We start from the raw sequence: 142,631 nt of genomic DNA, 5'->3' as shown, positions 1-142,631 counted from the left end.
CTCTATATGTCTGTCAAATTAAATAGCAGTTTTTAGTTGCATTCTGTATTAATTTATAAACTTCTAACTTAGGATAATAGTTACTAATTAATATTCTTATAGGGCTGGATACATAGTGAAGAGATCAATATATAGTATATCGATAGCTGTGGGACCGGCGACGGGATCGCGGTGAGTGTATTCGGGTATCGTGTGTGGGCCTTGGATTACTGCCCGGAGTGGGGCTGGACAATTGTATTAATTGATTAATAAATTAAATGCCCAAGGGCAATATTGAAACTCACTATTAGGGCGGTTACCCAAAATAGGTTATATATTTTAGACCCCGCGTGGGGGGATTCCCGCGGCGGCCCTCTCCCCCCTCTGCGGGTTTTCTCTTGCGCTCGTTTCTTCCTTCCCGGCTTTGGGTTGTGTTTCCCCCCGGTGGGCCGGGCCTTGGTGGGGCGGGTCGCGTCTCGTGGCGGGGTTTTCCCCATCTTTTGTTGATCTGATGTCCATGTATTATCATTTGCATCATGCTGAATAATATTAGATAATGTTGAATTAGAGCATTAAGACTACAATAAATTTTCTAAGAATGAAAAATCATAACAAAAAGAGCCTAAATGATCTATATTATAATATTCATGAATACACTCATGTTTTTCTATCCTGGAGTAATAAAACACAGTAATTTTTTTTTTTTGGAGCATGGATCAACCAAATACCAAACAAAAACGAAAGACGAAATCTTGTAATGACAAATGTATATAAAATCTTCCTCTTGTATCTTTAACGACATCCTGATAATGATGGTGTCTGCAACTAGTAATAGAACTAGTAATCGAACCATATGCTTAACAACTGGTCCATGAAGATGCGGTGTATAACTAGTGATAGAACTACTAATAGAACCATATTCATAACAGCTGCTAATAAAACGAGTTTGACCGTTAACGATGGTGAAACCTTCCATCTTTAATCATTTTTGGCAAGCATCCAAGTATCTAGAGACTTGAAACAATTGGAGACGGAGGACTTGATGGTGAAGGGTTTTGAGCCAAGACATGAACCCCCGTGACGAACACCACTTCTTCCCTTGGTGTTGTCTTCCTTTGCTTCCATTTGCAATTTCTGGTCTTTCATTGGTTGGTTATCGTCCATTGTTGGTTTCATCTCCTCCTGCTGTTGTACTTCCTTTATTTCCATCTCCATGGAATTGAGAAGACGATCTGAGAGAAGAGAGAGGATCATAGAGAAGATATGAGCAGAGAGACGCTTCCAAGTTTATATCGAGAGACCCTGTAGAGTTGAGGTGGTTCACGACGCCTCATGATTTGTGCTAGTAATTCAAGGTTGTTTACTAACCTAAATTATGTTTTGAACGGCTAAGATTTTATTAGAATTCAGGCAAGTGCATCCAATATGGGTAGCAAAACCCAAATTTATGAAGACTCTAATGCTTAACCCTTTTTTTCTGTTATCATCTGACTGTAGGTCTTGCTTTTTCACGTATTGTGATCACATCTGAACTCTTCAGAAAGAGGGAGAACAAAAATAAACTCTAAAAGTGTTTAAGTGTTATGATTTTAAAATTTGTAGTCCAAGTTAACTGCAATGAAAAAGGAAAAAATAAAAATAAAAATTAGTAAGATCCCAATTAATAATCATGAAAAAATGAAAATTGAAACAAGATCTCTTGTTCTAATTTCCAAAGAGAAAGAGCATAAATATGAGCAAACAAAAACTATGATGCATGATTTAAGCAATACCTCATTTGTTAGTTTTGGTTATTTTGTATTGTTTTTTTTTGGATAAATCGTAAATTTTTGTTGGTTTCTTCCCATGTCTTAAGGTTATTTTGCATAATTTGATATCCATAGATTTTTGGAACATATGCCTTTTTATTTTTTGGTGAGATTTCTGCAACATAATAATGTTGAGGCATTTATTGGCAAATCTCATGTTAAAATGAAGATGTCAAGGACATGTTCCAAGAATACTTGTTTCGTGATGAAATAAATCATCATTTTTATATGCCCTCTTGCTAAGTGTGTCCAACGAGAAGTATTGTTTGGCTAGGTGTAAATGGATCTCCATAAATCGGAATTCAGTAATATTCTTTTTCATTTAGGGGCATATATCTCTATAAAGAATTGCTAACAGAAATAGAAATTTAACCCATCCATCCATACATAGTTGTTCAAAAAAGAAAAAAAAAAAAAAAAAAAAAATCATTTTCGTCCTATTTTATTGTAAAATATTGGGGTCTTTAAGGCTGCTATTGAGATTTGATTCTTCTCACCTTTAGCATGCTTGCTTCCCCCATAATGTGTAGATCTAGTCCGTGATTTGAAATCTCGGATCTTCTTCTCAGTCATTAAGTGCCCAAGTAGAGTTCGGATCACCTTTCTGTTGGGTTCTCCGCAGTCTTTTCACTACAAAATTGGGTGGAACCCACCAAATAATTTCTTCTCTATTTTTTTTTATTGAAATGTAGGCCCACCTTATTTTGTGGTGAAGATGATGCATTGGGGAGCACATCCTGCTCCCCCAACGGGGAGGTGATCTGCACTCGCCCAGGGAAAGCCCATAGGTTCTTGCCCAGGCTACTCTCCTAATGTTTAATTACTCGGAAATCTCTTATGTGAGTTATGAATTTTATCTTATATGGTAGTTTCTTAGTTGCAAAACTGTTCAGAGAACAATCACCCAAAAAAATAGAAGGAAACTATTTAGAAAACAAATGAGACCTAGGGTCTGTATATCGTATATTCATATGCTGATATTGTTTCATGTCTCTGATTGGATCAGCTTGATGCATTTGAACTTATGTTAGCCAAATACTTATTAACTTAACATGGTTTTGGAGCACAATTTTAGATCAGACATTTCAATATACATAGATAAGCTATAGCAGGAAAATTAGCTCCTCGATTTCCTACAAAATATGGGGATCTGGACAGTTTTTATCCCAAGTCAAACTCGTGGAAGATGTGAGGAGGGCAGTCGTCATGGGGTTTGTAGAGTTCAGAAATTTTCTCCATTATACAATAAGATGTCAATGATATGTTCCAGGAATACATACGCCGTGATGAAATCAGTCATCATTTTTATATACACTTCAACCTCTTGTTTAGTATTATGTCTGAGAAGAAGGATTTGTTGGTTGGATGTAAATAAATGCTCATAAATCTGGACTCAGTTAACCATTTAGGGGTATATTTATCCATGTAGAATCGTTTGAGAAAAAAAATTAACATATCCAAATATCAGACTAATAAAAAATATATATATAGATATTTATCTAATGTATTTTTCAAATGAAATAACGAAAACAAGACTAATATAACTGGATTCATAATAAATCTTATTTGCTAGGGAGAGGGAGTTTTCGGTTATACAAAGGATGTAAGTTGATAACTGAGAATCAGAATTTGACTCATATTTGTGTCAATCTAGCTAACTATGACCATGAAATACCCACTTTTGGATCACATACCATCCATACTAGATCCATATGAAATTCTCTTATAAGGGTGATGAGCTTTAACTTAACAGTTCTTGGTTGCAAAACTGTTATAATTAAGAACATTCACCCAGAAAAAGAAAAAAAAAACTGTTCAGAAATAAAATGAGCCCAGGGTTTGGTATAGCGTGTATTTTGATGGTGATGCAGGTTCTTTGCTTGGAGTGGATCAGCCTAATGCCTTTAGAGGTTGGGGGTTTGCTGCAGAGATTCTGTTGAAAAGCAAGATCGAGCTTCATTCAAAAACACAAGCAGTGAGTGCCAGCCAACCACTGGATTGAATAACTGCCTCCGATGTTCCAAATCATATTCAATAATAATACCACCGTGATGTTGGGGCTTCAAAGGTCCGAGTTGAACAGTTGGAACAAACAAGAAGAGTTGAGAGTTACCTTGAAATAAAGTAGTTGAAGGTAGATTAATATGACCTGATGTAGGATGATCGTAGGATCTTCAAACCTCACCCTGATCTTCCCTTTGTATCATCTTAGGTTTGCATAAAAACTCATGACCCTAATGTGGGGAGAGATGAATAACCTGATATGTTTAGAAATGATATTATTTTAAGTTTTTGTTGTTGGTGAAATTTTACGCAAAACACACATTATTTTAGAGACACCCCAAGATATAGGTCAGTAATCAAAGCAAGTACAATAGAGAGAAATACCTGGGCAGAGGCACCATCGTGTCCGAATTGCTGGGTCCTGGTGCTGAAGTAAAGGCTGACGAAGTCAATGAATGTTCATTATTCTGAAACAGCCAAGACAGCGTTCTGGTGTACTGTGGTGGGGTTATCAATCTGGGTAAAAAGGAAGCGAACATAATCGGATTTTTATTTGCGGCAGCGCTGCTGATGGTGACATGCAAGGCAATTGAATTGTGTGAGATCAAAAGGCGGGAATTTAATTTTAAATATAACTTTTTTATTTTTACATTCAAAGGTTTTAAAAGTTTACAAATTTATGAAATGAATCAGACCCTCACTCTACCTGACTAGAAGATTGTTGAAATCATCCGACATCGGAGCCAAAAAATAAAGAGCTCAGGTCGTGGTTCGAAATGGAAGAGGATGAGGTTGCTGGATAAGAATTTCTTGATACAAGCATTGTCCCTGATTTAATTCAATTCCCACTAATCCACACCACAACAAAAAAAAAATGAAAAAAATAACTAGTATGAGATTATAGTCTTATTACAAGTTAACCCTATGTGTCCATCTATCAAATTAAGTATCTAGTTTTTAGTTGTATCTTGTTTTAAATTATAAACTTTTAACTTGGATGTAATTGCTACTAAATAATATTCTTGTAGTGAAAAGTGCTGAGATTTTTAGCTGTTGTCGTTCCATTGATTGCCATCCTTGAAGTGCTATGATTTCAAAATTTGTATTCCAAGTTAACTGCAATAAAATAAAAAAAGAAAAGAAAATTCCAATTAATAATCATAACAAAAAAATGAAAATTGAAACAAGGATCTTTTGTTCTAATATCCAAAGAAAAGTGCAGAAACATGAGCAAACAAAAACTATGATGCATGATTTATGTATACCTTATTTCTTGGTTTGTATCGTATTGTATTGTTTTTATTTGGTAAATGATAATTTTTTATTGATTTCTTCCAATGTCTTAAATGTTATTTTGCATAGTTGGGTATCCATAGGTTTCTGTAATATATGCCTTTTTATTTTTTTGGTGAGATTTCTGCAACATAATAATATTGAAGCATTTATTGGCAAATCTCATATTAAACGAAGATGTAAGGATATGTTCCAAGAATACTTTTTGTATGAAATAAATCATCATTTTCAAATGCACCTCAACAACCTCTTGCTAAGTGTGTCCAGCGAAGGATTTGTTTGGCTGGGTGTAAATGGATTTTCATAAATTTGAATTCAGTATTATTATTTTTTTCATCTAGGGGCATCTTTATCTAAAAATAATTGTTAACAGAAATAAAAATTTAACCCATCCATACAGAATTGTTAAAAAAAGAAAGAAAAAATTTATGAGATTTTTAAATGAGACCCTCCATTTCAATTGAAAATTCGGTGCACCTTTTCAAAATTGAAACCTTACAATGCCCCCTCCACATTTAAATGATTTAATACCGTCAAGTTTCCTATTGCTCAAAATGCATTTCCCTCCACACCAAATTTATTTTGCCCTCGGCCCCCCAAAACCCCCCCCCCCCCCCCATCCTCTTTTTGGATTGGACTGGGCTTGGTATAATTTTTTTAAGTTATGGGAATCAAATCTTCTGGTGGTCGGGCTTATTGGGACCCCTACTTTTTTTTTCCTTACTCCTTGTTGTGGGTTTTTTGTTTCTGGTGGGATATTTTCGTTTTTTTTGCTTTTGGTGCGCCCCCTGTGCGTTGTGTGCCTCGTTTTTTTTGTTTGGCTTTCGTGTGTGGTTGGTTGTGTGGTGGGGTGGGGGAGTTCGTTTTTTGTGTTTGTGTTGCTTGCTCTGGTTTTGTGTGCTTTTGTCTTTTTGTTTTTTTTTCTGTTTTGTTGGCGTTCTCTTTTCCCTTTTTTTTTTTTTTAATTCCTTTTGTTTTCGCGGTGTTGTTGTTTTTCTTTTTTTGGTTGGTTTTGTTTGCTCCGTTGGTTTCCTGTTTCCGTGTTTTCCTCTGTTCCCTGGTTTCTGTTTTGTTCCGGCCTCTCGTGTTTTTCTCGGTTTTTGTGGTTGTTTCCTGTTTTTTGTGCCTGTTGCTCCCTGGGTTTTGGTCGTGTCGGTTGTTTCATGTCTTTTATTGGATCAGCTTGATGCCTTTGAACTTAGATTAGTCAAATACTTATTAACCTAACATGGTCTTGGAGCACAATTTTGGGTCAGACATTTCACATGTGAATGCGTATTTGTACAAATTAGCTCTTCGATTTCCTACAAGATACGGAATTGGACAGTTTTTATCTCAAGTCGAGCGTCGTGGAAGATGTGAGGAGGTCAGTCATCATGGGGTTTGCAGAGTTCAGAATTTTTCTCCATTACGCTAAAGTTGAGGCAAAAGAGTATGGATTTTGAAATCCAACCCAAGCGAATGGGTTAGTTTATGGTCCTATAAAGTTCACTTAATTGGTTCATATGGGTTTGTTTGGCCAAACCGGGTTAAAGTCAATTTAAGTGACTTTATCTGCACATGACAATATTGCATGGTCGAAAGGTGGGGGCGGTCTGGGGGCGCCCCGCGGCGCCCCACCCGTGCCGGGGGGAGAGGCCGCAGCCGCCCTCCGCCTCCCCGCCGCCGCCCCTCCTTCCCCTCGCTCCCCGCCCCTCTCCCGCCTCCCCGCTCCATCGCCCCCCCCCGCTCCCGCCCCACCCCCCCCGCCCGTTCCACCACCTCTCCGCACCCGCTTCTCTCCTCGCCTCCGGTCCACCCCACCTCCGCCCCCGCTCCCTCTCCCGCTCATCCCCGCTCCCGCCTTGTTTTTCTTCTATCTTCTCCGCTCCTCTTCCCGTCTTTGTTACCCTCTTCCCCAACCCCGCTTCAAAACCGATCTAGGGTTTCCCCTGACGTTGGTGCGTTTGTGTTTTTTGTTTTTTTGTTTTTTTTTTTGCACGTCTCCCGGTCACATCGCAACAACTCCAACTCGGGTACAAGTTCTTCCGTCGAGCTTGATAGGAACGCCTATGGCACAGTCGCACTTTCGTGCTCCCATCGCTACACCCGTAGGAGTTTGTGTCCGCCGCGTGGGGGGGGATGTCCCCTATGTGGGTGTTATATATCGTCCCCCTATGTGGGTGTGGTGTGTTTGTTCTAAGGGTTTTGTGGACCTGATCCATTTTGGGCTTGACCCAACCCTTACCCTGGCTGACCCTGTCTATTGCATGTATGACAGTTTGGTCTTTTTCCGCTCCTTGGTTCGTTTTGAACCTTGTGTACTCATGCAGTTGTGTCATTTTTTAGTTTCCGAATGAGTCTTTACCAAAAAGAATATTGCATGGTCAGGATTTGAATTTGTCTTACTAGACTTCCATCCGGCCATTAGCTCCACAAAGCAACATTGCTTCCAAGCAAAATCCATTGTATTAGTCACAATGGGAAGTCGTTTCTTCTAACAATGTCATATTGAAAAAATTGTACAATGTTTTTAATATATAAAATCAACTCTACCACACTATGTGGGCCAGGTCAAATTCATCCAATACAATCTGCGCGTTAATTTCAAACTATGAACAAACAAAAACTATGACGCATGTTTGTGTTTAACTGATATCTTGATTTTGGTAATTCTTTATTGGTTTCCTCCCATGTCTTAATATCATTTTGCATAATTGGATCATAGAATTTTATAACATATATGTAATTATACATTAATACTGAGGCATTTTAGACAATGATGAAATAATTCATCATTTTTATATACACTTCAACCTCTTGCTCAGTATATGTCTAGGAAGAAGGATTTGTTGGTTGGATGTAGATAAATCTGGACTCAGTTAACCATTTAGAGGTATATTTATCCATGTAGAATCGTTTGAGAAAAAAATTAACCCATCCAAATATCAGATTAATAAAAAAAAAAAATTAAGATATTTATCTAATGTATTTTTCAAATGAAAGAACGAAAACAAGACTCTAATATATGGGTTTATAATAAATCTTATTTGCTAGGGAGAGCTGAGTTTTCGATTATACGAAGGATGTAAGTTGATAACTGAAAATCTGAATTTGACTCATTGTGTCAATCTAACTATGACCATGAAATACCCACTTCTGGATCACATACCATCCATACTAGATCCATATGAAATTCTCAAAAACACAACCAGTGAGTGTCGGCCAACCACTGGATTTAATAACTGCCTCCGATGTTCCAAGTCATATTCAATAATAATAACACCACAATATTGGGGCTTCAAAGGTCCAAGTTGAACAATTTGAACGAACGAGAAGAGTTGAGAGTTGCCTTGAAATGAAGTAGTTGAAGGTAGGTTAATATGACCTGATGTAGGATGACCGTAGGATCTTCCAAATTCACCCTTATCAACCTCATCCTGATCTTCTCTTTGTATCATCTCAGGTTTGCACAAAAAATCATGACCCTAATGTGGGGAGAGATAAATAACCTGATATGTTTAGAAATGATATTATTTTAAGTTTTTGTTGTTGGTGAAATTTTATGCAAAAAATAAATTATTTTAGAGACACCCCAAGATATATGAAAAAAAGTATAGTTATTCCAAAAGTAAACCAATTTGGCATTGACAAAACTCATATTAGTTGCATATGAAAAATATCTCTCCTTTTTTATTTATTTATTTTTACTTTTCTTAAAATTCACATTTAATTCCCCTGAATTATTGAGATGTATCTTTTCTCTGTTGATATTTCAAAATTATCAACTTACCCTTTGTTTTCATCAGGTAATTAATTATGTTCATATTTTTATCTATTTTTTAGTTTCATTCTTAGAAACCAGGTGGATAAATCTGCCTTTTTTTATATAATTTTTTTACCTTCTTATTCTATAGATTTTTTTTACATCAAACTAAATAAATTTCACCAAATTGGTAACAGTCTCTCAACACCATGAATAGGAAATAGAAACCTTTCAACCTTGGACCGTAATGTTCCTTGGACCATTAAAATATTAGGATTTGTAACAGTTGTCTCTCAACAATTTTTATCTTTCCTTGTGCCATCAAATTGCTATGATTTAAAAATTTATACTCACAATTTCACTGCAAATGAAGTAAGGAAAAAAAAAAAAAAAACAATTTCAATCATGGATCTTTTCCTCTAATTTCCAAAGAAAAAAACTTAAATATAAGTAAACAAAAACTATGATGCATGATTTATGTTTACCTTTAATTTATTATTGGTTTCTTCCCATGTCTTAATGTCATTTTGCATAATTCGATATACATAGATTTTTGAGCCAAAGTATATGCAATACTATTAACACATTTATAGGCAATCTCATATTAAATGAAGAAGATCAAGGATACAATCTCATATTAAATGAAGAGATCAAGGATATCTTTCAAGAATACTTATTTTGTGATGAAATAAATCATCACTTGTATATGCACCTCAACCTCTTGCTTGGTGCATGTCTTGCTGTGAAGTGTGAATGTACCTTGTAAGGTTTTGATTTTGGAGGGGGTGTGTCATGTTTCCAATGAGAATGGAGAGAGTTTATGTAAAAAAATTCTTACAAATATTATTTAGGATTTCAAATAAATTTATAAAATAAGAATAAATTTGTAAAAATAAATTTGAAATAAAAGGAAACTTGACAGTGTTAAATGTGGAGGGGGACTTTGTAAGGTTTCAATTTTGAAGGGGTGCATTGAGTTTTCAATAAAAATGGAGGGGAGGGGCTCATGTAAAAAAAATATTATTTTTTATTTAGATATATGTTTTAATCATGTCTTATATTTTATGATTCTTATAACGAAAATTTTAGTCCCACATCATGCAAAAAAGAGCTAATTATCTCGTTTATATATAGTAATGACTTATGTAATGTATATTTGGAGTTAAGGATGGCATTAATATTTTAACTAATTTTAGTTCATTGAAACCGTTACAAGGCACCTGATCTGTAGAAATGGGAGACCACAACATCCTCACATCAGACAATCAATGCCCAGGTTGACCAGAATCACCTTGTTTTTGGTACGTCAGTGTCTTCTACTTCAAGTTCCTTCTGATGCTGGGGCATCCTCATACTCTATATTGCATCTATTTCTGCCTACGGCTTGTAATTCTTTTTTTCTTTTGTATTTACTGATCTGGCAAGAAATTTTTTGCATGGTTTTCAATTCTTGTTGGTTTGTATTGGTTGTGCACCCGAGAGTATGTGCTTCTGCACGAGAACTCAGCACAGTAATTGGGATTGGTCTAACCCGTGGGTTCCTTGATCAGCTTCATTGTGATTTAGCTCTTTGCTGTGTGAAGGATGCGAGCATATTTCTCTCGCACTTTCCGCTGGGCATAATTTTTTTGGAGTTGGACTCGGAAGGGGTGATGGAATTATTATCTAATACTGGATTTTGGCACATTTCCGAAGGAATATTTTGTAAGATTTTGGTGTAATTAAAATGCTGATAGTATCTGGTTCTGTGTTAATTTTAAAGCAACTTATGGGTAATGGATCATGCAAGTTTTTGCTTGAAGTCTTTGAATTGTCAAAATGTTTTGTACACAGGTTGTGTATGTTTCCGATCACCCAAAAAATAAAGAAGAAAGGAAGAGAGAAAAATCATTTTCCCAATCATTGGATTTTATTGAGAAACCATATACAGGACATGCATGGTATGTTCTCCAATCCGATGGTTGAAAGTACAATCCTGTACAAAACCTGCCCCGTTGTTAATTTGATCTTTTGTTACCCCTTGGAATTCTCTTTGAATTTTGTTACCATTTAGCTGCAAATTCTGTTAGACTATGATATTACCAAATCCGCTATGGTTTTATGGAACTGATTCTTCAAGCCATGTAAATGGTGTTCTACTGCAAATTACATCTTATCGTTTTAGGTTTGTACACAAAATCGCTTAATATGCTGAAAGCTAGGTTATCATTTTAGAGATCTCACTGTATGCCGAGAAAACATATTCTAGAGGTGCCCCAAGAGATTCGTTGAAAATGCATAGGCATTTCAAAAGTATGTTGGATTTTTGTCATCATTTTTTTCCTATATTTGTTGTCAAAGGAAACGTAGCATATTCATGTTTCTCATATTTGTTGTGAAGCAAAAGTATTTCTCCCATTCCCTTATGCTTTGTTTACGGTAAGAAAATATTTCGTCTACCTTCTTCTTTGTTTTACTTCTACCCTCCTTTTAAAATTCTAAGTGTAATTTCCTAATCTCAAGTGGGTGTGTTTTTTTTTTTTTTTTTCTTCTTTCTGATGATAAGGAGAATTTTTATAGAAATTATAAGTGGTAACTATATCCAGTATGAGAGAGAGTCTCATTACAAGTTAACTCAAATTAAGTAGCCAATATTTTAGTTGCATCCTGCTTTTAAATTATAAACTTCTAACTGGGATGTAATCACTACTAATTAATATTCTTGCAGTGAAAAGTGCTAGGATTAGTAATAGATTAATAAAAAAATAAAATCAGAAGTTATAATCTCTTGTCTTATGGGTCTACCCAAAAAAAAAAATGTCTTATCATTTCCATCATGCTGAATAACATTAGATTACGTTAAAAGAAAAGCATTAGGATTAAAATAAATTTTCTAAGAATGAAAAATCATAACAAAAAGAGCATAAACGATCTATATTATAATATTCATGAATACATTCATGCTTTTCTATCCAAAAAGAAATAAAACACAAAACCCTTTTTTTTACCTTGGCTCAACTAAATCCTAGACAAAAATGAAAGACATCCCGTAATGAAAAAGGCATACTAAACCTTCCTCTTCTATCTTGACCGACGTCCTGGTAATGATGATGTCTGCAACTAGTAATAGAACTAGTAATTGAACCATATGTTTAATAGCTGGACCATTAAGATGCTGTACTGTATAACTAGAGATAGAACTAGTAACAGAACCATATTCATAAAAGTTGCAAATAAAACGAGTTTGACTGTTAACGACGGTGAAATCTTCCAGCTTTTGATCATTTCTAGCAAGCATCCAAGCATCTAGACACCTGAAACAATTGGAGACAGAGGACTTGTTGCTACGGGTGAAGAAGTACAAGTAGAAAACGATGAGTGCGAACAAAGTGAAAGTCCAACCGCCTTTGACATGAAAGATTGACAATAGCTTCTGATTCCAAACAAGCCACAGATTACAAAGATATCCTGTACATTATATTTGCGTACTTGTGGCTTGGTGCTGTCTTCCTTTGTTTGCATTTGCACTTTCTGGTTTTCCATTGGTTGGTTATCGTACATTGTTCGTTTCATCTCCTCCTCCTTACTCCACTTCCTTTGCTTCCATCTCCATGTAGAGTTGAGGTGGTTCACCTCATGATTTGTGCTAACAATTCAAGGTTGCTTAGTAACCTAAATCATGTTTTGAACTGTTGGGATTTAATAGAATTTAGGTAAGTGAATCCAATCGTGGGTAGCAAAATACAAATTTATAAAGATTCTTATGCTTAACCGTTTTTTGAGTTATTGTCTAACTGTAGGTCTCGCACACGTATTGTGATCACATCTGAACTCTTCAGAAAGAGGGAGAACAAAAATAAACTCTAAAAAAAAGATCGAGAATTGGGTTTCCACCCGATGCCTAACTCTTTGCAGCTTAATTGTAAATTTCTTTGATTTATTGGATTGATAAGGTTAGTTAGAGAAAGTTTAACATTAATAATAGAATCTGATTTCGAAAGATTTTACTTGATTTATATTCGTTGTCGTTTTGTTGATTGCCATTGAAGTGCTATGATTTTAAAATTTGGACTCGAAGTTAATTGAAATGAAAAAAAAAAAAAAATTTTTTTATAAGGAAGACCTGAATTAATAATCACGAAAAAAATGAAAATTGAAACAAGGATCTCTTGTTTTACCCTCCAAAGAAAAGAACATAAAATATGAGCAAACAAAAATATGATGCATGATTTAACATACCTCATTTTTATTGGTTTCTTCCCATGTCTTAATGTTATTTTGCATAATTTGATATCCATAGATTTATGGAACATATGCCTTTTTATTTTTTGGTGAGATTTCTGCAACATAATAATATTAAAACATTTATTAGCAAATCTCATGTTAAAATGAAGATGTCAAGGATATGTTCCAAGAATACTTGTTTCGTGATGAAATAAATCATCATTTTTATATGCACCTTGACAACCTCTTGCTAAGTGTGTCCACTGAGAAGCATTGTTTGGCTAGGTGTATAGATGTTCATAAATCTGAATTCAGTAATAGTCTTTTTAATTTAGGGGCATCTTTATCTATAAAGATTTTTTTTTGTTTTTTTTTTTTTTTTTTTTGGTAATCTCTATAAAGAATTGTTAACAGAAACAGAAATTTAGCGGTTTAGCCCATCCATACAGAATTATTCAAAAAGAAAAAAAAAAATGTATTCATTTTCGTCCTATTTTATTGTAAAATATTGGGGTCTTTAACGGTGCCTTGAGATTTGATTCTTCTCACGTTTAGCATGCTTGCTTCCCCAGAATGTGTAGATCTAGCCTCTGATTTGAAACCTTGGATTTTCTGTTTAGCATGCTTCCAGTCCTCAAGTTGTGTTCGTAGATCCAGCCCCTGATTTGAAACCTTGGATCTTCTGTTCAGCCATTAACGTGTGTCAAGAGTTCAGATGCACCTTTCCAGCGGCACCATTTTCAGCGAAAATCGGCGATGGGTTCTCTCCATGGTACCGTGTGTCAGCATAAAATCCGTGTGGGGCGACCTTCTCACCCATGGACACGAATTGTTCCAAAATCGGTGATATATCGCCGATAATAGGCCGGCGATATATCGTCGATAATCGGCTACTCTCTCTCTCTCTCTCTCTCTCTCTCGCAGGGGTTATCGACTTATCGCTCCGCCAGTGACAGCGACTGTTGGAAGTGGAATGGCAGAGAATAGTGGTGGTGATGGTTCTTCTGCGACGCCGTCACCGTCGAAAGGTAGTCTAAACCCTAGCCTTCTCATTATAGATTTATATCTTTGATTCTCAAGGTAGTGTTGATTTTCTCTGTTTTGCTTTACCTTCTCCTCCGCTACCTTAGCCGATCTTCCTCCACCACCTCTAGAGCGTCTGGCGATGGAAACCAGGATTATGTGGATCACTCGCATCATGCTCACCGCATCTCCAGCCGCTGCGTGTCTTTTGAGTATCAATCTCTGATTGATTCACTTCCTCTCTTCTCCTTCAACTCTGTTACTGGTTTGAAAAGCTCACCCACCGTGATTGTGCGGTTTGTTTATCTAAACTTGAACCTCATGAGAAGCTTCGATTGTTGGCAAAAAATCGGGCGACATGTCATGTCGGATCATGGTTCTCTCCGCTCCTTTCACTACAAAATTGGGAGGTGATCTGCACTCGCCCAGGCCGGTAAAGCTCATAGGTTCTTGCCCAGGCTACACTTCTATGTCATTAATATTTTCTAATACGTTTTAGTTCTTTCTGCTGCTAGTAAATAATTACGGTTAAAGAGTGCTGGGGTGGTGGCTGAAGAAAGAAGAGAAAAAGAAAAAGAATTCGTTTTAGTTTAAGTGGTAATTAGTAAATTGTATTCTAGAAGCACTAAAATTGCGATAAACATCAGGGTATGATGCACCTGATCTGTAGAAGCCTGATGCACCTGATCTGTAGAAGTGGGAGACCACAACATTCCTCAACTCAGATAATCAATGCCCAGGTTGACCAGAATCGCCTTGTTCACGTACTTCAATATTTCCTACTTCACTTCACTTCCCTTCTGATGCTGGGGCATGCACATACTGTATTCCAAATCTATTTCAGCCTAATTGCTTGCACTTTTTTAAAATTCCCTTTTGCATTTACTGATCCAGCAAGAAATTTAAGTATGATTGTCATATTCCATTCTTTTTAGCTCAAAGTTGTTAAAAGGTTTTGTACACGACCATAAACCAGACACGGTTATGTCCACCAATGCCATGGTTGAGATGAGGTATTACCCAGCACTTACCCAAAAGAGAGAGAGAGAGTATTGCACAGTACAAAAACTCCTTGTGTTTATTCACTCTCTTGTTACTCCCGTGAAATTCTCTTATGAATTTTGTTACCCATATAAAGGCTCTCTAAAGTTTATTTACTTCCTTGTTACTACTGCAAAATTCTTTATGTGGGTGATGAATTTTAACTTATATGGTAGTTACTTAGCTGCAAAACTGTTCAGAGATCACTCACCCAAAAAATAGAAGGAAACTATTTAGAGAACAATGAGCGCTAGGGTATATCGTATGGTCATGCTGATATTGTTTCATGTCTCTGATTGGATCCGCTTGATGCCTTTGAACTTAGATTAGCCAAATACTTATTAACCAACATGGTCTTAGAACACAATTTTGGATCAGACATTTCACATGTGAAGGCGATATTTGTAGCAGCATATACATAGATGATATATAGCAGACAAGTTAGTTCTTCCTTGATTTCCTACAAGGGGGATCTGGACAGTTTTTATCCCAAGTCGAGCTTGTCTAAGATGTGAGGATGTCAGTCGTCATAGGGTTTGCAAAGTTGAGAATTTTTTTCCTTTCTCCTAAAGTTGAAGCATGAAAGAGTACGGATTTTGAAATCTAACCCAACGAATGGGTTAGTTTATGGTCCAATATGGTTCACTTAATTGGTTCATTTGAATTTGCTTGGCCAAACCAAGTTAAAGTCAATTTAAGTGACTTTATTTGCACATGACAATATTGTGCGGTCAGGATTTGAATTTGTCTTACTAGACTTCCATCCGACCGTCAACTCCACAAAGCCGCACTTTTTCCAAGCAAAATCCCTTATACTAATCACAATGGAAACTCCAGTCTTCTAACAGTGTCATAGTGAAACAATTTTACAATGTTTTTAACATATAAAACCAACCCTACCACTATGGGCAAGATGAAATTCATCCAATACAATCTAGTGAAATTCATCCAATTCAACTGCAAGTTAGCTTCAAACTATGAGCAAACAAAAACTATGATGCATGATTAGTGTTTAACTGATATCTTGATTTTGGTAATTCTTTATTGGTTTCCTCTCATGTCTTAATGTCATTTTGCATAATTCAATCATAGAATTTTATAATATATATGTAATAATATTGAAACAATTTAGGCAATCTTTTATATATATATATTCCCCAAAGGCAATCATTCAATGGGCAATAAGATGTCAATGATATGTTCCAAGAATACTTATGCCGTGAAGAAACAAGTCATCCTTTCTATATGCATTTCAACATCTTGCTTAGTGAATGTCTAGCAAGAAGGATTTGTTGGTTGGATGTAGATAAATGTTCATAAATATGGACCCAGTTAACCATTTAGGGATATATTTATGGGATAATTATTATTGCCCCCTTGTACTTTGGTTTTATTACTAATCAAACATCTTTCTTTATGAAATTACTGTTGTCCCCCTCACTTTTAACGGTGTTAAGTGGTTGTTAACATCAAATATGTAATGTGTATTTTGCCCTTCATTAAAATTAATAAATTAAAAATATGACATTACCCTCATTTTTATAAACTATATTGAATATCAATTATATCCTTAAAATCTTGTATTTTACAATAAATTTTGTCTTTGGTGGGACCACACACTTTGTACAATAGTTAGCATATATTAAGAGATTTTCAATTTTCAATTTTCAACTTTGAATTACATTTGATATTTTCTAATATTTTAGTTTTATTTAATCACATATTTCCTTTATTCGGCGAATTCTTTTTAGAGAAGAAAAATCAAGTCTTTTCTTTATTTGGTAATTTCTTTTTAAAAAAGAAAAATTAATTTAAAGTTAATTTTTCTCCATAGTTAATTAAAGATAGTATTATAATTTGCAAAAGAGTAAATAAGTAAAGAGATAATTGTAGGGTTTTTAAAAAATATATAGATGCCACATCATCAATAAACTAACTGAAATTTAACGGAAGGGGGCATTAGTAATTTTAGACAAAGTTAAAGGTTGGATTAACAATTTTAAAAAGTAAAGAGGATAAAGTAGCAATAAAATCAAAATACAAGGGGGCAACAGTAATTATCCCTATATTTATTCATCTATAATTATTTGAGAAAAAAAATTAATCTATCCAAATATTAGACTAAAAATAAAAAAAATATTTTTAAGATATGAATTTAATGTATTTTTCAAATGAAAGAACGAAAAAAAACAAGACTCTAATAAAAATGTATTTAAAATAAATCTTATTTGCTAGGGAGAGGGAATTTTCAATTATACGAAGATGTAAGTTGATAACTGAGATCTGAATTTGCCTCCTATTTGTGTCAATCTAACTATGACCTTGAAATACATTATACATCACAAACCATCCATATGAAATTCTCTTTTGAGGGTGATGAGTTTTAACTTAACAGTTCTTGGCTGCAAAAACTGTTCTGAGAACATTCAACACCCCCCCCCCTTGGCCATGAAATACCCAGAAACATACTATCCATATGAAATTCTCTTTTGAGGGTTGATGAGTTTTAACTTAACAGTTCTTGACTGCAAAAACTGTTCTGAGAACATTCAACACCCCCCTTGGCCATGAAATACCCAGATTCAATCACATACCATCCATATGAAATTCTCTTTTGAGGGTGATGAGTTTTAACTTAGTAGTTCTTGGCTGCAAAACTGTTATGAGAACATTCAACACCACCCGGCAGGAAGAAAAAAAGAAAATATTTAGGTTAGCCCAGGGTTTGGTATATCGTATACTTTGATGGTAATATAGCTTCTTTCCTTAGATTGGATCAGCCGGATTCCTCTATACTTAGGTTAGCTAAATACTTAAAGTTGGCATGGTTTTAGAGCATAATTTTGGATCAGTCATGAGTCACATGTAATGTATATATTCGAATCAGCAAAATATAGATAAACAGTAGCAAACAAGTTAGTTCATGGTTCATTAGCCCCCAACCCCAGAAGAAGAAAGAAGAAGAAAAAAAAAACAAATTACTCATCTTTTTTCCAACAAAATACAAGGATGTTGACCCTTTTTATCTCATCTATATCACTGGTCATGTGGTAGTGACTCTTCAAACCATGTAACTTTGAGGTTTGGGGTTGGGGTCTACTGCAAAGGTTGCAAGTTGATGAAACGAGCCAAACGCAAGTGGTGAGTGCGGACCAACCACTGGATTGAAAGACTGTCTCCAATGTTCCAAGTCATATTCAATTATAACACTACTTCTGCCAATGATGAGTTAATAAAGTAGTTAAAGGCCCAACCTCCCACGGGAACGTCTTGGGTTTACACCCATTCGGCGGCATTAATTATATAAAAGCTCCCTTGAGGATTTAATCATGGTGCGCGCAAGCTAGCCAGATGAACCTCATATAAAATAATAATAATAATAATAATAACACCACCTCGAAGTTGAGCTTCAAAGGTCCGAGTTGAACAGTTGTAACGAAGAAGAGTTTGTATACCAATTTGGCATAGACACTGGAGTTTTGTAAGTTTTCCCATATTTGTAGCGTATAAAAAATATCTCAACCTTTTTCTTTATTTACTTTGACTTTCCTTTTAGAATTCACATCTAATTCTCCCAAATTATTGAAATGTTATTTCTTTTTTTCTTTTGATATTTCAAAATGATCAACTTATCCTTGGTTCTCATCTTTTAATTAATTATGTTGATATTTTGATCTATTTTTCAGTTTTCATCCTTCTAGTTTATGTGTTTTATATAGAAACTCTTTTATCTTCTTATTCTATAAATTATTTTACATCTAATTACATAAATTCCACCAAATTAGGAACAGCCTCTCAACACCGTAATGTTCCTTGGAAAAATAAAATATTAGGATTTGTACCAGTTGTTCTCCTATCAATTACCATCATTGTTCGGGCCATCAAACTGCTATGATTTAAAAATTTATCCTCAAAATTTCACTGCATTTAAAGTAAGGAAAAAAAAATGAGCATAACTCTAATCAATAACAATTAAAAAAAATAATACTTTGAATCAAGATCTTTTTCTCTAATTTCAAAAATAAAAAAAATAAAAATTTAAACAAACAAAAATTATGATGCATGATTTATGTTTACCTTTAATTTCTTATTGGTTTCTTCCCATGTCTTAATGTCATTTTGCATAATTTGATATTCATAGATTTCTATAACTAAAATATATGCAATAATATTAATACATTTATATGCTCATATTAAATGAAGAAACCAAGCATATCTTCAAAGAATACTTATTTTGTGATGAAATAAATCATCATTTGTATATGCACCTCAACCTCTTGCTTGGTGTGTCGCTAGAAGGATTTGTTTGGCTGAAAGTAGATGGACATTTACACATCTGAATACAGTTAAAATAGTTTTTCATTTAAAGGGCATCTTTATCCATATAGAATTATTTGAGTAAATCTAATTTGCTAAGGAGGGAAAGGACTTGTTTGATGACTAGTGACCCCCTTATTATGCTTCAATTAAACATGACATTTACTATCAAAATTACAAATTACTCACAGTTAAGATTTTGATGGATTAAATGACCCAAATGCCCATATTTTCATTTAATTTATTCCAAATGCACATTTTTTTATTTAAATTTAAAATTTAAAATATTTTAAATTTCTCAAATACCCTTTTCCATTTTTTTCATACACCCTTGCCGAAACCGCCCACCCCACACTTCCCTTTACCGAAGATAAATCTGATTTAACAATTGGAGCTTGGGGAAAAAAGATTTAAAGGGAGAATGAATCGACAAACATGAACAGGTTCTCTGTTGTGGCAAGCATCAATCTCTTAACAGTGGGTAGCAATACTTTGAAGCGTTTTGATCGATAAACCCTAAACAAGATCTCGAGGAATAATGAAGAAAAGGAAAAGCAACCTACTCCCAATAAATTACCGCAAAAAACTCTTACTAATCTTTTCCTCACGCGATCTTCTCTCAGCTGAGGATAAGCCGACATTGCAGAAAACCTGAAAATTGGAACAAAAACATAAGAAGACGAAAACACCAAACCCTATTTTCTTTTTGGTTGGAAAATTTTCAATTTTCTTACAGAAAAGAAATCAAAGACAAGGTTATAAGCATACTTGGGTCTGTATTAATGATTATGGCAGTCCCTCTAAAACTGCAAGTTCATCCATTTAACTTGTTCTTCTGCCAGTAGCTATTGAAAGCATAAGATGCATGGGCAACAACAGTATCTGTGGAATAACAACTTCCATTAGGCTTGATATCCTCACAGTTAGCACCATCTTCCCCGCAAGCATAATTCATGGCCTCCTGCAACGTATCTGCAGGAACTTTAGGCTTCGCCACACACAAAAGCCCCCTTTTCTCCTTCCCTGTTTCTGGCGTCAGTGCTCCCATGTCCACCGCCCGCCCCCACACGGTGGTAACGTTAGAGCATCAGGTGGGGTTGAAGGAATAACCACTGGAGATCCCATTGATGGCAGATTGGCTTTTTGTGCGAAAACGATGATGAAGGTGCAATATCTGGCACCGGCGCCGCCTTTAGGTGGGGAATGGACGGTGGAGGTGCTAACCTTCATCAGGAATAATTAAAGATAACTTGGGTTTTACACCGGCGCCGCCTTTAGGTGGTTTTTAATAATTATTTTAATTGAGGGTAATTTAGTAGTGCTGTTAGTGTGATTAAGTAATTTAGGTTTTAAATAAAAAAATATTTTTAGACAAGGGTATTTTGGGTTTTAGAAAAATATTTAACAGTAAAAGTTAAATTTAACCGAAAAAATTAACAGAGATGAACTGTTTGATATATTTGCAAGTAAGAGGGAAGGTAAGTGATATTATCCAACTAAGAATGGTGTAAGTGATATTTGTCCAGCTAAGAGGGGAGGTAAGTGATATTTACCCAAAAAAATATGACAAAGTACATTACCATGATTTTGTGAAAACGTAAAAAATGGATGAAGAAGAAATCTCCTCACCCACAACTCAAAACCATATATGGGTTTTGGGTCTTTCATAGGAAATGTTGTGAAAATATCTACACTCTTTTTGGTATCAATTATCATTCTCTATTTTGAGATTTTTTCATTCTTTCAAATTGTTTGGTATCTATTATCATTTTTATTTTTATTTTTATTTAAAATAATAGAAAAACTTTCAAAATCCACAATGGATTTTTTGTCCATTATGGATTATGGGAGAGAATTCATTCTCCTCATTAATGCGAGGGTATGCTTGAAACTTTAAAATTAAGATGAGGGTATAATAAGAAATACACACTATTTTATAAAAACCCCTTTCATACTCTCTCAAAGCCTATCGCAAGTCTTCGTTCCTGCAAAAATTTCAGCTTCTCAAAACTCCCTGTCTCAAGGCTTCTGACTCTGTTCGCTACTGCTACTTCTCTCCTTATTCTACGACAACAACGAGAAAGGAAGAGACATTCTTAAGCCAAAGGATTTACACCAGTGAGTTTGCACAACAATCTTCTGAAGTTGATCGACCTGGCTGTGAAAGAGCTCTTTCTGAGTTGCTAATAATGTCTGTTCTTTCTCCTTCATTCATCCGACACTTCTGACAAAGATTCCCGAGCTTCGAGGTCGAACTCATCTGGTTTAAGGATTGCAAGAGCTCTTAGCTCTGGCAGCAAATCTTTTAAGGTCGGTTTCTTGTTTACCAATTTTTTCTTTTTTCATTCCATTTCAACTAGTGTTTGTAGTCGATTTCCTATCATAAATTCTAGATTTGAAGATGTAATGTGTTCGTTTTTCACACTCGTCTTCTTTCTTGTTAAACTTTTCAACCAAAAAGAGCCTAAGTTAGTTGATTATGGAATGAAATTTAGTTTGGTAATTGAATTTAATAGTTACCAACAAACTTTTCATTTTTAATAAAATGGTTTTCCATCATGTGTATTTGTGAATAAGAATAAGTGAGAAACAACCCTAAAAAGAACTATACGAGATTCAAAAGCAATAGTTAATTTTATTTAACTTCTTATTAGTTTCCTTCCATGTTTTAGTGCAATCTAACATAATTTTGTAGCCATAAACTCTAGTAAACTATGATATGAAGTATTTATAGACAATAAATTAAGGAAGTAAATAATTGTAAGTTCTAGAAATGCTTATTTTGTGATGACAAAAAATACCATCATTTTGAGATGCACCTCAATCCCATGCTTACTTAGTGCCTAATTACAAAAGTTATCTGTCTCTCTTTACAACCCCCCTTCCCCTCTTAAAGCCTTGAACCAGAAATACTAGGAAAGTTATCAATCTTTCTTTATCTTCCCCCCACCCCCACCCCTCAAAAAAAAAAAAAAAAAAAAAACTACAAAAAAAACTCAAAGCCCAAAGCCAAAATTGGATCATGTTGGTCATGAAGACTTGAGTCATGACCTCTTCACTAATAAGTATTGATCGTCAATGTCAATTCAACCAGTCTTTTGATGGTAATCTTTGTAATTGTTGTGGAACAAGGAAGGGCACAAGAGATTACGGTCATTGGATTTTAAAATCACCATGGATTGTGGTCCAGGAATCAAATAGAAGATACATGTATGACAACAAATAAAAATATAATATTATACCATATATACATAATAATCCACACAGTTATCCATATATGAGAGAAATATAACCTTCCAAGTTCTTAGAAAGGAAATCTTGGAGGGGTACCTGTTTGCGCGGCCTCTAATGCCACCAATTATGACATTCACTCTTCTACCTGGGGAGATGTTAGGCAAGCACCCCTTCCAAATGCAATGGAAGTCACCAACTAGGCAATGGCGCTTCTTATCAATCATTGATCCCTTTTATTCTCAATGAAAATAAATACCATTCAAAAGAAGGAAAAATTAAAAACAATCGATTTTGGTTTTAATTGTTTTAAAGAGTACACCAAAGCTGACGCCCCCACCCGCAGCAAAGAAACATGCCAATGTATGTTGTATGTTGCTTTCACGGAAATTGCTTGGGTGCAGCATAATTAATGAGCAACACCACAGTCGCAATATAGTGTTGCGCATTAATTATGCAACACTGAAGTTGAGCCCTGCTTTCACGGAGAAAGTACCATTCTTGCTACCTATCCATGCCAAATTATCTTCACCGGGAGAGATATGTTGATGGACTTAATTGGTTCCCGTGTGAATTATAAACATCATTTTCCTAATATTTTAATTTTGCGGGTTTTTACCTCTCCAGCTTCTCCTTGAGTATTTCTTAGTCTATTTTTAGTTCGTGAAAAGCTTCATGGCTGCTACGAATTTGTCTTTGTTTTCCTTCGATAGAGGAGACTTGTCTTTTGTCGATGCCCATCTCAAAACCTTGGTTCATTCTCTACTAAAACACTTCCAAACCCCACATTTTCCTCTAACCCATGCAACTTTCAATCCATCACATTCACAGTTTAAGCTCTCTTTCAAGAATCCCATCTCAGAATTAATCTGTTTTGAACAAAACTCAAATGAGCCTTTATATTTGCATTTTTGTTAGCACCTGTGAGGATAACATCTGTGCAGTAATCTAACGGTTCATTGAGTGAAAGTTTATGAGAATTACAATTACTCTCTTTATTGAAACTAAATTTACAAAATTAGCCAAAATTGAGTACTACCAATTCGCAGGACTAAAACCTAGCCTCTGAACTTATTTTCCTAGGGCGGCAAATGGAGGACCAACTGACCGGATAGATGAAGTGCGATGCTTCTTGCCCCTTCCAAAGGAAAGCTTGGAATAAGGACTCCATAGCATGGATGGTAGATTTGGGAATAGAGAAAATTCCGCACCAAAAGAGGTAGGGTGGACTGAAGCATAGAGCGGATGAGGACCACTCTCCCAACAAAGGTATAGAAGCTTAACCTTCTAGAGTTGCAATTTCTTACGGATATTATCAAGCATGGGGAGGTAATGATGACGAGTGGTCTACACGGAATGAGAGGGAGACCAAGATAGGTCATAAGAAAGGATCTGGGCTTTAAGCCCGAGAGGAGGAGGAGAGAGGCTCAAAGATGGTCAGGGTCGCCAGAGAGGAATAAGGTGTACTTGTCGAGATTGACCCGAAGGCCAGAGAGGGACTTAAACTGTGAGAGGGCTAAGAGGATGAAGGATATGGAGAGATGATCCACTTTAGAGAAGATCATAAGATCGTCTGCAAAAGCAAGATGGGGGAGATTAAGGAACCTGCACTGGGGGATGGGGGAGATGAGGAGATGATAAATTTTGGATTGAAGGATACGGGAAAGGACTTCTAAGTCTAAGGAGAAGAGGTAGGGAGAGAGCGGGCAGCCTTGGCGGATGCCAACGCGGGAAGGGAAAAAACCCGTCGGGGAACCATTAGCAATAATGGAGAATTGGGGAGATGAGATACAAGTTTTGATTCAATGGATGAAAGAAGGGGGAAACCCATGGAAGAGAGGACATCACTAATGAAATCTCAACCAATAGAATCAAATGCTTTATAAAAATCAACCTTAAAGAGCGCAGCCGGGGAGTGAGCAGATCTATCAAAACCACGAAGGAGAGTGTGATTTGCAGATAATATTGCATGCATAGTTCGATTGAAGAAATAATATATAAAAGGAGATAGAAGAAACATATTTTACCAAAATTCTTCTTCACTCATGATCTTCAACAAAATGATGAAATCAATGTTCATTGAATTCATTCAAGTGATATTTTGACAGATTTATTTACTGGGGCATTGCTTACTTCAAATTTTGAGAAGCTGGTATATGAGATTGGGATGTGTGTAATCAAAGATACTCAATGAGATGTTATCATCAGGGGGAATAAAATACGTGTTACACTATTTTTTTCTTCACCAAGGTTTTGTTCCACTGGACTTTCCTAGTAAGGTTTTTAATAAGGCAGCTACTAATACGTATTATTTAGCTATGTCCACTCTTTTTCCTTCATTAAGATTTTTTTCCCATAGGATTTTTTCATAGTAAGGTTTTAACTAGGTATATTATTTATTGATGGACATCCAATGGAAAATGTTATAAATAATATTGATTATGGATATCCATCACCCCCAAAGAAATCATACCAAAATATCTAATTTCCAAATGAAGATCTCAACCAACTCAGTGTGCAATCTTGGCAATCTATATTCATATATTAACCAAATATCTTAACAATCAATCATTCCATATCAAAATCATCTCATTATGTACAAGAATCATATATTGTATTTCTTTATAGACTCTGTTATTTTCATATCAGAGAAGATATTATTTCCACTATAAATATAAGATAGTTGAATTCATCTTATCCTAATTTTCTTTTTTGCATTTAATATATCTTCTCTAGCATTTTTCTACCCAAAAACAAATAGAGAGTTTTTAATGTACCCTAAAAATAAAAAAAGGTAGAGATATTATTCTTAAGGTATATGTAAAGACCCTAAATCTGCCAAATTGTGTTTTTTGGCATTTGATTCCTTTCAACAACTTGGGCAAGAAGGCGCTTTGTCACAACTTGGGCAAAAACACGCTTGAGCATGCCCTTCAACAGCTTCAGCAAAAAGTGTTGGAGTTGTCTTTGACGATGATGTACTCCAATCTTTTACTCTTGTTGGCCTTGTCTTTGAGATCTTCGACTAGTCCAGGCTGCAATAGCTACCTGGTGATTCTGGCCAATATAAAAAAACAAAAACAAATAAATAAATAGAATATGCATTAATTTGAACAAAAAAAATGTTTGCTTTCTATATTGTAAAGTTAGGCTCAACTTGACTTACAAGTTTTTAGTTTAGTTTGGAATCGCTTTGAGTTTGAATACGAAAATTAGTTGCCACAATGACGATTACATCTTAAAATTCTTGCGTTTTTCATGTAGTTGATTTTAGGTACAAGTTGACAGAGGAAAATGGAAATTATCATACGTGTAATTAGCTGACATTACATTTTTGTTTTATGTAAGCACCAATGATTTTCTTTTGGTAAAAAGTACCAATGAAGTTAATCATAATGATAAATATAATACGATCACTACAATTCAATTCTCTTTATTTTTAATTTTCATTGTCATCTTTTAGCATAATAACATTTCTCGAGTTGTTTGGTCTGATTTTTTGACCCAATTCCATTTGTTCTTTATTAAAAACTCCTTATGGATTATGACTAGAAATTTATTTTGAACGTTTACAAAAGTGAATCCAATTATTACATGCCTTTCTTTTTTCTTGGTAATTTTATTTAGTACATGATGATCAGCAGCTCATAAGCCTCAAAATTGAGATGAAAGTAGATGGAGCAAGATCAGCGTCCAATCTCATCCGCTGCACATCTCCGTCCTCCAATGGAGATGACTTGAAAGGTGTAGTTTCTAACTCTAAAGATGTAATTTACCAAAACAAGTTAGAGTTTCATTCTAATGAAATTGGTGCTACTTTGGTAGATGGGAGTGAGGTCTGTGACTAGGACTAGGAGTTTGTTATATGTACAGCCTGGTCGGGGTATCCTTTTATTTGGCTGCTAATTTACTTGTTCTTTCCATTTGTCTACAATCAAGTTATCGATTATGCTGTGCTAGTAGTTGATGGTAATATCTAATGTATGTACAAAACATCCTATTGATCTCCAACTAAAAGTCATCCTAGGGATGAATGTTTTTAGCATATATGAATGTTCTTCAATGGTTCCACATTGTCAATTTATCCAAAAAATGTAAAATCTGTAATAAAAGAAGTTACCTTTTCTTTTTTATGGTAAAGGTAGAGAGGTTATACTTCAAGTATATTTAAAACCCTAAATCTGCCAAATTGTGCTTTCTTGCATTTCATGTCTTTCAACAGTTTAGGCAAGAAGGTGCTTGATCATAGTTCACAGCTTGGGCAAAAACACACTTGAGCATGCCGGTTCAACAACTTCGACAAGAAAGTGTTGGAGTTGTTTTTGACAATGCTGTACTCCAAATTTTACTATTGTTGGCCTTGTCTCTGAAATCTTCGACAAATAAATAAATAGCATATGCATTAATTTGAAGAAAAAAAATGTTTGCTCTCCATATATTAAAGTTAGGCTGGATTACAAGTTTTTGGTTTAGTTTGGGACCACCCTGAATTTGAAGACTAATATTAGTTGGCACAATGACGATTGCACTTAAAATTCTGGTGTTTTTCATGTAGTTGATTTTAGGCTACAAGTTGATAGAGGAAAAAGGAAATTATCATACGTTTAATTAGCTGACATTACATTTTTGTTTTATGAAGTACGATTGATTTTCTTTTGATAAAAAGTACCAATGAAATTAATCATATTGATAAATGTAATAAGATCACTATAATTCAATTTAATCAATGAACCTAGTATACATAGGCTCTCTTTAGTTTTAATTTTCATTGTCAATCTTTTAACCTAAAAACATTTCTCGAGTTGTTTGGTCTGATTTTTGGACCCAATTCCATTTGTTATTTATTAAAAAATCCTTATGGATTATGACTAGAAATTTATTTTGAACATGGACAAAACTCCTTATTTTTTTCTTGGTAATTTTAATTAGTACATCCTCATAAGCCTCAAAATTGAGATAAAAGTAGATGAAGCAAGATTGGCGTCTAATCTCATCCGCTGCATGTCTCCATCCTCCAATGGACTCCAGTGGAGATTATTTGAAAGGTATAGTTTCCAACTCTAAGTATGCAATTTACAAAGATAAGAGTTCTATTCTAATGAAATTGGTGCTACTTTGGAAGATGGGAGTGAGGCCCGTGACTGGGAGTTTGTTACATGTACGGCCTGGTTGGGGCATCCTTTTATTTGACTGCTAATTTACTTGTTCTTTCCATTTGTCAACAATCAGGTTATAGATTATGCTGGACTAGTAGTTGATGATAAAATCTAATTATGTACAAAACACCCTATTGATCTCCAACTGAAAGTCAACATAGGGATGAATCTATTTAGCATATATGGATGTTCTTCAATGGTTCTACATTGTCAATTTATCCAATAAAAAGTGAAAAATCTGTAACAAAATAAGTCACAATGATTTTGTGAGGGAGCCGTGAAAAAATGGATGAAAAATAAATCTCTTCACTCACAACTCAAACCATAAATGAGTTTTGGGCCTTTTATAGAAAATGTTATGAAGATAAATTACACATTCAATTAGCAAACTTAATTTTCATTTCATAATTAATTAGATTGATAGTTACCAAACAAACTTTTCATTTTCAATAAAAATGGTTTAAAATCATCTATATTTTAGAATAAAAATAAATGAAATGAAAAATGATACCAAAAGAAGCTATGCAAGATTCATAATTATCATTACTCAATTATATTTACCTTTCCTATTGGTTTCCCCCTATGTCTTAGTGTAATTGAGTACAATTCCACAGCCATACATACACTATAGAGAAAATTATAATATGATGGATTTATAATAGGCAATAAAGGAAATGAATAATTATGAGTTCTAGGAATACTTATTTTGTGATAACAAAAGAGTCATCATTTTAAGATGATACCCTTCAATCCCATGCTTAGTGGGGTTTTGCTTCAGTGTTGCCCATTTAATGCGCAGCACTGAGCTGCCAACGATCCAGATGAAGCCATGTCATCTAATATTACAATAACCGTTGATTTTGAGCATGTGAGCTTTTAATTGTTTTAAGTGAATTAACCGGTAGACCGGTTCGGCTCAACTACGTTTTCAACTAAACCGGTTCAAGGATCGACCGAGGCTTTTGAATTCTAATCGGAAGCCCGCCTCTTCTTCTTCTCTGAACTGGGTCGTTTGGGAGGGCTTGGCGGGGGGGGGTCGTGGTTTCGACGGGTTGGACTCGGCTGGGTTGTTAACTCACTTTGACTCATTCTCGCTCTGTTTCCTGCTCGTGTGGCGGCAATGGTGTGACCTGGGGGGTACTTGTTCGCTCTTCTCGGGACTCTGCTATGGGTGTCGGTTTTTTGTCGTTGCTCGTCGTTCGTTGCTTCGGCTACGATCGGTGTTGGTTTCGTCCGACATCGGGGTTGGCCCACTTTGGGTCTGGGCGGGCGTTTTCGTGCGTCCTTCTGCTTCTCGGGTGCAGTGGGTGCCCTTGTCTTGTTGCGCCCCCTTCTGCGTCGGTTGTGGCTTGTGGCTTCGTGTCTTTTTTTTTTTTTCTTCTCGTTGCAGCATCTTGGTTGATTATCTGTTCCGGGCCCTTGCTGCATTTGATTTAGTTGCTGGTTTCAGTTTTGTCATTTATGGTTGCTTTTGGTGGTTTGCAGTCTGATCGTTTGGGGATGCCCGCCTTTGGTTTTCTTTTTTGTTTGTTCTGAGCGCGTTCACGGCTGTGGGCTGTCTCTCCGCACTTGTGTTTCGTTGTCACCCTTGATATCCTATTTTCCCCTTTTTCTTTTCCTGCTGATCTCCTTGGTGGTGCGTTGGAGCTGCACCCATCCGTTTCGTTGGTGACTCTCTGTTTCCTGTCTCATTTCTGTTGCGGTTTCAGTTTGTTTGTGCCTCTAGTGGTTTGTTTGCCGTTTTTTTACGGTGTTTCTTGTGACTCTGGTTGTGCTGTCTTTTTGTGCATCGTTCGCCGGCGTTTTGCTCTGGTGCTTCGGTTGAGCCGCTTCTTTGGGTCGGCTCCGACGCGGGTCTGACTGGTGCGTGGCTGCCCGTGCGGTGTTGGTGTGGTGGCTGTTTTGCTCCGGTGCTGTCTGCTGTCCGCCCTCTCTGCCCTTGGCTGTGGGGTTTGTTCTTTGTTAGACTCTCCCTCTCTTTGGACTTTTTTCCCACTCCTTCCCATTTTTGATCCATTCTTGGGCTCATTTGTTATCGTCTTCTTACCTGGTCGCTGGCAGCCTGGGTGGGTTGTGGCGGCACCTGTCGTTTCTGTCGATTTAGTGGTGGAGCTATTTTTTGAAGGTTTTCTTTTCTTCATTTTTTTCTTCCTCCCTTCCGGGTTGGTGACTCTATGTGTGGTATTACTCTTTGTATTTGTTTCTAGTGTGGTGGCTTTCTGATCATTTCAATTTACTACTCTGATCTCATGATTTTTTTTTCTCTTCCTTGGTTCTGTATCTATTGTCTTGCTTTACTTGGCAGTGTTTCACAACTCTTGGGTTTACTTCTGATCTTACCTTGAGTTGAGTCCTCGGGGATTCCGCTTCCATGTCCCCGATGTTCTACTCAGCTGCTCCATACTGTCTTGCATCCCCACCATATTTGGCATGCCTATTGTTCACCACTCCTGTGACTTGGTGCCTCGCTCGGCCTTGACTTCTTCTGATGCTTAGCTTTGCCGTTTCTGCCGCTGTTCATCCTTGGACTCTCATCTGTGGCTTCCTGTTCTATTTCAGTGGCTGCCTATGTGCCATGTGTAGTTCTCACTGGTCCATTTGCCTCTCCATCCTTTGCTTATCGTTACAAAATCTGTTCGTTTGTATGACATTTTTTTTCCTCATCTATTACTTTCCTTCCGGTTCACGCCTACTTTGGATCTTCCCGACCGTTTTGTGTGCCTATTGTGTGCTGTTTTTGCAGCCTGGGTTGTACCAGCCTTATTGTTCGGCACGCTGCGGGGGTCTTCTGTCTTTTGCTGCCCGGTCTTGCAGCCTTGGGCATGTTTTGGCTTCACTGTCTTTTGGGACATTTGCTAGTTGCTCACTTCCGCTTGGGCTGCATATGGGTTTGGTGCTTCGCTTGCCTTGTGCTCCTTGGTCCGGTTTTCTGGGCCCATCCCTTGATTGTTTCATTGAAATCAACTAAGTCAAGTGATTTGGTAGAATACATTGGGAGTTCATGGTGTGACCTTCGCGCCTCCTATTGTGTGGCTCCCCTGTGTGGTCACTCCCGATCTTTTAGCTTGCCCCTCTCTCCTATTGCCTGTAGCCATGAACCATATTGTGTGCATAGTCATATTAGAATATGACCTGAAAATTCTTCATTATCTCATACTACTGAGGAATGTAAAATGGCCATTTTTGCCTTCTGCTTAGAAGAATTCAACTTTTTATTAGGTGGCTTAGCTTGTGAGATGGATTTTCGCGGAGGTCACTCACATCTGGAGATGCTAATAGCCTTCACTTCTTATGTAAGGCATATCCCCTGTTGTTCCGTTTGAGAATACTTGTCTACCTAACCATTGCTCACTTGCAAGCATATACCATTGGTCTCGGGTTGGATACACTACCTCGAGTAATTGCCTAATTTCGTTGCCCTGTAGAAGAATACTGCAATTCCCCGAGGTTGTCTTTGGAGTGATGAGGAGAATCATAATTCTCCCCCCGGTAGGGGCCGGCTTTTCTTTTGCTCTTCGATGTCACTAGTTGCATACCTCTCGTCTCCCTTGGTGCGGTTAACTCCATAGCTTGTAGACTCCCCGTTAGAGGTTGTCTTCCCTTGCTACTAATTCATTCCTATCCTGTCCCCATTCTCTATGTCCCTGTTGCCTCCCATGATAATATCTCTCGCTCCTAATCTTGAACATGAGCTTCGTTGGCTCTTCTGCTCCACCTATCCTTGTTTCGCTTGTGTTTCGTTTGTTCTCATCATCATGGCCCTCCTTGGCTCTACCCTTCTACTATTTCCCCACTTCGTGCTCCAACTATCCTATGCCTATGACTTTTCTCTGTATATAAATCCATTCTGATGCCTCCCAACTAATCTTATGCACTATTGAGTTTCTTCTGCTTCCTTTGCTGGTCCTTGGATGGCGTTGTCTTCTGCCATTTGCCTCCTTTTTCCCGTTTGATGGGCTTGGAGATTTATGTTCATTCATGTCACCATCGCATCTCTCTATGCCAGCACATCACCACTGTGTCCTTTCCCTTTTGGTGAATCTTCCTGTTTTACGCATCTCCCCCTTGTTCAGAACTGACTGACTTATCTCTGCCCTCTCCTCTGCTGTACTCAGGATTTGGACTGACTTAACTTAGCAGGATGAACAGCCCGCGGATAATCTCTCTTAGAGAATTTGCTAGCTCTCCACTCTTTGGGAGACATGGTTTACTTGCGCGAAACTTAGTCCAATCTTTCAATCTTCAGAATCCGCTGTTGCCCATCCGGACTGTTGAGTCAACATTTGTGATACTGTCCTTACTTCGGCAGGGAGATCTTATAACTTGCTCTTAAATCCCTGCCCTTTGTAAATCTCTTCCAGTACTTGCACCCATACTACTCTAATCTCTCTACTACAGAACAACTAGATTACCAGGCTGTGCTTCCCCAAACGATCAGATCTGCAAATCCTTATCCAGCACCATTTGGTGCAACTGACCCCTATCATGCAGCTTAGGGTTTTCTCTGCGGAATCAGATATATCCCAGATGCTTGTCATTACGAGAATGAAAAAAGCTTCTGTTAAGCTCATCAAGCCATCCCGCGCTGTCGGGTGGTGCGTTTGCTTATATCTAGACAGGCCCCCTGCACCTCTGTAGTAGCGGTGACGGCACGAAACGCTCCGCCTGCAGTTCCCATGTGGGCCTTAACCTCCTTCGTGTCTGGATCTGCTCCCCGTCGTGCCTTTGAATGCATCTGAACTCGTTCGGCTCTTTGACAAATCCGCTTCCCTGCGTCTCCGTTATGATGTCTTGAACAGTCTCCTCTCCTCTCCTTCTTCTGGTCTCTCCTTTTGCTCTGTTTTTCTATCTTACTTGGGCGGAAACGGCGAGATGGTCGTTGGTTCACCTCTAGCTTCTTTGGGTCCTACCTTCGTCGGAACCTTATCGGAGCTCTCTCCTTTCTTTCGTTTCGCGGTCTCTCTCCTTCAACGCCCGTTCAGTATGAGAAGGGCGGGCTTTTTCCTCGTTTAGTTTCATGCCTTCGGTTCGATCCTTTGCCGGTTTGTTGCGTAGTTGGCCGTCGGTCTCCGTAATTCCTTAAACTTGCTCCTGCTCAAAATCACGGTTTTGTAATATTAGATGCTGGCTTCTCTGGTCGTTGGCGCTCGTGCTGCGCATTTGGGCAACACTGGCACCCTGCTTAGTGAATGCCTAATTAGAAATGTTATTCATTTTTTTCCCCTTTAAAACCCTGACCTCTTCACTAATAAGTATTGGTCATCGTTGCCAATTGAGCCGAAAGGCCAACCAAGATCGGATATAGCTGGTTTTCCGCGAAATCTATTTCAGTAGAGCGTATAATGTCGATGGCCCGAGGTAGAGCACTCAATGGGCTAGGGTGGCCCCCATTTCGCTTTACCAACCCCAGGGAAACTCCGAATACAGGCCATCATCTTTTGTACAGACAGACTTTTTGGGTGCTAAGATCCAAAGTCGAGAGGGAAATTATTGTAATCTTTTGATGGTAATCTTTGTAACTTTTATAGCACAATGAATGGCTGGAGAAATTATTGGTCACTGAATTTGGAAAAGCCCATGCGTCGTGGTCCAGAAATTGGACAGAAGATACCTGGTTAGCTACAAACAAGAATACAAGAAAATACAATATATACATAATAGTTTACACAGTTGTCCATATACGAGAGAAACATAACCTTCCTTATTCCTATAGAGAAAACCTCGTGAAGAGTAACCAAGATTTGGTTTCTTACTGGAGATTAGAGCATGGGTTACGTTCATGGGCACCAAATCAAAGCTGTCAAGAAGCCAGGATAATCTTACAATTAGAAGGCACACAGATTTTCAGTTTCAGCAGAAATAGAATATAATGTGTTATTACTGAAAACCCTAATCTGAATTCACTCTTAGCTCCATGCAAAGAGAATAACTGGACAACATGTCCAAAAACCTTTCTTGTAATTGCTCATAAATAACCACCTGCAACTCTTTGTTGGTTGCATCAACAATCCTTTTCCATCCTGATATTTCTCTCCCTGCAACTTTTCTTCTGCCATGCCTTGGAATGTTGATCTGTTTGATTTTCTCTCAGACTCCTTTATAGTCCTGACTCTGCTCTTTGAGAGATCATCAGAAAAGGGTCTCCATTGATCTCTGAGGTTCAGAGGATTTAGATGTCTGTGGTGAAGAGATTCCTCTTTTATCTATGGTGAAAGCAAACTTAATTGATTCTCTTATATCTTTCTTAAGCTAGAATTCTACATGAAAATTATTATTTATGTATCTAGTGGATCAAAAGCTTCATTACACGCCCTTAAAGAAAACAGAAAAAGAGAAGGGGGGAAAGAACGAAGAAAAGAGCCCACATTACCAAGAATCCATTAAAGTTTTTTATGAATGAACAGCGAGCAAATTCCCAGAAACCCCACATTCTCTTAAATCCCATAATTAAAACACCAAATTTCCCCCTATTTCTTTGTTCATCCAAAGAAGAAGAAGGTAATACAAAGAAGATATAGGTTGATATTATGAAGATTGAGATCCTATACATTTTCCGAAAACAGAAGATAAACCACACCTTTGTGTTCTTGGATGATGAGATTTGGTGTCGGCAGAAGAAGAGAGTCCAGAGATGGACGAATTTATCTTGGCTTCCTCAGGCGATGGTGACGCGTTATGCACTTGATTTCTCTGCTTGTCCATGATCACCGTGTTTCCATTGCCGCAACCAGTCTTGGGTTCAGGAACGAGAAGCCGATCATCCCAAATCAGACCAGACGAACCTTGCCTCCGGAATGAAACCGATGATCTCGGTAATGTGTTCATCATCTAAGGCTCTCAGTTGATCTTTCTCTTCCCTCTTTGTTCTATCTTATTCTTTGTTTGTAGCTGTTGGGAAGTTTTCTGGTTTTCTCCGTAACAATCAAAACAAGAAATCTCTCGTCTCTAACGAGGAAAAAAAAAAAATACAATAACAGACAAAAGTAAACACCAAAACCGCTACGTATTTTCTAAAATTAGGGCAAATTTCTCCAGCTACCCTACCATGATATATGATAGAAATCGCATTCTATATTAAATCAAATAATAGCAATATTTGGGGTTGGAATGAGATCGAAGAAGATGAAGATTTGAAGCTTCTTTCATAAATCCGCACCAACTACTAGGTAATGTAACAATAAATTGTGATGCATTAATTTAGAGGGTTTGGCTTAGTTATTAATAAGGATAAAATAACAGCAAACCGCGTTCAATCACAGATCGGGTCAAGGAGTCAAGTAAAGACTAGTTCAAGAGTTGAACCAATAAGTAGCGTAAGTGTGAAGTAACCTGACGCCTCACGGTTATGGAAAGAGATGCACTCCCGTCAAATTTGGGATACACGATTGTGTTATACATGAAAATTACAACTGATTCGAAAGAAGGGAAAAAATCCCTATGATCGAATGACCACCAAAAGGGTTTGATCCATTATGGTAACTAACTGAGTTCTATAATGATCCATTATGACCGTGGAATCGGCCCACTTTTAATCTTGTTTTGCAGGCACTCATTGAGGAGCTATATGTATAAAACCTAACTATTTCATTAAATTGATGGTAAGGATTTATAAAGTAATTTATTAACCATATTTGTGGTATCTGAGGTTCATCCGGGCTCGCTTGCCCGACCTTGATTACATCCTCAAGGGAATGCGACATCCTCAGGGGGATGCTTGTCGTCCACAAGGGTCAAACCCATGACCTCTCCACTGAGAAGTATGGATCTTACCACTCTACCAACCTTGCATTGACATTATTAATCATATTTGTATTGTTCTTCAACAACTCGAGGTTGCAAATACCAACAAAAATACGATCAAAGTTCGTGACAAATTTAAATTAATAGAAAAGCGATGAAGGTTGTCTAATATTGAACTAAGGACTTCTTTACATAGTCAAGATGGAAGTCTAAAATTTCCCTTCTAATGTTATATATTATAAGTTAGGGACATGAAACCCCTAACAAGTCGTATAGCCCCACCACCGACCCTAACCAGTGAGAATACATGGAGGTATTGCTGTATTAGTTTGGATGGAATTTTCAATTTTACTCTATGTAAGGATTAGAGCGATCAATCACACACAATCAAGAGTGAATCTACAGTGGGGCCGGGGTCATGCCCCCCATTTTTTAAATTTTTTATTAATTCATTCATTTTTCCCGTTTTTATATTAAAAAATTTTTTTTTTTTTTTCAGTTTTTACTATTCCCACATGTGAAATATCACTATTTGGCCCCAATATTGAGAACAATTTATATATAATAAAAAAAAAGGATATAAATGTCATTCTTAATTAAAATTTAACTCTTCAATCCCTATGAAAATTTTTGAAAAAAAAATCTTATTAGATATTCAAAATGTCATTCCTAAAACTAACTCTTCAATCCCTATTTATTCCCTCTTCTCTCCTCTTTTCTTCCTATTTATTCTCTTCCCTTTCTACAAATGTGGGTTAAGAAAAATTGGAAAAAAATCTTCTCAATTTATTTATGGCTAAAGTGTAACTGAACGGACATGTGAATAGGTTAGCTGAACGACTTTGAATATTCACAATCAGATTTGTTAAATTAAATCTGAATCATTCAATAACATTCTTATTTTTCCTCCCATTATTTATAGGTTAGTTAGTTAAGAATGTTATCTTAATTAACCCATAAATAGTAGGAGAAAAAATAGGAATTTACAGATCTAACTGTAGAAATTTAGAGCCGTTCAACTAACATATTCACACACATCCGTTCAGTTACCCCATACCTTTATTTATTGTTTATCTTTTTTCTCATTTTTTTATTTGATTTTGTATTATCTGTTTCTTTATTTCTTCTGTATTTTTTATTTGATTTTATATTGTAAATAAAATGTCTATTAAAGTAAAACTACCATTGGTTTGAATCTCTTAACTTAAATAAAATTAAAAATTGGTTTGCATCTCCACAAAGAAATTTTTGATTTGCATATTTTCTAGAGTTAAATTCATGTGTATTTTTTTATATTTTATTGTTGCTTTATTTTATCTAGATTTTGTCCAAAAGGATTATTATTATCAATAATACCTACTTTTTTCAAACATAGGCCCCACAAAATATATGTAGGCCTATTCTTTAATATAATAAAATAATTTAGAGGTGGGACCCCAATGGCTTTTATAAGGGCCCAGTCAATATATATAGTGGAAAAGCATTAGTGCTTCCCTAACAGAAACCCCCCCCCCCCCCCCAATGTTGAATCTTGGGTCTGCCCCTGCATACAATCGAATAGAAAATAACGAAGAAAGAGACAAATTTTTCCCTGATTCACCTCAATATGAGGCTACGTCCATCATTAGATTTTTCACTATATTCAATGTTCAAATGTTCTCTTACAAGAGAATATATATAAAAGCTTAGAAATGCTAAACCACAGCTATTCATGGGCCTAAGCCCAATCTGCAAAGAAATTCTGAAGCCCATAGAAAATTGAACCCTCTATAGGCTATGGGGGCACTGCCCCCACACCCCCGCCTGCTCACCAAGGAGCGGGACCCGTCTTCGTCGGCAACACAATGAGAAGCATGAACCCTACTCAACACTAAAAGAATTCAATAGTTTTTTTACTCACTCTTAAGGCCAAAACTGTATTTGGCTTGAAATAAAAAATAATAAGGAACTTAAAAACTCCCAATAAAATTGATATTTAAAATTTGAGCTTTTAACAGGTGGCCCATTTAAGTGGGGTGAAAATCTATTTACTTCCTATTAGGTGAAGAAAATTACTAGTTACCCAAATGCCAATATTACTAGTTAGCCACGGTTAGATAGTAGTACCCTTCATTTTATTAACTAAGAATTGAACTTGTGAAATATTAATCTCCGGCTAGGGCAAATCGAAATAGGAGATTAAGGTAAGGTAGAGTGAGGGATTTCATTTTGTAAATTTATAAATTTTTAAACCTTTGAATGTAAAAATAAAAAGTCACATTTACAACCAACCCCAGCTTTTTAATACCACACCGTCCGATTGCTATTTATACACATGGCAATATCTCAACCGTTGGTTGTAGGCTGTACCCGCTGCAGCAAATAAAAATCCGCTACATGGCTAGTGCGGCTGTGTCCAATGAAGAGGGTGGAAAGGCGTCACGGGGTGCTTGGTGGCCCGCATTGTGCGGACAGGGCTGCAGGGTTGTGAGCAAAAGAGGCATGATCAGGCTGGCCACAGTGCCTGCATGCCTAACCCTTAACTTTTTCTTACAAAGGCTGATAGGGAACTGCAATGAACCATATCAATAGCTGTTGGCTTTGATTGGATTATATTGACCAACCCATTATGGTTCCGGTTTCGATCCAAACTAATTCATGCTGGTACTCTCTCACTAAAAAACTTACATTCGATTTCAGGCTATACTCCTGATACCCATCTGGAATCCTTGATTTACTACTTCACTCATAAAATATGTGTTAAAGCAAACAGCAAGAACACAAAAACAGAGCAAAAATGAAAGAAACTGAATGTGCTACACCCACTACATGATAGACAATACAGCAGGGATCTCTTGATAACACTCAAGACTTATAGCACGATTTGGAAATCCTCATATTTCACCCATTACACTTGCTTACACAACTAGACAATAAAACTAGGAAAGACTTCTCCAAGTCAGATCACTACGAAAAATGTGAGTAGGTGATTCTGGGGAAAACATCAAAACAGGTAAAACATGTACCATAACAATTAATATGAATAGTCTGAGACGATTTGTCAATATAATGCATCACTAGACCAACGAAAACGGAAGCCTGTGATGGTTGACAGAGTTTTGGAGACACCATGATGTTATCTTGCTTATCTTCAGATGGTTGGTACAGAAAACAACATGAAAATTTCTGGAGAATGCAACGATCTCACAAGTCACCATTGTAAACCAACCAAAACTTCTGCTCATGATCCCCCCTTTTTTGTTGTTTAGGGGTTGGAGAGTCGTCTCATGTATTACAAAGAAATTGCATAACTATTCTTATATGATATTGCAAACCTTCATAATGTTGAGACAACTTCAAAAATCATATAGATTGAGACTGATCCTCTGATTGATCTTCCAGTTTTTATTGAAACAGAGCACCAATAAATGCCATAGACTCCTTGTCAAATCTTTCCCACGAGATAATATGTGCAACTATTGATGTTGTAACTTAAAGAACTCCAGAAAGGTAAAGATTTAACCGTTTCATGGCTGGAGGAAGCATAGTTTGTTTCTGAGGGAATTGCTCTTTGACCTATTTGTGCCTCTGATACATTCTAGCATCCACAACACCAACTCTGATTTCTAATGAAATCTGGAAGTACCTATTGGGGTTTCTAAATGCATTGTGGTCATTTTTAATTGGTCCATATTTAGATCTATCTACCTTAGCTTGATCCCACCATCCATCTGAAGGCTTTTTGGAGCTGCTCTTTTAGTTTGTAATCAACAAAGAACTTACTGATTAGTCAGACCCAATACTTTTTCTAAGGAGTAAGTTTATTCTAGATATTCACTTACTCTGCTCCACTTGGATTTGTCTTCAATTAAAAACTAATTCTAGAGAATTTATGCCAAATCTATAGATTACAGGCATAAGAGGACGCTCAGATCTTTCAATGTTACCTTCTGATGCCTTAATATAGATTCCTTATCCATAAACAACCACAAACACTCCTAATTTTAGTTGGAACACACAGATAAATATGTATTTAATGAACTTATGTAAACTAACACCTCCTCCAAAATTGATTTTTCACTGCAACATCACCATTGGAAGTCTGGATTACCATTGACAGTAATATGGTAATGAACCACTGACAAATCATCTGATCCTCAACGATAAGTAAGTCATTCATGAGAACATTTATTCATCAGTTTCTTAACCAGGATGTCCTTAAAAGTCATAAAGCCTTGATAGATGAAGCTTTCCATTATACATACATGCATAATACCTGATGTTAGAAGTTATCTATGCTAGATCAATATGATTTTTCAAGTCCAACTCAGTAACTCATATCATCTATTCCTCTATAATAAATCATTCATGAGAAAATCTATCTATCTGCCTCCTAACCAGGCATGTCCTGAAAGGTCATAAAGTTCTTACAAATTGAAGCTTTCCATCCAACAGAGAAGTCAGAAGTACGACACCTGATATCAGGAAGAGGTTGGGTTAATCCAAGTAACAAACCCCAAATTGGAGCTAAGAACAATTCCAAAGAAGCTCAATTTATTACACATTCTGTCTTGCTCCTCGATATGATGCTGAAAAGTTTTACACACCTTACAAAGTAATAACAGAATCACATACACGCATATGGAACAGACTGAAGACTAAGCAATGTCAGAACATGGTGAACCTTAGCACTCCTAAGACATGAAAAACAAATATCCACTTTTTGGCAGTATGAGTCGTGATCAATCCAATTCAGGTATCACTTCCGGGGCTCCCAGAAGTAAAAACTCAACCAGGGAAAAATGGAGACCGGTCCTAGACTAAATTGTGGTTAGACATGGAGGATTCTGATCTTTTTATTCAATTCACCAAGTCAATTATTGATTTACCTGCAAATTTAGTTTCAATCAACGAGACTGATCTTCTTATTATATGCCATTTATTTCCAAACCATTTCACATTGTTGACTTTCATTTCAAATGAGTGTTTTGGAGGGTAGAGGTTTGTAATTGTTCTTGTATTGATGGATTGAGATTTCCCTCTGGATAGATTGCAATTGATATGATCTACTTTTTTTTAATTAATTCTCCGTATCTCTAAGTAAGAGTATAACTGCATATCTCTGAGTAAGAGTATAATTGCACAGTGAGTGCAGGGAAAGAACAAAGCAAGTGATTGCACCATCCAACTGTTTGATAAAAGTTGTGAAAAGGATCAGATTTCAAGGGAATAGATACATTAGATTCAAAGATCTCTCTCACTCTCACTTGCTCTAAAAATCGGGGGAAGAGGTGAATGATGGAATACATTTTCCTCTTCAAAACTGATAGAAGATCAAATACCAAAAATTCAGAATAAAAATGCAGATGGGTTCGTGGGTTGCGTATGAACCTTCAAGCTCTCTTTTTCCTAGCCATTGCGGCTCTTGTGGCATTCATTGAAGTAGCTATTCTACTCCTGGCACCTATTGGCACCAGCCCACGCAGAACCGCAAGCACAGCAAAGCCCAGGAATGGAGAATACATCATGAGAAGCTTGTCCGTTGCCCTACGCGAACCAACCATTTCTCCTAAAATTGCAACCTGAGAATACTCATCACAGAAAGGAAAATTCAGAGTCTTGATAATATGTGCGACTGTAAACTAGCATATCTCAACAAGCTATTTGCTTTTAACATAGAAACATACCATGGAAGTGGCAGAAGAGACACCGTAAATCAAGCAAGTGGTTCTGAACCAGGATTTTCCGGTCAGAATGGCGTATAGGTTAGCAATGGAGAGTGGCCATTGGAAGAAGAGCTCAAGCCAAACGAGCCCGACATAGAAAGCTGGCTTCTCAACGATGAGGTAATCTCCATACTCACGACCGTACCAGGATTTGAGGTCAATGAGGAAATCTGGAAACATGTGCACTGGCAGACAAGTTTGGGAATCCACAAGCGGAGCTGCCAACGCTATAACCAGAAAGAAAAAGAAAAGAATCGCGTCCACCAGCTTGCACAAACCCATAATTTCTGTCAAATCTTCTTCGTCTTCCTATGCTGCTTCTTGTTTTTTCTTCGAGACAATGAATCGGTGAAATGGGGATCTTGGGTTGAATCCCTGAAGTCTTTGAATCCAAAATCAAAAGTCGAACCAGAGATTGAATAATAGCCAAATAAAATATTTTTCCTTTTTTTGCCCTTTCATAATAGAAAATTCTAACAGGCTCTCATAAAGTACAACTTTTTAAGGTGGACCGTACCTGAATATCTCTGATGGACGGTAAAGATGAAATCTACATACAGATGAAGGTCTATGGGAAGAATAACAGATGGTGGAAAACCAAGAAGTAGAACCCTAAAACTCTTCCTCTCTATGTTCAGTGCTGACTAAAATTTGGTGGTGGTGAACAGAAGAGAAAGCGAAGATGAGTGCAACACCAGTGCCGAGGAGAGAAAGCCCATGGGGATTGCCAGAGGGAGACAATCGCCAACCTGTGCCACATAGGTGCAATGATCGAGCTGAGGATGTAATTCAGGTATGTGATAATACGAGAGACTCACAATTACCCATTGCTCTTCTTCTATAATGAAATCTTTTTTCCTGCGACGCGAACTTCTGTCAAGGAATTTAGCTCAGCTTTTCTTTGATTTTGGGGTTTTATTGCCATTACATGAGAAAAAAAAGAGTCTTGGATTGTGCGGATATTGTTCTCTTGACGGTTATTAAACATCCATACATTCTAGTTTATATATGACTGAGGAACTTCCGAAATTTTTCATTGGCTTTTTGAAATTGGTGCTCTCACTCAAGTGGCTTGCTGGCATATATGGCTTTGGAGGCTTGAGAGTAGAAATTGAGTTCGGTGGCAATGGAAATTTATATCAATACATTTAGAGTGAAAAGGGTGGTGTGGTTTTCTTGTTTGGATGTATTTTGGTTTTGTTTTGGTTATTGGTTTTCAGAATTACTGGAGATGATAATGGTGAAAACATCACGTTAGGTCATCCATACTTCAAACTTTGCCTTTATCAGATTATGGTGGTTGAATCGATTTGGACTTCCTAATTGTGCAACTCGAGGTTTAGTGCATGTGTATCTGTAAAGTTTTCTTTTCATTCTCTACTGAAAGTGAGAGCAACCCATGAACAGACTGGAAAGATCATGTGTGTGCCTGCGATGAAGGATGATATTTTAATGCGAAAAGGAAAAAAAAAATACAGAAAAACAAAAGGTGACTCGTCTCAAGGTGGATCTGATGAATGTGAAGTTAACTATAATCTTTATTGTATTTGTTGGATTCAAGCTAAACTATTCTTGATTATATATTAAATACAGAAGTCATAACCAAAATCTTCACAAGGTCCAATCATTCGAGAATAGATGGGAAAATTTGTAACCAGCTAGGAAACACAAGGACAAGGAATTGGGTGCTGGTGTTTGACACTGATACATGGAAAGTCTTTTCAGGAAAGGCTCTATCGATGGAAGTATTATCCCAAATCATAAACAGAAGAAATTGTTATACAGTGAGGAACTACTGCAGCATGAAAAATCACATAAATTGGCTGAAGTGGTTGTTGATGAACAAGTTCTGTAGTTGGGAAAGTTTCTTTGTCGTAGTTGATGTGGGGATGGTGGTTTCTGGCTTTGTATTGTTTATGTTGTATAGCTCCTCTTTTTACTTCTTATAAATTCTATTTTTCTTTATTGGAGAAAGAAAAAGAAAACCCGGGGATGACAAAACACAGAGAAATGAAGGAGATACTGACGAGAACAATGTAGAGAGGAACTTGACAGGGAGGAAGCATAAAGATGAAAACAACCAAGAATAATATGACCAAGAAGAAATGAGAAGAAAAAACAGAAAGGTGAAGAAAGGATGTACAAACTTGTTTCACCCATTTGGTAGTGGATTCTTCCTTCTTTTTCTTCCTTTTACTCTGCTATTTTTAAGCTGTAGCAAGAGAAGATGTCTTGCAGAGGGATTTATTTCAGTAGAGGGAGAACATTCAAGACATGGAAAATGGGAGAAACCCAATAGGATGGCTCCACATTGTGCCATTTCATTGCTACTCCCCTTCAGGACATGTTCTTTAAGTAGCCTGTTTTAATAGATTTTGTGAGGGATTCTACAATGTAAATTGGTTGTTCTGACATTTTATTGAATTTATTCATATTTTAAATGTTTTCTCAGTAGATTCATCTGTCATTAAGTTAAATCCTAGTCATTCACTACTTTGATATTTGAGCTTGCTGAAGAAACTTAATCTGTAACTGCTTTTATTAAAGGAACAATAGTTTGATAAGGGGAGAAAATCTTTTCTGAACGACATGCATTTGCACTGTTGATCTTCTTCTTTTTTTCTTTTTCTTTTTCTTTTTTTTGTTTTTATTTTTTATTTGGGGATGAATAATAAACTATCATTAAAAACCCCAAGAAGGGGAAAGAAGGAGAATGTACAAAATGGGAGTGGGGGAGTGGGGCGACAACCATCCATCAAGAATGGGGCTGGAGAGAGGAACCTAAACCCCAAGTAACAACAATGATCAGGTTCCTTGGGGTATCCATAATGGGTGGGTGGGGATTATGATGTAGTATAGCCGAAACATCAAAATAGATGGCTTCCCAAAACATGTCCTAGGACCTCAATTTGGAAGTCCATCTCTTGAGGTTATGTTCCCACCAGAAGTGGTGGATAGTAGCACCGAAAACCAGCTTACAACCCGCTCACAAATTAGAGGAGCCTGAGAAGGCTCTGAAGATCCAAGACCATTCTCAAGCAAAACCGAAAGGGCATCTAGAGCAGGGCCAAATGGAAGGGAGGGCTTTTCTCCAAAGGGAGTGGGAAAGGGGCAAGAAAAGAACAAGTGGTCAAGGTCCTTTGATCCATTCCAACAAACGATGATCTTGATGTACCTGTAAGGTTTGACAGCAGAAAATTTTGTTAGTAGTAATGCATCTCTCGACTCTACTGTTTATTTTCTTGGCAGTAGGAAATTTTGAATATTTGGATTTTTGAATCATAAAGATTTTTATGGATATTCAAGAAAATAATTTCCCCTGAGTCTTGACTTTATCAAGGCACTATGGAGATTTTTCTTCCCACTCTTTGTGCATGCATTTTCAGTGAAAATATTTACATCTCGTTATTTTGTATTGTAGTTATTTCAAATCTAATTTTGATTTGTTTTTTCTTTTTGTTTGTTTATTTCTCTATTATGATTTTTTATGAGTTTGGTTTATATCATAAAATCCTTGCCATTGGAAATCCTGTAGGCCTGCTTTGAAGGAAATCCATTTAAAACAGTTCCAGGTCCTTTCAAGCTCTTTTGGCAATGCATGCGGTCTAAGCCAGGGTATGCTTTCTCTTCTACCTGGATTTATAAATTCATTTTAAAACTGAAAGCCCACAAGATACATTTGTGGTTTGTCTAGTTAAAGGTTATTGAAGTTTTCAATTGAATTGCTGTGCTTGCTCAGTTGCTCGAAGCCCCATGCAAAGACTTTAAAACCTTCTATTTATGTGCAAGTCTCAAACCTTAAAATGTGTTGATATTATATTTACTACACATCTTTTACATCCGTATTCATCATATTTATGAAGGGGCAGGCGTTGGCACAATGGTTGGTGGACCATAGTTGAAGCCTGAGCTCAAGGCATCGAAACAGCCACTCAGCAAAAAATTGCTGTAGTAAGGCTGTGTAGGAAAACTGCCAGCCACCTGCCCCAACTTCAACATTTGATATAGACATTACGAGTGGGTATTTCATGTTTCAGGAATTTTTTTCTTCACTCTTTCTCGTTTTTAAAAGCATCTTAATGTCTCCAGATTTATTTTAGTTGAAGTTGTTTTACTAGGCAAAATAGATCTTGCTTGATTCTGGATCCATGAGACTTGCCTGCCAACACTTGAAAGCTATTCCTTTAATCATTGCCAGTTGATTTTATTCTCTCTTCATTATAAAGTTTCCATTCTCTCTTTGTTCTGTGCAGGGAGGAGCCCACAGATCCATTTCACTATTTGGAACTGGATCCCCCCAAAAGAGAAGAAATCAAACTTGAGTAATGCATCTTGTATAGAGTTGGTGTTTGAGGTCATAAATTGCCAAGTCATTCGCAGAGTACAGCTTTAAATTGAAACTTTCCATTCTGTCTTTTTTTTTTTTTGGGTTTCCATTCTGTTAACAGTACAAGAGTGTGGCACTTTGGAAATAATCATATTGATATCTTCTATGCTATAAGTAAAAGCTTATATTGGTAAAACCTGACTTGGATTAGATGTTTTCTTTTTTGGTCCCCCCAGCCAAGGCGCCCACTACCGGTGTTCGATCCGGGTCACAACTTTGCCTGCTTTCGCCAATGGGCTGCTTTCTACGGATCTCCTAGAGCTACTTTCCAATGGGCTCCTCCTTTCTATTGCCTGCTGATGCTGCTTAGTAGAGACCTGTTGAAACCCCATACCTGCAATAAGAAAATGTAAAAGCATCAGAACCATGCTATTGTCATAGTCCAGAGCATTGAAACGTATCTCTAATGGTTTAGAATAATCCAGGGCATTTCTGCATTTCCTTTCACTGTTTCATTCTTTTCAAAACCATGACAGGCTCATGTATAAAGTATAAAAACTGATGATTTTGGCTTCCTGAACACTAAATGGCCCTCCTAAACTTGCAGCCAAATTAGTGGTACTCCTGCAATAAGTTTGTTTGGTATATATTCTCAGATTAAAATTTGTGTTTAGAATGCATTATGAAAGTCATTTCTTCTTCTTTTTCAAAAATCAAGTTTTAAATCTCTGCCTGTTATTTGGTATAAAATGTGCATTGTTGTGCACAGTAGAGAGTTGTCATAGCAAAGGATTTTTTTTCGATCTAAAATATACTCGGAGAATAGACAAACTGTGGCTGTGTTTGGTATGCATTCCTAAAATATATTCCACCCACTTCTCCAAGGGCTGAGGCTGAAAATGTTTTTTTTTTTTTTTTTTTTTCCGGTGAAAAAAACATATTATATATATCAGTAGTAGTACATACAAAAGGCTTAACATGAAGTATAATCCAGTTGAAAAAAATGCAATTGGTATGGCTTCTATGCATATACGTAATACCACGGATGACCTTGTTACTGTATGACAGCCAAAATTTCTATTAAGGCGTGATGGTCATTTCAATGCCACGATGGGTTTTGGTGTATTGGTAAAATGGTCATTTTGTTCCAATCATGATATTTATTGTGGATTTGGATCACCTCCTTTGACATAAAGTACAAAGTGTTTTGCTGATATTTTATAACCACTGAAAGAGGAGGGCACTTCCAAAACTTTCTTATAATTTTTTTCTATGGGTGTCCCTTATTTCTATGGTCATAAAGTGTCGGGCAAACACTCCGTGCTTCATGTCAATGAAGGTGATCTGGATTCATTTGGTGTTTGGCGTGTAGATTCAATGCATCAGACCCATTGCATTTTTAGTCTATATCTCTCTGAAGGGAGAACAATGTGCTCTTTTTGACACTTTTTAATCATAATTTTACCTTTAATATATTTTGTTAGCGTTTAGAAGTGGATTTTATCCTTATTATGTAGTTAAAAAGCATTAAGGAAGCACATTATTGTCACCTAAGAGAGAGATGATTTAGTCTTTTGCATTCAATAGGTTTTGACCACGGTAAAAAACTAAACAGATACGTACCGGTTTGGAAAAGTCAGTTTCAGCCGGTCCGACCAGCTTGGGTTGAATTTGACATCAACACTCTTCTAAGTTCTATGACTTCTATCTACTTCAAAAATCGGTGGAGGAGGAGCAAAGTAAGGTCGATTGTCTTAAGCTTACTGCAACTGCAAGTCTTAGTAACAATTTACACAAAGAGAGACAGAGACAGAGAGAGAGAGAGCCCACATTTTTTTTTTTTTGGTATTAGAGACAGCCCACATCATATACGGGGTGCAGAATGCAAAATGGCGTTTGGCGCCTTGAGTTTTTCGTCCGTCATCACCGGTAGCTTCATTGCATCGAGTTGCAGGAATGGTAGGGCCTCTATCAGTATAGTGTGCACAGCCGCTTCCAGTGTTCTGAAGAACCGCTCTAAGACCAGCTTTGGTAATTGTGGTTGGTACTATAGTAACAGCGCGCCAGTCTGCCGAGCTTCTGGAACTGATGTTGGGGCCGCAATCAGCGATTCTGCGGTTAATGGGTACTTCTGCAGTTCCAAACTTATATATTTACAGCCCTCTTCTGCTTTCTGCTTGTCTCTTCGAAGCTTTGTTATTTTATTCCTACTCTAGTGGAAAATTTCAAGTTAATTATCTAATATCCGATTGCTTATCGAGAACTTCGTTGATGTTTTTGGGCGTTTCTTTTGTCCCTTGCCTTTCTTTTTCTCTTTGGAGTATCACTAATGCAATTTTGGAACTCCCTGAACCTATCCACTGGGTTATTTTTTTATATTTTAATTTTAGTGTACCAGAACAAGAAAGGCTGTTTCTAGGAATACAGTCTGAATAGAGTTCTAAACTGAGTTCAGTTTCACTGTGTTGGGTTGGGTTTCCTTCCATGTGGAGGATGGCCCATTACTTGAGTTAGTCCATATGATGTCACTCTGATGGGGGAAGGAATGAACAACTCGACCACAACGTTGACAATAACAGCAGAAACAAATGAATTCTTCGAGTGAACCTGTTAGGAAACAGACAAGTTGAGACTCTTGCAGGCAATTTATCAAACACAATGTGGGCAATATATTTTGCTCACAACTTAGATGCAAATTGTATGACAAACACATCATCAAGCATGTTCACAAAATCACAAACGCATAACTGATGTAGGACAGCCCTAGGTTAGGGTATTCTACGAGACAGGATCCTAAATGAAGAAGGGAGGGATTTTGCACAACACACAATTAATTTTCATACTCATATAACTATACTAAATTAAAATTCCAGCAAAGAAAATTATAACTAGCATGCAAGAATCAAACTTAAGGGCTGTGGAAGTGCAAATCAGATTTAAGATTTAATCATCCAATCCACAAGACTAAGCTAGAGGGTTGGGGCATTACATTCAAGGAAATAAAGAAATTCAGAAATAACTTTTGTTCAATATAGGAGTGAGTTACAACCAATGTAAAACATAAAGACAACTCACATTCCCAACCCAAATCAATTAATATGTAACCAACAGATATTCTTATGTTGAACAAGAAGGCAGCATAGTAGAATTGCAATATGGATGTAGCAGAAAATATAAATAGATATAACTACTAGGAACAGGGCTACAGTAACGATATAGCCAGCAGGAAATAGCAATGGGTAGAAAAGATGAATGCCCAAAAGGACAAGAGGAAAATAACAGCAGCAAGTGGAACTGCCATAGGAACAAGAAGGTAAAAAGAAAGAAAAGAAACAAAGAGAAGCTAAGGGAGACTAACGACAGAAAAACAGAGGCTTTCGTAGGGTAGGGAGATAAATGGAAATAAGAGAAAGAGGGAAGAAAAAGAAAGCAGATTTTTCTGCTGGAAGACTGAACAACTGTGGGGTTTGGGGAAGAAGAAAAAGGTTTCCAGGAAAGGAAATATGGCTTCTTTGGAGAAAATAAGAGTGGACCTTTGTAGAGGAGAGAAAGGGGAATTTTTAACTCAAAGAAATAAAATAAAACCTAATAACTCTAAATTGTGGAAAAAGGTCTAAATTATCTTTAAAAACAAAATCTGAAAGAACACAAATAACTCTAAATTGTGGAAAAAGTCTAAATTATCGTTACAAAACAAAATCTGAAAGAATACAAATACTAATATATATTTAAAAAAAATGGCATGTGGGCCACGGTCCTTAGGGTCCATATGACCCTCTCTAGTAGCCGAACTACAAGGAAAGATTCCACCACCTCCGCCTTTGGTAAAAACGAGTGGTGGGTGGTCATGGTGTGATGTCCCCATCAATAACACAAATGGATATTAACGTGGAAAACCTCTCTGATGTGAAAAGGAAAAACCACTAGACCGTAGTCCACCTAAAAATCCACTAATCACCAAAATTAGAAATACAAGGATCTTCTCTAGTTAAAACTAGAGGTAAACATCAGTAATCATCAGCATTCATCAAGAACAACAATTATTGGCAGATGCCATTAAATTAGATGAACTCCAATAATGAATGAAATCAAGAAGTTTCAGATAGATCTCACCAAAACAGAGGCACAGAGGTGTACAAATCACACTGACTTCACAAGCTCGTTTTTCAAATCCAAATGGAAAGAAGTTGTGGGTTTACGCCTTGAAGACAAAGGATCAAGTGCTTGATGTATTCAAGCAATTTCAAGCTTTAGTTTGAGAGATAAGTTGAAGTGCATTAGCACAGATAACGAGGGAGAGTATAGAGAGCCATTTGATGTTTATTGTAGAGAACAAGGAATTCAACATCAAAAGACACCTCCAAAAACTCCTCAATTGAATGCTTTGGCTGAAAGAATGAACTGGACATTGGTGGAGAGAGTCAGATGATTGTTTGCACATGCAAGGTTGCAATGATCCTTTTGGGGTAAGCCTTCGAGTACAATTGTACATGTTTTGAATCTGACGCCATGTGTTCCATTATAGTTTGATATGCCAAATAGAGTATGAACATGTAAAGATGTTTTTTATGTTCATTTGTGTGTTTTTGGATAAAGTATATGTTCATGTTCCCAAAGATGAGAGGTCTAAACTTAATGCCAAGACACTTCAATATATATTTTTGGGTATGGTTAAGATGAATTTGGCTATAAGTTGTATAATGCAATTTATAAAAAAAAAATTTGTCAGAAGTAGGGATGTTGTCTTTATGGAGGATAAGACCATAAAGGATATTGACAAGATGGAAAAGATAGTGCCTGAGCATAATGGTGACTTCATTGACTTGGATCCAGTTCCTCCAACAGTGGTGCCAGAACACGTTGGAGATGAACAACAAGGGTCCAGATGATGCAGATGCTCTCATGGAAGTTGATACAAATGATAGTTCTCAAGAGTAGTCGCCAACACCAAAAGCTCAATCACCTATTCCACTCAGGAGGTCTACCCGACAGCCTTCCATAAGATACTCGCGATGAGTATGTGTTACTAATAATGGGGGAGAACCGGTGTGCTTTGAAAAAGTAATAGTAGATGAGCATAAGAATGAGTGGATTGAAGCCATGCAAGATGAGATGAAATCCTTCCATGATAATTGTTCCTTTGAATTAGTAAAGTTGCCTAAAGTAGGGATGTTGTCTTTATGGAGGATAAGACCATAAAGGATATTGACAAGATGGAAAAGATAGTGCCTGAGCATAATGGTGACTTCATTGACTTGGATCCAGTTCCTCCAACAGTGGTGCCAGAACACGTTGGAGATGAACAACAAGGGTCCAGATGATGCAGATGCTCTCATGGAAGTTGATACAAATGATAGTTCTCAAGAGTAGTCGCCAACACCAAAAGCTCAATCACCTATTCCACTCAGGAGGTCTACCAGAAACCGACAGCCTTCCATAAGATACTCTGCTGATGAGTATGTGTTACTAATAAATGGGGGAGAACCAGTGTGCTTTGAAAAAGTAATAGTAGATGAGCATAAGAATGAGTGGATTGAAGCCATGCAAGATGAGATGAAATCCTTACATGATAATTGTTCCTTTGAATTAGTAAAGTTGCCTAAAGGCTATAGGCCTTTGAATAACAAGTGGGTGTATAGAGTAAAACAGGAGGAACACTCTTTACTTCTACGATGCAAAGTTGAATTGGTTTTCAAAGGTTTCAGTCAAAGGAAAGGTATTGATGTTGATGAGATATTTTCTCCATTTGTGAAGATGGCATCTATTTGGGTTGTTCGTAGTCTAGCAACTACTCTGGACTTAGAGATTGAACAAATGGATGTGAAGACTGTTTTCCTTCATCGTCATTTGGAGGAGAAAATTTACATGGAGCAACCAGAGGATTTCAAAGTAAAAGGAAAAGAGGATTATGTTTGCAAGCTGAAGAAAAGTCTTTATGGCTTGAAACAAGCACCAAAGCAATGGCATAAGAAGTTTGAGTACATTATGGGGGTACAAGGCTACAAGAAATCTTCTTTTGATCATTATGTTTTTGTTAAAAAAGTTTCTAATGGTGATTTTATAATTTTTTTGCTCTATGTCGATGATATGTTGATCAAGGTAAAAAATTCGATCGAAATGAACATTTCGACCTTGGAAAAAGTCAAAATTTCGAGGTTTCGATCGAAATTTTGACCAAAACTGGATACTTTTTTCCTAATTCTTGAAAACTCAATTTCGAGCCTTAAATGCACTCAAATTGATTTGGATTTTTGCATACTAGCTATTTCAAGCATAATAAACACTAGAAAACTACTAGTTTACTAAAAAACTACTGAAAATGTAACATCCAACATTCCAAGTATATAGTACATGAATCAGAGAAGAAGCTGGAATGTTATTACTTACAAGTCTATTCTATTCAAGCCTCAAGGTCTCCTTCTTCCGTCTGCACCCCATACAAATGACAATATAACTCCCATGATGTTTGCCCCCGCCCCATATAGTTTTGGACATAGTCAAGAACTGCACCTCTGTATGTGGCCTCATTTACATGCATAAGATTCCCTAACGGTGGGAAGTTGTGAATCTCCAAAGGAACCGGTGGTGGTGGGCCTTGTGGCTGTGGAATAGTGTGGAAGATCTGCTCAACAAATGAAAGAGCACCCTACCCCTGGCTCTCAGGAGAAGGATAAGGATACTGATAAGGTCGTAGTGGCTGACTTCTATAATCGACAGTGGGAGGGACACCATAAGCTCCATAGGCCGCTCCATAACCATAAGGCTCCAGACATGGCTGACTGGCCTGACCATGAATCTGATAGCCAGGAGGGACACCATTAACCATAAGTCGACTCGGTAAAACCAATACTCTCCACAGCAGTATCATATGAGGACTCTGCAGGCCTATGCCATCCGGATCCTCTGGAGGTGGAGGAGTCTCTAGCATCATCAATGCTCATCGATCTCATAGATCCCACCAAGCTCTCGGCATCGGATGGACGGTAGGACCCATATGATGGCGTGTCCTCTGTGCTCCAGCCGTGCTGTCTCCCCTTCCCCTTCCTCGAATATGTAGAGGAAACATTTTTGCCTCGAGATGCAGCTCAGGTATGGTCCGAATCCCGTGTCGCGTGGGTGAACCGACTCTCTCCCCGTGAATCTCGGTGGTCGTCCTCCCCCCCCTTGACTCTCACGTACTGCTAGTGGTGGTGGTGGTGGTGGTGGTGGTCTGTCCCTAGGATCAGCTGAATCCTGATCACGAGGTCCCACACCTCCTCATCCCCTCCATCATCATCATCACCGTCATCATCACCACCATCGTTGTCATCGCCAGAGGCCTGAGTCACCTCATCCTCAGTGTCGGACCAGAAAATCAAATCCTCACTCTGGGTGGATGCACTAGGGTGTGGCACGAAGGGACGGGTGGGCTCTACATGTGGCCTCCCCTCCTAGGCCATGAAGTCCCCCACATCAGCCCCCATCTCCTCTGCAATCTGACTATTGGGAAGACCTCCATCCTCATCCAAAGAATCCGTCTCCACTATCCCCGATCCAGTCAACTACTGGGTTATCATCATCATCCATCTCAAATATGTCGGCCAACTCGATATTGGTGCTCTCTCTATCCATCCCCTGTCTAATATGATCCTCTCTCAGTCTCAAATTATAGTGTAGGTAGACAAGGTCCTCTAGACGCTTCACACCCAATCGGTTGCGCCTCTTCGAGTGAATGAGGCTGAAGGTGCTCAAATTTCGCTCACAACCAGGTGGCGAACATGTTTGGGAGAGCACTTTGCTTGCAATCCTACTCAAGTTGTGTGAATCATGTCCAAATTGCAACCACCACTCAGCTGCAACAAACATAGACTCCAAGTCATTTTAATACTTAAATAACTAAATTAAAGATAGAATATAATAATTAAATGTATAATGAAATAAATGAATGAACTTACCCGCAGGGGCGGTTTCCCGTCCCGATACGGCCATAGCACGACCGAAGCTCCCAGTGGCATCTCTAAAAGCCTTTATCTAATATATAAAGAGAAAAAAACAATAACTAGTTAGTAGTTACTAGGTTAATAAAACTACGAATTGTGAATATCAAATGATTCTAATCACTATCTCACCTCCATAAGGATGACTGCTTGTTTAGCTGTATCCGGTTAGAACTTCTCCACTACAGTTTGGACAGCATCCATCAAATCTTGCCTCATCCCAAGATTGTCCTTGTAATGGTACTTGGGATTTAAATAGTATGCTGTGTAAGAAAAAGTATGTCATAAAAGGGAATAGTTAATGCTTAATAGTGTGATAACATAATGAAAATTGAATTAAATACTAGACTTAAGTACTTAACAACTTAACAACTCACCAGCCTTATGCAGTGGATGCTGCAACATAGACTCCCATCTACTGTTGATGATTTGAAGGACTTTCTTGTTGCCGCGTGGGTGGACCTGAGCAACTTGCTGCTTCATCCTATCTACTCGCAGCAAATATGTGTGCTAGAGTAGGTTTTCTTTGCTGATCTACCATCCTCAACACATTCACCACAAAGCTCAAGCATCTTCACCACTATCCTCACATTGTGCCGAAAACTCTCATCAAGGATAGTCAACGAGCTCTCCTTCCTCCCACCGATGAAGAACCCTCCCGCTTAAACCACTCCTCCGATGCAAACATACTCCTAAGGCCGGTCTTCCTACTCTTAAAGCTCTGCAGTGCTATCCAATTAGTAGCAAATCTTGTTATGCCTGGCCTCACTAACTCACCCTGACACTTGTCCATCATCCTTAATGCATAGGTGTGGTTATATATGAAGGTGCTAACATGTCGAGCTTGGTCCACCGTATTGTTCACAAGCTTGACCTTTCCAATCTCCTTCAACATTAAGTCAATGCAGTGAGCAGCACAAGGAGTCCAAAAAAGCCTATATATGTTCATCCATCAAGGCATCAAGCCATCAATACAAAGTTATAAAGTGTACATGTATATGTTTAATGTAAATATATGTATTTACAAATGAAAATTAATACTATATGTTTAGACTTTAGATACCTGGAGTTCTCCTGCATCTTCAACCCAGCTTTCTTGTAGTTGGAGCCATTATCAGTCACAATTTGAACTACATTTTCCACTCCAACCTCCTTCACCACTTGCTTCAGTAATTAGTAAATGTATTTTGCATCCTTCTTCTCACCGGATGCATCTACTGACTTGAGGAACACTATCCTCCCATCACAATTCAACATGAAATTGATGATGGACTGTCCAACCATTAGCCATCAGAGTCACTCCATAATGATTCCACATGGGCTTTAATCCCTTAATGTACTCATTTATGTCCTCTTTATGCTTAGGCAAATACACATTATATATCTCATATGGAGTGGGGCCCTGTACACCACTCCTAGCTCGCTTATCTGCTCAATCATATCTTTGTAGTAGGGCCCCTGGGCTGTATGTGCTGGAACACTATGGTAATGCGCCCATTTGGAGAAAGCCATCCCCACTTTCTCCTTCACACTCCCACATAAGTGCTTCAACTTTCTCTGTTTATGCTCAGGCCTCGCAAATAGGGCCGGATCATTGCGAAGAATCTCAAGATCCGGATGTGTAGGATGTGCTGAGGAAGCTCGACCCCTTGTAGGGGCCCGTGGGATAGGAGCCTCCTGCCTCACACTCTGAGACCTCCTCATAGGGACTTGGGAGCCACCTATGCCTCCCATACCTACTGGCTCTCTAAAGGACCCACAACCCAGACCCCTCTGTTGCCTCCTGATGTCATCAATCCTCTGTTGCTCCCTATTCATCATCATCGCCCTCCTCGGCTGATCGGCCTCTGGATCGTGGTCACCGTCTCCTCGGCTCATCCCTACCATAACCCTCAGGATCTGGAAGGTCATCTAAGCAGGCATCCTCGAACTCATCCCTCTGTGTTCTCTTCTCTTTCCTCTTTTGCTTTGTACCACTAATATATAAGGCCATTGCCTTCTTGACCTCTATAGGCACCTTTGGGCACCCTGTTACATCCCTGTTGCCACCAGCTAGATGCACCTTCAATCTAGTGGCCCCACCTCCTCCTATTTGTTTCTTACAGTAATTACACTCGCTCTTCCTCTTATCAGCTGTCAGTGGCCTCCCATGATCCCAAGCTATGTCTAACATCTTTAAAATAGAGTGCCTGATACAAGAAACACACACTAAGTATCTTGAAAAGCTCCACAATATGCTCCAAAAATGACATACATGCTTCTAATAATAACCTCCTATTTTTAAATATAAAAAAAAATATGTATAACTATATAAGTATTTTTTAATATATAAATAATTTTAACAATATATAAAATACACACTAACTATCTTAAAAATATCCACAACATGCTCAAAAAATTGCATACATGCTTCCACTAATACTCTCCTATTTTTAAATTTAAAACAGAAATTAATTATTTTTTTAATATTTAAATTTATTTTTTTAATATTTAAATATATATTTTTAATTATTTAAATATATATTAAATACAGTAAAATTACATAAGTAACAGAAGAAAAAAAAATTAATTCAACACCATCACAGCAATATGGTGTCTCAACTCTCACATACATTCATTTGAAGCTTATACATGTCTGTACATAAACATTTTTAACATACATAATTTAGTAAATAATTTTTAATAACAGAAAAATAAAAAAATAGTAGGGAGAATAAAAAATTAATTTTGACACTACAAATTAATAGATCATCACTCTAAAGTAAACATATATAAATTTGGAAGCAATCTAACATGATTTAAGGCACAAATGAAATAAAAATCAAAAAATGAGGAAGTTGGTTACTCACCTTGCAAGATTTGAGAAAATGCACAAATGGAGGAGCAAATCAAGTGTTTGAAGGAAATGGAATACTAGAAATTAGGTGTAGAATGGGATGAAAGCAAGAGAAATCACCAAAAATTGCAAAATGAGGTCGAAATAGCTCTGGCGATATGGCTCGAAACCTCGAAACAGCTTTGAAATGTCGAAACAGGGTCGATTTTGGGTATTTTATAAGCTGCGCAAGTGTCGTTTCGGCCGATATGGTATCAGGGCGAAATATCGACTCGTACCAAAATTTCAGTAGATACGAAACGATATGGATACATTTCGTGCCTACTACTCTATTTCGTTTTGAGTTGGATTTTTGCAGGCATTTCGATCGAAATTTCTTCCATGATGTTGATTATTGGCAGGAATGCAACTAGATTTGTTGACTTCAAGAAGTTGTTAAGCAAGTCTTTTGCTATAAAAGACTCGGGGCCAACAAGGCAGATATCTTGGTATAAGAATCATTCGAGATAAAGATGCAAAGAAGTTGTGGTTATCTCAAGAGAGGTACATTGAAAAGATCCTTCAGAAACTCAAAATGGACAAGGCTAAAGTGGTTAGTTCTCCTCTTGCTACTCACTTTAAATTGAGCACTAGACAGAGTCCTTCCACAGTTGAAGAAAAGGAAGACAGAGAAAGAATTTCATATGCCTGTGCGGTAAGGAGTTTGATGTATGCTATGGTTTGCACATGGGCAGACATAGCTAATACTATTGGTGTAGTTAATCACTTTCTATCAAATCCAGGAAGAGAGCATTTGAATGTTGTTAAGTGGATTATGAGATATCTTCATGGTACTTCAGATTTGAAGCTTGGGTTTGGAAATGATAAACATTTGTTAATTGGCTCACATATGCAGATGCGGCTGGGGATGATGATTTTAGGAAATCTACCTCGGGTTATTTGATTACTTTCTCTGGTAGTGCTGTGGCATTGCAATCAAGATTGCAGAAATGTGTTGCCCCTTCTACTACTAAGGCAAGTTTATTCAACAATGGAAGCTTGTAAAGAGTTGCTATGGATGAAGAATTTTTGCAGGAGTTTGCTTTTAAGCAAGATCGATATGTGTTATTTTGTGATAGTCAGAGTGCTATCCACCTTGGTGAGAATTCAAGTTTTCATGCTAGATCAAAGCATATTGATGTGAGATTCCATTGGATCAGGGATGTGTTGAATTCCAAGTAGTTAGAAATTGTGAAAGTTCATACTAATCAGAATGGTTCCGACATGTTGATGAAGGCTCTACCAAGGAAGAAGCTTTAGGTTTGTTATTTGATCATCGGGTTGGCAAATCCCTCCACATAGTAGGGAGGGGGAGATTTGTTGGGTTGGGTTTCCCTCCCTGTGGAGGATGGCCCATTACTTAAGTTAGTCCGTATGATTTATGAAAGGGTAATATACTCTTTTTCTTTCTAAGTCAAGAGAGGGACTAATAGCACGTTTGTTAAAGAAGAAATAGAGAAGGAAGAAATCCTAAAAAATAGAGAGAAAATAGCCCCAATCCCGTTTTTGAGTGTGCCCTATCCAGTTTAGGTAAAACCCTTCATTGGGTGGTCATCCGGTATTCGATTGAGTTGAAATTTGGACTAGAGGTTGGTGACCTCGTTCTTCAAATCCAACGGTGGGATTGTGAATCAGAGCTTGCAAAGTCAATGCGATTTGTACGCCTTTGTGCCTCTACTTTGGTGAGATTTATCTGAAACTTCTTGATTTCATTCATTATTAGAGTTCATCTAATTTAATGGTGTAAGCCAAGAACTGTTGTTCTTAATGAATGTTGATGATTACTAATGTTTACCTCTAGTTTTAACTAGAGAAGATCCTTGTATTCCTAATTTTGGTGATTAGTGGATTTTTAGGTGGAATACGGCCCGTGGTTTTTCCCCTTCACATCGGAGGGGTTTTTCACGTTAAAACTCCTTTGTGTTGTGTTTGTGATTTTGTGGATATGCTTGTAGATGTGTTTGTGGATGTGGTTGTGATACAATTTGCATCCAAGTTGTGAGCAAAGTATATTGCCCACATTGTGTTCTATAAATTGCTTGCAAGAGTCTCTACTTGACTGTTTCCTAACAAGTTCGCTCAAGAAGGGGAAGAATTAATTTGTTCCTGCTGTTATTGTCAATATTGTGGTTGAATTGTTCGTTCCTTCCCCATCACACTAGGAGTAGACATCGATTTGCCGTATCTAGTCATTAGGCAATTGTTTGCCATACCAACTTAATATACTTCTCATGTTAGGTCTTTCAGGTGAATCACCAGGACAGAGGGTTTGGTTCTATTGATGTGCATAGACTTAAGCCATATATGACATATAAAGAATTACCGTGACATCTAGTTGAATTTGGATGTGATTCATTTATTTCATTCGTCCACAATGACCAAATCTACATTTCCTAGGTAACAGAAACATTGACATAGATCTTGGGGTTCAACATGGAGACAGTGTTTTGACATTGCACTTGCTCTGAGAATTCAGTAGTCCTAACTTATAAAATAGTAGTATCCCTGTTGAATCAAAAGGAAAATTAAAGCACAAGGAGTGTCTCATAACTGCATGAATGAATTCCTTTTGTTAGTTTCACATAGAAGCCTGTCCCTGCTTTATCCTCCTTAAATCTGTTTATCCTAGTCATCTTGTTCTGCATTTTCTGAGACTTAGTCTGGTTGCAGGTACCCCAAGTACAGTCGCTTACTTCCATGCCCATTGCAAAATGGGCCACCAAGAGTGGAACACCTGGTTGTTTCAGAAGGAGGACCTGTTCTTGAGTATATTAGTAATGCTTTGGATCTTCCTCGCATGTAAGTGTTGCATATTTTTCTCAATTTTATGGTGGGCAGTTTCTTGTATTGTTTGTTTATCTTGGAACTAATCAGGAAGGAATTATGATTGGTGATTTTTTTTGTCCTTTAAGGTTTGTTGCAGATCTTATCCATTTTGGAGCAGTATATTATGCATTAGTGTGTCCTGAGCCACCTCCAAGTGCAACACCTGAGCAAATTAAGTTATTTAAAGAAGTGACTGCACCATCAGTTTTGGAAAGAAGACAGTCCATTAAAAAAAAGTCTGTGCGGGAAGCACAGAAGACTTTCCGGATAGCCCATCCTGATGAGTTTGTTGAAGCTGGAACGTACTTGCGTGTGCACTTACACCCAAAACGCTTCCCAAGGTATTCCTTGTTTTCCTTCAGCTGGAAAGAAGTAGAACTTGTATTGTCATGTTATGATTATTTGGAGGTTGCAGGTGAAAATATTTGGTAAATGAAGCTTTATCTCTTTTACCAATGTAGCCGACCCCATTTAGTTGGGGCGAGGCTGTTGTTGTAGTGGTGGTGGTTGTGTAAGAACCAATTCTCTATGCTCTATAATAAGTGAATGTTCTTGTCGACTTTGAGTTTGTTTCATCTACAGTTCTTGTTGTTTTAGTTGCAATATTTAGATTGTAATCTAATGAGAAGCCTGTGAAGCTCTTCTTTTACACTTGATTTCTACTTCCACTTTTGAGCATTATCTAGTACTTCTATGTGGCAAATTTTAAAGACGGAGTTTGTGAATGAATAATGGTCAAGGTTGGACTGCTAAATATCTGAGTTTTTTTATGGATATCTCACCCATTTGAGATGGAAATTTTCTTGTTAATTGATGCCATATGCTTGAGATAAATTTGTTTTGCATTATTTCAGTGTTGATTTTGAGTGATTCTAGTTTTGTCTTGCAAGTGTTCATTTAATCGACCAAGTTTGACGAGTCAGATTATCCAGCACACCCCTGTTAATTTCTGATTAAATATCTTCACTACCATTTGAGTTCTAGACTTCTAGCATTCACTATTGAGTTGAGGATCCTGGAAGTAACACAATTCAATATCTATTACCATTTTTATCATCGTTCTGGGTTCCAGTGCTTCTTGTTGGGTCCTTAATCCTTGTTGAGTTGAAACCCAAATTGAAGACTGGTAGGTATAGACTATGTAACAATATGTTTATTTTTGAAAGTCTTCTATTACTACTCGGAGAATTGGATGTTTTGTGGGAAAAGAATAAGATGATGTGGTTGAGTGTGCATTTCACAGGATGTACATCAATAATAAGCTGGAGAACTCAGACCTCTTTATTTGTTCACAGCTGTTTCATTGTCCTTGCTATTCAGGAAGAACATTGTTTTCCCTTTGTATTATACAGGCTAAAGGGTGGAGATTGATCACAATGATGGAGAACTTCATGCATTATCACTTTTTACCAAGGGGGGGAAATGTGATCTTTGTGTTTGTTTGGATGGCAGATTGCTACTACTTGAGAAGCACCTATAATCTTTAACCAGCATGTAATTATAATTTATCCATCTGTTTGGCTGGTGAACTTTTGTGCAGGTGTTATGAAATTGATTGGAGATCAAGAATTATAGCAGTGGCTGAATCCTATGTAGTTCTCGACAAACCTGCCGGTACATCAGTATGTAGATGGTGCCTTATTTTGATAGCATGCATTAACTTAATGTCAAAATGTCTGTGAAAGTGTTGCCTTGAGAACATTAATTACTATTTAAGAACTTTATACATGAAATACTAAGTGAAGCTTAAAATTTTGTGGAACCAAAAAGAGATAATGTGCATGGTTCAAGATCCCAGTTGTGGACCTGGTTTCGGCTGGTCCAATTTTTTTTTAAACTTGAAACAAGTTTCTGGGAAGCGTGGTTCAAAATCTCATCTAAATTTTGGAGATTTTGGTCCTGCCGAAACAGGATGCCATCATGAAATGGAAAAAGGAAAAATTGTAATATTTTGGTCTCAAAACGCATTTTTCATTGAACTTTTGATTTCAGTCATTTCATTTCATTTGTTTGGTCATTTCGACTTTTTATTTCTCAAAATGGCAAAGCTGAACTCATAGAAAAAAATACAAAATTTCGAAGAAATTTGTCTTTGGGATTTTGGTCTTCCTGAATGGCCTTCTAAAACAATGTAGCATACAATTAATCTAAAATACTGAGATACTGAGACCTAGAGTCGTTGCTCTTTCCTTGACTTGTCCTCTGTCTCATCTCAGAACTTCAAAAAACAAGGTATATTGGAAATCTCAGTGAGACCTCATTCCATGTACTGTTGTTGTTTGACAGTATGCTGTATGTTAGTGAATGGATAGATGTTATGTTGGTTAACTTCATTCCAAGGTAGGCTTCCTTAATGAGGGTGTCCTCCAACTTTATTTTATAGGAAGAGAGAGAGTAGGGAGCAAGAAAACACATGACTAAAGAGCCCACACTAAGTTCCTCTCAGTTAGGTGCTAATCCCAAGACTGACTTTCTATCCCCGCTTTTGCCCTTCTCAATATTCTAACAGGAAGTAGTATATTGAACTCCATAAATTAGCAAGATGACTTTCTTTCTTCTTTTGAATTTTAACTACTACTATTAGTGACTAGTGAGTGAGCAGGGAGGAAGGTTAATACACAAGGTGAATATAGGAATCTCAAACCTGTGACTTCCTGGCAAGGGACCTTTTGTCATGTTGGTTGAGTGATAAATAACCCAATTAGTAGAATTAGATGCCATTGTGCTGACTAAACCTAGTAAAAAGGAAGGAAATGTACCTATTTGAAGTATAATTTAAATGGTGGTCTAGTTGCATATTTGCACTTGGTTCCAAATCTCAAAATAAATAAATAAATAAAAGAAGAAAAGATTTGTGCATTACAGTGTTAGCCTCTCTATTTTTCTTAAATGAACAAAATGTCTGTCTTTTCCAATCAAACTCAAGGAATTTTCTTCCACCCCCCCCCCCCCCCAATCATGTTTAGCTTGCTTGGGGCTGTTCCCTTTGTTTGTATACTATTTTATTTGGTAAAGAATTAAAAAGAAATTACCTTAATTTGAGGAAATACTTTATTACCGTTATGCAATATATTTTTGCTGCATTGCTACTGAGACATAACCACTACATTCTTATTACCATATATTCTTGAAAATGACAATGATTTCAGAAGAGGGTGATTGCAAGGCCAAGTTTCTTGCTCCATTACTCCTCTTCCTTCTTTTCCTTTTGTTGGCCTAACATGACTTTGACCTTGCTCATCACCCCTGTGGATCTTCTGAGTGTGTGAGAGGAGAAGTTGCATCTCCTAGACATTGTGGCACTAATTTATTCCTAAGATAGTAAACTTAGTCAATTATTTATACAACTTTGTTTATGCATGTACATGGGTTAGGTGGGAGGAACTACAGATAACATTGAAGAAAGCTGCGCTACTTTTGCCAGTCGTGCTTTGGGATTAACTAGTCCTTTGAAAACCACCCATCAGATTGATAATTGCACTGAGGGCTGGTAATGTATTTTAAAGTGGATTTAGTTGCCAACTATGTATACAAACTTCATAATGGCTTGAATTGCTTCTTTTTGCAGTGTCGTATTCGCTAGGACCAAAGAGTACTGCTCAGTCTTTCATGGCAAGATCAGGGTAAACTCTTAATTTGCTTTCTTGAAGCAAATGTATGTGTCAATTGATATAAACATGAGTATGTACTTTCCTCTAAATCTAAAAGTTGAATTAGAAAATTTTACATTTAATGGCAGTATAATGCATACTTGCATTATTTAAATTTAGAAATTAGGGATTACTTCCTGAACCCAAAGATAATAAAATGTTCTACTAATGTATGTATGGGAAACATGAATTTCTAAATTCATATATTGTACTTGTATGTGCATTTATAAGTGCAAAGATGTGATATCGATGTACATTACCCTGTAAAAGTAAGTCATGCACCAGCATATCCTGCAGCGTATTTTGTTCCTGAATTACTAACTATCGTAATTTATTTTAGTGATTGCACCATTGGGTCCATATTTTACTCTCCATTTATTGTCAGACATAATCAACAAATTAATCAATCAGAATGCCTCAGCAAGCAACCACAGCATTCAAGTAGAAGTCCATTCAAAACCATTCTTTTTCTTTTCAGTATGGCCCTTCACATCGCTCTTCTGAACTTTGGATTGTACTCAAGATACTCTACTTTCAATTACCTAATAAATCACTTGAGGATGAAAGTAGATTCTCTTCTCAAAATTTTCATGATCTAAGTCTTAATGAGCAGCTAACTTATTTTTATGTTGTATTCAATTGCCAATTGACAGGAGAAAAGAGTGAAAAAGCTTTATCGTGCTCTTGCTGCTGCACCTGTTCCCGTTGGAATAATTACCCACTATATGCGTCCAGTTAATATTGCTCCAAGACTTATTTCAGAAGGTAACCCTATTAAATAATTGGTAAAACTATATTCCAATTTACCATTTTTGAGAGCTCTGATAGTGTCTTTCATGTGGGGAAATATCCAAGTTTATTATGGAGATGACATAAGACTTTAGCCTGAATTATTTACAACACTTAAGTGAAACAAATTATTAGAAATGAGGAGACCTAGTAAATAATTTAAGCTGCTTAACTTAGTGCTTCTTTGGACTTTGCAGATCCCTGCATTCAAATGAATTTATATATATTCAGGAATCATACCAGTTCCTTCTGTTTGCTCAATTGGATTTAGTTTGCTTAAGAAACTTTGATTACATTGAGAAAAGATGTCCTATTTCTAGCTGTTAGTCCTTCTCATCCCAGCCCTTGGTCTCAAGGTCAGAACTGGATGGAGCATAGAAGTGTAGTCTGATCAGCCTAGGTCATGTTCTCTGGAAGGAGTCTCTACTACATATTTTGACCTTGCCATGTACTCAGACTGATGTAGCACCATTCTAAGCTTCACGTGAAGTTAATGAATAAAGTCTCCTTTATTAGATTTACTTTCAGAGTTTTTCTATCATCTGCTGACTTGTATTTGTACCCCACGAGTTTCACACTTGCAGATCATGTGAAAGGATGGCATCTGTGCCAGCTTGAGGTGTTGGATTGCAAGGAAGTCCCCTGGCCAAATGCCGTCATTGAAAAGAAGTATTCTATTGATGATTGCGGATGGCCTTCGAAGGATGTTGCTTATGAATGTAAAATCAATCTCTTGACAGGAAAAACTCACCAGGTTCTCATCCTCTTTTCCTTTTCTCTTACTTATCTTGTTCTGCTAATATCAGGCACTATAAAATAGAAGTTCCCAAGTATGATAAAAGCTGTCATTTAGAATTATAGGTTGCCCTTATTGGGTGTTGGGATAATGAAGACATCTCTGAAGGTGAGGTTCTTCTTGAAAAGAAAAACAATCAAGGTTTATGAGATTGATTTTGATCAATAAGAAAAGGGGTGATTTGCAAGTTGTTAGAGCTGCAAACTTTTTTCCCTTCTGACAATTATGGAATCAACTGTATTCTTATCCTCCCCCCCCCCCCCTCTCTTTTCTTCTTCTTCCCAATATTTAGAAGCTGTTTTATATAATTACAGTTTTTGAAAATCAGGCAGAAAACATATGGTTACAAACCAAATGTCATCCCTCATGTTCTGTCTCAGTGGCATCTAAGTTCCCATTTTCACAGTATTTGGTCACGGTACAGGTCCGAGCACAGTTTGCTGCATGCGGAGCACCTATAATTGGTGATTCAATGTACATGCCTGCTGCAATTGCTGAGAAGGCCAATCCTGGGATTAACCCGTTTGGTAAACATAAAAAAGAGCACACAGATGAGAATGACAGAGTAAAGGCTGTTGAAGAGTGGATTGCACAGCATGGGAAGGAACCAAGCATTGCTATTGGTCTCCAAGCATGTCAGATCTCATGGGACGATGGAGAGCATCATTATGAAGCCAGATCTCCATGGTGGAGAGGATAATACACAAGGTACTTGGCAAGCTGTGGTATCTTGGACCATTCTTTTATGGTATAACTTAATTAGAAAAGGAAAGCCTTTCACATTTTCAAAGAGGAGAGAAATAACTTGTACCATATAGGTTCCATAAATAGCATTGGTTGTTTTAGCATTGGTTGTTTGTTGTAATAGTTTCCATCTAAATCATTTCTTTAACATGAAAAAAGTACTGTGAAATTCCTTCCCCACCCCCACAAAAAAAGAAAAACCCAACTTAATTTTTTGCTTTTCTGTCCTTTGCCTGAAAACAAACAGAGCCTTTAGGAAAACATTAGAAAACTTCTCAGTGTGTCTGGGTTTGTTGGATCTTGAATCCTATGGTCTTGAATTTCTTCAGTCTTAAAATTTTTCTTTTGGGTAACCCCTCTAGAGTCTTGACTTTTACTCTAGACAATTACCACCATGTTTATTCAGGTTCATCTAGAGCTAATAAACCATCTAGCTAGGTTGAAACTTGAAACAGCCAAAGGTTTAAGAACCAAGAATTGGTCAAGAAAAAAGACCAGAAGTTTTCAGAAGGTCGACTGATTCAAACTGTAACTGGCCGATTTGACAGTGTCTGATAAAAGCTTCACATCTCTCTTTAATTCCAACAACTACCATAGAACTGGCAAATGGCAGCTTTCAAATAATCCTTTTTAAAGTTCTTTGTGTGAGTTTTCTAATAATAAAGTACAAAGTTCCTCTTGTGCTTCATGAGGTCTTCAGTCTACTTTTACTTTACCTGATATTGATTCCCCTGACCCTCTGAAACTTCTTTTGCTTACTTATCTCCTTGATTTCCCAACCTTCACCAGGTCCACCTAAAGGCTTGGCAAAGTATATGGATAGGTTATAAAATTATTGTAATCACCTTCTCAGAAAGATTAATCAGCTTTAATAAACTCCCCAAGAGGGAACCAGTACCAACTTCAAGTATAAAATTGCTTGGGTGCAGTGCCTGCAGCAAATGGTCGAGATCGAGCTCAATCTCGATCATGACCGTTCATTGCATGTGCACAGCACTGAAGTCAAGCTCCTCCAAATATGTATAAAAACTAAAACACCAATTCCTTCTTGTATTTTGTTTGTATGTAGGAGTAGTTCAACTTCAGTGTTGCACAACACACTTTGCTGTTAATGATCGAGATTGAAATCGTGACAGCATCAGCATTCAAGTCTCGGCCATGTAAAGGGGAGGAGTAGAACTTAAACTATAGACGACTTTGACAACATGTTATTGATGCTTCGTGTAAATATAATCTGATCTTTATTCTGTTAGCTTTGTGAGCTTTTTTTTTTTTTTTTTTTTTCAATATTTTCTCAAAAGAATGGGGAGGCTTCAACGTGGGGGAGTGGGGATAAAATAAAGTTTGGAAGAGACACAATAAGCATGTTTATGGTATCACTAACAGGGAGTGGGAATTAAATAAAGCTTGGAAGAGACATCAAAATATATGGCTTCAAATTATGTTCATAGATCTAGATTTGAAAGACTATTTCCTAAGATTTTGCTCCTACCACAACGTGACTCCAAAAACTAATTTATTAATGTGATCAGAGATCAAAGAGTTGAAGAAAATCCTAAGGATCCAGCCTAACCTCACACAAAACCAAAAATATCAAAAACGATGTCAAATAAAAAAGATAGTTTTGAGATTTTATCTCTAAAATGAAAAGGAAAATCAGATAAATTATAAATTGAGGGAAAAAAATTATTTTATTTTTTTTTGGGTTTAAAATTTGGTTTTTCAGTTCACCTTATTAAATAAGATCTCCTTTTAAAATGAACCCACAAGGATTATGACCAAACCATGATCTCATTTCAAACTTCAATGAGTGAGAATGAGAATATATACCAACTAATTTGCTAAAGTCTTAGTATGCAAAGCAGTGGTTTGGAACCTAATCCTTATGCTCTCTTTCTCATAAAGGAATTTTTTTTTTTTATTAGAAAGGAAAAGGTAAAAGAGAAAGACCTTAATTTTATGACCACGTCAACATGGAGAATCTTTCTTTCTTTTTTGTAAAGGTATGCCATGATTCGTAGTGCAACATGGTAAGATTTTTTACTTTTGCATATAATTTGCTACGGTGAATAGGCCAAAGTTAAAACCAAATCAAAGAGAAGGTGAAGTTGGATCTGTTTGCTTTGATTTTTATTTTATTTTTTAAATTAAGTATACATGTTCTTTTCAATTCATTATCAAGTTGTCAAGCAGCTCAATTTCAATTTTTCCTACATACATCAGAAAAATAGTAGAGAGTTCATTATCTGTCAAAAAAAATGTTTCAACGATGGGGGAGCAATTAGAAACCCACCTAAGAACATTTGATTGTGTGAGACTCTTTAAGCACATTGAGGGTAGTGTACTGTGTGTCGGCAATATATCGCCGACACACGGCGATATTTCGACGTGTCGCTGAGGGGCGACATGACACGAAACCCCCCAGCGATACGACTTTAACATTAAGTCGACGATATCAACGATATATCACCGATGACCGAAAAGTCGTGACATCCATGACTTGTTTTCCAATTCTTGCAAGCGCATCCATGGATAACAGAGGAAGAAAGGGAGAAGCAGGCCTTTTAGGGAGGATTCCATCAGGCCTTTGGTTTTACAACATCCACAGTTAGAAGCAGCAACAGGAGGAGGAGGAGGTTAAGACGGTGAGACTTTTAGGGCGACGATGAGAGAGAATCAGGTGTTGAGGCTGGATATGGATAGCATGAGATCTAGGGTTAATCTCCTCCTCCAACAGCTTCATCACTTGCATCATCGTCTCTTCCTCCATAGGAAAGCCAGCCAACATCAATCCCCCCAAGAACTAGCCACCATCATCGATCTCTTCATCTTCATCAGCAACTCGTCGGCTCGACGGGTTCTACTTCTTCCGACTCCGGCCTCTCCCCTAAGGCCCTAACCGCTTCATCCTCTTCGCCTCTTTGGTTGCAGAGAAGGGAAGACATAGAGAATGAGAAACCCCTAAAACAACAGTAGCGAAGAAATGTGAATGACACAAAGGAACAAACAGTGAGTCTTAAATTCTAAGCAAGAAATCGCCCGACATATCGGCCTATGGTGGTGTTGTCGCTAGGCACCGACACAGCGACACAGGTTGACATGTTGAACCGTGATTTGAGGGTGAAACAATAATATCATGAGATCCGGTTCATTTCCTATCAGTTCTCTTGCAAATCTAACTAAACCAACTCAATGTCAAGTAAGAAGTTTGTAATTTAAAATAGATACAACTAAAGATTGGATAATTAGTTTGACAGGACATATAGAGTCCACTTGAAATGAGACTGTCTCATACTAGTTGTAGTTACTATTTATAATTTCTATCCAATTTCTCTTTATCCTCAAAAAAAAAAATCTTAAGGTCTTTCAGTATTGGTATCTTTGACCAAAAGAAAAAAGATATTGAAATCAAATTTCATATTAGTTTTAGGTGATTCAAAGAGAAATCAAGCATTCTATCATATGCCTAATACATTTTGGTACAATCCAACACGTGCCATCAAAGAAAATGAGAGATGTACTTATATGTCTTATATCAATTGTATCCAATATAAATACATATTGACTAATATCATATGGTATGGTAGAATACTTTAAACCACGATCTTAAAAAATTGACACTTTTTCCAACTAGGGCATTCTTGGAATCAAGAAGACATACGTCCAACACCCCAAAGCTATTTATGCAAGGGTGCCACCTCCAAACTTATTTTTCATTCCATAATTTATTTTTGATAAAATTCACCAATAATGAATTCTTGTACTTATTTATTTTAAATAGTCATAATCGAGAATGAAAATTGATTAAAAAAATAAAACCTTAATTTGACAAAAAAAATTATAAAAAAAAATTCCCCACCACCTTTTCTCTCTTATATTTTTCTTTTTCGATAATAAAGTTCCCCCGATGGGAGGTTAGGTATTAGACGTCATCACCTAAACGTACGTGAAGCTTACACGTCTAAATGGGTGTTCGGACAAAATTAATTTACTTTTTAAATTAAACACGTGTCAGGCATCCAAATCATGTGATTGAAATATCATCTCTCCATCCAGACTAGAAAAAAAGACACCCAAACAGGAAAAAACACTGAAGCCAAAACCAATAGAAGTCACTTTCCATCTATTCTCCACAAGAATCACTTTTGCTATATGTACAAGTTAATTCGATATGTTTCTTTATGGATTGTTTCTCTTGGAAATAAGTACAATGATCATAGGAAGAAGACCCACCATTTCACCTCCCCAGAAACTCAGAAATCGATTATGGGTTCTCCGATGTTCAAATTCCTCTCCACTGTCCATGGCAAATTGAAAAGCTTGGCGGTGATGAATTTGAAGATCTTGTTCACATTGATATTGTGTTTTGCACTCGAAAAGAAAAGCGTTGCTTTCATGGCTTGTGCGTATTCTCTTGCCTGTCAAAACCAATCAAAACTTAACTTATCATACAAGTTTGGAACATTCTGTATCCATTCACCCATTTTACAGTGAAATCCCACCCCCACACCCCAAACTGGAAACCCTTCTAACTCAAGCAATTAACTACTCTAAAAGCTTGCAGAAAACTTAATTCTAAATCTATCTGGTGCATTTTCATCTGGATTTGAGTGATTCTGATCAGTATGGCCGTGTAACCTGCAGTAGTTTGGGATTTATGGACCTTAAAAGGTGATCATTAAATGTGTTTGAGTAAATGTGTGAGGGGTCACAACGGGAGAATTGCAGGGAAGTCACCGATTGACATCTATGATCTCAATTATACAAAATTATTACCTGGGTCACAATTGCCCATTGCATATCCAGAGGAAGATGTACGAAATCATCAAACTTGGTCCCAATTAAAATCGGAATCGCCGTCTGAAAACCAATAGATGTAGAGGAGAAGAAATGTTAGAAACTGTAAATAAATGTTCTTATTCTGATTTTGAATATTTATTGATCAACCCAGTACCTGATTCCACTTCCTGGCTTGGTGATACCACCCAAGAACACTGCGATAATCAAAAGTCTCTCATTAATTTAGATATATTTATTCAATAAGGACTCTTGGATGAAAAACAGAGCAATGACAGACCTGTTAAGTGTACATCGGCTTGTGAGATCAAACATGATTAAGATGGCTGCTGCATCTTTACAGGCGACTGGAATGTGATTAAGAGAAGCATGATCACCTCCTACATCCCAAATACTAAAAGCAATTTTTGCACCTTTAACTGAGAATACTTTATCGGTCAAATTCAATCCAGACATCTGTAAGCAACTCTGTTCTTTCTCGTCTCCTACATACTTAATCTTCACAAAGAAAGAGATTCAACGAAAACCCATAAAACAATTGAGCTGGATACAAATTCTAAATCAAAGTATTACTGTTTCTTACTTACAATAAAACTGGTTTTGCCAATGTGACAATCACCCAAAAGGCTGATCTTCAAAGTCACCGATTCGGAATCCGTATCGAAATCTCTGGAGGTGGATGTGTGATCGCCGGCGGACTGCAATCCGATCTCGTTTGTGGAAGGAGAGATGGAAGATACGTTACGAGGTAACTCCTGATACTTGAAGGACTTCTTTGGGTAGAAGGCAAGAACACGATCCCAGACGAATCGGAAAAATCGGCGGAAGAAGGTGACCCGATGGAAGATGTTCCATTGTATTTGCAGGTCCAGGCGAAGGATTTTACGGCGGATTTGAGTCATTTTTGTGATGATCTCTCTAGGGTTCTACGCTATTTCAGCCATGGAAGCTCGAGCTTTAATCTATACAGTCTGGTTTTTCTCTCTTCATCTCTTGCGACAGAGGAGACAACTGCGCGTTCGGTAACGGTTGACTGGTTTTAAGGGATACTTGAACCCAAACGGTCCATATCGCCGGCCTACTTGCTCTTTCGTGGCGATTCCTTACTATCCAGTTATTCGGTCAGGAATGAGGACATTATGGACATTTGGATGGAAGTTTAAGGGCACCTTGGTAATTTCGTAATTGCAGGGGTAATTTGGTCACGTAATGGACTTTAAGTATGACTAAACAGAAGAACGGTCGATAATGACTAATGTCTGAGACTCTGAGAGCATCTCGTAAAACGCACCAGAATTTAAGATGGTCGGAATGATTCGGTGTGCAAGCGCATGTCCTAAAAAGGCTGCTGTCTGATCATCAAATTCACTATTTACCACTTGATGGTCTTTTAGGGTTTATTTTCTAAGCCCAAGTAGTGTGGGGCCCATAGCCCATAGGGTGGGAAGCTGAGTCCGGATCAGCGACCCTAGCGGTAGGAATGTAAATAGATAATCAAAATCCGCTTCTGAATTCGCATCAGCATCTATCTTCCTGGTTCCAAGACTTTGCCCTGACTAATCCGGTGTTCGACCCGGGTCGCAAACCTGGCTATAGTGGGTGAGTTTCCCAGCGGGAATTTTTTGCATCCACAAGGTTTCGAAACCGAAACCTTGCTTAAGGTGACCAAGTTGTTTACCACTTGGACCAACTCCCGTTGGTGGGACTGTTTTTCTACTAAAATAGTTACCAAAGTTGTTAAATTCTTAAATTTCAAACCTAACCCTCACAAATAAAATGGTAAATATGTAAAAAGTAGTCGAAAACTTGTATTCAATCTATATTAATGCCCATTTAGAAGAATCTAATAAAAAAATAACTATCCGATTGTCATCTAAATCCGATTAAAAACCGATAGTATATTATCCGAATCTGTCATAATATAATAGGATGCAGATATGAGTATTACCATTATCCGATCCGAATCCAGTCTATTTACACCCCTACTAGGCGGGGGAGCACAAACACCTCCAGACCATGAAATATGGCGGGGAGAGGGACACAGGGTATTACTGTGGGTCTCACCCCTTTTAATTTTTTTTGTTATTTTTATTTGTGGTCCCCAACAGAATTAGTAATAAGGAAGTTTAAGAAAAGAACAAAATGCTCCCTGTCAGAAGAGATGATCTGAATTCTAGGAAAGTGTAGGGTGTTTGGGTAAGAAGAAAAAAAAAAAAAAAAGTGTCGGGTGGAGAGACTTCAGATTGTTTATCTTCATGGAAAGAAAATTTTCCAATCTTATTTTTAAGAATAATGATGGTCAATAAAATTAGGAAAGAAATGTGAAAGGAACATAGATTTTTACCTAGGATAGAGGATCCAAATTTAGAATCAAATGTAGAGAGACGGAAATTTAAAATCAAGAACTTTCTTAATCTTAGTGTTTCTCCATATAGCTACTATCACTATAAGCACGTCTAAATCTTGATGTGGAAGTGGAACATTTCTTCTCAAAAACAAAAACAAAAACAAAAACTAAAAAACAAATTGATTTGACGGTGATGAGTGATGAGATTACATTGCTCACCTACCACCTAATAACCGGTTCATGAGATGAGACTTTCAAAAACAAGGACAGGGAGAATGTGACCAAACAAACTAGCTCCACAGATCTAATTAATCAACTCTTACCTAATGGAAAGTATGGTTTGGTTAATGCTAATGATATGATTAATGTAATCAAAGTAGATAAGTAATTCTATTATTATCACATTTCTTTATTGAGCAATAATTACGATTGTAGGTTAGTAGCTTAGAAAAATAAGAAATGTCCCTTCAAGGTGGCTGAAGAATATAGAAGATCATCTCATCCACATTACCAAACATCATTATTTGTTCTATTTTTTTATTTCTAAACAAGTTTATGGAATTGCATTAGTCTTAATCTATCGTGTGGTAGAGGTGTAGAGCTACCTAATTGATTCTTTAAAGGAGGGAAACCAACATATGCAAGAAAGTCCATATTGGTTTTTCAAAGGAATTGGATCTATATAGGCCTGTCTCTTGGATCTTGATTAAGGTTTTAAGTAATTTGTATCAATTAATTAACTCGTATCGCTAGAGGTATCGATTGTCTCGGTGATGGATTATCTCTCTAGAAGTTTTTTTTTGTAGCCGACGAGTTTATATTAAGGGGAAGAGGATATTATTAATATAGGTGCCGCCGGATGAGTGCAAACCCAAGACCTCCCCATGGGATTCTGGATTTTTAACCGCTAAACTAACCTTCAAATTTTAAGATGTCAAGACTAGATCTGAACCAATGAATGTAAAAGTTTTAAGTTTTGGTTTCGGTTTGAGTGTTGATTTCGATTGCTGATCAAACTTGAGTCTTATTATAATAGAGAGTCTAAGACAAGGGCAAGTATGTGTGTGGTAACATTTCCGTTTTAAGAGACAAGTTCTTATGCAAAACCATTTTTTAGTGTTTCTGCTCTAAAATATCATTCTTCGCTTGGAAATAGACATTTGATAAATCTATTCTAAAAAATATTTTCAAAATACTGTTAGAATAAGTTGGTGTTTGATAAATTTGTTCTAAAATTTCAATGGAGGCCAATTTTATCAATTCTTTTTCTATTCTTGGTAAATACATCTTTTTAATGTTCTGCAAAAGGCGTTCTTTCAAACACTTTTCTGACTGGTTCTTTCTTAAAGAATAGAAGAATGTATTGTTTTAACAACCGCCGTTAACATGTTCTTCCGTTCCCAAAGAACAAAAGAACGCCAAAAACATTTTTTAAGAACTTTACCAAACGCATCCTAAGTGTTTTTCTCTAGCTTTAAGAAGTCAAGACTAAATCTGAACGATAAATGCAATAGTTTGGTCAATAACTAATGGACGGTATGGTTTCAGTTTCAATTTTGATTTCTAATCCGAACATTATTGTAATAGAGCACCTAAGACAAGGATGATAAGAGTTTTCCTACCAAACATCTTGTATAATAAACCTTGACCTACAGGAACAGTGATTGGTGGGACAAGTTGAAGAAAAAAATAAAATGAACAATAAGAGTTCTTCAGTCACGTAAAATAGCATTAACATCTATATCTCTTTCTTTAGTTTTCTCGTCTCATGCTTTTGTCATTTGCATGAAAAAAAATGTCGGTATTGTGATTGGAAAACAAAATAAAATTGAATTCTTATGGAGTGAGTTTATAACCTAATATCTTCCTATCAGCTTAACGGTTTGCCATTTAGACATTTCATTGTGGCTGCTCATAGGCAAGAAATAAAGAAGAGATGTCATTCCGTTTCAGGTTGAGAGTTGCAAAAACAGCACAAGGAAACATGATCAGGAGACCTAGATGAAATAACAAACTGAACATATAAACCTGAATTTAGATATCTCCAGAAAAAAAAAACACCTTGAATTTAGTAAGATTTTGAGCTTTTAGAGAAAGTCCCACCAATGTTGAGACGGTCGACGTGACAGGTTTAAAAGAGATCTGTAAGCACAGTGATTGAGAATATAACCCAGATGAAGATGGATTAACAGAGAGAGAGAGATGCATGGGAAATCCAATGCTTATTGCTGATGAAATTTGCAACCTTGAGACTTTTAAAAGGATGGGATAAAGGACAGGGAAAGCAGTATGAGATCCATGGATCATATGCAAAGAGAAGATCTTGGGAAGTATCGAGCTTCCAGAATTTGAAACCACGGAGCTGATGGTTGATTGGCAATATCCAAGTAAGCTTGGGGAGTAATGCTTGGTTTTGAAGATCATTTTTCGAAAACCTAGACGTCCAGAGAGAGTTGGATGACACATCTTAATCTCAACTAATTTGAGTAGGGTTTGAAGATTTATGGATATTCCGATTCCAAAATTTAAGAGAGATTGTTTTCGAAGAGGAATTGGAATTGAATAGAGAGATTGAAAGTTAATTCCTAGCAGAGAAAAAATTCTGATACCAGAGATCTAAAGTTCTTTGGTTAAAAGAAGGGGACAAGAACACTCAATTCTTCCATGCCTCTACCACTCAAAGGAGGCAAGAAAATGCAATAAACCAAATGAAAAGACAGTTTTAGCCACTGGTTGACTGAGGAATCCCATATTCAAAATAAAATATGCTCCTAGTTCTCTTCCCTCTTCTCCTCTTCTTCCTCACAATCTTCCCCAGGAGTTTCTTTCTTCCACTCCTTCATGGATTTTAGCTTCATATAATGTTGCATTATGCTCTCTTTTTTACCTTGAAGAGATCAAGAAACCCTTATTTCAGATGAAGGGTACCAAGGCCTCAAGTGTTGATGGCCTTCAGCTCAATTTTTCCAAAAACATTGGAATGTTGTGGGACCGGACCTTGTCTATGGTATGCAACATTTTTTCAATGGGGGCTTCATGTTTAAAAGCCTTAATAAAACAAATCATTTCGCTCATTCCAAAAAGAGGTCACCCCCAGGAAGTCTCCCATTTTCGTCCCATTAGTCTATGTATCACTCTTTATAAAATCATAGTAAAACTCCTTATAAAGTCTTAGTAAAGTGTCTGACTAATTGTTTAAAATCCATCTTGAGATCTATAATTAACTAAACCTAAAGTGCATTTGTCCTTGGTCGAGCCATATCAGATAATATATATCTAGCTCATGAATACCTTCATTTCTTGAAAAAATCCAAATCAACTGTTGCACATATGACTCTTAAGCTTGACCAATGCAAAGCCTATGACAAATTAGAGTAGTCTTTTATTGAGCATACTTTGAAACAACTGGATTTTGCTGATTGTTGGGTTCAATAGGTAATGCAATTATGTGTTACCACAATGGAATACAAATCAAAATCAATGGTGTCCTCTCTAAGAAAATCACCCCTAAGTATTCGACAAGGCTAGCCACTAAATCCTTACATCTTCATTTTGTGTCACGAAACCCTCTCCCAAAGATTTATGTCTAATAGGGGGATTCCTTGGATGCCTAGCATCAAATTAACCCGAACTGGCCTTGAGATTAACCATTTTTTTCTTTGCAAATGACTACATATTTTTGGATCCTACCTCAATCCAAAATGCTTCTTTGATTAACACCCTCTTATAGGATTATGAGCTGGTATCGGGGTTACATACCAACCCTAATAAGTCTATCATTCTCTTTAGCACTAGGATACCCTTAAGTCTCATGGAGATATTGTCTCTACTTTTGACGTCAAAGAAGTCCAATCTCATGGAAGCTACCTAGTTCTTCCCTCATCGATTGGAAAATCTAAAGTGCAAACTTTCATTCTCTTCCTTTACCTGCAAAGTCTTATCTATAAAATGTATAACTTTTATAAAGATGGATTGAAAAAACTTGTTTCGCCACATAAGCAAACAATATCCTTAAATCATGATGGTCTCTACATTTTTCCCACCTCATCTAAATAAATAAATCCGATTTGGTATTTAGTGGAAACGTCTATTTTTTTCCACCCTATTTTATTCAAATAGACGACAAGAATTTCTCAATCATATAAGTTGTATTTAAGTATGTGATTCTCTTTCTTTATTTTTCCATTTTATGCTTTTATCTTTTTCTTTTTTTTTCCTTCTGTAGGTAAGCCACACATTTGTCATGTACATGAAAAAAATATCGTTGTTGTGATCGAAAAATAAAATACTATTGAATAATTAATCAATTGGAGGATATAAATGAAACAAAAGATTAAACTCATATAATAATAAAATAATTATTATGGAATTTATAACATATGAAGTAGTTTTAAGTAATTGGTATCAGAGATCCATCCCGAGAGAGAATGGGGGGCAAGTAAAGGATAGCGCACTTTGTGAGGTATGAGAGAGATAAGATTTTCAAGATTATTGGAATATCTTTTTCTCTCTGGTGAATATAAGCAATTTTGTCAAACCACATTAAGTTCATTGTTGTTTGAGCGTGTTTCACTTTTGTTCTTTTTAGTTGTTGTGCATTTGTTCCAAAGAAGTGGTTTTAGAATAAGGTTCAATAGAACATCGGCAGAGGTATGTGAACATTCAAGAAAGAGAGGAACAGTGCAATGAGAACGAAGAAACTTTTGAGGTTTAAGTCAAAGTAAGAAAATATTGATTTAATTAATAAATGAGCAGTGCAAGTTGAAGAAAAAGTTCATATTGGGACTTAATATCCACCCTTCACCACCTCTTTTTAAATACAATTTTGTAAATCTTCTTATAAAATTTCAAAACAAGTCTAAATAAGGGCTATGCATTCGTAAACTTCACTATTTCTATTGCAAATTTTTTTAACCTTATCTCGTATAACAAGCACAGGTAGGACATTTTCCAGACAAAGAAGACCTGTGAAATTGATTTTGCTATAATTCAGAGAAAGGAAAACTTGGTGAAGCATTTCATGAAATCCATTTTCGTTTGTGATACAAAGGACTACTTTCTAGTGCAATTATTGCCTTCTCGCAATGGGTTTTGCCTGACCCATCAATAAGAAAACTACTATTTGAAGAAAAAAAAATATTCATCTTCATAAGTACCATGTTATGGCAAGAGTAGAAAACAACTGGTTTGGTCTTTCCAAGCATAGTTTTAAGATCTATGCTAGAATAAACAGATAAATTATAAAACTTTTATATAAGTGATTAAGACTTTTCCTTCAGAATGTAAAGTAGTCAATGCTAGTTCTTAGTGGAAATTAAGGTAGAGACAACCCATGTTTTGGTTCCATCCACAATTGTGCTTTCTTATTTTTTTTTCTTTTATCATTTCATTCATTGGTCATGTGCACATAGAAAAGATATTGTATTAATCAAAAAGCAAAATAAAAATAAATTTTCAATAAAACAAAAATTTAGATGAACATGAAATAGTAGTATAAATAACAAAACAGTTGATGAATGAAATGATAAAAGGAAAAAAATGTAAACAAGTAATTGAAAACTTGTACTCAATAGTATTCATGCCATTTAGAAGAATCTACTTATGAAACTACTCGAATTACTAAAGTTGTTGATTGGTTCAGCTTTGGTTTATCTCTCTAGCAAGTCTAGTTTTGAAACGTCAAGACTAGATCTGAACCAATGAATGCAAATTAAAGGTTATGGACCTTAGATTTATAGAGTATCACTAGTAACTGCATTTAATTTTTTATTACATTTAACATCTAAAATACGAACTTCAATTACATAGCATGTATGAACTTTTTGTTCTTTTTTGTTTTGTTTATCATTTCATTCATTTGTCATGGGCACATACAATGTTGCTATGACAAGAAAATAGAAAAATGAATAAAATAATTTAAATTAATACAGGATTACAATGTATTTCAAAATAGTTTGAATGGAAGTTACACTATCTGAAGTTTCCTTTTATTGTTTGTAGATCAATAGAAAAAAGAAATCTCCCACGGACAAACTATATATAGTAAATACAATTTATAACTGAAAAAAGAAGCTCTAATGATTCATATGTGCAATTGCAACTTTATGGAAAAACATCAATCGAAAACTTATCCCATTGTGATCAAGTTTTAGTAGCAAAGACAGAGAAGAGATCCTTAATTCTTTCATCTCTTTGATAGGAGTCTCTCACTTGTACCAAATGGATTTTGCCTTCTTATGTATCTCTCCCTCAATTGAAGCTCTTATTGCATCAATGGAAACATAGGTGTTTTTCATTGCCCCTTCCCAAACTCAATACTCTCTTCTTTAATTCAATAAACTTCCATTGCAAGATTTAATCTAGCTAAGACTATTGAAGTACTTGAAGCCTTATGGATGAAAAACAAGTTTCTTTGGAAGACTCACCCAGATCGCATTTCGCACCGATTGGGCGGATATGTTTCCTTGTCGCGGATTGGCAATTCAAAAAAAAAAAATTCAATAAACTTCCATTGCAAGATTTAATCTAGCTAAGACTATTGAACTTGAACCTCTCATATTTGCATAGTTATTTCTCATTGTTCATTTGAAAATTGCTCTAAAAAGAAATAAGCCCAACCCAAGTTCAAGTGGGGGCCCTAGAACAGGCCTAGAATTCTCAATTATAACCTAGACTAGTGCAGAACAGCCTTTGTTTTGAGCAAATTGGTTTGGTACTTCAAAACAAAACCCTTAAACACTAACCCCTCAAAACAAAACCTGTAGACTTAGTTTTGTGTGTTTTCTTTCTCCCCACATCAATCAATAACAGAAAGGAATGTTGAAAAATGTATAAAATTTTATGTATATTATTTTTTATTTAAATATAGGTTTTAATTATGTATTTTATCTTATGATTTTTATAACGAAAATTTTAGTTTCATATTGGACAGAAAAGAGCTAATTATCTTTTTTATACATAATAAGAACCTATATAATATACCTTTGAGGTTAAAGATTGCACTTACGCAGTACATTGCAAACCCATGTGCGATTCAAACCAAGCCTAAACCCTAGTGTGACCTAACCAGAGTTATATAGCTATATATTAAATATTAATTAATATTAGTATATCATAGGCTTTAATCCGAAAAGCCCATTTTGTCATGAACCCTAATTCGGAAGCCCACTGCTAGGTGGAAGTGTAGAGATACCATTAGAGAAGCACTTTTCCTTAGGGAGATCAGTTAAATAAATACTTTCTTGTTGGAGTTGAGCTGAATAGGTACTCTCACACCCACAGCTTTTGAAGCTCTATATAAACCCGTTTCATAATAAATTTCCCCCATCTCTCTCTAGTTACACCTGAAGTAACATTTCTAGGCACAACCTTAAGGTTTGGGCTAACTGATCTTAGGGGTGAAGACGCATTTAGTGCCTGAGTATCTAAATACATTAAAGAAAATACCTTTGGTACGTTTCAACTCTAAGAAAATTCCTAAATAAGTTCTCAGCAAGGAATCAAAAATGATCAGCGAAAAACTCTTCACGAAGATCGATATTGACCACAGAGACCCAAATTAATAGAGTTGTTCATGGACGATCATGTTTGAATGCCGGTGCATGTCAGGCCTCCAGACTAATTAGCTTAAGTAGGTACCTTTCCCCTTCTTTATATTGAAATTGAAAGCAAAATCATTCAATTCGGCCGATACAAACATATCGTACGACACATTTGCATTGATTTAAAACGTTGCTTTTGATAGAATTGCACTGCCGACCATTGGGTATTAATTGATATGATTCTGTCTTTCATGTTTCTTTCTTTCCTTCTTGGGTTTCTTCTAAAACGCAAATACCAAAAGAAAATGAGTCATTCAATTATATTTATTGTCAATGTTATATGGCAAAAGTAAAGCTAAATGGACGTGTGAATAAATTAATTGAACCGCATTAATATTCACCATCAGATTTATTAATTGTTCAATTAAATTTCTATTTTTTTTCCTATTATTTATGGGTTAGTTAAGTTCAAACTAATATAACCAGTTATTGATTCTCGCTGGCAAGAACAGAGGAAAAAGAAGAAAGAAACGTTATTCTAACCGCGGTTGTTTTCTTTCCTTTCTTTTTTTAAATTTAATCATTGGTGATAGAAGGTTATCTTAATTAACCCATAAATAATGAGAGGAAAAATATGAATTTTATTGAAAGATTTAGATTTAGTCAATAGATCTGACCGTAGAAATTTAGAGCCGTTTAATTATCATAGTCACAAGTTCTATGATATTTATATTTATCACCAACCAACAACTTTTTTTAAATTGATTCTAGAGAAGATGTTTAATGAAACGTATATAACTAGTTCTCAAAGTCAAAGAACATAGATGGTAGCTTGCTGAGCATGGGAATTAAAGAAGTTTGGTCCAACTATAAGAATAATTGCTTGCATCAATTTTTATTTTTTTTGGTAAACGGATATTTAATTAGAAGACGGGCAAGAAAAACCCAAGACATCCTGATTACAAAGATCGAGAAGTCAAGGAGTGGAATTAGACCAAACAGTCCGACTTGCCACGGGCTGGCCCTTCCTAGCTAGGGAATCGGCTACACAATTAGCCCCCCTAGAAACATAGTGAACCAACCACGACGGTTCATGATCGAGCAAAAACCAGATGACCGGATATCCTCCACCACACGCAGGGCACCCGAGTCAAAAGGAAGAAAGGGATCTTCAAAACAATGAGTCAGGTTGTTGGAATCGCATTCAAAGATCACATTTTTCAACCCTTCATCCAACGCCCACTGCAAAGCTTCACGAAGAGCCAGAGCTTCACCGGTGAAGATGGTGACAACCGATCTCGGGGAAGAGGCTGCAAACAAGGGTGCTCCGATAGAATCTCTAAGGATAAAGCCCACACCTGCAGTATTGTTCGCTTCAGACAAAGAAAAAGTTAATTGTTTGGTTAACTAAATATGTGGAATGAAATATGTGGATTCATCTATGATTTTTGTAAATACACAAATGTTTAGCGTTTTTATCATAGAGATAAAATCTCTGGATTTCACCCCATACCCATAAATCTACAGATTCACGTTTTTAGTGTAAAAAGATGAATCTCTAGATTTCATGAATATGAAGATTTCATGAATCTGAAGATTTTCACAACCAAACGGGTAAAAATATTGCATTCATGAATCCAGAGATTTTACTTTATATCTTGCTTGTTCTGTCGCTAATATACATTTTTTTTACTTTCACATAATTAATTTACCAAGTTATTCTAAAAGCCAGGTTAAATAACAAAAAAAATAACTTCCAAACTATAATATCAATACACATGAATTTACACCATTTATAAAGAATGGGAGTCAATGACTTGAGGTTTTCTTTTTTTGTCATAAAGTTTAAATTGTATTACTCATCAAAAGTTTTAAGGAGAAACCATATTCTAGAAGCAACAAGAGAGTTATTTAAATAAAAGCTGGTGGGTGAACCCACCACCCGTAGAAAACTTAAATTTTGAAACAGCCAACAGCAAGAAAATCTGCTACAGAATGGTAATGTCTGTTGATAACAGGAAAAAAGAATGAGAAACAAAAGAGAGAACTCGAACATCACTATGGATGTCATGAAAGGCCCTGTCGAGAAGGATTTTGCTTGGTTATTGAGGGTGGCAATGACATTAAAGTAATCTAAGAAGACTACATAATTAGAAATACTGAAAGACAACACAAGTCTAAGACTATGAAACTTGAGGGTTTCTGATAGTTTTAGAATGTACATTATTATCTTATCAACTTAGTTACCAGCAAACTATCAACGGATGGAGCACATTAATAGTGCCATGTTACTCAAACAAGGATGCATTGCGGCTTCTCAACCAACCAAACTCCTTGTGGGGAGAAATCATAAAAGCAAAATATTATCCCAAAACATCTTTCTTCGACCCTAAAGTGCAACACAAAAATGAATCATGGATTTGGAAGAGTATCACCAGTATTACCCCTCCGCTCCGCACAATGGTAAAAAGGAAAATTGGTGATAGAAACAACACGTACTTCTGGTTTGATCCATGGGTTGACTCAACAACAGACTATATAGTAGGTGATTTTAATACCATAATAGGGCAAAGGCAAGCTACTGTCAGAGAGGTATATGAACTTCAAAGCAATAGGGCGGCAAACCAGCAAAATATCACAGGCCAAATACCTCCACTCCTTTCCTTGTCAATTTCGCAATAAACCCCACCCCTACTATGGACTCATGGCTGTCACTTATCTCAACAACGTGAATTTACCGCAAAACTCGGGGAATTGCACTTGCTAAGATAAACACCATGATTCGGTACCAAATGTAGCACAGTGGTGGAGGTTTTTTTGGAAGCTACATATACATCCAAAATTTAAAACATTCTTTTAGCGTCTCTTAAATGCAGGACTACCAACGAAGAAGATCCTATCCAAATGGATGATTACAAGCCAAACATGCATACTATACAACAGCGCCGAGGAATCAAACTGGCATCTGTTCATATCATGTGAATGGACAAAGAGAATATGGGCAGCAGGACCACTAGGGTTACGAACATGGCACATCTGAAACAACTCTCTCCTTAATCTTTGCTTTTCATTCTTTCATGAACGGCACATGGATAAACATACAAAATAATGGCTTTTTTCAATTTTCATAATAACATGCTACTTTATCTGGTTAAATAGGAATGCTAAACTCATGAATAATAAAAACATTAACCCAATCCAATTATTAAATGATGTAAATAGATGGATTAAGGACCAAGAAATTTATCCAAATCACTTAGAGGAGATGACAAATAATGATATTAATTCTTCAACCAGCTGTCTTATTTGTTTAATGTCACAAACAAATTTTGGAAACTTACCAACACTCTTATGTGCAGGTATATCTTCCGAGTCACAAGGAGACAGATGGAGTGTAGGACTACTTGAAAATGGAATCGTTAAGGATCTACAACAAGGCAGGGCACAACCAGGACATCTTTTGAAGTTTTTATTACAAAGAATCTGGATTGTAATAAGAAGAGCGATTCAAACCAATGTACAACTACGGTACATTTGGTGTGATCAAACTCTAAACAAACATCTAACTAAAGGCGGGGAGATATCACAAGTATCCCCTACCCTTTTTCCTTTGCTAGCGATGATGATACCAATCACATCCAAACTAGAAGTTTGTAATCTAAGACAGGGCACGACAAGAGATTGGCTTCTCAGCCTGCCTGCTGGACACATAGGGTCTAATTATAAAGACACTATGTCTCACACTAGATGTAACCTCTGCTTAAATCTTTAATCCAACTTTCACTTTTATCATCCAAAAAAAAAAAACTTAGTTTCCAACAATTTACTTATGTAGGGTCTCTAGAAGGTCAGATTTCCTATCTTTCACAACTGCATAATGAACCCAGGATTCTTCCCTTTGCTTTTAATGAATAATTTCATTTTATCCAATTCTATGTATATATTTTATTTTCAATTTTCACTAAAAGACGTTGATCATTATTAACTCTTTGATGGTATTTAATTTTAATTTTTCACACATAAAAAAAATTAAAAATCTAATATCTATGTTGAAAACATGCCCTTCAACCTAAAATTCTAATAAGATTTGCATGCTTGAATAGTTTTCTTTTTTAGGGTTACTAAATCCTGTTTATTTGTTACCAAAAAAAAAGGGTAATGACCGTTCTTTTTTTTCTTCTTTTTTTCCTAAATCATTAACTGAAAATGTTTAGATGAGCCAAAATAAATAGTATAATTGATATTGTTAATGTATATTTAGTAATTAATCTCACGAGATGACTCAGTTTGTAGAAAATCAACACATTCAAGTAAAAATCTCTTTGGGGCGAAAGACCAAGCCCTTTGCCTTATATTAAGTAACACGCCCATCCCATATATAAAAATTACATGTTCTAAAAATATATATATAGAATGTATATTTAATAATTAAAAATAAATGTCATAAATTAATATGTTGTTAGAAATTTATTTAATTTTCATTAAGTTAATGCAACACCTAAGTGATTGATGTCCTTTTTACGAATCATCATTCAAATAATGATAGAAGTAATGTCACGCGGGATTGTTTTGGTGAAAGAAAAAAAAATCCACTTAACTCAAGTATTTAAGTATGGGAAGCCGGGAATGTGGTGGTTGAACAGCCGTGTAAATTACTTGGTTGAACGGTTCTAGAAATTCTATTATTAAATTTGATGGGATAAAATCTAAATCGTTTATCATAAGCGGTTCAGATTTAATTCAATACATTTAATGGTATTGATTTATTTACACAGTCATTCAACCATATTATGCCTTTAAGTAGGAAAGGTGATGGCTGAGCAGCATGTAAATTGCTTGACTGATCGGTTCTATTTAATGATAAGTATTTAATCCTATTGCATCCGTATAACAATCAATTATAGTATAGATGGCAAATATTTCACGAGAAACCCTAACCAAAAATCATTCCGTATCTCATTTTTCTTTTCCTTTTTTCTGAAATAATAATACATTTAATGAGGGAAGTACATATATTGATATATCAATATATAGTACACAATTGCACAGTATTTTCATTTTTCCTTTCCTTTCTTTCTTTCTGAAAATAGACACCGTCAGATCACGGATTCACGTGATCATTTACTCCTATGACTACATTGACTAAACGCAATCCTGTGAAATGACTATCATATCCCTGTCACTACGAAAACCTAAAGTTGTCTAAGGTGTCAGTGTTAGATGAATGCGACATAGATCTTATTAGATTCAAATCTTTCTTATTTTGTTTGGTAAAGAACACTTCATTCATATAACTAAAAGAAGTACAAACATAATTGCATGAGTACATGTGGTTTGAAACGAATTAAGGAGCGAATAAGGACCAAACTGTGGTACATGCAATAGACAGGGTCAACCAAGGTAAGGGTTGAGTCAAGCCCAAAATGGATCACGTCCACAAAACCCTTAAAATAGAAACACTAAAAAAACACCAACACCCACATAGGGGGACATACAACATGCCTCAAGGGCGGACACATAACTTCTACAGTTGTAGCGATGGTAGCAGTGAAAATGTGGATCGGACCTGCCATCCGGCTCTACCATATAGGTGTACCTATCAAGCTCGACGCAGAAGAACTTGTACCCAAAGATGGAGTTGTTCTACGGTGTGCACCAAGGAAATGTTGTAACCAAATGAACTGTTATGGGAAAAAAACAAGAATAATAAAAACAAAAACAAAGTATTGCAACCGCAGATCTAAGGGGAAACCCTAGATCTGATTATTAACGGAGAAAGCAAAACGAGAAGCTGGAAAGAGGGAGACGGAGACAGGAAAGAGGACGGAAAAGAGGAGCAAGGAAGGCAGGCAAAGGGGACGGGGGTGAGAAAGAAACAACAGATCATACCATCTTAAGTGAAATAAATCAGCTATTATGGAACTAATCTTTTGTGCAAGTGAGACTTAGTGGAGTCTACGTAACAGATCTTACTTGTATGGTACGTCTGACATGATGATGTTTGTGGTGCCCACCATTGGATGCACGCCATGCAAATTACATTAAATTACATGGCTCGATCAAAACGCCACACGCATATTTAACCAACTTAAAATGCAACAAAACCGGTTTTTCTTTAAAATGAAAACAACAATGTCTTGAGCCAATGAAATTTAATAAAATCCACCTGGCGCGCATGCAATGGTGGCACAACAACCATCACCGCGTCAGATGCAGATGCATCAATGAAGCACGATACTTGCTATCAATTCAACACTGGGGCACAACAGGCACCGTGGTACAGCCTAGTGGCTGGCAAGATCCATTCACACTTGCTATGGTGATCATGATGATCATGAGAAAGTTTTTGTTTAGCCAAAACCCAAACAGGCCTTCTAGTTTCTACTCAGTAAATATCGCAGCAATGCGAAAGTGAAAGAGCATTCAATATGAACTGATGGTAGATGGTAGATGAACCCTCATTCACTCTCTTCTCTTCACTGTTCTCTACCCTCTGTAATTTTCAGTCTTCATTATTAATTCCTCCTCTTGTCTATTAATAACCCCAAGTCTCCACCATTCCCCAGGCCAGTCCCCACCTTCTCTTCTTCCTCTGTCATCTCTCACCTTGCTTTAGGGTTTCTGCTATTTCCCACTTGCAGCAGCTAACTTTAACATCAATGGAGCTCTTCGACATCTTTCTCCTCCTCCTTGTAGCTCTCTTCGCCACTTTCTGGTGGAAATACTGGTCCATCACAGGCAGTGGTCCAAAAAACCTCCCGCCCGGTCCACCCGGTTGGCCGCTCGTCGGCAATCTAATTCAAGTCTTGCTTCAACGCCGGCCATTTATGTATATTGTTCGAGATTTACGTTCCAAGTATGGTCCAATCTTCACCATGCAAATGGGTCAACGCACCTTGATCATCATCACCAGCGCCGAGTTAATCCACGAAGCACTCATCCAAAAAGGTCCGATCTTTGCTAGTCGCCCACCTGACTCACCGATCCGGCTCGTCTTCAGTGTCAGTAAATGCGCCATCAACTCGGCCGAGTATGGTCCACTCTGGCGCACTCTCCGTCGCAACTTCGTCACCGAGTTGATAAACCCAACTAAGATCCGCCAGTGCAGCTGGATACGTAAATGGGCTTTTGATAACCACCTTGATCGGCTCCGAAGAGAGGCGGCGGAGATGGGTTATGTGGAGGTGATGAGTAATTGCAGGTTCACCATCTGTAGTATTCTAGTTTGTATCTGTTTCGGAGCTAAGATCGCTGAGTCACGAGTTAAGGAGATTGAAACCGTGTTGAAGGACGTTATGTTAATGACAACCCCAAAGTTGCCGGATTTTATGCCGGTACTTCTGCCGTTGTTCCGGCGGAAGCTGGAGGAAGCAAAGGAGCTGAGGAAGAAGCAGATGGAGTGTTTAGTACCTCTGATAAGAAACCGAAGAGCCTTTGTAGAAAGCGGTGGCAAGACCGAGTTGGACTCGTGTGATATCAAGATGGTGAGCCCAGTTGGTGCTGCTTATATTGATTCTTTGTTCAATTTAGAACCGCCGGGGAGAGGTAAGCTTGGTGAGGAAGAGCTGGTGACGCTTTGTTCGGAGGTGATGAACGCCGGCACGGACACCAGTGCAACCACGGCGGAATGGGCTTTGCTACACTTGGTAATGAACCAAGAGATTCAGGAAAAGCTGTACCAGGAAATAGTGAGGCGTGTAGGGAAAGATGGTGTGGTTACAGAGAACGATGTAGAGAAGATGCCATATTTGGAAGCTTTGGTGAAGGAGACATTCAGAAGACACCCACCGAGTCATTTTGTGTTGTCTCATGCAGCGACGAAAGAGACCGAGTTGGGTGGGTATACGGTGCCGGTTGATGCAAGTGTGGAGTTTTATACGGCGTGGGTGACGGAAGATCCAAGTGTGTGGAAAGATCCAGGTGAGTTTAGACCGGAGAGGTTTTTGGAAGGAGGAGATGGTGTGGATGTGGATGTGACTGGTTCTAGGGAAATACGTATGATGCCGTTTGGTGCTGGGAGAAGGATTTGTCCTGCATGGACGCTTGGAACTTTGCATGTTTACTTGTTGCTTGCTAAGATGGTTCAAGCTTTCAAGTGGCTTCCTTACCCTGGTTCTCCACCCGATCCCACTGAGACCTTTGCCTTCACTGTGGTCATGAAGAACCCCCTTAGAGCTGTCATCTTGCCTAGGTCATGAATCACCCTCTCTCTCTCTCTCTAGCTGAAATTGAAATCTCCCTTTCTTCTTTCTTGAAGAGGCTAAAAGCGTCAGTATAGCAATACAGGATTATATCTCTCTCTCTCTAGTTATATCATTCATTTAGTATATAGTGTTCTTGTTTATTAAGAGACTGGGTTAATTAGTAAAAACACGTGGTCATTGACCATTGTTGGGAGGTTCTTCTATATTTAATTATAAAGCTTTGTTTATGTTTTGGGAATTTAATTTGTCACTTTGTTACAGGGGGGGGAGGAGTAGTAAGGTTTTCTGCAACTGTCTGGTACAGATTCCAGTATAGAGGGACTGTGATGTGATGGAATTTTGATTTTGGTTGTTATATAGAGTTTTACTGATATTTTCAGGACTGTCAAGCCTACATTTTGGACCGTTAGATTCAAAATTTTGGTTACAATCGTTGAATTTTCATGGTCGAGATCTCGAAATTTCGACTAAAATTTTGATCAGAGGGCCGACTTGATGTAAATGCGCAAGACCAAAGCAAATTCCAAGTCTTACGTAATCAAGGTGTGTGCAAGATAAACCTCATATACAAAAAAGTCCAAGTTTTACTGACATTACCTTTTTTTTTTTTCAAAAGTTTTACTATTATTACTGTTCACATTTTCTCTTTGATGTTTGGTGAAGAAAATTTCCCCCCAACTATTGTTATACGTGTGGTTATGTTTGGTATGTTGGAGTTTTATTTTGGTGTTGTGCAATAACATTGTAGTTTATGGCTGAGATTGAAAATTGTAGTTGAAATAAAATCTTGACCGCTCATTTTGCAGTTATAAATTTATCAAAAAAAATGTATTAACGAGCAAAACGAGTGGTTGAAATTTTGTCTTAACCACAAGTTTCGATCTGGACCGTATGTTGTACTATGATGCTCATTTACTAAAGTAATTTAAGATCATGTGTAAACTTTTCGAAATTGCTTCAATCATGCGCCATTAAATGTGCAATAACAATGCAGTTTATGGTTGAGATTTAAACTTATGTTCAAGACAAAATTTCGATCACCCATTTTGCAGTTAAAGTTTGTCAATTTATTAACGAGTAAAACGAGTGATCAAAATTTCTTCTCGACCACAAGTTTCGATGTGGACATGTTATATAATAAGCAATTTCAGATCATGTGTCGTACTTTTCAGTTTCAGATATTGTGTGGGTACTTTGAGGACAAGTGGTCAACGACAACAAATTGAAATTAAGACTCACTACCTTTTGATGGATGGAGACAGGACATTAATCACCTGAGCAACGGTGCAGGGAGGGAGGGACCGGGAAAGTTAAATGTCATTTATGAGGGTGAGCAAACAACATGTTTAGGTTAATTTTGGAACCATCAAGGATGGGACATTGATTATTGAAATAATCAAGGAATGGACATTAATTAACATAAATATTTGAAATCTACATGTCCCATTTTTGCTTTTTTTACATTTTTACCCTTTAAATACAAACCATACGAACTTATTGAAACAAAAGAAATATGTGATGAACTCTCTTGATTGAGTTTAGATGATCAAGGAGAGTGTACGTTTTCTTTGGTATGCTTTCAACTGTTTCGTGCATCAAGTGAAAGAGAACGACTGTTGTCCTCAGTGTACTTGCTCGAGAACCTTCATGATTATGTCTGTGAAGAAGCTTGGGAGGAGAAGATTTGTTAGTATGTGAAGCTCTATTTTTCATTATTTATTTAATTTAATATAATATATATGTGATTGTCTCTCAAAATGTATATTTACCAATTCGCTCATGCATTTGTTCCAAATTCTACTTTCAAACTTATAAGTTTGAATTTTTTGTGTAACTAAACACGAGGGATACGATTGGAATTAGAATAGAGAAGGGTAAAATTGGAGCCAAAGCTAAAAAGGTAAAAAGGGTCAAATAATTTTACACTACAGTAAAAGTAAAACTAGCTACCCAGAACACGGTGGACTAAGGATCAACTTGGTTCAATATTGATCACAGATCAACCCAAGCCCAGGTTCCGGCCCAGCCCACTGATGGGAACAAAGCCTCCAAATCCCAATTGACAAATAAAGAAGCTTCTACTTCTTGCAATACCTATTTTCTGAAAAGAAAATATATCAACTCTATGGTATTTAAAAAATTGAAATATGCTTTTCTATATCAAAAATACAGATCTTACTTGTAGATGAGAATATTTTTCTTCACCTTCTTTCCTTCTCTGAACTATATAAGGGTAACTATATTTGACCCAACTCTACTGATTTTGTTACTATCATGAAAAAAAGGATGTGTTGGTATAGTATATGAAGAAGAGATTGCTCAAGGAGGTGAACTAGGCTGTCCATCTGAGCTCCTACTGAGTTGTTGTTGTCTACTAAAACTTGCTTTCTTCTTCCTCCGGATCTCCTCTTCTTTCTTATCGACAAACTCCATCAAGCTCTTGAAGCTCCCTGCACGATTGGGTCGCCGAGAACTTGTTGATCTTTCTTGTTCAACTACTTCAGCATCCTCCTCTACTTCATCATCATCCATTCCATACTTGCGATACTGACAAAAGACACGTAAAAAGAACACAAAAAGAGCAATGAAGCAAGCAATGCCAGAAATGAGGAAGAGGCCCCAGAAACTATCGAGAGACAACCGGTTTGATTCTGCATCGTTGGTCTGTGCGGAACAGGCATGAAGTGATAACCACTTATCATGCATCCTTTGAAGATCACCATTCTCTGAGAGTTTGAGGATTGCTGTTGACAAATCAACTGCAAGAGGAGAATCCCTTTGGAATGCCTGTAGAATAAAGTAAAATTTGAGAAATATATTACTCCTTGTTCACTTGTAGAACACTGCACATCACATTTGCCTTTCCAACACTTTTATTGAACATATCCACCAAACTTTAGCAAAATTTCAACTGCAAGTCTTGCAATTAAAGTTGGAGAACACATAACATTTATGTGAATAAGACCAAGACATCGAACAATATGTGAGAAATTAAAAATAACATGAGATGAAGCTACTATCCTCTAAACATCTGAAGCAAAGTAGGCTCTGATAAAATAAAGAAAATCCTTCAACCAATCATTGTGATTGAACAGATGGACAAGGAAAGGTGATTTGAAGTAAAAAATTTCCAAGATACATTATGCTTAATTACTTCAACTAATCACTATCAACCTGCTCTTCTGCAACTAAGGACTTTGACCAGCTATTTCGACAACCCTCTATGATGCTTCTTCCATTAAGATCATTCCTGATTGACTACTTCAATTTGCTTTCTCCAAGTTTTCTTAGAACTCTACAAATTCATTATGTGATAAAATCCAAGAAATCTATGAATACTTGGTGAGAAATCGGAACTAAATATGATGAAATTATCATCCTCTGAACATCTACAGAAAATTTAGGGGGCTATTCTGACAAAATATTGCAGAGGAAATCCATCAACTGATTCATTTGGATTGTATGTTAAGAGAGATTTTTATCCTAAAATAAAAATACCAAGAGATGGAAATGGGCAAGAAGAGAAAGCAAGTTTGCAACTTAAAGACTTTCAAAGATGGCTTATGCTCAATTACTTCAAAGAATCAATATTATGGGCAGCTGGTTCAATGGATTGCTTTCTCTTCCTATGAAACTAAGGATCTTGAGAAGCTGTTTCGAGTTTTCAACAACACCTAATAGTGGCTTCTTCCATTTACCCTCGATCTGATTATCTCTCTTCTGTGTTCAGTCTTTATCTTAAACCCTAAATACTTTCCCTAGTTATGGAAAAGAAAAGTTGTTTGGAAGAATATAAAATGGAACAATTGAATTGAATTGAAAATCTAACTAGTTACTCTGCCAAACTCAGATTATTCAAGCAGTAGAGAAGGAAACTGGACACTTACAAAACCCCACCCACTTTTTGTAAACTCTTGTCCAACAGTCTGGAATTTGCATTCATTGTCAGACAAGAAGACTTCAACATAAGGAAGTTCATCAACAATAGCAGCAACTCCACCATTTTTAGGTCCACGCTGAAGAGCATCCAGATAATCTTCCTCAGTTTTCAGGGTCACAAGCCTAGATGCTGCAATATTGAGCTCTTCAATCAAGTAATTCTTAGCAAACGACCCATCCTGAACACCTATTGGGTCAGAGCTTGAGATCAAGCTGTCTATCCCTTCGATCCGTGATGACAACTGCTGAACTGTGAGGATGGATGTCAAGCTAGCTGTGTAGCTTGAGTTGATAATAAGTACTACAAAGAGCCATATGAGCACAACAAGACGTCCAAGGGTGCTGACAGTGTTCTCCCCTGGATTAGATCCATGTATCCATAAGATGTTATCAACTTGAGTTCTAGAAGAAGCAGAATCTAATTGAGCCAACAGAAAGATGATGTAAACTAGTCAACTAGAAGGAAGAAGCATGTTAGGAGACCGGATCTACTTACTGTGGGAAAAGAACATCGTAGAGAAACTAAACCTGCAACATGAATATTTTAGGGATTAAATTAATATCACAAACTTTATATCAAGCAATTACAGACTCCGGAAAGAAGCAAGAAAGTGCAAATAGATAGCATATAATGAGAATGAAAACTACAAAGGAAACTACCAGCACCAGAGATGGAGAGCAAGAGGATGCGCAACAGAATTTCCCCAGTTTGCATATAATGGTTTGGGTAACGAACCAACCATCAGAATTGGTAGCAAAACAAGTATTCTCTACTTGATATATAGTTGATATCCACTGAGCATACTAGTGAGGCAAATTAGAATCTCTGATTAGATACATGCTTTGGCACATCATGAGGCTCAACAGACATGTAAAGACCCTACTCAAACAAACAGGGTTTCCAAGAGAGTTGCAACGGTACTAACCAAAATACTGTTACAAGTTGTTGGCTTGGTGGACCACGGAATTCAGCATTAATCCGATGTTCAAGAATCCAAACAACAGCTCCCACGAACAAAAAGAAAACACCAGTGACGCACCACATTTCAAGTGTAAAAGGCTTTAGGAAAGCCCAAGGATTGGATTTCACCTCTTTTACAGGAACAACCACAGTAAGCCCAGACTCAATGTAAGGCTGGGTGAAATCCACAACTCTTGTCCTATTTGTAACAATAGTTATATCTCCAACAGCTGCATCAAATTTCTGCAAAGAAGAAACGAAAAAGAAATGGATTTCCTTAGGAGAATTAAACCCACAAAACTAACAATGGGACGAAACAGAAGTAATGCACAATGCCAGCGTAAAATAAAACAAACCAAAGTAACAAACAAAAACTCGAATGAGTCATAACTAATACAAGATAGGAAACAAATCCACTAGGATGGTCATTGCTACTAATTAATTTGTACAAAGCAGTACTAAAAAGATCAAATTGATGCTATCATAATTGTTCACTCTATTTGCATTTTGTAGACAGTAGCAAAAGATGGTGATATTCCTAGCCTCTTGTCATCCATTTAGCTCCGTTTTACAGCACGGTAAATTTCTGGAGATGCTCAGTTTTGTGTGCAGATTTCCTGTGTACATGACACTCCTGCAGCCAGAGCATCCTCACTGCATTTGATCACATACAACAGCTAAGTTAACATAAAGAATTCAAAAGCAGAGGACTTACATTTTCAGAGACCATGGCCACAAGCTCGTCATAACTAGGGGTCCTGGTACCATTCCCGAATAATATGTATGTATGTGGAACAGGATACTGCAACAAGCCCACAGCAGCTTCAAATACATCAATGCAGAAACCCCTCACTGCATTGGGGCCATCATCCTTTGCCACAAATTGCTTATAAGTCACTCGATTAGGAACCCCAATCCTCAAAGGTTGTCCATTGTTGGGAAACACCCAACCACGCGGTGTTTTCGTAGTTTCTCCTGGCCAAATTACGCTGTAAAGCGTTTGGGTATTGGCAGAACTATTTGAGTGCTCGTTATATAAGATCTCCGGAGCAACAACTGAAAAACCTGAATAATTTGACCAAAATCCAACACGGCGAGACCCAGTCCCACCAATGTTGATAATATCATATGCTGGACGGATTAAATTCTTGTCTGAATCAAATTGGAGTTGGCCAGTTAAACCTGTAAAGTTCACCATAGTCAGCTTCCTAAGCAACTGCTGACCTCCCTCAAAGAAACGGAGCGACATTAAACGTATGGAGCTTCCATCTGTATCACGCAAGTTCGGATCATCTGAGAAAGAAATATTGCCTCCCTCGCTGAAGAACTCATCAAGAGCATGTGCAAGTAACCAAACAGAATCATAAGCATAGAGTCCATAAGAATTCAAGCTTGAGGTGGCATTCCCTATGTGTTGTAGATGACTCCACCGAGATATAAAGTTCTTTTTGAGATCAGAATCTGGTGTATGATGACGGAGGGCTACAACCCCTTGCAAGAGATCCATTGTGCGAGTTTTAACTGGTTCCGATGAATCTAAAACAGAAGGAAGCCAATCTGTTGCAATCCACACATAGCCACTAGTCATCATCCCAAGGGACTTCGCTGCAGAGAAGACTAATAGACCAGAATCCGGATTTACATGTACAACATAAACCCGAGACTCCATCAGATTTACTCCAACTAATAGATCATTGATTACACTTTCATTGGCCCCTGGAGGAAAGGCAGCTTTGTAGGATATCTTTGAACGCTTTTTTGCTAGCGCATCCTCCAGCACAGATATCCCACTTCTACCATAATCATCATCCACAAAGATGGCAATGACCTCTCTCCATCCATAGTATTCAACAATATCTGCTACTGCATACATTTGGAAATAGTCATTTTGTGTGGTACGGAGGAAGTATGGGTACTGTAATGCAGCAAGAGTGGGATCTGTTGCTCCAAACGACAGAAGGGGTACATGGAGTTCATTAACAACATGAGAGATGACATGAGCTATTCCTGAGGATTGGGGACCAATCACTGCAACCACTTCATTCTCCATCATCTGAAAAGCTACAGAAAAAATGGATTTTCTCAAGCTTTGGCTTCATCTGAAAGAGAGATGCTGAATCTTGTAAATTAAGAACTTTAAAAACAGTAATTTGTTAATTTGTTTTTTTGTATAATCCTTCCTATTCAAGCCCTCTTTTCTTTTACAGTGGCCAGTAATGCAGTCAATCATTGACCATAATAATAAATCATTAACTAAATATCGTCTGTGCAAAGACTTTTGGCTTGGATCTCCCTGCTTGATTTTAATAAAACAAAATAGGTGGTGGTGTTTTGGGACTGATACAAACTCAAGTGTGTGAACTAATTAGCATTCAAACAAATAGAATTTTTAAGTACCTAAGAATTTTCTTGTTTTGGTAAACAAGCTCTTCAGAAGCAAAGTCATTGCTAAACAGTATGAGAAAATTGAACCACAGACTGCAAACCAGATGAGTATTGTATAGAAGGATTATTCAATTACATTAGATTAACTGAGTTCTGGGTTTAAGTGTTACCTCCTATGGTTCCAAGAAATCCACTGCAATTTGAATCCTGCATGATCACATTCAATGTTGTCCCTGCAAGAATGCTAGAATCGGAGTTAATATCATCAACAGCAGCTTCAATTGCTGGCTTTGCCACCTTTCCAATGGTTGAGTTGAAAGTGAATAAAGCTCCCACATTTACAATGCGTGGCCGTGAAGAAGATCCTAACTTTCTACTGCCACCCTGAACTTCCATGGTCATCACCAAACAGAAAAGCAGCAGCTGAAACAATCTCATGACTAGGAGAACAACAGAGCTACTGATATGATGGAGGACCACCCAAGAAACTTTATTTTTGTGATGCTTCGATCAAACCAGCATTGCTCTACGGTAACATATCTGTTGCACCATAGGCAAGATTCCAAAAAATAAACAAACAAGTGCAATCACCAATTAGAATAAGAACAGTAATAGGCTTAGAAAACCTTCACCATCCAAATAAGAAAGTGTTTTAAAAAGGAGAAATAACAGAAGAGACTGGTAGTATGAAAAGCATACCAAGTTGGGTTCAGGGTGTCTCTTTATCACTTCAGAAACAAGTAAGGAGCAGAATAAGAATGCACCAAGTGCACAACAATGATTAAATAAAAGGTTTTGACTTCAAAGATTCTCTGGGTTCCTGATACCCAAGTACTATTATTTGTATTAAATCAGTTCAAAATTAGTTTTCTGAAACAAAAATAACTTTTAAAGCTCACATGCAACAACAGTGTTTGAGTGAGGCAGAAGAAGAAGAATCCCCATGGATAGGTTCTAATCTTTTGGGAAAAGTTAAAGGAACCCAGAGAAGTAGTACTAGTTAAAGATAAGAAATTGAGGGCTGGGTGCCATGGGCTTCAACAGAGTTGGCACTAAGAACTAGGAAGAAAGACTCACCCGGCAGCATAAAACTCGGAAGGCCTTGAACAGAACGCTAAAGCAGCCAAAGTGGTTCTTCAATCATACCCAGAACCGAAATGGGAATGAGAAAATCTAAAGACTCTTGCCGAACGAGAAAAGAATAATTTCGGCTTTAGAAGTTCCAGGAAGCGTAAAGAGATATTTTGATGGCTTTAGAGATTTACCGTCATAATTAAAAGCTTACAAAGCTCAAAACACACTAAAAATAATATACATGGTGGCCATGGAAGACTGTCTATATCTCTACTCAAAGACAGCGGTGATAGGTCCATACCTCCACACTGTTCAGTAATGGCGTAAAATCAAAAGGAAAAGTAGTTGGAAATTCAGATTCTCTGTCTAAGACCCAAAACAGTCACTAATGAGGAACGTGAAACATGTGGACCAGAATTTTCTTTCTTATTGTTCTAGCAAAAATGTGGTTCCGAATTCAAATACAGTGAATAGACAAGACCTGAGTCACCTGACGGCTTAAGTAAACGAAATTAATGTTAATCGTTAGGGTTCCTGATGAAACCCCACACCTGATTGCTGTAGGTAACAACGACGAAGAACACATCACAAGGTTATCAGGAAAGTTTGAAGATTCTATTTCTTTGATTGACAGGAACATTCTGGGAATTTGGGTGGCAGCAAAATTCCATCTTCACTGTTGCAGAGTTCCAAAGGAGTTGGGAGTTTCATATATTTGTTTTACATTTAACCATCCAAATTTGCTTGTGGAATCCTGAAAATGACTTTTTCCTTGTACTCCCACATTTTGGAAAACTAGCTTTATCGTCTTAGACTTATTAATTAAGATTTGATTATCAATTAAAAAATGCTTAATCAGTCTTAAAATGTTGAAATTAACAGAATCAACTAGCTTCAAAGTATGTTTACCAAAAACAAAACTAGCTTCAAAGTACAAACTTTATCAATTCTATTCTGGATTCAAAGTTCTTAAACCTTGTGTTTATGAGAAAACAGAATTGAAAATTACAAAAGATTATCCTAAAAGATGTTGGTCTTAAATTTGGTCTCTATTTGCTCCCAAAAAAAAATTGGTCACTATGAAACAGCCAGAAGCCCCAACAGACATGCCAAAAAGGCAAAAACTCTGAATCTATGAAAGTTTTGAACAGGTAATGTCTAATCATCATTGTTGTTTTGCTTGAGTAAGAATCTTTGGTAGTCTCTGAGAAAGATGAATGGATATGCTTCAATTAAAGATCTCTTTGCTCTACTTTTGCCACCATACTTTGTTAACAAGAGTGGAAATCTACCAGTATAAGGGTGGACCCATATATTTATTGAAGGAAAAGGGGTATTAATGTAGGTCCATTTGCTCATTATGAGATAGAGCGTGTGGATGAAATTTTGGTCTTTATCTTGTAGGATTTTTGTTTACCAAAAAAAATCTTGTAGGATTTTTTCTTACTTTTGATATTGTGAAAGATTTTTGACTAGTTGTGCTGTTCATATGACTAGAATGGTTATTGTGTACACACATGAAAGTACTGCATTATCCCAACATAGAGGGAGAAATCATGGTGAAAGAGGAAGGAATGCTTTCGCTGATAGCCATTATAGTTCTTGGACGAATGATAGGTGGCCCGGAGGATCTTTCGGTTTCATTCAATTTGGTTTAGGGTCAATTAAGGTAAATTAGGCCTAGCCCAGCTCGTTTAGTGCCTATCAAGACCCTATAGCTAGTGTTCCTGTACTTGAATGTTCAAAGCATATAGCTATCGTTCGTCAGGCATAAGGTGTGTTGTCTCGGCTTCACCTTGGCTTTCTCTTTTGTTGACAACAAGGAGGCAATTTGTTCGCTGGGCGATTTAGCTAGCCAAATCACACTAACCTAGATGCCCTACCATCCTATAGAGCAATTCATTCCGTCTAGGGCAACTCATTCTATTCTCTCTGAGGTCAGGTAGGTGAAGCGTGACACTTAGGCACCCTGAGCTCTCCTAGAGGTTGAGGGTGAAGTCTTGCCTAATACTTAAATTATAGAATTTTTTTACACGTGGCCCACTTATATGGGGATTAAACTCTTAACCATCCGCTTAAGTGGGAAAATTACTAATTGCCTACTTTTTACATATCCTAAAATTACCCATTATCCACAGTCATGTTTTCTATTAAATTTCAACCGAAATGATGAAAATGCTCTTAGGTATTTGACTACGCACTCATCTAAATATTTGATTCAAACAGCAAGTTGTGGATGAAGGATATTTACTACCCAACTTCTACAAATAATTTTTGTATTTGCAGGATATCTAATAGATTACCCCTTGATTGTGACCTAACATTAATGTGTGCAGAGTGTTTTACACTAATCAAAAACAGACACAATGCTGTGGGAATTGATAAGCCAACAGATGCCTTGGTCGCCAATGATGGAATGTTAAAGCGGTTAAAGGCCCAACTTCCCTAGGGGAGGTCTAGGGTTTGCACCCATTCGGCGGCATTAATATTAAAAGCTCCCCTGAGGATGTAATCAAGGTGCGCGCAAGCTAGCAAAAAAAAAACAGCTGCCTTGGTTCGATGCTATAGGCATATTCCCAAATGAGGACGATGTTAATAAAAGAATTGTACAAGGCCTACTTGAGGGAATGAGTGGTCCAAGGCTATAGGCATATTCCCAAATGAGAACAACGTCAATAAAGGAATTGTACAAGGCCTACTTGCAGGAATGAAGTTTGCCAACGTTTAAGGAATGCAGATTACAACTATTTGGAGCAACTATCCGTCTCTTGAGAATTGGATTCTAGTCACAAGGAAGACTTGGTCCATAACAGCTGCACCAGACTTATTACAACTAAAGAAACAAATTTTGTTTTTTTTTTGCCAAAACAAAAAAATAACAATTATATTAAACGAAAGAGTTTAGGTCAAAAGACTTATACAAACGAGAAGAATCCATAATAAACAAAGGTGGTATACCCCCACTATAATCTATCTAGAGATAATTTGCAAGCACCCTTAGCAAGGAAATCAGCAGAACCATTGCCTAACTCTAGGAATATAACTAAGGAAACAAATAAAAAGAATCAAAGAGTGCTTTCATGCATCACTACACACTCTTGGATTCTTAGTTTAATCCATATAATACTTTCATAAATACTGCCCATTACCCACCATAACAGAATTTTCTTGTTATTTTTATAAAAAATATAAAAAAATAAAAAAAACCAAGTTGTGAATCATTTCGTCTTCACTGAGACCAACCTCACTCTTCCCTCTGTGTCACCTCCTTCCCTTCCTTCTTCAAGAAATCGTAGAGTTTCTGATATCCATTACTCACCATACCAATTTCATTAGTTATTACTTATTAGCATCAACCATTAGAATAAAAGCCTCTGGTCGGCGCTCGGGTCGATTCTTGGTTGTGATTTAGGGAAAAGGTGGCCACCGCCTCAAGTCAACCAGAGAATCACCAAAAGCAAATGATTCAATTTCAAGAACTTAAAAGACCAACAGAAACAGGAGAGGAGATTGAAATAAAAATTACCAATTTCAACGATTTCTAATCGAAATCAGTAGACAGGTGATGGAAACCTTGGTTTCAAATTGTCTGCTTAGCTTCTATTCCATAACCTAACACAGAGAGACAAATCAATTGATTAAAGTGAGTAGAATCGGACAAGGCAATTCATCGATTTGTGTCTTTGTGTTGATGATGATCGAGTCAAATTACCATGGAAAACAATTGTGTATTCATTGAGAGATTTCATCAGAGAAAGTTAGATTCGGTGGATTTGGTTGGTTATTGGAAAGGGAGACTGACGGTACTGGAGAATAGTTGCAGTGGTGAAGGAGTTTGTGGTTGTCGGAGTCGGAGAAGAAGGAGAGTTGCCGAGTAAATGACGCAATCTTGTATTGACAGTACCCATGCTTGGAAAGTAAAACTATTTGATATGGAATACCTTGGATGAAATATGTCATTATCCATGTATTTAAATTATTCATATAATTATCTTTTTTCTTTTTTTTATCCATGTATAAAAAAAAAAAGACATTTATTGAAGACTAGAGCTAATATAATCATTGACTTTTCGTTGCACATTTAATTAAGCAAAGGATTAGTGTTATGCCAAACAATCAGTAGTTCGCTCGAGAGGGCCACCTTAGACAAGGAATCCGCAATCAAGTTGCAAGACCTTGGAATGAAAACAAAAACACAGGATACAAACTCTGTTTGAAGCTTATATATCATATCATACTATTATATAAAAGCATGTACTCTTCTTTTATCACAAATCTTTCACTTGACTATTATATCTTTCACTAGCATATTTATCATTCACTTATTTGAAAAATTAGCATATCAGCTATGTGAAACCCTCACAACCCTAATCTAGAAGTATATATTGTAGGTTAAAAAACCTTGAAGTAAATGAAGAAGACAGGGTGGGGCCATTCCATTTGAACACATTGGATCTGACTTGGAATCAATGGAAGTAGATGGTTATGATCCTATGATAGAAACCTTGTTTGATTTTGGAAGAATACGCAATTTAAATGATGACGGACTTGGTATATGGACTATGAGTGTTGCGATGATACAATTGGAAGGTCCCATAAAACCAGGTAAGATCCTTTCATAACTTGGAAAAGGACCCAAGAAGATTTTGTGGCTTTCAGGGACCAGATTTCAGTTTCCGGCCAAAAGGCACAGGTTGGTAGCCTGCCTTGGTTGCCCTAAGCGACCAAGCTAAGCAGCCAACCATCATCCCCTAGACAGATTTGGTACTTTTGGAGAGTGACTGAGATTGTCCATAGGAGTATGATGTTCTATCTTAATGTGTGTCTGCCATTAGATACTAGCATATGTTAGAGTTAGAAGCATACTTGCATACTGTCTCATACTATATTGCATCATGCTTTGTTCTGAATTATTTGTACTTGTTTTTTTGTAATTGAACTATTTGCTGAGTTCTTTTGAGCTCACCCTTCGAGGACAACATTTTAGACTTTGCTGCAGGTGTCGATGACATCGATATCCATGACTATGAGACCACGACGAGTGATCTGTACGGTGTGCAGAGTATAGGTGATCATGAACATCATTGTGAAGAATGTGCATGTGACAACTGCGCGTACCAGGATTAGTCCTATTCTGGAGCTAGAGTATACGGAAGTCTTTGAGTTTAGACATACTCTATTTGAGTTGGAGATATTTTATGATTAGTACTTAGATTAGTTCTTAGACTTCTTTGATTTATTCGGATGTAAAACTTTAGATTTTGATCTACCCTTCCGCATTTGATTTTAGAGTTCATTTATGCTATACTCTATACTTTGATTTTATATTGGTATCATTTTTTCCACACTCTGATTATTGATTTGAGATCCTTCTGAGATCCATCCTTGATTGTTTCTTTAATTACATTTATACGGTGATTTATCTTTGCTCTTGATAATTACTATTGTGCTATGTGGGAGGATGATTGTTGAGAATTGATCTTCGAGGCAATGGATCACACCTCTGGATATTGCAGTTAGGGTACCAGTTGGGGAGATGTGACAAGCTACATATCTATTTAAATCATTAGTATATTCTCTTTACCCTAATGAAACTGATGAGCACATTTATGTGTGAAATCTTGGAGCATAAAGCATGCATTTTATACACTTAGAGTGGAGTTACCTAGGGTTTTATGTTGTTTTTGCAGATTTTAGGACTTTTCAAGATTTAAGCAAATATTTGGAGTTTTGGGCTTGAATCATGCTATTTTACATGTCAAGAAGTCCATTCAAATTCTCAAATGCGAAAATGGGCCTGATCTGGAGCATGATGGGATGTGTGATTATGGGCCAACTTCAAAATATTGAAGAGATAAAGAAGGCAAATTTGATCTACGCTGAGATTTTAAATCAAATCTACAGAGATATTATTGAGAGAGTCCAAATGGAAAAGAGTCCTTGCATACCTCAATATCTTATTTCCTATCTTGGATTTAATTAAAGAAATAAAAAGAGGCTGATAACTTTGGTTGAGGAATTTATTGATCACGATAGGCGTACTTGGCATGAAGATGTCCTACGGCAACATGTTATCCCTTCTGACATTAATCGCATTCTATGCATAAATTTGAGTATTTTTCCTCAAGAGGATGAACAACATTGGTGTGCAATGCGTAATGGTATTTTCTCTGTTAAAAGTTGTCATCAAATCTTAACATGCTTGTAGGAATAACGGTGGGCAACATCACCTTCAACTTCTAGAAAGAGTGGTGCAACATCTATCTCAAAATCAATATGGAGAATTATATGGTCCTATAAATCAGTATGGAGAATTATATGGTCCTATCAAACCATGCCGAAGATCAACAAGTTGCTGTGGAGATGTTGTGCAGATGCTATAGCTACAGGTGATGCTTTACAGCGGCAAGGAGTCCCTTTGGATCCGACTTGTGCTTGTTGTGGAGACTTAGAAAATGTGGGTCACATTTTTCTGGGGTGCAGGTATGCTCGGGCAGTTTGGTATAGGAGTTCTACAGGCTTCTCACCTCCATTGGGTTATTCCCCTTCCTTATTAGATTTCATTCAAGGTTGGTTGTGCTTTCAACGCCTGGGTAAGGAAGAATACTGAGCACTCTATACATAGTTCGCCTTCCAGTTATGGCATATATGGCTCTCTCGCAATACGTTGCTTTTTTCAGCATAGAGAAACCTCTCTGATGATGGTGGCACTCCAAGCCCAAAAAGCGTCGAGTGAGTTTATGTTCGCTATGCAAGTTAAACGTGGTGAAAGACCACAACATGTGACTTCTTAGCAGCATGGCAATAATTTGGACCCTGTGTCTTCCCTCCTTTTTTCCTCCCAAAGAGTATCCACTACGTTAACAATGCTTTGTGATGCTAGCTTCACATCGCTGAAGAGATAAATGGGATCGGATATGCTTATTCTTCACCATCTGGAATTCTGCTACGTGTGGTGTCTTCACCTAAAGCCTTATCCTCTGTTGTAGTGCGTGAAGCAATATGCCTAAGGGATGCTCTTCATAACGAGATACAATGCAATTATAGATGAATACGTTTATGCTCAAATGACTAGCCTATATTCCATTTCTTACAAGGTTCCAATATGGATTTAGATTGGGAAGTTCGTAATTTTTGGATGATGTTTTGGGTCTTTGTGAGGTTATTGATGTTTGTGAGTTTGTTTTTATTGCAAGAGTGTCTTATTTTCTAGCAGACACCTTGGGTAGGAGGACCTGGTCAGTGTCAAGTTCGACTTTTGCCCTGCTTCCTCTCCCTGATTGGTAGACTTCCTACCCTAGGTTGTTTTTCTTGGTAGTTTCTTATGAATACATACTTATTACCCAAAAAAAAAAAAAAAGAAGAAGAAGAAGTAATGTCCCCCCCACAATCCTACCCGAGGCCCAAGCCCAAGATCAGGACCAGCCCAGGAACAAGTAATGCGCAAAATGACTACATCTCCTCAAATACCAATATTGCACCCATTCGGGTATTTAAGAGGTTTCGGTGTATGTTGATATGGGTAATATTGTCATTTGACAAGTAAATGTCCACTCTGGGATTCTGGATAGGCTTTTGTGAGAATCAAATGGTAAAGAAAACCAAAACTGAACCTCGAAGCAGGCACAGCCATGGCTTCTTCAGTCACCTCGTCTTTCCTTCCATGGTAAGTCTATCTTACATAGTCTGCAGTTATTAAAGCTTAGTGGTCGGAAAATTGTTTTACGACTTCGATTCTCATTCTGTAAGGAACTTGAATCCTGAAAGTTTATAATGCGTTCCAAATGTGACTTTTTAATCTGTGTGTTTGGTTTAAAATGGAGAGATTCCAGCTTGTTTTCAAGTTAATTGAACTCATTAACCATGGAACCCTCTTCTTAATCCCCACCTCTGACTCTAGGAAGTAGAGTGCTCGGAAATTTGAGCGAATTCATGTATTATACGGAATTCTTGTTCCCCAGCTGCTACTTGTGGATTTCAAACTGTACTGTTTGTCTGGAGCTATTTGGGAGGGAAATAAGAGTTGGGTTCTCTTATCATATTGCATCTATTTTAAATATCATTTTTTTGTGTGTGGACATTTTCTTCAGCAATTGGAAGTCTACATTTTTGGGGGAGAGAAGTGGGATCCATGTTTCTAGGGTTCCTCTCAGTAAGATTGGTACTCTGAGAAGGATTGTGGAATGCAAGGAATCAAGAATAGGCAAGCAACCAATTGAAGTACCATCGTCTGTAACTTTGAAAATGGAAGGCCAGGATTTGAAAGTAAAGGGTCCCTTAGGGGAGCTTGCTATCACTTATCCACGTGAGGTGAAGGTTGAGAAGCAAGAATCTGGCCACTTGAGGGTCTTTAAGTCAGTGGAGACTCGGAGAGCCAATCAAATGCATGGGCTTTTCAGGTAAGTTTTTAGTACTTGATTTCCCAAATATCTCTGGTACAGGACGGATTGCTTCCGAGTAATTATGCTTCAATGTGTTATATAACGAGTAATATGCAATTGATCTATGCATTATGCCCTATTCAGAAGCTTTAAAATCATGACATAGAAGGCTTTGATAGACTATGGTACTATATTTCATTAGGTAGGATGTGAAAGTTCAACAAGCTTTTGTTTTTGTCATATTTAGTTATTGGATAAATTATCCACCTTGGCTCATCCAGAATACTCTCTTCTTCACTTCCACTGTGTTGGTAAACCGGGGATCTCAGAATGTGTGGCTATTAAAGTTTCAGCTTATATCAGCTAAGCATTACATGAATTGTCAATATAGAACCTTTTTTTTTAAAAGTATTTTGATTACCTTGTATCATATTCAAAGTTTCAAACTTCACATGAGAAACACACAATTACACTTCCATTGGTAGAATCCAAAGCTTACAACGAGTTGTGCTAATAACCTAAAGAATTTTATGAAAACTGGACTATTTCCTCCATCAAATGACGAAGGTACACTAAGCCACCTTACACTGGAGATGCAGTGGTTGGAGGGAATGGTGGAATGTTGCTAATCTGAACTCTAACATGACGACTGCGGAGTTGGGAACAGCATTGTAACACAACAATGTGTTTAAAGCTGAGATTGGAAGGCACAACCTGGATCGCTTGGTTTATTGCCAAAGAGATAGTATGTGAGTTGAAATGATTGTGAATATTGCAATGCAAACTCATTTTATATTCTCTGAGGAAACTCTTGCATATGGTATTGATCCGTCAGGGAAAGCGTCGGTCTCCATTCGTGACCTGAAACAGACAGTCTTTTCAGTATATACTTATTCTAAGGACAGTAGAGTTAGGAATTGACTAGTCAAAATGGTTGGTGGGCCTAATAGCTGAATTGTAGACAGTTAATCTATTCATTTGGTAGTTTCTCCTCAAGAAGGCATATGTTAGCAAAGCATTTTTTATTTTTCCTTTTGGGTTGGGGAGGGGTTGAGTAATGTGAATAGGAAATATGCAGGCTTTTGTGAGGTCATGAATGTAAGCATCGAACAGCCAAGAGATGGATTTTGTTTTAGCAATTCAAGTCATGTTTTACATTTTATTGATTTATTTTGTCCTTAGGCCTGGTTTCAAACGTATGATGAGTAAATCAGTTTGTCTGCTTGTGATTTAATTGGGCTATTATTTGCTGATTGGAAGTTCTCAACATAAGAAATTCTCGTTGCTTCCAGTGCTCGTTCATATCAGAGCAATGTTGTAAAGAAATATAGAACACATCTGCCAACTGCTGGTTCTCATGACACATAAGTTTTGAACCAGCTAGGATAACAACTTATAAGGTTAGTTTTAACGGATCATGCTAGACTTTATTAGATGTTTTTGAAGTTCTGAGTTAGTTTAATTGATCATGCAAGACCAAGAAAAGAAGAATTATAGATGACACTTGACAGCATTTGTTCATGTGAAGGGTGGCACCAGAATGTAACAAGGTGAGGAAGAAGGAAGAAGGTTATTTAAATGGTGTGGACATATGCAACAAAACCAGTAATTGCAGTACTAAGGAGTGACAATGCAGGTGGAAGGCGTAAACAAACAAGAGAAAGGCCTAATATGACTTTGGCTGTAGTCAAGAAAAGAAACGGGTCTTTTAAGTTAATAGAGGATACAGTTCTAGGTAGAGTTGGATGGTGTAAGACGAGACGATTCAGGTAGTTGAACTCAAGTAGTTGGGATTTGGGTTAGTTTGACTGCATCTTGTGAACCTTGGTGAAACTGCTTGTGCTTGGTTTTAGATGACCACCTTCACTCTCACACACGACAGTTGGGAGGCAAGTTTCTGTGTCTGCGGCAGAATTATCATGTCAATGATAAGTTGATAACTGTGCTGCCTATCTGATAATTGTGTTTTAAAGCATGGTTTGTTAAGTTCTGATTAATAGCATGTAGGTAATTACTTCGAATTGCTCAGTAATTCTAATGTTATGCATGTCATAATTAATCTGTCACTATCTATACTCAGTTTTATTTGGTATTTGAAATATTCAAGTGTTCTGAGGACAAGATGGCACAGGGTATTGACCCTCCTCCTCAAGTCGAGAGGGAAAGGGGAAAAAAAGCGAAAAAGAATGAAATGAGTTGTTTCCTTGCTAACATTTTGATTGGCAGTCAAATGAATGAATAAGTTTCCTTTTATCTATATATTTATCGTTTTGAATGGATGTGTTTGGAGAGTTTTCCAGGGGTGATAGTGGCCTTTTTTCCTGCAATTAACTTACTCATGTTAAAATTACAGAAGCTACAATTATAATCAATAACAACAAAAGTTTGAAATGCATTGCCCTTGATATCTCTGCGTGCCAATTTAGGAAAGAAGGAAAAGCTGACATTTGTATTTTTTATTGTGGGTGACCATAACCGACATTGATATTTTCTGACTTAAAAACTTGCTTTATCTCTCTTTGATGGTTTTAACTCAATGCAGGACTCTAACTGACAACATGGTGGTTGGTGTATCAAAGGGTTTTGAGAAGAGACTTCAATTGGTGGGGGTTGGATATCGTGCAACGGTAGAAGGCAGTGACTTGATCTTAAACCTTGGGTTTTCTCACCCTATAAGGATGTCAATCCCTGAAGGAATAAAAGTGAAGGTGGAAGAGAACACCAGAATTGCCGTTAGTGGATATGACAAGGGTGCTATTGGTCAGTTCAGTGCAACTATCCGGAAATGGAGACCTCCAGAACCATATAAGGGGAAGGGTGTGAGATATGCAGACGAGGTTGTACGGAGAAAAGAAGGAAAGGCTGGGAAGAAAAAGTAAAATGTATTTCTCATCCCTTTACCATTTTTCTTTTCTGGTTGGGGGTTTGGAGTTTGTTGAGGACATTTTGCTCATTCACTGTACTAAGATTCGGAAAATTAATACTGAATGTTCTTGGTTGGAATTTGAAGTTGCATCAATTTATTTATTTTCTTTAGTCCTCTCTAAAGTCAGAGATAAGAGGAGATTGATATGCTGTTAAAAAAAGAGAACAGAATGACATACCAAATGTTCACAAAATAGAATAGAATTTTAATCTAAATGTCTCTGTTTTAATCACATTTTTCATACTGACCTAGTTTCTTTCCTGGACTGGTAGAAGAATTATGACTAATATTTTTTTTCCTCCTCGAATTTGTCCAGATATGAATGATATCTTGCTTCTATATACCTTCAAAATTTGGTCAAAATTTTTATTCAGGAAAGAGTCTTTTGTTCGAGGTGTAGCTCATGCAACAGCTTGTGGCTGATGGTTGAACACATATAAGCATGGACATGGGTGGAAACTCTGGTTTCAATGAGGTAGAGTGGTCATTTTGTGCTTCTATCTTGCTTGCTATGTAAAGATAGAGATGAAGCCCAAAGAATCCTCTCTTTTTTGTCTGTTTTTTTAATCTGGTTTCTATTATTATAAAATTATGTTATTCTTTTTTTATTTATTTTTATTTTTCTCAGGCATAGTTTTTGTTTTTTGGTAGAATTTTTTCTCAGACATAGTGAGTTAGCAAGTTAAGTGATCTTCAAATATTAGCTTTCCTAGTAGTATTTGGAGATTTTTCTTTGATAATGTTCATATTGTTTATCAACATTGAGGGACAACATATCACGACCAAGGTTTGAAGTATTGGTATCGAATATCGTATCGGTCAAGTGATTTTAAGAGATGTATCGTCCTGTATCGAGTATTGTATCGCTCTGGCTAATGTATTTTAGTGTAATTCAATGAATAGACGTATCAAGATATATCGTATCAGTTGGGTCAAATATGGATACGTATCGGCTAGTATAGTATGGTATCGTGAATTACTTTAAACCTTGGTCACGGCTATATATGATTATAATTCTTTTCATTTCACACCACATCGTTTTAGGGTCTGTTTGGTTACATGAATCCAGGGATTTCAAATCTAGATTTCAAATCGGGATTTATGGTTCAATAAATTAACTTTTTGGTTAGCTCAAATCTATTAAAGTTGAAAGAGTTATATTGGTTACTCCGCGTGAATCCTTAAATTTCATTAATTTTATACGTATAGGAGAATCCGTGATTTTCACCCAATACCAATAATGGCTTAATTCACATTTTCAGGCAAAAAGGTGAAATCTTTTTGGATTTCATGAATCTATGGATGTTTTACAACCAAACAGGTATAAATCTCCGATTCACGAATCCAGGGATTCGAAATCTTTGAATTAAAGTAATGGCTATCATGCCACGGAAAAAATTGAAAGAAAAAAAAGAAAATCACTGCTTTATGCTAATTTTTTCGTGATTGTATATTTTGTATTTTTTAAAACTACAATGAGGATGACAAATTCATCTCACTAACATATGTTCTTCCAGCCTTAAAAGAAGACTAGCAGGTTTGCTAAAGGAAATTTCTCTCCCCTTGAGAAATTTTTGTGTAAGGAAATTTATGTGTAAGGTTATTCTCCTTATGGGTTTTACATAATTTAAAAAAAAAAAGTTTCACATAATTTTTATAAGTAATACGTATATTTCTTTTTCTTTTTGGTTATAAAAAATAGTTATACAGTGGATGGAACTAGTAGTTCTTAACCCAAAAAAAAGAAGAAAAAAGCATTTTGAGTAGTTTTTCGATCCTGACTCTTAACCATGTGTCACACATTAATTGGCTGGAGATTTATTGCTACTTTACAACGGAAATCAAGTTTCTTTTTCACACGGAAACCAAAACAAGGTGGAGTAATACTTTAAGGCCCCTGAAAGTGTCAAAAAATTGATCTCATACTACTGTTTTCGTAAATTGGAAGTTTATAGGGTTTTGAAATGCAAAAAACCCCTTTCGAATAAGGAAACGAACGACCGACCGAGCGAGCGAGAGCGATACAGAGCTTGTTGGCAACCGTTGTAGCTGCGAGTGAGCGAAACTCGCTCGAAAGGGAGATGGAAGGGCCTGTCTGTAGTTCAGAGCTCACACCTGAGGAAGAGAGGCTGGTGATCAAAGATATTTCCATGGCTGCCGAATCTCAGTCCAAGGAAGGAGATGCATTCTATCTCATCACTCAAAGGTTCATTTCCTCCACTGAGTTTCACTCTGGTTGCATTCTCTTTCGTCATCATTTCTTCTGTTCTTTCTTGTTGTTGGTGCGTTAATCGTTTTTCCCAGTCTGTTTTCTGTACTTCGCTTTCAGAAAGCTATCGATTCGCAAACTAGACTACGAGTATTTGTAGACCAGAAAAATGCTCGGAACAGTTCCTGATTTGATAAATTTCCGGTCTGGTTGCCTCTTTTTTTTTTTTTTTGGTTATTGTTTAGGGCGGAGTGATGGGTTTCACTGTTATATCTTTCGCAAGTTTCTCTCTTGTATCCATTTCCCTGACCTTTTTAGCTCAGAAAGTTAAATTGAAGAATTACCAGAAACACCGTTGGCTGAGACCAGATATTTTGGAGATTTTTATGGCATGTATTATTGTTCAACTTGGGAACTGTCATTGTTGTATTTCCTTAAACAACCGTCCTTATCTTTTTAACTTGATAAATCTACTATCAGAAGAAAAAAAGAAAAAAGAAAAAAGAAAACACTGGAGAGTCAATGCCATTTGCTTATGTGATGCCAATATGCTTCCATATATATGCATGCTCAATCAATGTAATTGCTCTCTAACAATCTAAAAGATAGTTGCTTTATCACAGTGGAGTCTGGGGAATTGAAGAACATGAGATGGACAACCTTAAGGTCGTTAAGCACAAGATAGCTTATAAAAATGTTAGCCTCCTTCTGGTACTATGGTCGAGAAATAGAGAAATTTTGCATTGCTTAGCCTCTTTACTGCCTAGGTAGCAGCAGATCCTGAACAATTCCTTCTGTCTAGGTCAGTCTCGTTTATGGTTCCCACTAATGAGCTTGAACCATATCCACTCTATCCAGCATTCTTCTGCCTGCTGTTTTTGTAGAAAATCTCCTCTATGGATTTTGAAGAAACCTACAGCAAGTAGCAACCATGGCCTGTAAACCTAAAGGCAACTGATATTTAATAATGTGGACCGCATAGTCATTATTCCATAGCTTCTCTTCTTTTACGTTTTTCACCTATGGGCCATGTCTGCTCGACTTTTACAGTTGGTCGTAAAAAACTGTTAATAGTTATATCCCAAGCCATGATTGTAATTGCTCATCAACATGGCTTCTGTCCAATCGTATCCTCATTGATGAGGCACAAAAAGAAATTTACACACCAAGCATTACAGAGAAAGCAGGGAGTGGGATTATGAGCTTTCCCTTTGTTGCTGTATATATATATATATATATATTTTTTTTTCTTTCTTTTTGGGCGGGGGTATGATGGGTGGGGAAGAGGTTGTTAGCCATCTATTGTTTCAGGCAATGAGGATAAGGATAATTGTGTACAGTAAGCTAGGGAGACTGGGGCAGAAGTGTAGTTTGCCTGTAGGGGAAAAAAATGTTGTGGATTTACCAATCTGGTGCTCGAGTAGTCCCTATATGCTAGAGGCCATAATGGTATTAGATGCTGGTATCTTGACCTTGATATTAGTAGTGTTATTTTTTTAAAGACTGTGGTTTCCACAATTTGAAGTACTATTTTTTACGAAGAGATCATCTCATTTATCAGCCTTTTGGAGAAACTTTGATAAGGAGAGGTCCCTCCTTGTTCAGCTCCTCACAATGCTTAATCAGATTAGGATAAGGGCTGATTTGGAGAGAGAGAAAAAAAAGAAAGAAGAAGCTGGTAAGGGCTGATCAGTCATAATGCTCATAAAGGTGTGTTTTGATTCACTTCCCAATGATGATGAGTTGGAAGAAGGGTGTCCTTATCCCTTAAATGTCTTTTTGTTTTATTTTTTATTTTTTATGATTTGACCACGATATTACTCTTGGCATACATGATTACCAATTTCTGGTTGGTGACGCTATGTCTTTGACATGAGGAATAACTTATCACCTCCTTCTCATTACAATTTTGCTGGAGAAGTGATCTTATATTACAATGTTATGTGGGTTTTGGATTCTGAAGTAGGCGTGATTTATCAGACTTTGTGGAATAAAAAACGAGGATTGGGGTGGGTGGGTTGTAAATATTTTATATTAAGTTTGTAATTTCTTTCGAGTTTGGAGTCCCTAAAGCGTAATTTGATAAGTACTAGAGAAAATAAATTTTCAACTAAAGATGTGGAAATAGTTGAAGATACATATGATGGTCCAGTGACAAGTTGTAAAATGGTGGGGGGGGGGGAACAAGGAGGTGAATTCCTGTATAGTTGGGCTATATCAAGTTTCAGCTTTAAGCCTATATTTATTTGCACTTGTAATGGGTTATTTAACTAAGGACATTCAAGATGAGGTTATTTGTTGTATACTTTTTGCTGATGATATTGTTTTAATAGATGAGAGTCATGAGACACAAAGTAGGGATTAGTATCAAGTTAAAATCATGGAGAGCAACTTTGGAATCAACATGCTTGATACAAGTACGACGAAGACAGATTGTCTAGTATGTAACTTTGGTTGTGATCAAACAAATGATGATGCGGTCAAACTTGATGAGAATTAGATTCCACTAGTGGTTATTTTAGGTACCTTGGTTCGGTCATTAATAAATAAGGTGATACAGAGGATGATGTTTCCCAAGTAATTAAATAAATTGGAAAGTGGAGAGGTGCATGTGGGGTCTTGTGTCATCGATGTATTCCTTCAAAGCCGAAGGAAAAATTCTATAGGGCTATCGTATGACCAGCTATGATGTATGGTCCAGAGTGTCGGAATGTTAAGAAGCATCACATAGATAACTCACAGTGATATAAATGAGGATGTTAAGATGGATGCATGGCAAAACTAGGAAGGATATGGTAATGAATGATCATGTTAGAGCTGGTATGGGATTAGCTCTGATAAATGATAAGCTATGAGAAAGTCAATTGAGGTAGCACGACTATGTTCAAGAATGCCTTTAAATGCACTTGTACTAAGAAGTGATATAATCCAGAATCAAAGGAATTAGAAGAACTAGGGGTAGACCTACGATAACCTTAAGAGAAGTGGTGATAAAGGATATGCATAGCTTAAGCCTTGTATCTAGTTTAGCCTCAAATAGAGCTGATTGAAGGTAAGATCCATGTAGCTGACTCCATTTAGTTGGGACAAGGTTTGTTGTTGTAATTTGTATGTGTTAGGAACTCGCATGTCGAATACGAAAATTAACAAGATTCTATTATTGGAATAACAAAGAACAATCACAATAAAAGATAACACTAGTTTTGATGGTGCTAGTCACCCCCTACAACATTCACACAATGCTGCCCAGACCTCAATGCAAGAACCGATAACCCTATTCACACTCCCCTCCCCCCCCTTTATATTTTAACCTCACTCCCTTACTCTCTCCTCCACGTGGCATCTTCCAAGAGTCCTAACATTCCTGCCCCTTTGAATTTCACCTTGTCCTCAAGGTGGAGGAAGATCAGAAGCTTGGTCTTCACATGCTTCCCACATAACCATGCCAGTTCAGCGTGCTTACAAACAAACCTCGTTGCTTGTTCGACCCCTAAAGCTACCAGTGCTGATAGGAAGGTGAAAAGAAAGGACCTTTGAGACACTGCCACACCAGCTTCGAAGAAGAGGGGGGGGGGAGGTTGGGAGTAAATAACTCTACAATGAATGAGGTGCCATCTCTGTTGACTTGCAGATCTGCTACCTTGTCAACACTATCATTAAGTAAAGTCTTGAGGTTCAAAGATTGAGTAAGTACTGTTTGCCCATTCACCCAAACAACTACATCACTTGGCACCACAGGATCAACAACACACTTTCCAGTCTCAGCAAGGAGACTCATGCCAAACCAACCGTTCTCTTTCACTCCGAAGACCAAGTGAATCAACAGGTCAAGATTGAGTTTCAAAACACAGTGGACCTGAAACCTTTCTTAGGTGTAGTTTGCCTTCCCATGGATCTTTCCTCCTTATTTATGATGAATACTTCAACCTTGGCTGACAGCCTCTTCTTGAACTTCCCAAATACAGCAAGCAATTTCTTCCCCTTTTGCTTAAAGCTGGCCATGGGATATACCCCTGATTGTTGAACCCCGCAGAGAAGGATACCTTGGTTGCAGCATCAAGAATGAATACCCCATCCCAATTCAAAGTCGAGTGAGAGAGATGCACTTTCTTTACCCAAGGAAAACGTTGCTGGAATCGTGCCCTGAAGAGATTCTGCTGCTGCTACCTTCTGATCATTGCCGTTGTAGGTTGCCCTGCTGCAATGGTCGTCGGTGCCATGTGGTGATCATATCACTGGTCAAGTACCTAACAGTATGATACATCTTTCTTACAAAAATATCTTACCTTATTGTATAAATGTGTCTAGGTGAGTCATGAGTGTCAAACTTATTTATGTTGTCTTTACGTCTGACATATGGTGGCTGTAGCTTATTATCACAGGTTGGATTCCCAATTCCCATTCCCTAATAACTAGTTCTATCTCCCTCTTTCTCAACTCAACAAATTCTTGAACCGATTATTACGTACACACTTGGAAATCTGCAAGTCCTTGTTCAAAAGTTTGGCTATTGTGGTGGCTTCTCATTTGATACACCCAGCTAACGTGCTTCTGGTGTGATGTGACCCCGATCACTGATTCACCAATAAGGCAAGTTCTTGGTTGATTTTTTCTTGCACACCAGAAGTGTAGCTTGGGATGAATATTGCTGCATTCTTTAGGGTTTCTATGCATAGCTTCTGTTGCAACATGAGCTACCATTTCTGTGTTTGCTATTCTAGCACAACAGGCATTGCATATGAAATTACGTTTTCCCACTCCTTGGTTATAGATTTGAAGGGTAGAGTCTCCAATCAAGTGATGAGGTCCAGTACCTCATAGGCTCATATATCTCTTAGTGGCTAAATTGTGGTCCTTAGCTCAACTTCCTCACCCACACCTACTTCAAATGCTGCACCAACTCCCTCAAACACAAGGGAGCTGGCACTATGAAGAAGAGTTCTCACCAACTAAAGTCTACCCGGCCAGTTCCACTCCACAGGTAAAGCTACTGTTATTTGCATGTGAAATTAGCTATTGCCTTTGCCAAAAAATAAAAGAGAAATTAGCTATCCCCACTCTTTATTTGATTTAAAGGATAAGTTGTCCCATCTGATAAGGTCCAATACCTCATATATCTATTAGTACATTTATGTATCTTTTGATTTTAAGATCTAGCAGATTTGATATATGCTTTGTTAATTCTATATCCCCTTCTGGACAAAATTGACCTGTATGTGATTTTTTAATTTCCGTTTTTTTTACCAACAGATGGTGGCAAAGCTGGATTGAATATGTGAACCAGGACCAAACAAGCACCACTAGTGATGTATCATCATTGTATGATTCTGAAAATCGTGAATCAGTTGGTTCAAGGACTTTCAAGAGGCCTTCAGTTATTGATAATTCTGATTTGATTTATGATGGAACATTGGAGGACTCTGATTTGGGACTGGAACTTCATGATGCTTTAGTAGAAGGGCGTGACTACATATTGCTTCCACAAGAAGTTTGGAAGCAATTGCTTGCATGGTAATTATGATGTAATTTTACAATTCCATTGGCTAAGGAGCATCATTAACTTTACTATGAGGCTTGAAGTGTCTTTTTGTCCTTTTCCTATTGGCTTCTTTAGGTATTTGGGTGATTTTCTGCCTGTTTATATTGTTTGCTTCTGGACTGTTTCATCACTTCTCCATCCAAAAAATTTTAGATTCACCCACCACCCCCCAAATAAATAAATTAAAAAAAAAAAAAACTATTAAACTACAGTTTCATTGTGAATGTCTTTATTGTAATAAAGGAGGTTTACCTAAAAAAAGCAAAAGCCAAATAGCCATACAATCTATGAATTAAATTTTTTTTTTTAAGTGGTCAAATGATTTGGCCATTTGGACTGTTGAGTATTGTGACATTGTTAAAAATGTTTGTCCATACTATAACAAGCACATGGTGCACCTGCCAGCTACAGGGCATCTCCCATTTGTTTGTACTGTTCTTGAAACAGTTTGTACTGCAAGTTTAAAAATAATGAACGAAACAGAAAAGAGGTGCTTAGTTAATGGTGACCTTTTGAAGTAATTTTGAGATCATTGTATCAACAGAAAGGAGTTCGTGTCATTGTTATGTGCTGTTTCGTTTAACTTTTGTATCTTTGATATTATGTATTTATACTTATGTTTCTTCTGTGGTCCTTGTAGCCAACTCGGTTTTATTGGGAAAAGGCTGAGTTGTTGCTGTTTTTGTTTTTAACACAATGGAGAAGTCAGATTCGTCTGAAATTTGCCCCATTACTGGATCATTGTGTGGACTATATTTCCACTGAATTTGATGAACAAAACTTCCATGCTGTAGTTATAGCTGGTTGCTGTGAATCTGCCCTCTGATCTTTATTTATTGGAAGAAATTATTAGCAAGCTGCCAGCTGCCAGCTGCCTGGATATTCCTATTCTGTTGTTCCTTTGAATAATCTCCTTATGATATAAAACATGCTTTCGAAACTGGAAAATGTTGATGAGTCTCATTCTAGAAACAAATATATTTCTGATATGCATTTCAGGTATGGTGGAGGTCCAACATTGGCACGTAAATTGATCAGTTCTGGTTTGTCTCAGACAGAGTTGGCAGTAGAAGTCTATCCTCTGCGCCTTCAGTTACTTTCGATGCCAAAAGGAGAGCGTGCTACCATCAGAATAAGCAAGAAGGTGGTTTTGGCTTTTCCCATAGTACAGTATTTGTTATAAGCTAATAGTGTTTCTAATCGTCAGGAGGAGCACTTCTGAAATTCAAACCTTTTTGGGCAGGACACTGTTGGTGAGCTACACCGAAGGACATGCGAGATTTTTTGTCTAAATTTGGAGCAAGTGAGCATTCATTCAGCAAGATGCTAATTCATGCTTTTATGATTTAATTTGGCGTAGTAATGTACATTTTTTCTTTTTTCCCCTACTTTTGCAGGTATGCATTTGGGACTATTATGGTCAGCAGAAACATGCTTTGATGAATGACATGGATAAGACACTTGATGATGTGAATATACAGATGGATCAGGATGTGAGTATTTTCTTTATTCTTTTTACTCTCGTAGCTGAAGTTATGCTTTTAGTGGGTACAAGTTTATCCAGTGAGGAGTCCAATGCTATTGGATGACAAATGAGCTCTGGGGGAGTGCTTCATTAAAACTGTCAACAACACTGTGACTACTGCTTGATGAGCTTTTATGCTTGTAATTTTTGTAGTGTGCTATACAAGTGTATTAGCCAATAGAAACCCACGGAGGTGCTGGCAAGACCAACAATAGTTTGCAATTTAGAGTTACTGGGTCAACTCTCTTAGGGGCCAATCTATCTTTGACACCCCAGCCCCCAAACCCTGTATTAGGTTTTTTGTCCTCCCTGAATGAATTTGGTCATGCAAAGTTCTGTGTCATCTATGTGGTCCATAAGTTGGAGCTGCAAGGGGTATGCTTCTTTTGCTTTTTCATGTTGGAGTGACTTACCCTTAGAAAATCCGCAAAAGTGGCAAATGAGTTGGCAGCCTAAACATAAAGGCCTTACTTGTTACATTGTCTTATTCTTCTATTGAGGTAGTTTCAACTCAACTGTCCCCAACAATTGCCCCCTTTAGGGACACTTATTTCAAATTTTAGAACCTGAAACATTTTATTATGAGGATAGGATGAAAGAATTATGAAAGGATGATGTGGATGAGGACACTGGGTATAAACCCAATGAATGTCCATGTTGTAATACTATATATGTATTTGTTGTCTGAAGAAAATACATGCCAATCTAAATTATTGATATGTGGTCACAATTTGACCACTTTTTCCTTTCCTTTCATTAAACAGATTCTGGTGGAGGTTCTGGGTGATTCAAATGGTAATGCTTCTGGTGGTAGTATGAGCCCTGTAAAGGAAAATGGATTTGTTGAGAAAGATTCAACTTCTGTTCTTCTAGAACCTTGTAAGTCAAGCTTATCGATTGCAGGGGGCATGTCTGCAAGCAAGGGTGTTTCAAGAAGCTGCAGTTCAGACTTGTCACAAGGCCATCTGCTGACATCACCTGTTACAGAACTGGATAACTCACATGGAACTAGTGGTGTTACTACGAGGGGTTCTACTGGAGGTCTCACTGGGTTGGTAAACCTTGGTAACACTTGTTTTATGAATAGTGCAATACAGTGCCTTGTGCATACGCCCGAGTTTGCTAGATATTTTCGTGAAGATTATCATCAAGAAATAAACTGGCAAAACCCACTAGGCATGGTTGTAAGTGACCATCTTTGAGCTATTTTCTTTATTATCTGGTTTCTTCATACCTTATTATGAATTAAGAAGATTTAAGCAATATATTTTATGTGTAAGTGTTTTTTCGTAGACTTGACTTGACTTCTTTCTTTTTTTTGGTGTGAACATTATCTCAAATTTCAATGCTTTCCAAAATTAAACTTCACAATGTTGACCCTATTAAGTGATAGAATAGTGGTTGTTGTTCTTGCCACTACTTTAGGGGTATACTTCTGCAATTATGAATTAAGAAGATTTAAGCAATATATTTTATGTGAGTGTTTTCGGACTTGACTTGCTTCTTTCTTTTTTGGGGGCATTATCTCAAATTTCAATGCTTTCCAAAATTAAACTTCACAATGTTGACCCTATTAAGTGATAGAATAGTGGTTGTTGTTCTTGCCACTACTTTACGGGGTTATTACTTCTTGCAATTATTTTAGTTGATTCTCCTTCAGTTACTTGTCTCCTGAAACCTTAATAATTGCACACTGATACCCTGGACTAGATTCAGTGTCCTAGTTTTGATGGAGTTGCCCTTCCCATGGAGGCAGAGTAATTCTCAATCCTCACACCTAAAAAGGTCTGGAAAAAAAAAGAGGGCGGGGGGTGGGGTGTTGGTCACTGTGGTAGCATAAAATTCCTACCCATAAATGACTTGAATTTCCTTGCTTAAATTTACATGTGTCAACTTGACTGGCCATTCTGATGGGGGTGGGGAAGGGGGAGAGGACTGAGGGTTTACAATAGGACACAGTAGCTAGGAGCTTAGCATATGCTGTCGAAGAATGAAAATGTCCCTTTTGGGAAAACAATGTTCTGTTCTACACCAAGGGGAACATATCTTTTTGTTGGGGAAGGATAAAATCCTTCTAGGGAATAATGTTATCTAGAGCTTACTACATGCTGTCAAGGAATGAAATTGTTCCTTCTGGGAAAAGGACAATCTGCACTTCATCAACAGAAATATATCTTTTTTATTGGAATCAAGTTTAACCTTACCGAACGAGTTATACTCCTATTACCAAACTATATTTGCTACATTGTACAATGCCATTGTTGTACATGAATGGGCCATTAGTAGAACATGAGATTTGGGTTGGCATGAAGATAGGATCCTAACAGAATCGTGAAAAGAAAATTTTAGAGTTCATGTCTTTCGCTGGGCAGACTCGATGAGGTAGGGAAACATTAAATAACAAAATTTATCCTCAACCCTTCAGACATTCCAGAAAGAAAACTTTGGATGGTAGCCTTGCTCCAAAAAGTACAGCTGAACTGCAACCTAAATGGTTAGCCTTTGCATTTGGTATTCCACATTAGTAGCATCATTTGGAGAAGTTCCTGCATTGATGCTGGGCATCTGGGAATAGGTTTGAAGCATTGCCAGCTGGTAATAACTGAAGGCAGAAAAGACTCCTATGGTATAAGTGTGAGAAGTGAAGAAGGATTTGTTGTTGTTGCTGAGCCAAGGATTTGTTTTCTATCCCAGAGTTCAAGATGCTGCCTAAAACTTCGTCTCAGTCTTCAAGAAGCATTGACTTCTCAATGTCAGTGGAAATTGAGTTGGGCTGATATATTACAAAGCATTACTCATATGACTCTAGTATTGTTGGAATGATTGAATGAATCCTGACATATGCAGCGTGACATAGCAGGCCTTTATTTATAATAGTAATATGTAGGAAAGAATAAAAATATACCCAATGTGGGACTAAAATAATAATAGCATCCTAACAGACAAAACTACCCTTCTTACTTAAACTCTTGATTTACAACAGTCCCCCTCAAGTTGGTGCATAGATGTCTATCATGCTCAACTTGCTAATGATGCTACTAAACATCTTGACACTCAAACTCTTTGTAAACACATCAGCACGCCGATTGTCAGATGTGACAAAGGTAATTTAAATCAGACCAGACTTGACCTTCTCTTTGATAAAATGCCTGTCAATTTCTATATGTTTAGTCCTGTCATGCTATACTGGATTATGAGCTATATTAATGGCTGATTTGTTGTCTGAATACAACCTATGGATTCTTCTAGATCTGTCCCAAGCTCCTGAAGAAGACCCTTAGACCATAATACCTCACAAATGCCTTGAGCCGAAGCTCTAAATTCTGCTTCAGCACTAGATCGTGCAACTACAGCTTGTTTCTTGCTTCTCCATGACACCAAATTACCTTCCACATAAGCACAATAACCAGAGGTAGATCTCCTATCATTCAGACATTTTGCCTAATTTACATATGTGTATGCTTCAACTCTAAGATGTCCATGAGATGAAATTAGGATGCTTTTCCTTGGAGAGGCCTTTAAGTACCTCAAGATGTGATCTATTATTTCTAGATGTGAAGAGTAAGGAATGTGCATATATTGGGTTCCATTGGGGTCTCGGCAAGTCTACACCCTAATATCCCAGTATTTTCTAGTAAGTCCAAAGTATACTTCCTTTGAGAGAGAGACACCATTGGCTGAGTATGCTTATTCTAGCCCGAGAAATTATTTGAGCTTGCCCATGTCTTTTATCTCAAATTCGGTTCCTAAGAAGGTCTTCAAGGCTGTAATTTCTTCCTTACTATTTCTTGTGGTTACAATATTGTCCACATACACCAAAAGTACTGTAGTATGAGAACCATCCCACTTAACAAACAAGGTATGATTTGCAGTTTTTACTGCTTATAGTTGTAGGAAGTCATAGCCTTATGAAATCTCTCAAACCATGCTTTAGGGTATTGCTTTAGTCTATACAAGGCTCTCCTTAATTTGCACACTTTCCCATGAGTCTCGGGACTAGAATGGCCAGGAGGCACATCCATATACACCTCTTCCTGAATCTCTCCATGTAGGAAAGCATTCTTCACATCCAACTATTGAGGATTCCACCCCTAATTCATAGTATATGAGAGAACAGCCCGAACTGTGTTCATCTTGGCAACATGGGCAATCATCTTCGGGTAGTCAACGCAATAGGTCTTAGTGAAGCTGTTGGCCACTAGCCTTACCTTATATCTCTCAATGGTTCCATTTGCTTTGTGTTTTATTATGAACTCCTATTTGCACCCAACAGTTTGTTTTCTTGTTGGCGAAGACACCAATTCTCACTTTTTTTTCTTCTAGAGCTTGTATTTCCTCATCCATAGCTTTCTTCCAGCTTGAGTAGGACAATGCCTCTTGCCATGAGTTATGAATAAAGGTGGACGACAAAAAGTAAATAAAGCTTTGAAATTATGGGGATAGGGTTGATATGAGAAATGATTAGAAATAGGGTGTTTAGTGCCAATACGTGGCTACTTTCCTGATGCAATAGGTAAATCTAGGTTAGAGATAGACTCACCAGGAGGAGATGATTCTTTAGGATTAGGAGCTGGTGCTTCCAACTGGCGTATCTCAGAAGGGGGTATTTTTTGCTTCCTTTGATATGTCTTCAGAGGTTTATTCTCTCCTTGCACATCATCCACCAGCTCTTTTTGTTCGGTCACTCCATCTTCCAAAGGAGAATCTACCAAAGGAAACTCTACAGTAGGAACCTCAAAGAGGAAATCTGAAGGAACACTGTAGCTTCTTCACAAACACTCTCCCCCTAAATAAGAGTAGGGGAAAAGAAAGGAACCTGTTCTTGAAAGACATCATCCATAGATATAAAAGAGACGACAAGAGCTAGGATGGTAACACTTGTACCCCTTTCGTGTAGGAGGGTAACCCAAAAATATACATAGCAACCCTCGAGGATCTCACTTACCATGACTATGATGGTTTTGGAGAAAGGCAACACACACAAAGACCTTAGGGGTAGCTGTAAAGTTGGCTATCCTTAAAAGAACTTCAAGAGCACAGAGCTGATCCAAGACTCAAGAAGGCATCCTATCAATTAAACAATTGGCGGTTTGAATTGCATCACCCTAAAAACGAGGAGGCATACGGATAGTGAACATAAGAGATCGTGCCACCTCAAGAAGATGTTTGTTTTTGCGCTCAGTCACCCCATTTTGAGGAGAGGTATCCATGCAATTGGTTTGATGTATAATCCCATGATCAAAAAAATAAGAGGGAAAAGCCCCACCTGAGTATTCAGTTCCGTTATCAATCCACAAAATTTTTACAATAGCCCCTAACTGAGTCCTAGCCATATTGTAGAAATTCTGGAAACACGAAAACGCTTCATTCTTTTGGTGAAGAAGATAAACCCATATGGTTCAAAGGTAACAAATCATCTATGACCAAATATAGACACAGTCCGAGAAGGACCCCATTACCATGATTATTAGAAATCAGATAAACATGTCTAGTTTGCTTGGCTAAAATGCAAGCATCACAACGAAAAATAATTCAAATTACCTCGTTTAACCAAGTCAGGAAATAATCTAGACAAAACTGATAAATGAATGTGGCCAAGATGATTATGCCACTGCAATAAAGATATAAGTGCATGAGAGGACTATGTAGAGGCCGTAGAAAAAGCTGATGGAGACCCGTCCAATAAGTAGAGCCCCCCCTTTCTATTTATCATTGCTAATCATATGCCCGGTTTCCAGGTATTGAAAAACACAATAAGAAGGAACAAAAAAGTTATTTTGCACTTCATATCATGGGTAAGGCTACTAATAGACAAAAGGTTAGCCAAAAATTTTGGAATGTGCAAAACAGAAGAAAGGGTAAGTGTAGGAGAACAGATAATGGAATCCTTTCCAGAGATTGGAGACAGAGACCCATCAGCTGTTATAACTTGTTGAGAAAAAGGAATAGATGAATAAATATGAAAGATAATGAGCCTGTCATGTGGTCGATTGCTCGAGAATCAATTATTCAGGGGGGATAAATGGAGTTGACACTATGACAACTGAAAATTCCTATAGGGTGCTGAGAATCAGTAGTGGATGTAATGGTAGAGGCTACACTCGCATTGTGAGTCGGTCTTAAAGAGGATAAATCTAGCCTCGGGCATTAGCTGAAAAAGGTGTTTGAGCTTGTCTGAGGAAAGAGGTGTTGGAGTATTCAAAGTGTTTGAAATTGCTTGATTTGCAGAGGCTTGACTACTGCCCCTATTGCCACTCCTACCTCCTCCACGGGAATTTGCTGGACGTCCATGCAACTTCCAACACTTCACCTTTGTATGACGTTCTTTTCCACAATATTCACACTTTACTGGAGGCCTAAGAATCATCAGAATCAGACTTGTTATTGCCAAAACTAGCAGCTAATGCGGACATATTGGGAGTTTGTGTATGTACTGTAGCTGTCCGCAGACTGTCCTCTATGTCAACTATGCATAGGCTTGCTCTAGAGAAGGAAAAGGCTCCCAAGAAAGAATGTGTGCCTGAATCTGATCATACTCAATGTTTAGGCCTGCCAAAAAGTTATAGACGCTTGTCTTTCAACTTCTGATAAGCAGCTACATTTGGAGTAGTAGATGGAGTAAATTGGCCATAGAAATCAATGTCTGATAATATCCTCTAAGTGTATTATAATACTGAGATAGGGTTAGCTCCTTCTGTTGCAATTGATGAATCTTTCTTTGAATCTCAAAACAAATAAGCATCATTACCTACTTTGGAATATGTACCTTGGGAAACTCTCCAAACATTGGCAATATCAAGAGGAAGAAGATAACTCTCTGCTATACTTGGTTTCATGGAATTAAGAAGGAATCCCGAAACACTCATTTGTATACCACTTAGTATATTGCGAACTAGGAGTAAAAGGTTTGGTAGTAGTTCCCTCCATCAGCAAGACCATGAGCACCAACCGCAAGAGAAACAGAACGAGATTGGCGAAGATAGTTGGTCCCATTAAGCTTGACATGGTTATCTGAAGATGGAAAAAAATCATGATCCCGAGGAATAGATGAAACAAGAAGCTCTTTAGATGTACCAGAAGAGTTGGGGTTAATTGGATCAGCCATCACTAGAACAAGGATTAATCAAGGATGCAGGAAAAAAATTCTGTAGGAGGAAAAAAACTCACCACCACAAATAGGTCATTACCAGATTTTTTTTTGAGAGAACAAATTTCAGATCATGAAAACCAAGAGGTAATGGCCCTCAAAGCACTTTCTGGAGAAGTTAATGGTTCTAGGGCCATTCGCTGGGGCTGGATAGGCAAGGTGATATGCCTAGATAGGTCACTAGATGATTGTGACTCTTCTAGGACTTACCACAGGTGAAGGGAAAGAAAGGAGAGGGGATTGATCGCCATAGAAGGGTTGCAGAAGGCTGGCGTCTAGAGGTGATCACAGCAAGTAGGGAGGGAAAAAAGGGCTTTCGATGGCCCTAGATGAGTTGCAGGAAGGCAGTGACTCCTCTAGAGGCTATTGCAGGGTTTTTTTGGAGGAGGAAGTAGCAGCGATTGGTGGTAGAAGGTGGTTCAGAGGACTGTGATAGTGGTGATGGGTGGCAGAAGTGTTGTGGCTGTGGTGCTCTAGATCTGATGTGGTGGAAGATCTGGTGGCTCTGATATGATGCTGAAATGATTGAATGAATCCTGACATATGCTAGTGTGACATAGCGGGCCTTTATTTAGAGTAGTATTATGCTAGAAAAAATGTAAATATACCCGATGTGGGACTAAAACAGTAATAGCATCCTAACAGGCAAAACTACCCTTCTTACTTAAAATCTTGACTTACAAGTTACAACAAGTATTATATCGCTTTATCAAACGAGTTCAGAAATAATAATGGGGAAGTTGGAGATTCTTCAAGACTAGACCAGTGAATAATTAAGTCTTGAACTTTTGGTTAGATATGAAATTCATTCAATCCTTGGTTATTTTACATGTTTTCAAAAGCATGTGAGGTTTTTTCTTGAGGTTATCATCTAGAAGATGAGATACCCACTATGCGCATGCCTGAGAATCTGAGATTAAAGCATGTAGGGGGTCTTTGTGCTTTGTAATCCCAAATTATGTTCCTCCCACAAATTTTTTTATTTCAGATTTAGATTTCTCTAGAAAGCATTACAATTATCATGCATTTCCCATTAGTAAAGTATTTTCATTCGGGTCATTTATTTTTCATTTTTGTAATGATGTTATGCTTTGCATGTTATGGCATAAGGATACTGCCTTGGGTCTTTAGGCAAATTGAAGCATTGCTTTGAGGTGTAGCATTTGAAAGCACGGTGTTTACATTTTCCAGGAGGGGCATGAGTTAATTCCTAGTTTTATATAAAATCCTATTTAAGTCATAAACAAAAAAATCCGATTGGGGCTATTTTAAACTTTAATTGGTTGTTTTTAATGGGAGGTTAGATAGAGTTTGATATGTCATAGAGTCGTCTTTATCTAGTTTCCTGTTCCACTTAGTTCCCAATTTTCATGTCTTTATTTAGTTTCCTGTTCCAGTTACTTCCCAATTTTCATGTTTTATTGTTGGAGTTGGTTTCTTTTTTTAGGAGTGTGTATATTGCTATACATGATTGTAAAGTGACAATATTATTCTGTTTTGTCGCCCCTTCTCTATTGTGGGTTCCTGTAATTGTCATTGTTATGTCCTTCATCCCCTGTTATGTGTGCTATTTCAGATTTGGTAGGTGTTGATAAAACACTTTATTCTCCTTTCTGTTAAGCCTGAGGATTGAGCTTCAACTCAATACCCAAGAGGCGATTAAAGCCCTTGACCTTTGTCCCAAACACTACCCTCATCAAGAGAAATAAATCTGCATTTGTCGGCTTTGTGCTGGCCAGATCTGGTTTTAGGAGGTTCCGTTTGAAAGTGAAGCTGTTAACCCTTGATTGCTAGCTTGAATTAACAGGTTGGTTAATCTGTCATATCCTCCTGAAATCTCAACTTGTTCAGAGTTCGGGTTGGAGAATCCTTCCAATTGAAACCTATTCTGGTTTGCACCACCTCGTTGTGTTTGTTGAAGAATACAACCTTGTGACCTGTTTTTGCATGTAACCATGTTTGTTTCCTTTTGTCGTTATACTCACTCCTTTACCATTTATTCTAACTTTTAGCCTTGTTTGGTACTAACACCTAGCTTACATCAGTTCATTCATGCTTCTGTTCGTTGTCCTTTCTTTTATATAACTTCTGATATCCCCTTTATATTTCTGCCAAATTATGGCCCTGCCACTTCCCTTTGGAAACCTAGAATTATTTGCAGAATTACCATCAGGCTTACTATATGAGTGATTTGGAAGGATCCAGATCCTCTTCACCCAAATTGCCTGTCCCCCCATCCCCCCACACTCACATAAGGCCTGACACAGGGCCTGCCTGTAGTACTTGGGTATGCCTGTGTCTGTGTGTGTGATGGGATGGGGGGATGGGCAGTTTGGGTGGAGAGGATCTCCACGTGATTTGGAATGGTGGGCCCATAAGCAATCTGAGCTGGGTTTTTGGTACCTTAAATTCCATTAAGGTTGTTGAAATTACAGTACTTTAAGCTTGTCAGTATTAATGGAATGAACTGTGCCAGCAAAAAAAAATTGTTATTTTTTGAGCTATAATTGCTTCAAAACTACATCTTCTGGTTTTCTTCCTTAATGAAAAGATGATTTTTTTTCTTATAAAAAATACAGATGCAATTTCGTCCACAGTTGGTCAACTAGATCAGTTGCCACGGTTGTCGGACTCGAAGTCTCATAAGATAAGAAAGCTGAACCTCTGATCGGCCTAGACCCTAGACACATACAAAATGAAAAAAGAAAATAGAGGACATAGTAGTTTATAAACATTAGTTTCCCTGTTATTAGAAGCTAAAAAAATCCCCCTTCTCTTTTTTCTTTTTCCTTCTAGAATTGAAAGCTGAAAAGACTTGCATTTGGATAATATTTTTTTCATGGACTACATGGTCTCTTAGTTCAGTACCTCTATTAAAATTAGAAAAAATTAAAAAAATAAAAATAAAAAATGCAAACATTAGAAATAAATGTGTTGGGGCAAACTGGTTGCAGCATTTGGAAAAAAATATGTACATTCAGGCTCGTAGTCATTGCCTTCAAGTTCCCTAGATGACAATGCCATTGTTCCTAGGAAATTCACCTGCTCAAGTCCTTTAAGACCCTCTGATAAGGTGTACAGAATCTCACCAGCCATCTACCATGGGTACAATATGTTCTTATGCTTACGTAGTTTTTCATTGTACACTGTTAATAGGAAATGACATGGTGAATCTGTATTATGAATTTTGTATGCTGTTAATAGGAAATGACATGGTGAATCTGTATTATGAATCTACTGACTACAACTAATAATGATGTAGGGGGAACTTGCTTTAGCATTTGGTGAATTACTTCGAAAACTATGGGCTCCAGGACGTACACCAATTGCTCCTCGGCCATTTAAAGCGAAGCTTGCTCGTTTTGCACCCCAATTCAGTGGATACAACCAACATGATTCTCAGGTATTTGAGTGCTGTATCTGAATGTGCATACTGCATACTGACTTTTCGTACATTCTGTTCACTTTATTTATTCCTTGATATCTCTTAACCTATGTTCTTAGGAACTGTTGGCATTTCTGTTAGATGGGCTTCATGAAGATCTGAATCGTGTCAAACACAAACCTTATATAAAGTCTAGAGATGCAGATGGCCGGCCTGATGAAGAAGTTGCTGATGAGTACTGGGCAAATCACATTGCCCGGAATGACTCTATAATTGTTGACGTGTGCCAAGTGAGTTTTATATATATACAGTAGTGCAGTTGTTGTAAACTTATAATGTGTCAAATTAAAGAGTCAAGAATGTTGGTGGTGATTTCTTAAAAGCATAGGCTGTGAATTTGCTGCAACAAACCTCTCAATAATATATTCTCAAAACTGTGATTTCTTACAAGCATAGGCTGTCTATTTTATAGCCTTCAGTATTGACTCCTAACAGTACTTAACATAAAAATTAGAATTCAAATAGGACCTCTACTTGTCTCATCCTAGACTTACTCAAATGACGAACAAAGTTGGATTCCTAACAAACTCCTAATTAGAATCTACAATTAGGCCTAGCTGGGCTCGACTCCAAAATTACCGAAATGCCCCTGCTATGGATCATGCTTCTATGGTTCCCTAGCCTACTGGGCAGTTCTTTCAAGCCTTGGTACTCTTCTTCGGGTGGTGTGGTGACCTACGTCAGCATCATCTGATGTTCCTAGTTGTAGAATGGTTATGCACTTCCTTAGGTTGATTTGGTGGGTGTTATTAGTTGATGCTACCTTAGGAGTGTTTGTTTAGGTGGAGATTCATCAATTTGTACTTGTTTCCCTTGGTTTGAATCTTTTTCCTTGTATTGAACTGTGTATTTGGGTTGAGTGTAATCTCCCTATTTGATTTGGACATTGTTTTTCGAACTGGGACTGCTTGGGGTCAAGGGTTGTCTGAGCTTGTCTGGTATTTACATCACGAAGCTACACTTAAAAGAATGAATTTCTTTGAGTTGTTTGCCTTGTTTTGCTGCTGCATTATGTTAACCACTGGTTGAAAACTCCTTTTTTGGGTTGAAATATGCCCCCATTTGACTTCGGGTGAAACCTCCGTCTTGTGTATTTCTTCAGCTTATTTAGATTAGTGAACCTACAGCTGTTGTTTGGGGTCTAACATAAGAACTATCTGTGGTTCGGTAAGGTGTACTTCACTACTTCCTTATTGGGTTGGTATAATCCCCACTTTTTTGTTGTATTACTACACTATGTCAGCTACTGGAGGAAGAGGCTAGGCATCAACCCTTGTATGACTGGGATAGGTTCAGTTTTGACTGCTGGGAAATTTGGATATAGGAGATGTCGGGATTACTAAGGTTGCACCAATGGGAACTCTATAACAGACAAAATTTCATACTCAAGCCTGATATTGCAACATTTTGCAGGGTTTTGTCACATCTCTGATAGCTTTACTTGCAGACCTGTGGTCCAGATTCTTCAACTTTCACTTTACAGGCCTCTACAATCCTTCCACTACCTTACGTCATTGATTTTAGAGTACCAACCATGTGATCTACATGTCTAAATTTTATGACTCCTCCCTATTTGTTCAAGTGAGGAAAAGGTTAGAGTTGTCAATGGTTCCCTTTCTTCTATTTCCGGTAAATGTAGTGGCTGCATCGCTTCTTCTATCACCCTTGACTTGTTCTTCATGTTCCTCAGCTTAACACTAACTTCTTATCTGTGAGCCACCTAACCAAATCCTTGAATTGTTGTGTTAAACTTTTCCCTATCTCATTGTGTTCTTGAGGGTTTGGTGACAAAAAGAGGATTTTTGGTAGGGGATGTAAGGAAAAAGGGGCTTTACCTTATTGATCTATGAACATTTCTCTTACTTACTACTGAATCTTACCCAAGTGGGTGTAGTGACAATAGTACCGTTGACTTCGTGATGTTGTGGCATCAATTTTTGTGCCAGCCAGCCTTTGGTGTTACGAGACAAAATTTACCACTTCTTTTTCCCTTCCATTCCTTCTTCCCACAAGTCCAGATCCTCTCCACCCAGCCTGCCCATTCAGCCATACACCACACTCACCTGAGTGTGAGACCCACACTCACAGGCCTGCCCGTGTCAGGATAGGGCAGTGTGGGTCCCACACTCATGTGAGGTTGGGTGGATGACTGTATGGGCAGGCTGGGTGGAGAGGATCCAAATTCTTTTCCCATATATGTATTCCGAACAATGTCTATTAGTGAACATTGCCATTCCTCTTATCCTTACAATGGCAATTGGTCCTTTGTTCCCTTTCATGTTGTACATAAGGATGTTTAGCTCCTATCCCTATTGCTTCTTTACTTTATTGTTGTTACTTTTTTTGGGTGAATAAACTATCATTATTAAAAACCAACGAGGAATAGAGAAGAATATACAGAGGGGTAGCCAACAATCAACGAGGAGGCTGCAAGGAAGAACCTAAACCCTAGGTAACAAAAATGAGTTGTTCTTTGGGTGTCCAAAAGGGGATAAAGGAGCATCCATAGCCTAGAAGAGACATCAAAGCAGATGGCTTTCCAAATCAAGTCTGAAGACCTAGAGTTGGAGGTCCATCTCCTTAGGTTTCTTTCCCACCATAAATGATGGATGGTGCCGCCAAAAACCAACTTACCAACAATGTCACAAATGGTAGAGCAAAGAAGGATCTCACGAGCCACAACCAGTCAGAGCAAACTGTAAGGAGTGTTAGAACGGGGCCAGATGGAGCTCATTACTTTTCCCTATTGTGAATGTGATAAGGGGGAAGAGAAGAAAAGGTGGTCCACACCTTCTGAACCACTCAAACAAAGGATGTAGTTGAGGTTGGTAGGGATGGACAATGAACATGAAAGACTAGGTGTGTTGACAAAAGTTGATGATTTTCCAAAAAGTGAAGGGAAGGTAGGGGATGTGGCCATTTTATGTAAGGGGGACTAAAGGACAATTTCGTTAGTGGTATGAGAGAGGTTATAGGCAGAGGAAGTGGAGAAGGTGCCTCAGGTGGTTGGAAGCTAGATGGTGTGGTTATGAGGGGGGATAAGATTTTTTTTTTTTGGTTTTTTTTTGGGAGGGGGGGGGGGGTGACCAGACCTATATGAGACTAATAGGGGGGAACTAGGAAAATCGGAGAATGTAGAGAGGGGGGTCAACTTAGGGTTACGGGAGTTGTAGACCAAATGGGAACCAAAGTGATCGTAAAGGATACCCAAATGATGCCAATGGTTAAGCCATAATGATGTAGGGGACCCATTTGAGATTGAGGTAGAGATAGCTCAGAAAGCGAGGGGGCTAAGAAGTGGAAATGACCTCTAGACCTAGGAAGGGTTCGATGGGAGAGAGACATTCTAGATGGGGTCAGATTTCATAAGATGAGAATAAACCCAGTTAACCTAAAAGGAGTAATGTTTGAAAGAGATTTTCTAGATGAGCTTGGTAAGCTGGGGTTGTTGTAATTGGATTGCGGAAGATCCCAAAGTCTCTTTTGGATTCAGGGAGACGAGAAGACGACTGGTAGATGGGTGGAGAAACGGGAGGACTCATGGTCCTCCGAACACATAAAACAAGGTCCATAATTATGATGGTCGATTTAGGAATGGATCAGATGCCGCACCAATATAGGTAAGAGGATTGTAGGACATAAATGATTAGGGTTGTCCTACCAGCAAAAGGAGGAGCTTGCCCTTCCAAAGTTGGGGATCCTTTTGGATGTGGTCAAGAAATGGGGTTACTATTATAGTTATTGAACCTCCTAGGGATGAGAGGGAACCCAAGGTTGACTATTGGGAGGGAGCCTGAAGAGATGGCAATAAGTTGAAGGAGGCATGGTAAGAAAACTTGGTCTTCTAAAAAATATATTGATTTTTTTGGCCCAACTCAAGTGAACTTGAGGGCCCATCTCAAGGGGTTTTAAGGGTCATGTTGGATGAAACTTGGCATTTAGTCTATTTTAGGCCTTCTAAATACACTGATGGCCTTAGATTTGACCCTAAGTTTGAAACTGAAATGCTGCAGGAATGAACATGCATTCTTATAAGACGTGAAGTCATGAAATATAGAACCAGTAATTGATACAAATGAAAAACAAGTGATAAGATACATCAATAACTTAAATTATTCAGAATTCCATCCATATCATAGTTTAGTATTCTATAGAACAATACAACATCATCAATCTCAAGCATACGTCAAGCCAAGGGAAACTAAGAAGCTCCTTCACTAGCTCCACCAGCACCACAACCATGTCCTGCAAGTTACTGGCTCTACGTCACTCAGCCATCTGATGAGGTGGTCAAGAATATCATTCCTCACAAAATTAGGGATAAGAGGGCACTTGGGTGTATCTGCTTGGTATCAACACAAGTGTTGCTTGATCCTCTTTTTGCTTCCGATGAGGACTTTACCGCAGTACTTACAACTGATTGTTTGGGGAATAAATTCACCTTGCTTGAAGAACACCTTCAAATACCCTTGATTGATGTTGTTTTGTTGTTGTAGATGAGCTAAGGAGTAAAGGCACCTTAGAAGTGTTGCAGGTGAAAATCTGTCAAGATTCTGGCCAAAAATCAGCAAATGTGATGGAGGAAGCTGCTCGTCTTGACTCGACTTGATTGAGACTGGTGAAAAGGGGCCAAACTTAACCGAGATCCTTGGTCGATCAGAGATCTCGGTCGAGTTGGGTTAATTGGGGTCTCGCATTGTATCTCGTCTCAACATGAAAAAAACAAGATCTTGGCTGAGATCTCATGAGTTCTCATACTGCATAAGGAGGGAGGCCTTCACAGAATCTGAGACTACGGCCAAGAAGAGGTGCGGTTTTTCCTAGTTTATGTGGAGACCAGAGAAGGATTTAAAGAAGGAGAGAAGAGAACTGAGGAGATGGAAGAGTGAGAGGCTTTGGAGAAGATCATAAAGTCATCTGTAAAGGTAAGGTGGGTGAGATTGAGAGATATACACTTAAGAATTGGGGAGATGAGGTGTTGACTTGTGATAGATTGCATGATCCTAGAGAGAACCTCCAAGACGAGGGTGAAAAGGAAGGGGGTGAGAGGGCAGCTTTGGTGGTTACCCACTCGAGCAAGGAAGAAGCAGCGGGGGAGCCATCCGTGATGATGTAGAAATACTGGCTAGATATACAAACTTCAACCCAATAGACAAAGGAGGGGGGAAACCCATCTGGGAGAGGACAACACTAATGAAATCCCATCTGAGAGAGTTAAAGGCTTTATGGATTTGGAAAGGGGCACAGACCAAAAATTGGGAAAATCTCTGCCAGATGGGGTCGATAAGATGGATATTAGCCCTCCAATAGGCTCTATCCGAGATCATTCTTGTTACCGGACCTAAACATGTCATTCCTTACAACTTCCCTATGGTCATTTTAGTCCTGCCATAGCTCTTTTAGATCCTTTAATCTGGACAAGACCACTCCTCCACGCTGATGTATCCTCAGGCCTCTGCTGAACATTGCTGTCACCTCAAACAACATTCTTGGAGCTTGTCATTGATGGGGCAACTCCAAAATCAGCTCTTATTTGTTCATTTCTTACTTTACCCTCTAGTTTTTTGCACATCTATATTACGTCCTCATCCCTTTACTCCTAATTTCTCTATATGACATTTCTTAACTGCCCAGCATTCTTCCCTATACATCATAGCTGATCGGACTAAGTCCTGTAGAACTTTTCCTTGAGCTTTAATGGCATACGTGATCATATTGTACTCTAGTCATGCTTCTCCATGTCATCCAGCCTATATCAATTTTCAGTGAACATTACAATCTTCTATATCACCCTTTTAATTATGGTTTGGGCACAAGATCTACATATGACTGTGATGGGGTGAAGGCTCTAGGATCAGGGTGCAGTAGTTGCATTCTGTATGTAAACCTGTTGAATAGCAGGAGCAGACACTTGGGACTGCAAAATTTATGTAGGAATGTCATCATCCAAGATAAGCTCCAAAATAGATTCATCCCAATCCTGTGCAACATGACACAACAAAGTGGACTAGCACAGAAAAGACTGGGTATATTTGCATTACTTTTATGAAGATCGTCAATCAAGAGGCAGACATCTTCACCGAAGGGCTTAGTTCGCTCCAGTTTGGTTCCCTATCATGCAAGCTGGAATTGAATGGCATTTATTCTTTGGTTTAGAGGGGAGTGTTGAGAGTTTATGTAAAATGGGGTACACTGGGAACTATTCTCTTGACCAGTTGCCCCCTGTATTGTAAGTTTCCTTCTTCACCTTTCACCTCCCTGGGGACTGTATGCAATTCATTCTATAAGTGTGTTGGAGACATTTTCTCAAACTCGGACATTCTACCGTCTTCTCCGTCTTTCAGCCTTCTTCTTCCATCATTCTTTTTCCTTGTATTGTTTAACTTCTGACCAAAAATCACTTTTACATACTAAACATTTTGACTTCCATTAATGTCCATGAGTTTATAAATGGTGAGCAGCTTCAGATGCACTTTCACAAATGTGCAGGCATAGGACCCATAGTTGTTAGGGCGACAAGGTGATAGAGAACCATGAAAATCAAGGTGACACCAAGCAAAGCTCTAAGGCTTGCATCTCCTAGGCGCCAAGGCAACACCAGGTCGCCATGACCCAAAAAAGGGTCAGGACACCTAGGCGACACCTTGACAACTATGATAGGACCACTTGCTGTTGGAATTTTGTAATTTTCTACTACGAGTAATGTTTTCCATTTTTTATTTTTCTGTTTCTGTTGGCACAACCAATGCCAGCAATGTCTCATCACCTATGGACTTGCACAAAAATCTACTGTTAGTGTTGGAAGATGAACATGCTTTGAGAGTAAAGATATAGCCTGTACTTGGCATATCCTCTGTTCTGGTTAAGACCTAGAATGCAAAATTCCATTTTGATGTTAATTTTCAAGAAAAGAAAGAAAAAGTTAACTTGATCAGTTTTCAGTGTAAGGCTGGCCATGTGGCTTACCACTTCAGAGTTCATGTTTACTAGATGTAAACTGTTGGTAATGTCTGATGATTTGATTAGTTTTGCTGAGAATATCTGCAGAATATTTTCAGATCTGTCCACCATCTGTTTCTCAATCTCCAGTCTGAACCAGGTGGATCCTGGTAGCTTGACATCTAGTTTTGTAGCACAATCTAACATCATGGAGGGTTCCTGGGAACCATAGTTCGATTGCTGGAGGGAGGGGGTCTTCCCATAGTGGCAACTTAATCGGGTTGAGATGATCTTTATTCATATTTCGCTCCCTTCCTGTTGTTTAGGAAGGTAAAACTTTGCAGAAGGAATTCTATTAGATCAATCACTGTAAGATAACACTTCTTTTTTCTTCTTCTTTTTCCCAAAGTGGACAATATCCTTGCTCAGACCAATTCCCTGAGTTTTTCCCCTCTATGTGGAAGTGAAGGTTGTCTCACCACTGTGATTGACGTACTCATGAATCCCATATTTAGATGTGATTGTGTGACTACCTTTTTATCTGAATTCTTCTATTTGTACTAGTGGTGAAGTATTACAAAATGGAAGTCAACATTTATTAATTTGTTTACTCTTCTCCCCTCCCCCCTTTAGCTACTGATGACAGATTCCCATATTTGTAACAATATATATTTCTTTTGGATCCAAATTTGGCAGGGTCAATACAAATCAACTCTGGTTTGCCCTGTATGTGGAAAAGTGTCCGTGACATTTGATCCCTTCATGTATCTATCTTTGCCACTTCAATTCACAGTTACTCGGAGCATGACTGTCACAATTTTTACTAGTGATGGTAGTTCACCGCCAATTACATGTACTGTGAACGTCCCAAAACAGGGTCGCTGCAGGGACTTGATTCAAGCCATTAGCAGTGCTTGTTCCTTGAAAAGCAGTGAGAGGCTTTTGCTTGCTGAGGTTGTTCAAATTAGAACACTAAATCCTTTAACTAAAGAGTTAAATGTATACATTTTACTATGGACTGAATTTGATTCAAATTTATCTTGTAGATTCGCAGTCACTTGATTCATCGAATCTTGGAAGATCCTTTGATATCATTGTCCACAATAAAAGATGATGACCACCTTGCCGCTTATAAGATACCAAAGATTGTGAAGAACACAATATTTCTTCGGTTGATACACCGCCGTCAAGAACAGTAAGCATAATTGGATCTGAGAATTCATCTGTTCATATGAAGACTTCATGCAGTAACTTAGGTTCTCTCTGGTGGCCAAAGCCCTGAGAGAGAAAATGATTGGCCATATAGACAGTTGACGTCTTCCTGTCTTGTCTATTATACCAATCTTTTACTGGCCATCCAAAAGAAAATATCCAAATTGTGCTGTGCTATGCTAATACTTCATGTTGATGGGTTCCAGGAACACAGCATAGCCCTGCCACCCATTATGGTTGGGAGCCCCATTTATTACTCTTTCCTTGTGGAGAAAAAAGTTCTCGATTTGTGGTTTTTTTCCCCCTTCTTTTAGAAAGCTTATGGTATTACTGTTTGTTTTATCTTTGGTTTAAATTTCTGTCAGGGGCTCTACTGGTGCTCAAGTGGATTGGAAACCTTATGGTACTCCACTTGTCTCATCAATCTCACGTGATGATGTTGTCACAAGAGGTGATGTACAATCAACAGTTAATACCATACTCTCTCCAATGCTAAGAGTCAAGACTCATGCACCTCCAGATCTTCCTGATACCAATATAGCAGCAGCAACATCTCATGCATCTCAGGCGGTCAATTCGAGTGAAGTAGGCACAGATGCCATGGGATCAGATTCGCTAGATAAGGATGATACTCTGCCATCTATGCATTCAAAACTGCCTCTACAGCTTGTTGACGAGAATAATGCATTCATTGATCTGTCAACAGAGGAGGAGAAGCCCATTAAACTTCCCTTATCCTCATCACTGATTGTAGTGTTCATTGACTGGTCACAAGAACAATTAGAGAAGTATGATACCCATTATCTGGAAAACATGCCAGAGGTTCTAAAGTATGGAAATGTGACGAAGAAAACCCGTTCTGAACCTTTGTCTTTGTACACTTGCTTGGAAGCTTTTCTGCGTGAAGAACCATTGGTGCCTGAAGACATGTGGTCAGTCTCTCTCCCTCTCTCAGTGTGTGTGTGTGTGTGTGCCTTACATGTGGACTGCGTTGGTTGCCAGGGGGGGGGGGGATCTTAGATGCTAAGAAAGAGTTTTAACTTTTCTATACTAATAGATACTACTGTTATGTTATTGAAACTTTAATGGCATATAAAAATTCAAATAGTTAAAGCACACTGGTTGGCAAATAATTACAAAACTTGTAGACCACGACTTTTTCCATTTATGTGAATCATCTGTGAGATAGAAAGTACAGAGTTAGGGGGTAGCAGTCATGAATCTTAAAGCTAATTTTATTAGATATAATAGAAATGGTGATGATAATCATCACAATTTAATGTAAAAATGAGTAGAAAAGAAGTGAGGTGGTTGATATGCTCAGTGGATCTTTGACAAACAGTATTAGAGAATCTAGTGAAACTGTTGGTACTCTATTTAGGAAAGCATGGTTAATATAGAATAAGAGAAAAGATGTTAATGGGAAGAAGAAAACAGCCTACTGTTTGTGCTTAGCTTCCTTAACCGTGGGCAGTATGTTCATTGTAAAGTTAATTAGTTACAAAGCCTGTAATACCCTCTGCTTAGAAAGCAGCACCATGACTCATAACATTGCCATTATTTGCTAAATATAAACATAAAATACTGCCACACATTACAGCTGTAAACATTCCACTACACCATAACATACTACTAATTGTCATAATATTTTCAACTTTCCCTTCAAGTTAGAGCATAATATCCTAGGCTCTAGCTTGAAATTAGAACTGACATGAATGGTAGGTCTACTTGAAAGAGCATTGATATAAGAAGTAGCAGAAATGTAGAACCATAGCAAAATCATCTTCTAGGCACATCACAAACACATCCATACCAATCACCAATAGCAAAACTGGAGAGGACTCATGTCAAATCCCCAGACAACAACGAGAAAAGTAGTCATGTACAATGCCAACTGTAAGCCAGAGTATAGCAGCAACAACAACATCGTTACCCTTCTCAAGGAAACTAGTGGTTTTCCCAAAGAAGATATATAAAAGAGCAGCATAGGTTTCTGTGTACGGTTGACAAAGGAGTCGTATTAGTTGCAGTCACAGGTAACAAAGTAAGTTGTTACAAATCACTTGGCTGATGGGCCATTTTATGCATGCATAAAGTTCCTATTAAAATTGCTATCAACCACAAATAAATCTTAGGATGGCTACAAATCACCAATGTAGCACAAGGTAGCTAGAACCACAATAACTACCTGCATTGGAAAATAAGTTGCTGATGACACAACCAAAGAATAATCTTCAAGACTTCAAATGAGCAGACACTATGCTGATGACTTGAGTTGATAAATATATCAATATTCAAATATTTCTGAAAATATTCTCAAATCTTCCCTCTCATCTTTAGCACTTCATGTTGTCAGAAACTGAATGCATGGAAAATAATGAAGAAATAACTTGTCATTTGGCAGCAACAACCAGCATCAGTAGCAGATAAATTGCATAACCAAAAATGGTTGCAAAAATATGACCTTCCAACCAAATTAGATCTTGTTGATCACGATTTTAGATGAGTAATTCCCAGATTTGAACATAGATATCAACTGCTGAAAAACTATATCAAAAAATAAGATGCAGGCCGGGTCCATCAGAGCTATTAGACAATAAGATGACCACATTGGAGAAGAATATTATAACAGCAATAGGGGTTGCTGTTGGCCCATAGGTGACAATTAACTGATGGTGAATGAGTGGTGGCAGTTTCAGAATTAAAAGGAGACCATTGGACCCTTTTGGGATTGGTGCAAGAGGCAACATCTGGGTTTGTTATCAAAGTAAAGAAGGGATAGCCAAAACAATCAATCCAAGGACTCATATTTGCATACTATATTCAAAAGCTGTTGCATGAAGTATTCATTATTTCCATTCTCCCATCCTTTTTGGCTGGATGCTTGCCTTGGGCAGTCTTAGTTGACACTTTAGTAAGGTGGTCCAAAGCCAGAGGTTGATTCACCAGAAAAGCATATTCTTAGGATATGATACTTGTTGAAGATGTTGTCATAAGATGGAATCAAAAGTGACATATGGTGACAAACATATATGTCAAGTTCTTGTGTCGGAGTAGTCTAGAGAACGAGGGAGACTTGATGCTCAAGTTGCATGGCTGTCTTAGAGTAGATGGTCACAAAGGTGTGGACTACTTAAGTTTACTCACTTTGGGAACTGGGATGACCTCGTCAGTTAGTTGGGCCTCTCCATCTAATAGCTGAAGCTATTTGGCACCTGTATTCAGAAAAGCAAGATCTAGTAAATATTTTGCTGAATTACTGAAATAATGAAGAGTTATTAAGTATATAATTAACTGAAAATTATGGGGAAGGGTTCCTCACAATGCTAGCATAGGGAGAATCTTTTTGCCTGCACCAGTGGCAATGCCTAGAATGTCATAAAGGCGACATAGATGCCAATATTACTCTGGTGTCAGGCTAAATTTTTTCCCAAATACATGAATATACTGGGGGAGATGAATCTACAAATTGCGTTGCTTATATTGGTGTTTTATGCACCAAGCTCATAGTAGACAATGGATGGTATAATTGTTCATAGTTAACAAGGCGAGGTGAGGTGATAGAGGACAATGAAAACCAAGGGGACACTAGGTTGCCTTGACCCAAAAAGGGGCCAGGGCGCCTAGGCGACGCCTTGACGACTATTAATTAATGAGGAGAGAGCTGTTAGTGGGAAGTACAATGACAGCGTGTATGCTATCTTCTGATGAGGTGGATAAATATTTGAGATATGAAATGTTTAATCAACTAAAAAATATGGTCTGAAATGTAATATATGGTGCTCGTCTTGTCTTTTCCCCTACCTAGGTTGGTGGTTTGGCAACATTATGGCTGGCCTCAATCCTGTCAAATACTGGTTTAGGCATTGTGTAGGTTTACACTAAAGGGGTTGCTAAGAACAACACACTGTGAAGCCCATTGGTGAAGAGCAAGAACTTGTTCTTGGATAGCTGAACTAAGAATTAAGGGTGAGTTGAAGGCAAGAGGAGATGCCTTGATTCACCACAAACCAATCCCAGCACCTCCCTCCCCCTCAAACACGCACACACACATAACAAATGTCTGGAATTGTATTTACGCTGTTGCAAATATGAAGACAGTTATTGTAGCTGTGGAGGTCACCCTTTCCAACCAATGGCTACAACAACAAGAAGAAAAAATCTTATCCCAACTAAATGGGGTCTGTGACATCAATCCTTGTCTTCACAATCAATTTGAACTCCATTACTGAGGGAAATTTGAGTATGATGATTGGATGGGTTCATAGTCTGTGGGTGGATCTTGGATGTGTATGCAGTAGTTGATGACAGACAGGTTCTTCCAGTACAGCAAGAACAAGTAAATGTTCACCCCCCTTGGAGTATCAAATCCACTAACCTATGGGCTGGTTGGGTGATGTTCAGATGGATTTTGTATAATTGGGTGCTTATCTGATTGTTTAGCCCTGTCTTTGGGTAATTGGAGCTTTTGACGTCTTTTTTTTGTTTCTGTGGGGGCACTTGTGGATCTGTATCATTATTTTAGCAACAAAAACCTTTTTTCATCAGAAAGAAATTAACTTAATCTCAGCCAGGTCCAACCTTGCATGGTCTAGATTTATTTGTGTAGGTGCCAACCAGATGTACTTGCTTCTTACTTCTGTCCCCCTCCCCAAAATCTTTGGAGAATAATATCATCCTCTTGTTAATGAATAATGTAGCAACCTGTTTTGACTTATCTTCTATTAAGTTTCTCAAAATATCTCCAATTTTTCTCTTTGAGCACTAAGATCAATGAAGTAATAGAGAATTCACATTTTTTTTTTGTCTACCTAATTAGAAGTGTTGACTGCAAACAGCTGGCTGCTTTGTGACTTGTATGTATTATATAAGTGAGTAGTAAATTACTTTATGCATATGCTTATTTACAAAAATCTAAATGTACCTGAGATGATGAAGGTATTGCCCACAATGCAAAGAACGACGACAAGCAAGCAAGAAGCTGGATCTTTGGAGACTTCCTGAAGTGCTAGTCATCCATCTCAAGAGATTCTCTTACAGCAGATCAATGAAGCATAAACTGGAAACCTTTGTCAACTTCCCAATTCATGACTTTGACTTAACAAACTATGTTGCCCACAAAAAAAACTCCCGGCGCCAGATTTATGAGCTCTATGCCTTGAGCAACCACTATGGTGGCATGGGAAGTGGGCACTATACAGCATACATCAAGGTAAAGAGCATCCTTTGCACATGTTAATTCCTAGCTCTCTTTAGTGGTAATATTCCTATCTGGATCTCATGTAAATTAGTGTTTTACTGCCAGAAGTTGGTGATACTTCCTGGATGATCAAAACCATAGTTTTCTTGGTGTGATTGCCCGGGCAACACCTTGACAACTAAGATCAGGATGGCATGAATGTATATGTCTCCCTCCCCTGCCTCCCCCCCCCCTCTTAAAAATAAATAAAAACCTGAGGCCAGAAACATAGAGAGATATCTATTGGTCATTTCACCACTGAAAAACCAATCAATAGTTACACCTAGACAGTTGTTTCCTATTTAATAGGTGACACACCTGACCAATAGCTAACCCGAGATAAATTTATTATCACTATTGAGACATGAGTTAAATGCTTTCTCTTAAGCCAGTTCTTCCTCGATGCGCAGCTTCTAGATGAGAACAGATGGTATAACTTCGATGACAGTCATATCTCACCCATAAACGAGGAAGAGGTGAAGTCAGCTGCTGCATATGTGCTTTTCTATAGGAGAGTAAAGAGTGAAGATGCCTCCATAAGCAATGGAGCTCAGTCATATGTTGGTCATGATAAAAGTAAGCACAAAAAGTGAGAATTAAGTTCTTGGATCCTCAGATGTCTGCTATTGTGGGTAGCAGAACGATTGTGGATGTATGTGCATTTCTTATCTGTATATATGTGATTCATCAGATAATGTATAACCGGCCAATTCACTGAAGAAATGAGAGAACAGACCAGGGATTCTTTACAAAGTGCCCACTTGCAAAACTGGAATCCCAGGTTGTTAGAAATCGAGTATCTGTAACATGGAAGATAGTGTCAATTGTACCTTCAGCATTGTCTTTTCCATTGCTTATCCATAATATTTAAAAGGGGGAGGAAAAATGAGAAAATATTCATGAAAATTCGGAGTTGTCAATTTTATTATTTATTTTTTAATTTTTACAATTTGCAGTTGAGATTCCAGAGTACTCGTAAAATGAGTAACGAGATAGGTACTTTTAGGTTCCAAGAAGATAATGGAACCTGTATTCTGGCTCATCTGGTCTTTAGCAGTTCGCCATGTTTTGCTTTGATGTTTTCATTGCAGTGAGCATCTGAAATTTATTGGCAAAATTAATTATTGGGAAGAAAGTTGCGTGTGGAGTGCAACACCTTACAGGGGAGTGAAAGATTGCCCTGCTCTGATGAAGGATTGAAATCTTGGCATCTGCCCCGTGATGTCAATGCATGCATTCTCATTTGTCCTCGTGCATGCAGGCCAAATTTTCAAACTCCATATGACAAGAGAGAAAACTGAGCCTTAATTTTGAATTTATTACATGGAAGAACTTGACTCAGGCTTGGGACAAACACTCTTGGAACCACAAGAGCCTAGACCTTTGGCTTTGAAAGAATTTTACCTCCCTCAACTTACAACTTTTACATGGGTAAATTCTTGCTGGTATGGTTTAGTGTCTGCTCTAAATTTTTTGGAGGAAATACTAATGGAAATAGCAATCTACTTGTTGGATTACAATAGGAAGGTTGGTTCAGTTGGTAATGATCAATGCCTGCTAATGAAGAACTCAAGATTCTCTTATCGAAAAAAG

General features: G+C 37.6%; 8 protein-coding genes across 10 annotated transcripts; 5 read left to right on the top strand and 3 right to left on the bottom strand.

The window, feature by feature from the left end:
• Positions 1-39,111: 39,111 nt before the first annotated feature.
• Positions 39,112-41,807, bottom strand: LOC149004283 (uncharacterized). Of its 2 annotated transcripts, XM_089169278.1 has the most exons (3): positions 41,207-41,807; positions 40,911-41,101; positions 39,112-39,994 (listed from the first exon to the last, which is right to left on the bottom strand). In XM_089169278.1, the coding sequence occupies exons 1-2, from the start codon at positions 41,525-41,527 to the stop codon at positions 40,913-40,915; spliced, it is 510 nt and encodes a 169-aa protein (XP_089025404.1). In that variant the 5' UTR covers positions 41,528-41,807; the 3' UTR covers positions 39,112-39,994; positions 40,911-40,912. The 2 variants fall into 2 exon arrangements, with proteins under 2 accessions (XP_089025404.1, XP_089025403.1); XM_089169277.1 differs by lacking the exon at positions 39,112-39,994 and having other exon boundaries at positions 40,002-41,101.
• A 26-nt stretch (positions 41,808-41,833) lies between these two features.
• On the top strand, positions 41,834-45,786 carry LOC149004282 (hexokinase-1 protein). Its single transcript, XM_089169279.1, has 3 exons — positions 41,834-42,038; positions 44,781-44,860; positions 45,499-45,786. The coding sequence occupies exons 1-3, from the start codon at positions 41,928-41,930 to the stop codon at positions 45,569-45,571; spliced, it is 264 nt and encodes an 87-aa protein (XP_089025405.1). The 5' UTR covers positions 41,834-41,927; the 3' UTR covers positions 45,572-45,786.
• Positions 45,787-47,193: 1,407 nt separating this feature from the next.
• LOC149004281 (Pseudouridine synthase family protein) lies at positions 47,194-65,397 on the top strand. Its single transcript, XM_089168004.1, has 9 exons — positions 47,194-47,697; positions 59,094-59,222; positions 59,336-59,590; positions 60,790-60,871; positions 62,624-62,739; positions 62,818-62,872; positions 63,553-63,664; positions 64,273-64,442; positions 64,909-65,397. Exons 1-9 carry the CDS (start codon positions 47,270-47,272, stop codon positions 65,182-65,184), a joined length of 1,623 nt encoding a protein of 540 aa, XP_089024130.1. The 5' UTR covers positions 47,194-47,269; the 3' UTR covers positions 65,185-65,397.
• A 3,909-nt stretch (positions 65,398-69,306) lies between these two features.
• On the bottom strand, positions 69,307-71,093 carry LOC149004280 (septum-promoting GTP-binding protein 1-like). Its single transcript, XM_089168851.1, has 5 exons — positions 70,613-71,093; positions 70,306-70,523; positions 70,183-70,222; positions 70,005-70,088; positions 69,307-69,646 (listed from the first exon to the last, which is right to left on the bottom strand). The coding sequence occupies exons 1-5, from the start codon at positions 70,925-70,927 to the stop codon at positions 69,482-69,484; spliced, it is 822 nt and encodes a 273-aa protein (XP_089024977.1). The 5' UTR covers positions 70,928-71,093; the 3' UTR covers positions 69,307-69,481.
• Positions 71,094-86,496: 15,403 nt separating this feature from the next.
• On the top strand, positions 86,497-88,194 carry CYP77B1 (cytochrome P450, family 77, subfamily B, polypeptide 1). The gene has a single exon (XM_089169271.1). It carries the CDS (start codon positions 86,573-86,575, stop codon positions 88,109-88,111), a length of 1,539 nt encoding a protein of 512 aa, XP_089025397.1. The 5' UTR covers positions 86,497-86,572; the 3' UTR covers positions 88,112-88,194.
• Positions 88,195-90,248: 2,054 nt separating this feature from the next.
• Positions 90,249-97,134, bottom strand: GLR3.4 (glutamate receptor 3.4). Of its 2 annotated transcripts, none has more exons than XM_089168472.1 (7): positions 96,480-97,134; positions 95,573-95,942; positions 93,733-95,078; positions 92,983-93,260; positions 92,553-92,584; positions 92,005-92,414; positions 90,249-90,904 (listed from the first exon to the last, which is right to left on the bottom strand). In XM_089168472.1, exons 2-7 carry the CDS (start codon positions 95,838-95,840, stop codon positions 90,437-90,439), a joined length of 2,802 nt encoding a protein of 933 aa, XP_089024598.1. In that variant the 5' UTR covers positions 95,841-95,942; positions 96,480-97,134; the 3' UTR covers positions 90,249-90,436. The 2 variants fall into 2 exon arrangements, with proteins under 2 accessions (XP_089024598.1, XP_089024599.1); XM_089168473.1 differs by lacking the exon at positions 96,480-97,134 and adding an exon at positions 96,102-96,464.
• A 6,898-nt stretch (positions 97,135-104,032) lies between these two features.
• EMB2394 (Ribosomal protein L6 family) lies at positions 104,033-107,884 on the top strand. Its single transcript, XM_089169524.1, has 3 exons — positions 104,033-104,142; positions 104,567-104,875; positions 107,400-107,884. The coding sequence occupies exons 1-3, from the start codon at positions 104,108-104,110 to the stop codon at positions 107,734-107,736; spliced, it is 681 nt and encodes a 226-aa protein (XP_089025650.1). The 5' UTR covers positions 104,033-104,107; the 3' UTR covers positions 107,737-107,884.
• Positions 107,885-109,695: 1,811 nt separating this feature from the next.
• On the top strand, positions 109,696-142,338 carry UBP5 (ubiquitin-specific protease 5). The gene is made up of 13 exons (XM_089169276.1): positions 109,696-109,989; positions 115,243-115,503; positions 116,531-116,675; positions 116,775-116,834; positions 116,929-117,024; positions 117,821-118,240; positions 127,466-127,606; positions 127,708-127,878; positions 135,284-135,541; positions 135,634-135,782; positions 136,165-136,731; positions 140,738-141,011; positions 141,449-142,338. The coding sequence occupies exons 1-13, from the start codon at positions 109,865-109,867 to the stop codon at positions 141,629-141,631; spliced, it is 2,850 nt and encodes a 949-aa protein (XP_089025402.1). The 5' UTR covers positions 109,696-109,864; the 3' UTR covers positions 141,632-142,338.
• The last annotated feature ends 293 nt before the right edge of the window (positions 142,339-142,631 follow it).

The sequence above is a fragment of the Hakea prostrata genome, chromosome 9 (genome assembly GCF_041222555.1).
Source record: "Hakea prostrata isolate BN-2017 chromosome 9, UWA_Hpros_2, whole genome shotgun sequence".
Lineage (NCBI taxonomy): Eukaryota > Viridiplantae > Streptophyta > Magnoliopsida > Proteales > Proteaceae > Hakea > Hakea prostrata.
Note: the sequence above shows the minus strand (reverse complement) of the source record. Positions and strands in the feature narration are given on the sequence as shown.

Coding starts and splice junctions, on each gene's coding strand:
- LOC149004283 (XM_089169278.1), bottom strand. CDS start 41,527: ATGGGTTTGTGCAAGCTGGTGGACGCGATTCTTTTCTTTTTCTTTCTG. Junction 41,102..41,206: donor TCTCTTCTGCCACTTCCATG/GTATGTTTCTAT, acceptor GAGTATTCTCAG/GTTGCAATTTTAGGAGAAAT.
- UBP5 (XM_089169276.1), top strand. CDS start 109,865: ATGGAAGGGCCTGTCTGTAGTTCAGAGCTCACACCTGAGGAAGAGAGG. Junction 116,835..116,928: donor TTTGTCTAAATTTGGAGCAA/GTGAGCATTCAT, acceptor CTACTTTTGCAG/GTATGCATTTGGGACTATTA. Junction 135,542..135,633: donor AGAGGCTTTTGCTTGCTGAG/GTTGTTCAAATT, acceptor TTTATCTTGTAG/ATTCGCAGTCACTTGATTCA.
- CYP77B1 (XM_089169271.1), top strand. CDS start 86,573: ATGGAGCTCTTCGACATCTTTCTCCTCCTCCTTGTAGCTCTCTTCGCC.
- LOC149004282 (XM_089169279.1), top strand. CDS start 41,928: ATGAGTGCAACACCAGTGCCGAGGAGAGAAAGCCCATGGGGATTGCCA. Junction 42,039..44,780: donor GAGCTGAGGATGTAATTCAG/GTATGTGATAAT, acceptor GAAATCCTGTAG/GCCTGCTTTGAAGGAAATCC. Junction 44,861..45,498: donor TGCATGCGGTCTAAGCCAGG/GTATGCTTTCTC, acceptor TGTTCTGTGCAG/GGAGGAGCCCACAGATCCAT.
- GLR3.4 (XM_089168472.1), bottom strand. CDS start 95,840: ATGAGATTGTTTCAGCTGCTGCTTTTCTGTTTGGTGATGACCATGGAA. Junction 92,415..92,552: donor TACGATGTTCTTTTCCCACA/GTAAGTAGATCC, acceptor GATCTAATCCAG/GGGAGAACACTGTCAGCACC. Junction 90,905..92,004: donor CAAAAAGTGGGTGGGGTTTT/GTAAGTGTCCAG, acceptor TTTATTCTACAG/GCATTCCAAAGGGATTCTCC.
- LOC149004281 (XM_089168004.1), top strand. CDS start 47,270: ATGACTTCTATCTACTTCAAAAATCGGTGGAGGAGGAGCAAAGTAAGG. Junction 60,872..62,623: donor ACAAACCTGCCGGTACATCA/GTATGTAGATGG, acceptor TACATGGGTTAG/GTGGGAGGAACTACAGATAA. Junction 62,873..63,552: donor TCTTTCATGGCAAGATCAGG/GTAAACTCTTAA, acceptor GCCAATTGACAG/GAGAAAAGAGTGAAAAAGCT.
- EMB2394 (XM_089169524.1), top strand. CDS start 104,108: ATGGCTTCTTCAGTCACCTCGTCTTTCCTTCCATG. Junction 104,143..104,566: donor ACCTCGTCTTTCCTTCCATG/GTAAGTCTATCT, acceptor CATTTTCTTCAG/CAATTGGAAGTCTACATTTT. Junction 104,876..107,399: donor CAAATGCATGGGCTTTTCAG/GTAAGTTTTTAG, acceptor AACTCAATGCAG/GACTCTAACTGACAACATGG.
- LOC149004280 (XM_089168851.1), bottom strand. CDS start 70,927: ATGACTCAAATCCGCCGTAAAATCCTTCGCCTGGACCTGCAAATACAA. Junction 70,223..70,305: donor AGCCGATGTACACTTAACAG/GTCTGTCATTGC, acceptor TGATTATCGCAG/TGTTCTTGGGTGGTATCACC. Junction 69,647..70,004: donor AATGGGCAATTGTGACCCAG/GTAATAATTTTG, acceptor TGGTTTTGACAG/GCAAGAGAATACGCACAAGC.